The sequence below is a fragment of the Apium graveolens genome, chromosome 5 (genome assembly GCF_009905375.1).
Source record: "Apium graveolens cultivar Ventura chromosome 5, ASM990537v1, whole genome shotgun sequence".
Taxonomy (NCBI): Eukaryota; Viridiplantae; Streptophyta; class Magnoliopsida; order Apiales; family Apiaceae; genus Apium; species Apium graveolens.
In genome coordinates, this window is record NC_133651.1 from 4,677,877 (window position 1) to 4,820,815 (window position 142,939).

Consider the following 142,939-nt stretch of genomic DNA (forward strand, 5'->3'; position numbering starts at 1 on the left):
GACAGTTTACAATAATTAAGTAAAGACTGAGCTGTCTGATTCTTTCTCAATTATGTTCTTAATTTGCACAAGTATTTCCAATTCTTCTAGAATGGGGGTGTCAGCTAGAGCCTCTATTAGTTTCAGCAAATCTGGCTTAGGATATCTAGCTAACATTCCTATCCTGTAACTTGACAAAGAGCCAACTTTTATATTCAGAATTCTTCCATCCTTTGATATTATGCTCTTGCTTGTTGCCTTCAACTCTTCTGATATACTCAGATCATAGATGTTGATGATATTATTAGCTCCAGTAATCTTTGACATCATCTATTATATATTATAATCTCCCCCAACTTGTTCATTATGAAATTATGCACAAGTTCTGATTGATGATGTCAAAACTTTAACTAAATGCAGAAACCAAAACCAGTCTTCCCACCAGGTCTTCTTCTGTTGAGTTGCATTTAGATTTATTCAACATCCATTAGCTGTTTTGGCATTTAGATATATTCTCCCCCTTTTTGACATTATCTCCAGGAAGAAAAATCCAGCTAAATGAACTTTGTTCAAGCTGTTGTCATCGTCCATTTGGAACACTGTCTGCAGCTTCAAGCTTCATTGAGATTCATGGTGATAAGTTTTAAACAATAGAAGTTTCACTTAGATCTGTAGAAAAATCTGTTAGTGATAAAAGTCCTAAGCTCACTGTTCTTTTGAATAAGTAGTCTCACCAATTCTCACTGCACTAGTCTCATGACTTTTGAGAGTCGGAGTTCCCTCACAAGGATTACTAAATCCATACATTCATCTACCTCTCCTTTTGCCAGGAAGGATCCTGCCTCTCTTATTCTTTATTTTTCACTCAATCTTTTCTCTTATTTTCACATGAAAGGCTCAAATGTTGTTTGACCTACAGAAATAAGAATTGGTTGAGAAGAGGTAATCTGTGATCATATGATTAGAGGAAGACCATATAGGGCTAATCATACTCATTTCACCAGAAAAAAAGAGTGCATAAGCATCTATGACTGGGGTCACAGTTTGACTCACAGATTGCTCTGTGGTTGTGACAGTGTGTTGTCCTCCACTTGTAGTGAGAACCTCCATTGGAATTGGAGAGGATTTGACTGGGTTACTGTCATGTACACCAGCCTCAAACCTTTGTGCACCTTGCAGAGCACTGTCACATAAATGTGATAAGATTGCCCTTTTTATGACATTGTCATAGGCAATTGTTCTTCTAGCTTTGACTGTTGAGACAGCTTCTGCTAGAGTTATGAGGGGAGTTGTTCCTTCTTGAGGAACCTCCAATTGAATTGGAGAGGATTTAGATAGCTCCCCCTCAGGAGTACTACCCTCAAACCTATCAGTCTGTTAAGACTGTTTTGCACATGAAGGTGCATGAGAAACATTTATGAAATATTTTGTAAACTGATAAACTTTCATGTCTAGTGGATTCTTTTCTCAAACAACTGAATCAATCTGAAGGTCATCAAGACATTGCTGTCCTTTTATAAAACAGGTGGCTTTTGAAAGTCACCTGAGTGGGATTGTGATTGAGTTTGTGTTTGTGTTGCTGTTGTTATTCCATATTTAATGAAAGTTCTGATTCTTGTCTGAAAGTTCTAGTTTGTGTTGTTGTGCCTGGGTAAACCACAGTTTGGTTTTGAAATGTTTTAGCTGCAGTGTAACACAGATACCTGTTGATTGAAACTTGATTTTCCTATTATTTTCTGAGTGGATTGTGTTGAACCTTTAATGCATTGAACATATTTATCTGTATTGATTAGGCATAATCATTGATACATACAGTTGCATGCATTATGACAGGAAAACTAATAATCAATCAATTTGTAAACACAAGGCAATCATGACATAAACAATCAAGCAACAAAAACAAATTGATAAAGAAGAATATAATTTCATTAATATTAAACATAGAGTACATTAAGATGCAGATTTCATAAAGCAAATCCTAATCCTAACTACTCTAATTTAGACTTCTTCTTCTCAGCCTCCAACCTCCTTGCCCTGCGCTGGTAAGCCCTGGACATGGAGTGTGCAAGAGAGATGATCCTCTCCTGCAACTCCAAAGCAGCAAGGCGTTGCTGCTCAGCCTCCCTTGCTCGCATCTCCTGCTCGAAAGAGGCTTCCATCTCAAAGAAAAGAATGTCAATTTGATCATCCCACGAGAGTCCGTAAAAGACCTTAAGTGGAATATCAAAGGGGCTGTAAACTACCCCCTTGATGCGGACACGAAGTCTGAAGGGATCAAAATACACCAATTCATCATCCAAACGATGAACCGGTAGATAAGCTCCATTAACAAGTCTGTAGAAGGCTGGGGCACCCATTTGAATGAGAGAAAGAGAGATGAACAGAAGGTGAGTTTAAAATTTGATGTTTTTGTTGAGAGTAGGAGAGTGATGAGTGATAAATAGTGAAGCATTTTAATTTATAGATGGAGTAAAGTTAGAAACTAAGAGACTCTTGAGTTGCCTGGATAATAGGAGTAATAATCACATAAGCCTACTAGACAGCTAGAAATGACTAGTAACTATTCCCCATGCAGGTACTCAAGAATATTAGTTTATATTAAAAAGTAACTATTCCCCATACAAATAAGCGTGTACTCCCTACACAAAAAGTAACTCTCCCTATTAGCAAGCAATCATATATGATTATCACTATCAGCATACGCAAAACAACACAAATAATGTACTAGTCTACTAACATTGGACTAAGATATTTCCACGTAAGCAAGAAATTATATAAGCACGCAAATGTGTCAATAAGTCAGAGAAATTTAGAGACTAAGTATGTCAAAAGTATTTTTATGAACAGAATTTATGAATTAAATTTGTTCAATTTTTCATACTTTTTGCATCTTTTGATCTGTTATTTATTAAGTTCACATACTGAAGATATGACGTAATAAATATTCAGTTTACTTAGAGTTTTGAGAAATTCCAAGTTAATATTAATGGAGAAGTCAGGGTATTTATAGAAAAAGTAAAATACTTATCGAGAAGTCAAATAAACATTTGATATTAAACTTATCGAGAAGTAATTTTAAATATGAAAAAGGTACATTCGAGAAGTCAAGTGACTTATCGAGAACTCTGATAAATGCCCAATTTGTCCAAAAAGGACTGAAATAATTCGAATTTATTTGAATTGAATCAAATTAAAATCAGAATAAATTTTCCAAAAGTATTTGTCTAAAATAATTCATTGAATTAAATTATTTTAGTTCTGAGTTATTGATAAGTCTCAAAATATCCTTGTCGAGAACTCTGTGAATTAACACTATTAAAGAACTCTACATGGTCTTATCGATAAGTCATAATAGAGCTTATCGAGAAGTCATTCGAGAAGCCTGTAGATAGACTTATCGAGAACTCAGTTCTCTATACCTTTGAGTACTTTTATTCTGCCTTGTGTTAGTTTTACACATTAAAGATGTAAATTAACAACTAAGCAGTTTACTTAGAATTTGAAATATTCTAAGTTAATTTTTGAGTTTTTAAAGAAAAATAAATATACAGAGCTTCTGAAATATTTATAATTCATATTTCAGTTAATTTCCAATTAAATCAAACTGGGTTGATTTATTAGAAATTAATCTACTTCAAAACATTAGCTGAGTTCTTGCCTTAGGATGAAGAATTGAGCATTCCAATTTCACTCACAAGTCTAGTGAAGGTTGCTTCATCCAAAGATTTAGTAAAAATATCAGCTAATTGTTTTTCTGTTGGAACAAAAATGAGCTCAATGGTACCATTTGCAGCATGTTCCCTGATAAAATGGTACCTAACATCAATGTGCTTTGTTCTAGAATGATTAACTGGATTAGCTACTATAGATATGGTACTAGTATTGTCACACATAATATGAATTTTGTGTAACACTAGACCATAGTCCATTAGCTGATTTCTAATCCAAAACACTTGAGCACAACAACTTCCAGCAGCTATATATTCAGCCTCAGCTGTGGAAGTTGACACAAATTGTTGTTTCTTACTATACCAGGACACAAGTCTTTGACCAAGAAATTGACAGCTTCCACTAGTACTTTTTCTATCAACCCTGCATCCAGCAAAATCTGCATCTGTGTATCCAACAGCTTCAAAACCAGTTCCCTTAGGATACCATAATCCCAAGTTTGGAGTTCCCTTTAAGTATCTGAAAATCCTTTTGACAGCCATCAAATGTGATTCCTTTGGATTGGCTTGAAATCTGGCACATAGACAAGTAGCAAACATGATGTCTGGTCTACTAGCAGTCAAATACAGCAATAATCCAATCATCCCTCTATAGCTTGAAATATCCACACTCTTGCCTTTCTTGTCTTCATCCAACTTGGTTGCAGTAGACATTGGTGTAGATGCAGGTGAGCTATCCACCATACCAAATTTCTTCAATAAGTCATTCACATATTTGGTTTGGCTGATGAAAATACCATCACTTCTTTGACTAACTTGAAGGCCAATGAAGTAACTCAATTCTCCCATCATGCTCATTTCATACTCACTCTGCATTAGCCTAGAGAATCTTTGACAAAGCTTTTCATTTGTAGATCCAAAGATGATATCATCCACATAGACTTGAACTAGGATCATATCTTCACCATGCTTCTTGTAGAAGAGAGTCTTATCAATAGTACCTCTACAAAACCATGTTTGAGTAGAAATTCTGACAGTGTGTCATACCAGGCTCTTGGTGCCTGTTTCAATCCATATAGAGCCTTAAGTAATTTGTAAACAACGTTAGGAAATTCTGGATCTTCAAAGCCAGGTGGTAGTTGCACATAAACTTCTTCTTCTAATTCACCATTGAGAAAAGCACTCTTGACATCCATTTGATACACTTGAAATTTGAGTGTGCAGCAAATGCCAGAAAGATTCTTATTGCTTCTAGTCTTGCAACAGGAGCAAAAGTCTCATCATAGTCAATTCCCTCTTCTTGTGAGTAGCCTTTAGCAACCAGCCTTGTTTTGTTTCTAGTAACAATTCCATTTTCATCCATTTTGTTCCTATACACCCACTTAGTTCCAATTATGCTTCTATTCTTTGGTGCAGGGACTAATTTCCAAACTTTGTTTCTCTCAAACTGATTCAGCTCCTCCTGCATAGCACATATCCAGTCAGGATCCAATAGGGCTTCTTCAGTTTTCTTGGGCTCTACTTGAGATAGAAAACATGCATGTAGGCATTCATTAGCAGTTGCACTTCTAGTTCTCACACCAGCTGAGGGATCACCAATAATAGCTTCTATTGTATGACTCCTATCCCACTTTCTGGTGTGTGTCTGTTGACTAGTGCCTTCATCATTTTCTTCAGTATTATCATGACTGTCATTTCCATTTTCTCCTTCTCCCCCTGAGTTTGTGCCATCAAATTCAGGTGTCTGAAGAGAGCTTTCATTTCCATGATTTTGTTCAGAGGTTTCTTCATTTATCACTTGTTGTGTCACAACTTCATCTTCCTCATCAGAATCACTATCAATGGTTAGGTTTTCAAATGAAAGGGCTTCAGCATCATTTACATCAAGGCATTTTAAGCCTGGATACTTGTCATCATCAAAAGTCACATCTGTGTTTTCCATAATTTTCTTTTGATCAATCACATAAACTTTGTAGGTTGCTCTTTCCAATGAATATCCCAGAAAAATTGCTACAAAAGCTTTAGAGTCAAATTTTCCCACATTTTCAGAGTTGTCTTTTAGAATATAACACTTGCTTCCAAACACATGTAGATGTTTCACTGTAGGCTTCCTGTTAGACATGATTGAGTAGGGTGATTTGCCATGAGCTTTGTTGATGAGATATCTATTTTGAGTGTAGCATGCAGTATTAACAGCCTCTTCCCAAAAACTAGTTGGCAACTGAGCATCTTGTAGCAAAGTTCTAGCAGCTTCAACCAATGTTCTATTTTTCCTCTCAACTACTCAATTCTGTTGAGGTGTTCTAGCTGCTGAAAATTCTTGAACAATGCCTTTGCTTTTGCAGAATTCACTTAATGTTGAGTTTCTGAATTTTGTTCCATTATCACTCCTCAATCTTTTTACACTAACTTTTCCTTCAGCTTGCTTCTCAATTTTCTTGATTTGCTCAATTATAATGTTTGGAGTTTTATCTTTAGAGTACATGAACTCAACCCAAGTGTATCTTGAAAAATAATCAACCATGACAAGGGCATATTTGTTCCTTGAAATGGACAAGACATTTACTGGCCCAAACAAGCCCATGTGAATAAGTTGCAGAGGTGCACTTATGAAATTCACATATTTTGACTTGTGACTTGATCTTTTCATCTTTCCTTTCTGACAAGCTTCACAAACTTCCAGTTGAGTAAATTCCAGACTGGGCATGTCTCTCACAAGCTCCTTCTTGACTAAGGCGTTGATTGCTTTGAAATTCAAGTGAGATAGCTTTTTATGTCACAGTTTGCTTTGCTCTTCTGATGCCTTGGTGTAGAAATAACACACTCCTTCCTTATTTATTGAGTCTAAGTCTGCAACAAACAAGCTTCCCTTTCTTACTCCCTTAAGAGCAATTTCACCAGTCTTTTTGCTAATAAAAGCACAATCTTCTTTGTTGAAAACAACTTGAAAACCTCTGTCTGCAAATTGACTAACACTTAGAAGATTTACTTCTAATCCAATAACTAGTGCTACATCTTCAATGACAACATTTCCAGAAACAATCTTGTCATATCCCATTGTGAATCCTTTGTTGTTGTCTCCAAAGGTCACCAAAGGGCCAGCCATCTCCTCAAATTGTGATAGCAGGGCCTTATCACCTGTCATATACCTGGAACATCCACTATCAATTATCCATATGACCTTCTCCCCTTTACCCTGCACACAATGAGGATTAAGTATGTTTAGCTACCCAAGCTGTGTTGGGCACTTTTTTCTTGTTAACTGACTTTGCAAAAGTAGAATGAGAATTTTGAGATAAAATGGAATTCATAGACTATTGAGCATTTTTCCTTTCAGATATAGAACCAACTTTTGATTCTATGAGATCAATTCTCAATTTGTAGCAACTCTTCATCACTTTCATGTTGCAGGGAATACAGTCAAACTTGTCACAGAATGAATAGGGATCATTTGCCTTAGCTTCATTGTACTTGCAGACTCCTTCAGGTGAATTGCTAACAGTCTTTTTACAAAGATGAGTTAGGTGATTCATTGATCCACAATTCTCACACCTCTTTCTAGGAGCATCTGCGACATAAGCAAAATTATTGCTTTTGTTTATCCCAATCTTTCCATTTCTATTCTTATTTTTCTTTTTGACCTGTTTAGCTTTAATCTCCTTCACAGGCTCCTTAGTTTCTTGATTGGCTTTTGGTGTTTCAACAGAGATGGAAGACTGAGTTGTCTCATCATTTTTCTTTTCCTTGTCCTCATCAGCTATCTCCTGTTTGATGATCAACTCTTCTTCACTGAAGTTCACTTCACATACCTTGAACAAAGGTGATTCAACTTTCTTCAAAATAATTGGAACATCTTCAGTTTCAGTTGATTTTTATTTGTCACTGACAGACTTCCTCTTGTTGTTCAAATCCTCATAATCAAGACCAATGGCAATGTTTGCACATGGCTTGTTCTTTTCATGATATTGGCCAATCAAATCAGAAGCATTTTGAAGGATTTCAGCTTCACTTCATTCTTCTCCAGCTTTTCTCTCAATACTGCCTCAATTTCACTTGCACACTTTAATTTGTTCTTTAAGTATGCATTTTCTTGCTTAGCAGTATCAAGCTCAACCAGCAACAATTCAGTCTCTTGTTTTTCACTCTCAAGTTTTTCATTGATCTTTTTCAATCTGCTAACTTCCTCATTTGCAGCAACCATGCTTGTATGAATGTGGAACATTTCTGTGCTCATCTTTTCAACAGTTTCCTAATATTGACTCACATTTAAATCAATTATGGTAAGAGTTGGTACCTGTGATTTAGATGATGAAGAATCTCCTTGCTCCAAGGCCATGAATGGATAGTTTCCAACTTCTTCATCTTCATCGTTATCTGAATCATCCCAGCTCTTGCCCTCTGCAATATAAGCTTTCCCTTGTTGTTTCGTTAGAAGAGCATCATACTTTGCTTCCAATTCAAGATAGGCTTTGTCTTTCTTTGCCTTCTTGGGTTTTTTACATTCTGTAGCAAAATGGCCCAACTCATCACAGTTAAAGCACCTTATTTTTTATCTATCAACAGATCCAGTTTTGTAGCCAATTTTTCTATCAGGAGTGTACTTCCCTTTTCCTTTCCAGCTGCTGTCTTTGTTGAAGGACTGTCCTTTGCTCTTGAAAAATCTTGGTATTTTTACTCTAATATTAGAGAATTTTCTAGCCAAGTAATCCATTGATTTGTCTAGCTCATCAAGCTCATCAAGAGTGTAGAACTCATCTTCTTCATCCAATTCTAGTATGACTTGCTCTTCAGTGTCATTGACTCTTTTCTCACTTGTAGAAGTTGCTGGAGTTGGGGATCTTTGCTCATCATTAGAAGTCTGGTCATCATTCACAATCAGTGCACTTGAGCCATCCATTACATATCCTTGACCAACCCTTAATGACTTCTTTTGAATCATTTCAAGTTCATAAATTTTCGGAATCCCATAGAGCACTTCCAGTGTGATTCTACTCAGATCCCTTCCTTCTCTGATTGCAGAGATCTTTTGTTCCAAATGGTCAGGGAGAGTGAGCAAGAACTTCAAATTCACTTCTTCAACATCATAAAATTTATCATGAAACTGCAAGTCATTTATCAGCTTATTAAACCTTTCAAACACATCAGTAATACCCTCCTTTGGTTTAGCCATAAAACCCTCATACTGAGAAATCAATATCCTTCTTTGATTTGACCTAACCTCCTCAGTTCCTTCACAAAGTATTTCAATCTTTTCCCAGATCTGTTTAGCAGTGTCACAGTTGGCAATGTTATTATACATTACATTGTCAAGTGACTCAATTAGTATCAGTTGCAAAGGGATGTCTAGGAAAACTTTCTCTCTTTCAGGTTCAGTATACTCAGAAGGATCCTTGAGTGCATAAGCATAATGGTGAGACATAGTCACGGTGATGACGATGAGATAGGCGGTACTGTTATAATGGTTGTGTTTAATATGTAATAACACTGTATCAATTTTTAGTGATTTTTACAATATAAATTAGTGATTTTTATAGCACATATTAGTAAATTATATAAGATAAATTAGTAATTTTAGTGTTTACTCGATATTCCAGTAATTTGTTTAATATAAAATAATGATTTCAGTTTAATCTCATAAGAGTTGGTGAACAATTTATGTAAATCGACGATTTATGATAAATTTTTAGTGATTTTGCGATTAATTATGATGAATCACTGATAGAAGATTGGAGGAGTAGCTGATTAGTTTTGTGTGTATATGTTATATGTATTATATCACGACTATTGATAATGGGAGAGTAGTAGGCTAACAAAAGGGAGGACGTTGGGTGAGCTAAATTTAAATGGATCGGGCATTAGTTTTTAGATTTTATTTTAAGTTAGTTTTTATTTGAACAACTACCTATATATATATTACAAAAAGTATCCTCCGATCATTGGAATTAAAATTTTAATATTTAACTAAAAACTATTAACACTCCATGCGTGTGTGTGTTTCTCAATTACACACGGATATTATTAAAGCTTTTCATAATATTTGATCAGATGGAAGAAGTCTTGGCGTTGTCGTCTTGTTAAAGTTTTGTCTTTTGGGAAAATCAATTAACATGCTATTCAACTATTCGGTCTTATCCTCAACCGTATTTTTAGGGTCTTATCAAATTATCCGGTTAACTGTTATAAGTAGTATCAAATTTTCAAGAATATCTCGATTATATTGCCGATTCCAAATCTCTTCTATATATAATAAGAGAACATGATGATAATATTCACGAGATTAAAAAGTTTCATTGAAATGACTAATTTACCCATGTACTTTAAATTTATATAAAAGAGGTTGTTGGGAAAAATTAAACCCGAGTCTTTACATTCACAAGCACATCACCTTAACACTACACCACACTGTTACTTTAGTTTTTTTATTATACACATAATATGTGAGTGTCGTAAATAGCGACAATTTTATTTAACTTTAAACATGATTACTAAAATATTTGTAGAGTTAGTTTTAAACAATTGAATTTGAGATATAAAGTTAAGCATAGTACATAAACGGATCATTCCCTTATTTATTAAACAATTTTTAATTTGAAAAGTATGTCTCATACATTTGTAATATATATTTTTGATAAAAAATAAAATTATACATATAATTAATTTTTTTATATGTTGAAAAGAGATACACTTATATAAATAATATTTATGTGTACTACATATTTAGATAAGTTATAATTAGCGTATTTTGATTTATTTCGAATTTAAAATTAGAACTTGACCCATTTTTCAGAAAATGCTCGAAATTTGACTAAATGACTTTCCCGTAAATACCACGTCACTGCCTATGTTTAATTTAAAATACGAGTTCGACTAGAAAATCTTACCATCAAAGAAAAGTTTTGTGATATCTTATGTTGGTAAAAATTAATATCTTTGAGGTCTTTATAGAATTAAATCAATTGATAATATGTATCAAAATTACTAGCTTCAAAATCAGAATTTTTCCCATTTTGAAAAATACTTGAAATTTGACTACCTGACCAAGCCGAAAATACATCATCACTATCTAGGTTTAATAAATTCAAATTACGAGCTCGACGAGAATATCTTACCAATAAGGATAAATTTTATAATATCTTATATTAATAAAAATTAATTTTTTTGAGGTCTTTATACGATCAAGTTCATTGCTATTATGTATCAAAATTACTAACTGACTGGTTTTTACATTATTACATCTGGAACTTGACCCAATATTTAAATATATTCAAAATTTGACATGAGATGTCACAAGCTCCGTTAAAACTACGAAGATATACTAAATCGAGTTATATATTAATGTTTCACTTTAAAAAATTAGGTTTAAAATATTATTCAACGATGTTGAATTTATAAAGAGTTGCTCCTAAAATCCTATTTTTTCATTCTCTTTAGAAAAAATTAAACTACAATTATAAAGTAAAATTAATAATTTTCATTAACATGTTATTTGAAAATTGGTACAACATTTGATGCTTCTTCATAAAAAAAATAGTGTATTTATTACATTATTTAATTAAAGATGTATTTATATTCAAATATTTGTGAGACAAATCCTAAATTTTATATTATTCAATTTGATATGGTTATTATAAGTAATCATATACATAAAGTCCCTATTTTTTGTGGAGTTTTGGAGTCCAAAACCCTAACTTTATATTACAATCAAATCTAATGGTTCAGATTTTATGTTTCTAATAATTTAAAAACTAAAATAATAAATTACATAATATAAACGTGTGTTATGTTGTTATATCATTAATGTTCAGCAGGTTGAATATTTACGTGTTCTACAACGTGAATACGTATGTTCTTCAAATTGATCATGCTCCATAAAATCATATGTTCTGCAATGTTCAGCTTGTCAAATGTATGAGATTTGCAAGATATTTATTAAAATAGTGATATTTGTACAACATGATTCACATTATAATACGTTTTACAAAAAAAATTATACTATTTTACTTGCAAAACATATATGTCTCCCGTACTCAACTAAAAATAAGGACTCAATAGAACTTAACTTATATATATATATATATAAGAAATTTGAAAATTATAGAATTCAATATTTTGGAAAAAATATATTTAAAATCCGCAATAATAAATTTAAAAAAAAAAGTTTAGTGTTGTAAAATATTGTACAACTATTTTGAATTATTTGAAAAAAGGTTAAAACTATAATGTATTGTACTATTTGATTTAATCCATGTTATGCTATCTCAATAAAAAAATTAATATTAGTCGATATTTTGAAAGGATTAACAAGTTCAACTAATATTTAAAAAAGATTCATCAAATTGAAAATATTTAATTTTAGAAAAATAATATACAATATTATCAAGTTACTATAAAAAGAAATATTAGAATCATAAATGAAAAAAACTTCAAAATGATTTGAATGATGATATTAGTACAAATTTATCTTAAGATTATTGAGAAAAAAATCTGAATATCAGTAGTTAGTCTTTACGATATATGAATTATTTTTATGTCACATCCATGAATGATGCTCTGTTGAGTAAAAATATATAATGTTTGATTGTCAGTGCTACTATGACTATGATATATAAATAATTATAATTTATTTATTAGATAATTATAATTTTTCAATAATCATAAGTACATGTTATTTGAGTAATTTACTGAATAACAATTAGATATATACATGAACAAGATATCTGGCATATAAATAAACGAGACCAACATAATTTACTCAAAAATAAATAATAATTTACATACATACACATACATGTGACTTTATCTTTACCAATAATAAAAGATTCAATTTTAATAGTGTATTTCAGAGTTATTGATATATATACTAGAAGAAAATAACAAAAGTCTTTTATGTTCTGAAAATAAGAATGATCAATTAAATTTAAGTTTTTTTTAATGTGTTAAAAACTAAATAGATTATGTCAATTTTAATTTATGATTTGACACTTATCTAACATCTTATAAAATTAACTTTGTATAATAGAGATGATTAAAAGTTAAGTATACGACCGAAATCAACTTTAATTAATGAATTAAGACATTAGCAATGATATTAAATCAACATAAACGTTGAATTAAAAAAACAACATCTTTCTTAAAAAATAAACTTATATTAATTATAGTGTAAATTCTAATTTCTAGAATATTATAATTGCAGGTCTTGACCACTTTAATTATGCATTACTAATCCTTTTAAATTAAGCAATGTAATTGTAAATTAGTAATGTCTTTATTAATAAATATCTTATTACTCCGGATTTATTTGACCAAAACTAAAAAAATTTACTCGACGCTGCAATATACATATATGTTAATTTTTTTAGTTTCTTTTTATAAATATATTGACAATATTTAATGAATTAACTTCAATATTTTTCTTTTTAACGTACAATGACTAACATGTCTGTATTCATTTAGTAAATACAAATTACATGACACATACAAGAAAATATGTATTATAATTAATGAGATATATTAAAAACGTTATGAACGTTATTAATATTTTACATGAAAATCATACACATTGATAAATGCTCAACTTGTATTTGATATGTTTTAGACGTTATACAATATTTATCAATAAGAAAACGATCAAGAATTTTACTAATATAATTTTATAGTGTAAAAAAAAACTAGAAAATGACCCGTGTCTCGCACAGGTTATAATGCTAGTACTATAAGGGATTAAACGAATAATTAATTACTGTACATGATGTTAATTATAATCAAGAGAAAATGTCGCTATTAAATCTTGGACGTGGCAAGAAGTGTGGTTTTTGGCCCAGAAACATTAAGAATTAAGGAGGAAGATGATTTTTACATATGTAAATCCCATGTGAATCATGGATCAAAGTATTGTCCCGCTTACTTTTACGTAATTTTATGTATTATTGTATATCACTTTGTACTTATAACCCACATATCTATGTACACATAAGTCGAAGTCTTTTAAGAAAAACAATCCCTTTATTTTTTGAAATGAGAATAAGGCTGTTCAGAATATACCCTCTGAGATATAAACTGTATTTATTGATTACAATTGATTAATTGATCGATGGAGCGAAAATATCATTTTGGAATCTGGATGGACAAGAATTACACGAAGTTTATCTTGTTTTTGTTGCATGATATTTTTATTCTCCAAGTTAGGTTCAGAAAACAAGTACAAATCAAAATAACATTTTGTCAATTTCGGGGACTCACTTTTCAAAACTAAACAACCAAATAGGCCCTAAAAAAGACTACTCTGTTCAAAGACGTGTTGAAGAACCGGAACAATTCCTAAATCCTAATTCCAAAGTTGAAATTTACATCTCTTTTCTTTTCGTGTTTTTCTCGTTTTCTTAGATTACTCCATGTCTTAAACGCAATTCAAATAGTTGTTCTCTATTTCCACAGAATATTAACACAATTTCTAGATACTTGAAAATAGATGATGGAGAACAACTCTCGTCCTTTCATTCCTTGTACAACAGTAAACTTATATAAACCCGACATGTAACCATACCTCCTCCACAATATACAAGAACTTAACCACCGCACCAACATCAGATCATAAGCATGTTCTGTTACTCTATGGACCAATAAACTTTACTCATCTTATTTGTCAATTAAGATGTTCCAACTTTCATCCACTCAGCCGCACCTCCCATTTTCATTTCTTTATTTCCATAACCACCATCACAATAATCAAATATTTCATCTCGAACCCTCTTTTTCGTTTTATTTTTCACCCACACCCCAAACAGCTTCATACACTCCCCATCATCGTCATCGTCATCTTCTTTACCCTCATTTACACTTTTGCCCCTCTCACCAACCTCAACAACAACATCACTGGACCCACTTCTTTGACTTATCATTTCTGGCCCCACCTTCATTCGCCGAGTCAAAAGACTAATTAACTCGTTACACTTCTGTTTTATCTGAGCGAGTTCTGAACTCAGTCTCTCATTCTCTTTTTTCAACTTGTTGTTCTCTTCGGTTATCACCTCGTATTTTAGTGCTTCGATTAACACCGTGTTCTTCGGGGATGAGGTGGTGGAGGTTGAAAATGAAAGAGGGTCCTCTCCGGAGTTCGTCGGAGTTAGAATTCCGGCGACAGGGCTGCCTGATTTTCCGGCGTCAGTAGTTATAGTTGGAGAAGGATTTGCACTTTTCCGGCGACGGATATCAACGAGAAGATCCTTACGGCCTCTCTTGAAATTTTGATTCGAGAATTCCCACTTGTCTGGTACAATCTTGCGAAAACCCTGAAAATGTAATTCGAGAACAAATTTAGATGTAAATAATCATTATTGATTTCGCATGCATTCATCCGATTTTTCAAAACTTCCGAATAAACCTGATTAGTTTCGATTTTCGAAATCTGTAACACGTTATAAAATGTCCGTATCATCATCATCGAATACTTTTTGGCAGAGCCAGAACTCGAAAATATTAAAATGTTAAAAAATATTTTATGATAGGAAAAAATTTAACACCGATCACACATATCATCCAAAATTAATTTAGTTAAATATATGTTCGATTTTCAAAAGTTTGTAGGATGTGAAACATACTAGAATAAAACTGAACTTACATAAGTGTTGAGCTGACGGACAAAGCTGGAGAAGTTGTTGTGCTTGAAATAAGCAGGCAACAAATCCTTAGCAAACTCGGCTGTTTTCCAGACAATGAAAGCTTCTCCAGTTTGGTTCCAGGACACGACTTGGTCCGTGTTCCCATCATCAACCAGCTGATATGTCTTTGTCAGAAACGGCGCCGCCGCCGATCGCCCCGTCATCCTTTGAACAACAATATATACTTTCTCCTAATTTTGGGAAATTAATAAAATTGAAATTGCTGAATGATCAAACTAATCTATGTAGAAGAGGTTTAGATAGAGCAACTAAAAAGCAGGAGAGCGGTGAGAAATTCCCAGTCCCAGCAATAAAAACCTGATAAAAAATCAATCGAATAAGCCAGATTGTTGTTAAAAGATTTGCTGCTTTCTTGATCCATTATTGTTTTCTTTGCACAAAATATACCATGCTTATTTTTACAACACTCTCTCTGTGTTTGTGTAGGGAAGTATTCTTGAAAGTGCTCTTCTTATCTTATATCGAATATGGATGAGCATGAAATTGAATAAAAAAGGGAAGAACGAGGAAGAAGAAAAGACAGTCACGACAGAAGAAAGTGATGGGATGTTCTAGAAATATTTAGAAACAATTGACATTTACTACTTTGTATTAAATATGCTATTAAAATTTGGGTGGGTGATGGAAAAGTGAAGAGGCTGCCAAATGTGTGAACTGGTCTCTACTTACATCCAGATTCGTTGCAATTTACTCTTCACATTCGTGTCTTAGCCATGTTTATTCCACTTTTTTGACTTAATTGCATGAAAATGGCCCCAGTTATAATTTATTTGCATAAAACTGGTTGAGTTTTAATAATCGACACCAGCATGACTCTTCTTTAATTTTTTTAACACACGATTGCATTCAGTCAACTGCATTTAACGGACGTTATATATTCTAATTTTTTAAATTAAGCAGAGGGCTAAATTGGTAAAATCATATTAATTACACACAACCCCTGTATATATATGCAAACCAGAGGGCATTAGAGATAATGAAGCATGGTTAGTGAATCCAAAGCTATGACTGCGATTGGCAAATGCTGATGACCTTGAATTCATAACAGTTGTTGCCACTGCAGCAGAAGAATCAAACCCGTATGCAGGTACTTTTCTAGCCGGAGAGAATGCGTTGTTGGATGTGTAACTCGCCCTGAGTTGTGGATTCATGTTTTGGCTACGCAACTGATGACTAGTTGGAGATTGCATTTGGGGTGACAAGTATTGGCCCTTGTATGTGTGGCCAAGAAAAAAATAGAAATCACTACATACATTTTCCGAAAACATTAGTAGGTGGTCACTAATAGTTCCATGGAAGCACCACCGTCCATCACATCTTACTCCGACCGCCAGAGAGCACTACAAGCTTTCGATGACACCAAAGCTGGGGTAAAAGGACTAGTAGATGCCGGAGTTCAGAAGATTCCGGATATATTTGTTCATCCACCTGATACTTTTGACAAGAACTCAGGTGACAAGTGCAAATAAATTACCATTCCTATTATCGACCTTGGATGCCTAAACAATGATCCGACGAGTCATCAAGAGATAGTTGATTAAGTGCGTTCTGCATCAGAGACATTTGGTTTTTTCCAAGTTGTGAATCATGGGATTCCAATGACTGTCTTACAAGAGATGCTTCAAGGTGTACATAGATTTTTTGAGCAAGACACTGAGGTCAAGAAACAGTTTTACACGCGTGACTATACGAAGAAAGTGGTGTATAATACCAATTACGATTTTTTTAATTCACCCGCAACTAACTGGAGAGATTCATTTGCCTGTTTTATGGCTCCTCCTCCTCAACCGGGCGAATTTCCAGAACCATGCAGGTATGTCTAATACAAAATGGTAATGTTAATCTTTATGTTAATGTTAATATGCATACATCTTACATTTTCAAGATCAGATAGGCGGACTCCAAATTCTTCACCACGACCAATGGATTGATGTTCCAAAATAGACAGAGTAAGTCTATTGTTTTCTTGGCCACACATATGTGCCAGTAATTCAATGAACCAACTCCACCGGCCTCAACTCCTCCTTTTTATGAGCAAAAAAACACACTTTCCTCCCACATCTAACCTCATCCTTACAAAGCCTAATCTTATACTGAGCAGGAGTAGCCAAGACTCGAAAACCCCATGTTCATACTCACAATCATCCCCTTTCACACAACTCTCTTTCTTAAACTCGAAACACGGCACACAACTATAACTATACTTACTCAAATCACGCCTCCTGACATTCTCACCAGGATGAACAAAAGGACACTCAGTCCTGTCCAATCATGAGTATACGCCCTCGAACACGGCTTCACTTTAAAACTATACATCCTAAACTCATCACTTCCATAAACTCCAACATTCATCAGGCAACATTACATCACTCACACTCTCCTTCTCAACACATTATGGAATCTCGGTATCTATATCCTTAAACCCTCCTAACAACATTTCAAGTTCTTTCCTTTTACACAAACTCGTAAACTTACAATCCCATGGAATCGCGTGAGATGTCCGTAAAATATGCAGGACTCAAATTATTTGGTTATAGAGATACACTATATATATGAGGATAATAGCAGTTAAAAATAAGCATTTCCTAAATTACCCTTCTGATTTAACGTCTGTTAGATGAAACTGACAAAATGCAATCGCGTGTTAAAAAAATTAAAGAAGAGTCATGCGGCTACCTATTATTAAAACTCAACCAGTTTTGTGCAAAAAAATTATAACTGAGGCCATCTTCGTGCAATTAAGTCTTTTTTATAACATGCTTTATATGCACCTCGTCTGATTTTGGAGAGAACACGATATCTCATCACTGTAATTTTTCACTCAAATCCATATACAAGAAATCAAAAGTAGGATCTTGATAGGTAATTCTCTAAAATCCATGTTTCAATCACGATTTAAATTCGGGGAGTATATTGATCATATTTTATAAATACATTTTTATATTTTTTTAATTTTTGCGAGGTACTTTCATATATTTTTTTAAAAAAATTATTGATAATAAAATATAAAATTTTATTTAGGGGGACGTGTCTCACGCACCCCTTACTAGATTTTCCCATGTTCTCAACTTATTAAGAGGACCACTTATGTTATTTACAAGAAATGTAACTAATACAAATCGTAGATTAAGTAATGTATAAAACGAAGATTATGAAGAAGAACTCCATTAATGAACTCACTCTCAATGTTTACAGGCTAAGTTATTGTATCATTGTGTGTGTGTTACAAGAAAATGTGTTTGATTTGTGTCATTTTCATACTAGTTGTTTCTATATTTATACAAAGACGAAGTAAATACAAGTTAGTTGTTAAGCTGAGCTGTCAATATATATGCTAAGCTGTGTTTTTATCCGTTATTAATCTCAATATTTCCCCTCAAGTTGGGAGGTGATGAAGATGGAAGTGAAGACACACCCAACTTGGATAATATTTCTCGAAAATGTGGAGAATGGAGGATTTTAGTCAGGATATCTGCAAGTTGATATTACGTCGGGAGATAAGATAATTGTAATAATCCTTGCAAAACCCTGTCCCGTGTAAAATGACAGTCAATTTTAATGTATTTCGTTCGATCATAAAAAATCGAGTTCTTTGCAATGTAAAGTGCAGATTGATTGTCACGGTGTAAAGCAACCGGTTTAATATTGGTAACCCCCATTTCTTCAAGTGAACGATTCAAGTGATCTCAGAAGATGCAGAGGCCATTGCCCTGTATTTAGCTTCCGAAGAAGCGCGTGAAACAATGATTTATTTCTTGGATTTTCAGGAAACTAAAGACTTCCCAAACATGAGTAAATAGCCAGTGATAGATCGTCTAGAATCTGGACAGGAGGCCTAATCGGAATCTAAAAAAAGCTTGAACAGATAGGGAATTTGTAGCTTTAAGTAAGATGCCTTGAGCCTTGAGTTGAAGTATGATTGACATATCGTAATGTATGATAAAGAGCCTCAAGATGATTAGTACGTGGGTGGTGCAGAAATTGGCTTAATATTTGTACTAAAAAGGAAAGTAATTTAATTTGCCAACTAGAAATGATATAGTTCCACATTTGGAAACAAATCACCAACTGAGTGACTAAGTTTATAGTGTAAAGGAAGTGAAGTAGAGGTTGGTTTAGAAATATCAAAATCACACATGGTGAGAAGCTCTTTAGCAAATTTTCTTTGGTTGAGGATGGTACCATTAGAAACATATCCCACTTCAATACCCAAAAAATAGTGTAAAATAACTAAATCTTTGATCCCAAATATGTAGTTTAAGTGAGATTTTAACATTGTAATCTCATAAGCAATATCACCGATGACAATAATGTCATCAACGTAAACAACTACAATGGTAATGAGAGTACCCGTTCGTATGATGAAAGAGACTATAATCATTTTTTGATTGACTATATCCCGATCTCAGTAAGGAGTTTAGCAAACCATTCTCGCGAGGACTTTTCAAACCATAGATCGACTTGATCAGACAACAAACTTTATTGCAGGGATTTGGCAATACCTTAAGGAAAGTGCATATAAAATTTTTATTGGAGAGTACCGTGTAGGAACGCCTTAATCACGTCAAGCTGGTAAAGCGGCCAATTTATGCTAGCAGCAAGTGCTATAAGACACTTTAAGGACCTCATCTTAATGAATAGGAAACACGTTTCTTCGTAGTCAATGATGTATTTTTGATTGTATCATTTAGCTATTAGGCGTACTTTGCATCTTTCCAGTGATCCATCTGCGTGTAACTTGACCTTATACACCCATTTGGATCATATAACTTTCTTCCGGAGAGGTAAGTCCACAAGTTTCCAAGTTTGGTTCTCAGTTAATGCCTTAATTTATTTGTCCATGACATCAATCCAAATTTGTTGACTAGAAGCTTCTTTATAGTTAGTAATAGTATTGAATGAGAATAGAAGGCTTTATGTGAAGAAACAGAGGTGTCATAGCTGACCAAATTACACTGGTGGGTATTGGATTGCAATTTGTCTACTTATCCAAGATTGCAATGATAAGAAGAAAGGTATTGATGGGGTTGTCTATTTCTGCTAAAATGTCTCAGAACAGGTTGTGAAGAATCAGCATTACTGTCGTCAGATGAGGATTGTTCTGAAATATCTGATTATGACTTGGTGGGTATATTTTCTGTTTGTGAAAAGTTTAATGATGTTAACCTTATTAGCAAAGGAAGTAAAAGAGTCAAAAAGTAAGAAATTGAAAATTTTATTCCAGAGTCACCCGCAAAAATAACATATGCAATGATGTACCAACCAGGAATACTGGAAAAGATTTGCAGATGTCAAGAAGAAATAATGAGCCACGAAAAGGAAGAGTATAAATGGGAAATAAATTAAGAATCAAAAGTATGATAAAGAAATTCTAACATTTTCTTTCAGGATATGGACACCATACCTGATAGAACTAAAGAAAAGAATTTGACAAGACGCTCATAACTTGAGACAATCTCTTTGTCCCAAGGGTGCGATAATGTACCAGGGTATAAAAGAAAACTTTTGCTGAAAATGCATGAAGAAATAAATTATAGCAGAGATGAATAAACGTTATATGTGATAAGAAGTTATGAAAGAGCATAATAAGACAAGTGAATTATTACGGTCGTGAAATTTTGCAGAATGAAGGTGAGAGCACCTTACTTAAATTTTGTACATGGACTTCCATGAACCATAATGAATTATAAAGCGATTTGGATTATTATCGTCGAAGTGACCAAATTAGCATACTTTCTTCTAATTAATAAAAGATTTTCACTCGATGAGCAAATTCATGTGTATTTAAATAAAATCATGATATGACACCGAATTCACATATCGATCGTATCGAACCGAGATTCTTGATGTAATTCTTAATTCATGAGGCAATTTCAGGAATGTGTGGAAATTAACATGAACGTGAGATCAATATACCATTTGCAAATAGATGTGAAAAGTAAGAGAACGATTCATGGAAATAAAGATATGCTATAAATATGTATATGGAATTTTTAAGATAATTGGGACGAGCATTTAGTATTAATGGAATCCTTCTATAACAACAGTTATTATACGAGCACCAAAATGGCACCTCATGAATCTTATATGGAAGATAATGCAGGTCTCCGGTAATGCTACGAAAAAACTGGCAAGCGAAAGATTTAGATCTAAAACTGATCTGACAAACATTAAAGAGCTTCGAATGTACTCATAAGCAATTATAAGCTAGGTTAATTAAACAAAAAAGGGCGTGGGAATGAAGTTGAAGAACCAGTAATGTTAAAAGTGTCTCATGAACACGATTGATTAGATTTAGCAAGAAAAAAAAACTTAGTTTGCATTATGTTGGTTCCTTTTTGAGATATTGAGGCGCGTGAGAAATGTTACATGCGAGTTGGTTTTATCGCCACCTATGCAATATAGTCATGGTGTGTTTTATATGTTCACACTTAAGATGTATAATCCATAGTCAATTCATATGTTGGAAACTCAATTATATTGGGTTTATGTTGAACCACTGATAGAATGTTATTTCAACAAGGGAGTGTCAGATATAAATCAATGTTGTGAGTAAATTTTTTATGGAGGAATCGTAAGGTTGAGCGGTCAACCTGAAAATTTGAAAGTGAGATACTCGAAAAGTATCATCACATGCTTTTAGCGTAATTCTGAGGACAAAATCCTTTTAACGGGGAAATGATGTAAGATCTGGGAATTTTATGACTATTGTATAATATATTAAATGAAATATTATGTGTTTATCTCGGTTTGAGATGTTTTTCTATCTTAAATGTTACGTGCTATATGTTTAATGTGGTCCTGTGAGGGTAAGAATATTTTTTTGGATATTTTGTTATATGTTAAAACTTAATTATATAAAATTTTACGCTACATGGATTGATTTTGATGACCTGTATTTTGTATAGCGTATTTGGAATTGTTTTAAGTGAGTCACTCGTTATATTTGTTTCCAGGGTTTATTATTAATTTAGAAATTGTTTTATTTTATAAAAAATTACCGGATCGGGCCCACACCGAGACGTCAAAGCCCACGAAAATGATAATTTGAGTTTTATAAAATTAAGGGTCTTTCAAATAGTTTATAGTTTCACATTTTTGGAAAATTCATTATTTTTGGGGAGTTTTGTATAATTTTTATATTTATTCAAAAATAATAATTTAAAATATATTCCCCATTAATTGTTATTTTGGGCTAGTTAAATAAAATTTTAGGTTAGAAAGAATAATTATATATATAGTATGTATATGCATACCTTGACCCCCACTTTCATTTCCACCAATTTTAACATCTCTTTCTCTCTCATCTCCTGTCTTTCTCTTCCGTACATATTTATATATCTAACAACTTTAAAAATTCATATCTTACAAACCTTTCATCCAAATCTGAATATCTATATATAAAAATGACCAACTCTTCGATATATACGCATAGACATATATATTGCAAGCTTTCGAGAAGAAATTTTTCTAGGTAGATCTTCCATTTTAATTTATTTTTGGGCTATACAAAGGGAGTTTGATGATGCAGATTAATCTACAAGACAATTTAACACGTGTGTATCTATGTGTATTAATTTCAGATTTTTCTAGAAATATTTTTCGGACATCAGAAAACCTCTTGGGGTGACCAGAAGCACTGTTGGGGTAAGAATTTCGAGATTTTGATTTTGTTGTACTTAGTTATATTATAGCATGTTAGTGTATATATAGTAATTTCAGAATTTTTAGAATTCGTTGGAAGAGTCGTTGTTCGTTGTCTAAACTCAGAAATTTATTCTTCTTTCAATAAAAATACTTTCAAAACCTAAATTCTTTTGTAACGAAAAGGTCGATTATTTTAAAAACACTTATGAGTTAGATATTTTTGAAATGTCGTATATTGACCCGATTTCAATTTTAAACACATTGAGCTGCATCTTTTGACGAACTGAGTTATGTGTTACGTGCCTTATGTGTTTACGTGCTATGTGAATTGTGTGTCCACGGGTCTTTCAAATTTTCTATAATTAGATATGATCATTATCTATTATCGTCGGGTGGGTAGACGATAAGGATATATACATAGATTAGACAATTATATATGGTTGATTGATTAAAATATTATCTTTATGATAGATACACATAGTTCGAAGTGTTCAAGGCCAGACTGAGCGAGTAAGAGTAAAGCTTGTTCATATGTGAAATCGAAGACGAATAGACTCAGAGATGAGGTGGTCTAAGCAGAACATAATGAATGACGAGTAAAGATCAGAGAACCAGTTGTTTAGGTCATGGATAGACCAGAGCCGATCTGAGAAAGATTTATGTGGCATATGGTTAAGGATCAGATGCATGATCAATTAAGGCAAGTATTTATCCCATATTCGAAATCCAGAATAGTTAAATATTTTACATTTCACCGCAATAAATCTCACTCATGTCAGTATTTCTTATTCTTGTTCTTCATTATTAATTATTGATCTATTGAGTAAATACCTATTGCTCTGGGTTATTTGTGAACCCTAAATTATAATATTTTTACCAAAATGATTATCATCAAATACTCTACGGACTAGATGGTTACGAAAGGGCCAGGGATGGACAAGACCCTATGATTTATTAGGCCTATGTGTGCCTGGGTGCCCGATATGATGGTGGGCCTGCGCGGATGGGTATAGATTGATACTGTATACCGACTAATCAGCGGAGTATAAAACATATGTTGGTTCTAGTGTATAGTCTAATTTATTGTTGATCGTCATTAACGACATTCCCTTTTGAAAGTTTCATGATTATAAAACCAAACAAGTAATTGATTCAGGAGATGAATAAATGAATTTTTGCTTGTTCTTTTTCAGAAAAAAATGAATCTATTATCGGCAGCCAATACGGGCCGATGTTTTATTCATTCAATGATTTAAATGAACAAAGACATTTATAAAATTATTTAAAAAATTATTTCCAGTAGTTTATTTTTTATATTGATACCTGGAAAACAAACTAAGTACTTTCTGAGCATTCTTGGCTCACTCTTACTTTGTTATTTTCTTATCCTTTCGGAAACACCTGAGGTTAACCGTAGATAGCTTGCAGTAGGCAGCGCATCGGAGAGATCCCAACTTCAGGAAGTTGGATATTTCAGAGCAAATGGGATGAGAAAGTTGGTAAAAAGGTAATGAAGTATGAGTTAGTTATAAAAATTTAGATGTTTTAGATTTTTGTTTCATATCATAACCTGTAAACGATCCAGAGTTGAGGGGTCATATGTATATTTATGTTAATATACAGGTTTATATTGTTTAAAGTTGTTTGCTGACACCCAATCCTGACCCCAGATTTAGGGGGTGTCACAGTACGAATATAATAACTAAAATTATAATATTCCATAATTGTATAGTTGTGAGTAATTGAATCTAGATAAAATTAGAGAAAAGATAAATTAATTAATAAACCTTGAATACTTATGGAGTTGCAGAAAGTAGAAAGATATGCAAAATTTGGTGTCTTGGAAGTATCTGATACATTATTTTATATTCATATATTATAATTATTATCTCAACTTCTTAAATGAATGCATATGTACACAACAAAGAACTAAAAAAATAGATTGTTAGGTAATGAATACAATACAGAGGGGGGGGGGTGAATGTGTTTTGGGTTATTTTTTGAGTTTTTTAAACTATTATGGAAGTAGTGAACAAAGTAGTCTAACTTGTGGAGATAATATATTTTAACAGGAATAATAAAACATGCACGTGAACACACTATCTTTCAAAACCCACTTAATTTTATATTAAAATCAAGTATGTCTTGCTACAAATTTATGGGTTCTTTGTTGATAAAGAACTCAGCTTCTCTCTTGAGAGTTGCAAGAATTTCTAGATCTATTTTGTTACAACTAAAATAAAGCATCCAGTATTTACTTTATAGAACAGTAAACAAAGGTTTTACACAGCATGCAATAACATGTACTAAACCCTACTTTAAGTTCACTAAAACTTTCTATTTCTGGCTTAGTGTATCTTTGTAAATCGTGCATGTATGTGACTTTACTTTGTCAGTTAATCTTGGCCTTTGATCTTGTACTCTTCAAGCTGCTTTTGTAGACTTTTCAAATCAGTGATTGATTTTTTTGTTGATTGATAATCTTGGATATTTAACTGGTCTGCATTCTGTACTTGAGTTTTGCATTGAGATCTCCAGTTTGTTATATAGAGAACTCGACATCTCGATAAGTATAATGGCTTATTGAGATCTTTTATTACTCTATAATTGTTTGACTTATCGAAGTCTCTAAGTTCTCTATAAGAGAATTTGGCTTGTCGAGATCTCTGAATTTCTGCATTTAGAAAAGACTTGCCGATATCTCTGAAATCTTTATAGGCATATTGACTTGTCGATATCTCTGAGATCTCTAGTGAGAATTTGACTTGTCGATATCTACAATCTTCACATCTTCAATTTGACTTGTCGATATCTCTGAGTTCTCTATTACAGAAATGACTTGTCGATATCTCCAATATTCATTTATTTGACTTGTCGATATCTTTGAGACTTCTTGATAAGCTGATTTTAATTTATCGATAAGTCATTCTGAAGTTCTCGAATGACTTCTCTGTAGGACTTAATCTGCGACTTGTAGATTTCTTGACCTAGAATATTTTCCCAAAATAGATTTATTCAACTCCAAGCTTCTTCACAATGTCTTTGAGACATGATCTTCATGATCTTCTTCAAGAGTTTATTTTTAGGCTTGAGATTGTTTACAGAAAAATACTCCAGTCTAATCAATTGATAATTTTATAGACTCAAGTACTATAATACAAAGTGCAAACTTAGATTATCATAGAACTTACTCAGGGCTGTCAATTTGACTTAGTCTTGTTATAGTACAGGCATGTCTTGCACAACAATCTCCCCCAATTTGTGAGAAGATTGCTTATTACAAATTCATGTCTGGTAACAAGACTAACCCCAAGCTACAATGAACAATTAGACTTTACTTACAAATTGACAGAAATATAACATTTATACATAATGAGTTTCTTAAGTTTAACATATACAATCATTAATTAAATTTTTCATCTCTTATTTCTTCTCCAATGAGGTCCTTTAACTTTACAAGTACTTCCAGTTCTTCTATGATTGGTGTTCCTCTTAGAGCTTCAACAAGTTTGAGTTTATCTACTAATGAATATCTATTCAAGAACCAACCCTAATTCTTGAGAATATGCCAACTTTGGTGTTGGGAAATTGTCCATCCTTGGTGATTCTGCTCATCCCCTTTGCTTTGAGATCTTCATATTTTTAAATATACATGTCTATCTCCTCAATGTACTTTCTTTTCCTCTCCTCACTTTCAGCCTTGTTTCTTGCTCTTCTTTCTTCCCTTTCTATCAACCATTCAGCCAAAACAGATCTTCATGCATTAGTTGTAGAATCTTTATCCTTTAGTAAGCTTATTGCTCTTTTGATCTCTGTGGGTGAAAATGTGTCCATTAAGCCTTTGACAAGAAATGTGAAAGTTTCATCCTGATAGTGAAGTTTGGTTGGTGGCTTGACAGAAGGTAGGTTTGAGATTTTCTTTAGAGATGTTTGGTTTGAGGTGATTGGTATTTTCAGAAGGGTGTTAGCAGTTTGTTTGTACAAGAATTTAGGCTTGAGGTTTGAGGTGGTTTGGTATTTGAGTTAGTTGGCTTGGAGGGTTGAGCTTGATTGATTTGGATTTTTAGGGTTTGTTGTTGTGGTTCTGAGTTATCTTACATTTTCTTCCTTCTCCTTTCATCCCCTTTCTTCTTGTCATCACCTTTCTTCTCATCTTGCTTCCTGTAACAGAATTACCTGTGACAGGAGTCACAGTTTTACTCACAGTTTGCACTATGGTTATGACAGGGTGTTGTTCTTCACTTGTGGTGGGAACCTCCAGTTGAATTGGAGGGGATTTGGTTGGGTTACTGTCATGTGTACCAGCCTCAAACCCTTGTGTTTCTTGCAGAGCACTGTCACATAAATGTGATGTACTTGCCTCTCCCATAGCAGGGCCATTGGCAATTTTACTCCTAGCCTCAATTGTTAGTGCAATTTCAGCTAGGGTTGTGAGGGGAGTTGTTTTTGTAACGGGTACCTCCATTTGAATTGGAGAGGATTTAGATAGCTCCCCCTTAGGAGTACTACCCTCAAACCTTACAGTTTGTGAAGGCTGATTTGAACATAAAGGTGCATCTGTAACTACCATGGGGTCTTCAGTAAAGACTGATGAATCCCCATATTTGTGATGGTGTCATCAAGGTTTACCCCATCTAGTAGCCCCTCACCATCTAAATTTGGAGTCTGGGTGGTGAGCAAGGTTTCTTGAACCAAGTCACTTGAGTGGGATTGCACTTGAGAATTAGATTCAAGTGCTGTATAGGAAGAAGAAGTTTTAGATAGAAGATTTTGAATTTCAGTATTGAGTGTTGGCAGCTCCCCCTGAATAGATGAGGGAGCTTCAAGGGATGTGCTCTACTTGTGTGTGTCATCCTTATTTCTCCTTCCATACACTTGAATTGCTTCAAGTGATGGTTGTGCAGACTCATTACATGATGCACTAGGGAGAGTGCTCTTTTCAATAGACACCTGTTGAGAGGATGCATCTAGAGTCTGTTTTTTTCCTATTTTACAACTACATCCTGTTGGGAGGATGCAGAGGTGGCTTGAGTGGTCATCTCTAAGTTTTTAGCCTTATTTGGTTTCTTGACCAGGGTTGACTCTATATGTATGTCATCCTCACCACTCTCATTGATAATTGGTAGGGGTGTCTGCTTTCTCTTCTTTTTACTCACTTCACCCTTTTGAGATGATGAAGTGGTTGGTTTCCTAGCAATTACTGGTATAGAAGAAGGGGTTTCAGTATTGGAAGGTCCCTACTGGTGTTCCTATGTTTGTACTTCCACAAGTTCAGGGACCATTATTGTACTAGATTGTGCATTTGTCCTCATGCCAGGCATGGGGTAAGGGTAAGTCTTAAACCTCTTCATCATGAATGGAGTGATTTTGAGACTTACAGTTACCTTGTTCTTTATAAATAGTGATCCAAATAGAATTTTAGACACTTACTTACAATTGCCTATTAATGTTCTATCTACACCATCTATCATATGTATGTCATTTACTTTATAGTTTAAAGCAGACATAATGAATCTAGGAATAAGTATTTCCTTACCTCTTGATGCTAATGGCATTGTGAGCCTGGTGCTCAATTCCTCCAAGATGTAGTGTCCTACATTGATCTGTTTGTTGTGAGCCATTGAGTAGACCAGCTTCTGGACAACACTAGAAATGTTGTCAAACCCAGACTTTCTGCAAGTGAAAGCTTTTATTACTAAATCAAAGAGAAAAGACCATTCTCTCATCAGGTTCTTTTTGTTCATGCTTGCCAGATTAATCTTTTCAGAATAATTGATGAAGTCTGTGAATTCATAAAGCTCATCCTGAGTTGGAGCCTCCACCAGCTTTTCAGTAGGTATGCCTAAAGCCATGTTGACATCATTCTCAGAGAGCTCCACTTGTTGGCCCTTGATTGCATAATTTATCACAATTGCTGCAACCTCATTCTCATGCACCACTGTTCTTGTCACTGTTGTAGTCCAGAAATCCCTTAAAAAATCCAAATAGAGTAAAGGATTAGCAGTAAGAGCTCCCACATAGTATGTTTCAGATAAAAACTTCAGAAAGCTTTTGAAAGCTTCAGGTTCTTGATTTGCATCCAGAAATGCAAGAAAGTTGGTTTCTTTTAGGATAAAGGGTACAATAGTGTTTGATGTCATTGAGGAGAGTATGAAGTTTAGTGGGTAAGAAAAATTGAAGAGAAAGAGTTCAAAACGAGAGAGAAATCGGTTTAGATTTGAAAATTCTAGGTCACTTAGATTTCTCGAAGGCGTAAGTATGTGTATGTTGAGATGTCTGAGTATTTATAGTAAAAGCAAATGACTTATCGAGAACTCAAAAATAGACGTTTGGAATTTGCTTATCGATAAGTCATTTTGAAAAGAGAAATACATATCGAGAAGTTATTTTAATTTACTCTTTTAGAGAACTAAAACTGACTTGTCGAGATGTCAAATAGATACTCAATTTGTCCTAAATGGACTGATTTGTTTCCAATTTTTATTTGAATGAATCAAAATAAAATCAGAATAATTTTATCAAAAGTATTTTACCAAGATAATTTATTAAATTAAATTATCTCAGTTCTGAGTTATTTATAAGTCTAATAAAATACTTGTAGAGAACTCTGTGAGTTAACACTTATAGAGAACTCTACAATGACTTATCGATAAGTCATAATAAAGCTTTTCGAGAAGTCCCTCGAGAAGTCAGAAAATTGACTTATCGAGAACTCACTCGAGAAGTCTTAAAATGACGTGTCGATAAGTCAATTAGACTTATCGAGAACTCGGTTCTCTATATACTTTTGATCACTTTGACTCTGCCTTGTACTAATTTTACATATTGAAAATGTAAATCAACATTTAGAAAGTTTTCTTAAAATTTTGAAAAATTCCAAGCTAAATGAAAAATAAAATGAAGAATAAATATGCAAAGAAATCTGAAATATATATAGTTCATATTTCAGTTAATTTCCAACTAAATCAAATTAATATTGATTTACTAGAAATTAATCTGTTGCAAAATATTAGCTGAGTTCTTGCCTTAGGATGAAGAATTTAACATTCCAATTTCACCTACAAGTCTAGTGAAAGTTTCTTCATCCAAAGGTTTAGTAAAAATGTCAGCTAATTATTTTTCTGTTGAAACAAAAATGAGCTCAATGGTACCATTTGCAACATGTTCTCTAATAAAATGGTACCTTACATCAATGTGCTTTGTTCTAGAATGATTAACTGGATTAGCCAAAATAGATATAACACTAGTATTGTCACACATAATTGGAATTTTGTGCAACACTATGCCATAGTCCATTAGTTGATTTCTAATCCAAAGCACTTGAGCACGGCAACTTCCAGCAACTATATATTCAGCCTCAGCTGTGGAAATTGACACATATTGTTGTTTCTTGCTATACCAGGATACAAGTCTTTGTCCAAGAAATTGACAGCTTCCACTAGTGCTCTTTCTGTCAACCCTGCATCCAGCAAAATCTGCATTTGTGTATCCAACAGCTTCAAAACCAGTGTCCTTAGGATACCATAATCCCAAGTTTGGAGTTCCCTTCAAATATCTGAAAATACTCTTCACAACCATCAAATGTGATTCCTTTGGATTGGCTTGAATTCTTGCACACAGACATGTAGCAAACATGATGTCTGGTCTATTTGCAGTTAAGTACAACAACGATCCAATCATTCCTCTACAGCTTGAAATATCTACACTTTTGCCCTTTTTGTCTTCATCCAACTTTGTAGCTGTAGACATAGGTGTAGATGCAGGTGAACAATCAACCATCCCAAAATTTTCAATAGATTTTTGACATACTTAGTTTGGCTGATGAAGATTCCGTCACTTCTTTGACTGACTTGAAGTCCAAGAAAGTAACTCAATTCCCCCATCATACTCATTTCATATTACCTCTGGATAAGCTTGGAAAATCTTTGACACATCTTTTCATTTGTAGAACCAAAGATAATATCATCCACATAAATCCGAACTAGGATCATATCATTACCATGCTTCTTGTAGAAGTAGGTCTTGCCTATTGTTCCTCTAGTGAATCCATGTTTGATTAAGAATTCTGACAGTGTATCATACCAAGCTCTAGGTGCTTGTTTTAGTCCATAGAGAGCCTTGAGTAACTTGAATACAAAATTTGGAAATTCTGGATCTTCAAAGCCAGGTGGCTGTTGCACATAAACTTCTTCTTCCAACTCACCATTAAGGAAGGAACTCTTGACATCCATTTGATATACTTTAAAATTTGAATGTGCAGCAAATGCAAGACAATCCTTATTGCTTCGAGTCTTGCAACTGGAGCAAAAGTTTCATCATAGTTAATTCTTTCCTCCTGTGAGTAGCCTTTTGCAACCAACCTTACTTTGTTTCTGGTAACAATTTAATTTTCATCCATATTGTTCCTGAACACCCACTTTGTTCCAATTACACTTCTGTTCTTTGGTGCAGGAACTAACTCCCAAACTTTGTTTCTTTCAAACTGATTGAGCTCCTCTTGCATAGCAGATATCCAATCAGGGTCCATTAGAGCTTTTTCAGTTTTCTTAGGCTCCATTTGTGACAGAAAGCATGCATGAAGGCATTCATTAGTAGTAACACTTATAGTCCTCACTCCAGCAGTAGGATCACCAATAATTGCATCTCTAGTGTGACTTCTATCCCACTTTCTGGTGTGAGTTTGTTGACTTGTGCCTTCTTCATCTCCTTCAGTGGTATGACTTGCAGAACTTTCTATTGGGTTCCGATGCATAAAACGCAGTGGATAAACGTAAATAAAACAAAATTTTCGAAACCCAAAAACAGGATCCATGTATAATTGTGGGCAGATTATGGAGATAACGAATCATACCTTTCAAGAGCCTGACTTTCACGAACTCAACGGAGATCCTTGCTATCACACTTTGTGTCTACCTCTCGGAGAAACACCTTTATGGTATCCACACGAGCACTTCCAAGAACGTCTCACGAACTTGACTACGGAATGGATGTACTAGCCTCCTTCTTGACGATCCGAAATTGCCTCTGCCTCTCTTTGCTGCTAGGGTTTTTCTTCATAATGTACCCCCTCTTTAACCTATCATTATCTATTTATAATGGCTGATTAAAAAGGCCCATAACAGCAAAGCCCAACCCTAGTAGGTATTGGATTAAATAATAAAAACGAATTTCTATTATTTAATTAATAACTAAGTCATACTTAATTATTATGGGCAAAAACATTCCTTTTAATTCGAATTTATATTATCTCAATTAAGTCTTACTTAATTATAATAAAATTCGAATAATCATTAATTAATTTAAATCCATAATTTAAATTAACTATTCCATTAAGTGCTCTATTTGTGCGACCCTATAGGCTATTATTTAATTGGCAATAATTTTATTCTCTAATAAAATTATAAACAATGAGCGGTATCTAGTAATACATCATTGTTACCCAATTAAATAATAATTAAATCGTGATTAGATAAAACCTTTCATGATTAATATTTTTCGTGTAATATAATCCCTTTAACCATACATATTATAGATTAAACTCGAGACATGTATTTAGTCATCCTCTTCAACATTTAATCCGGGTTTACTTGATCCATGAGTAGACTATCAAGACAAATCATAATTTGAGCATGACCATGCTTTTATAGTCTCACTCAATCAAGAGGTCAATAATATCTCTCCTAATTATATGAGGGTTAAATCATTTATCTATGATTCATATTTCTCATACGACTCATGATATACCCGATGTCCACTTTTATCATCACCCGATCAAAAGTAACTTTTAATGTAGTCAAAGTATATTAGTTCTCGTATAGAAATATAATGATTTCAAGTCAAAGGATCGTTACACCATTATCACTGTGAGTCTTTCTTATGACTTTATTAAACATGAAGAATCTTACTGTGGGTCTGTCCAGTACCATGTACTCTCACATGTACCTATGTATTGACTTTAGTATCCCCATACTTATAACCAATGAGATGTGGTTATCTTGTCAAACAACATACTAGTCTATCTATGTATTATTATTGTCCTATATAATAATACTCGACTAGGGACCTTTAAGAATATGATATATTATATAATCTCAAGTTCAAGTCATGTACTTAAACTATACAATGTATATCATGATTCTAAGGACATTTATTATGCTAACAAAATATCGCAGTAATTAAGTTCATAATAAATACATTTATTGAATGATCAACTGACATAAAGATTTAAAAGAATAATGTATTGCCTCTAGGGCACCTACACTAACACTTTCTTCTCTTCCTCCCCCTGAGTTTGTGCTATCAAATTCAGGTGTTTGAGATGAGCTTCCATTTTCATGGTTCATTTGTCCACTAGTGTCTTCATCCATTATCTGTTGTGTGTTGATTTCAGCTTCATCTTCAGAATCACTATCAATTTTAAGATTTTTAAATCTAAGGACTTCGGCTTCATTGTCATCAAGGCATTCCAAGCCTAGACATTTGTCATAATCAAAAGTAATATTTGTGCTTTCCATAATTTTCTCCTGTTTAATCACATAGACTCTGTATGCAGTTCTCTCAAATGAATATCCCAGAAAAATTATTTCAAAAACTTTAGAGCCAAAATTTCCCACATATTAAGAGTTGTCCTTCAAAACATATCACTTGCTTCCAAACACATGAAGATACTTTACAATAGGCTTTCTTTTAGACAGGATTGAGTAGGGTGACTTGCCAAGATTCTTGTTAATGAGATATCTGTTTTGAGTATAACATGCAGTGTTCATAGCTTCTTCCCAAAAACTTGTTGACAACTTTGCATCTTGCAGTATTGTTCTAGCAGCCTCCACTAGTGTTCTATTCTTTCTCTCAACTACCCCATTTTTCTGAGGTGTTCTAGCAGCTGCGAATTCTTGAACAATGCCTTTGTCTTTACAGAATTCAGTTAAGGCTGCATTCATGAATAATGTTCCATTATCACTCCCAAATCTATTCACACAATTCTGATCTTCATCCTGCTTCTCAATCTTCTTGATGTGCTCAATTATGATGTGTGAAGTCTCATCTTTGGAGTGCATAAATTCTACCCATGTGTATTTTGAGTAGTCATCCACCATCACAAATGCATATCTCTTTCTTGAAATTGACAGGACATTAATTGGTCCAAATAAGTCCATGTGAATAAGTTGCAAATGTGCACTTATAAAATTCACAGTTTTACTCTTGTGGCTTGATCTTTTCATTTTTCCCTTTTGACAAGCATCACAGACTTCATCTTGAGCAAACTCCAGATTAGGCATGTATCTCACTAACTCCTTTTTGACTAGAGTGTTGATTGCCTTGAAATTCAAGTGAGATAGCTTCTTGTGTCATAGCTTGCTTTGCTCTACAGATGCCTTAATGTAAAAGCAACAAATTTCATCCTCATTTGTTAAGTCCAAGTCTGCAACAAATAAGCTTCCTTTCCCTGCTCCTTTCAAGGCAACTTCACCAGTCTTTTTGCTGATAAAAATGCATTCTCCTTTGTCAAATGAGACCTTGAATCCTTTGTCTGCAAATTGACTAACACTAAGGAGATTCACTTCAAGATCAGCTACTAGTGCTACATCTTCAATGACAACATTTCCAAAAATCAATTTCCCATATCCCATTGTGAACCCTTTGTTGTTGTCTCCAAAAGTCACTAATGGGCCAACCTTCTCCTCAAACCGTGATAGCGGGGCCATATCACCTATCATATGTCTTGAGCATCCACTGTCTATGATCCATATGACTTTCTTCTCTTTGCCCTGCACACAATGAGTATTAAGTATGTTTAGCAACTCATGCAGTATTGGGTACTTTCTTCTTGTTAACAGATTTGATAGAGGTAGAGTTTGATGATTCAGAAAGAATAGAGTTCATTGAGTGATGCACATTGTCCTTTTTAGCTGAAGACTCAATATTGATTTCCTTAAGATCAACTCTCAGCTTGTGGCAACTTGTCACTACTTTCATGTTGCAAGGTATGCAATTAAACTTATCACATAATGAGTAGAGATCTTCGGTTTTTGCTTCATTGTACTTGCATGCTCCCACTCCTGGCTTACTAACAACCTTTTTCCAAAGGTGAGTTAGATGATTCACATAGCCACATTTTTGACATTGTTTTCTTGGAGCATCTCCAACATAAGAAAAATTGTTGCTCTTGTTTATTCCAATTTTCCCATTTCTATTATTCTTTTTCTTTCTTTCATCTTCAGTTTTTACTTCCTTGACAGGTGTCCTAGAATCTTGGTTGACCATGGGATTCTTTTTAGTTTTGGAAGTTGGAGTTGTTTCTGCATTTTTCTTCTCATTGTCTTCATCAGCAATTTATTGCTTTATGATCAACTCTTCTTACTGAAATCTACTTCACATGCTTTGAACATAGGTAAAACCAACCTTTCTCAGCATAGCTGGGACATCTTCATTTTCAGTTGCTTTTCCTTTACCACCTACAACTTTCTTGTTGCTATTCAAAGCATCATAATCAAGACCAATAGCTATGTTAGCACATGGTTTGTTCTTCTCATGGTACTAACCAACCAACTCAGATGCATTCCTGAATGATTTCAGTTTCACCTCATTCTTTTCAATCTTCTCTCTTAACACAACTTTAATATCATTGGCACACTTCAACTTGTTTTTCAAATATTCATTTCTTGCTTGATTGACTCAAGCTCCACAAGCAGCAGATCCATCTTTTTCTTTTCACTTTCAAGCTTCTCATTAGCTTTTGTTAGCCTACTGACTTCCTCAGTAGCTGCTACCAAGCTAGTGGGTATATGAAACATCTCCACGTTAATCTTTTGTACAGTCTCCTTATATTGACTAGCATTTAAATCAATAGTAGTTAGAGTTGGTACCTTTGATTTTGAAGTGGATGTTTCTCCATGCTCAAAAGCCATAAGTGCATAGTTTCCAACCTCTTCATCCTCATCATCAACATCAGTATCATCCAAACTTTTTCCTTCTGCAATATAAGCTTTTCCAGACTGTTTCTTCAAGAGAGCTTCATACTTTGCTTCCAGTTCCAATTAAGCTTTATCCTTCTTCACCTTTTTAGGCTTTCTATATTCAGTAGCAAAGTGACCCAACTCATCATAATTTAAGCACCTTATCTTTGATATGTCCACATATCCAATTTTGTAGCCACATTTGCTAACTGAGTTGTACTGAGCTTTTGGTTTCCAGTTGTTGCTGTTGGAAGATTGTCCCTTGCTTTTGAAAAACCTTGGCTTTTTGACTCTTATGTTGGAAAGTTTCCTAGCCAAGTAAGCTATGGATTGGTCCATTTCATCTAGCTCATCCAAGGTGTAATATTCATCTTCCTGCAGCTCCAATACAACTTGCTTCTGAGGTCCTTTGTTCTTTTGTTCCATAGCTTGAACAACTGGAACTTGATCATCTTGCTTATCTTCACTTTCTTCTCTGTCATTCACAATCAAAGCACTTGAACCACCAACAACATGACCATGGTGTGCTTTCAATGACTTTCTTTGCAGTATTTCAAGTTCATAAGTTTTCAAGATTCTATATAGAACTTCCAAAGTCATTCTGCTTAAATCTTTTCCTTCTCTAATAGCTGATATTTTCTGTTCAAGATGGTCAGGAAGAGCTAGAAGGAATTTTAGGTTAACCTCCTCAGCTTCATAATATTGCAAGTCATTTATCAATTTATTGAACCTTTCAAAAACTTCAGTAATTCCTTCTTTTGGTTTAGCCATAAACCTCTCATACTGAGAAACCAAAATCCTCTTTTGGTTTGACCTAACCTCCTATGTTCCTTCACACATGATCTCTATCTTCTCCCAGATCTGTTTGACTGTGTCATAGTTGACAATGTTGTTGTACATTACATTATCAAGTGACTATTAAAATCAGCTGCATGCCACTATCCAGAGAGACCTTTTCTTTTTCAGGTTCAGTATATTCTGAAGGATCTTTAGGAGCATAATGTGCTAGAATGACCATGTCTCCATCTGTAGATTCCTCAACTATTACCATGGGAGTGAAATGCCCATTTTTGAGGATCTGAATGTATAATTGATTGGTCATCCTGATGAACAACATTATTTTCTTTTTCCACGGTGTGTAGTTAGATCTGTCAAAGGTAGAAATTTTGATACTGCTAAGCTTCTGTGTATTCATTCTTCCAAGATCTTTAATCTGTTTGCTTTCAGATTTTGCTCTGATACCATTTGTTAGGTAATGAATACAACACGGGGGGGGGGGTGAATGTGTTTTGGGTTATTTTTTGAGTTTTTTAAACTATTATGGAAGTGGTGAACAAAGTAGTCTAACTTGTGGAGATAATATGTTTTAACAGGAATAATAAAACATGCACATGAACACAATATCTTTCAAAACCCACTTAATTTTATATTAAAATCAAGTATATCTTACTACAAATTTTTGGGTTCTTTGTTGATAAAGAACTCAGCTTCTCTCTTGAGAGTTACAAGAATTTCTAGATCTATTTTGTTACAACTAAAATAAAGCATCCAATGTTTACTTTATAGAACAGTAAACACAGGTTTTACACAGCATGCAATAGCATGTACTAAACCCTACTTTAAGTTCACTAAAACTTTCTATTTCTGGCTTAGTGTATCTTTGCAAATCGTGCATGTCTGTGACTTTACTTTGTCAATTAATCTTGGCATTCGATCTTGTACTCTTCAAGGTGCTTTTATAGACTTTTCAAATCAGTGATTGATTTGTTTGTTGATTGATAATCTTGGATATTTAACTGGTATGCATTATGTACTTGAGTTTTGCATCAAGATCTCCAGTTTGTTTTATAGAGAACTCGACATCTCGATAAGTATAATGGCTTATCGAGATCTCTTATTACTCTATAGTTGTTTGACTTATCGAAGTCTCTGAGTTCTCTATAAGAGAATTTGGCTTGTTGAGATCTCTGAATTTATGCATTTAGAAAAGACTTGTCGATATCTCTGAAATCTCTATAGGCATATTGACTTGTCGATATCTCTGAGATCTCTAGTGAGAATTTGACTTGTCGATATCTCCAATCTTCACATCTTCAATTTGACTTGTCGATATCTCTGAGTTCTCTATTGCAGAAATAACTTGTTGATATCTCCAATCTTCATATCTTTATTTGACTTGTCGATATCTCTGAGACTTCTCTATAAGCTGATTTTGACTTGTCGATAAGTCATTCTGAAGTTCTCAAATGACTTCTCTATAGGACTTAATCTGTGACTTGTAGATTTCTTGACTTAGAATTTTTTTTCCAAAACAGATTTATTCAACTCCAAGCTTCTTCACAATGTCTTTGAGGCATGATCTTCTTCCAGAATTTATTCTTAGGCTTGAGACTGTTTACAGAAAAATACTCCAGTGTAATCAATTGATAATTTTACAGACTCAAATACTACAATACCAAGTGCAAACTTAGATTATCATACAGCTTACTTAGGGCTGTCAATTTGACTTAGTCTTGTTATAGTACATGCATGTCTTGTACAACATATATTATAAATTACAAGTAATATATATTATTTAAATATCATATATATTATTATATTAAAGATGAAAGAATGAAAATTTTGTTGTTAGTCGTTGTCTGGTCACAGTTTTATATTTAGAATTGAAAATAATTAGATATAATTTACTATAAATAATATTATTATAAGACAGAGACATAGACAAATATAAACAGTGAGACCGACCTAACATTTAAGGCTAACAGTGTTAAACTTCACAACCCTTACCGTCACAGTATCCTACATATTTTATAATATATATATATATATATATATATTGCTTCCGCTAACTTTTTCATGGACACAACAAATCCTGTAATAGTGTAACTATTTTATTTAATTTAAAGATATATAAAAATTAAATTTAATTAATAAAACAGTAAAATAAAAATAATAAAATAATTATTATTTAAAAAACTGTACATCACACGAGAGATAGGCTAATGTATATTAAATTTCGGTATTCAGATATTATCAGAAACAGACATACCTATATTTCCATATTCGTATTCAAAATGATCGAATACTGAAAATATATGTTTTATTTGTATTACTTATTTATCACATATATATAATTATTCAATTTTAAATTTCATATTTTTATTTAATTTAATAATGTATTAAATTACTATAATATAAATTTTAATTTATTTTAAAAAATTTATAAGTTGTAATTAACAAACACGTCACCATCTTGTAAGTAAAATTATTCAAACGTATAAATGACTTATAAATAATAATTTACATATAATTTGTATAACACTTTTTAATTTTAAATAATATTAATTACTTTTTTTAAGAGAACACAAACGACCCTAAATAGTACTAGATGCTTCAATATTTTAAAATATCAAACATTGGATTAACCCAATACAATTCAAGAAGATTATAAATACTGGAGGCCATTATCTCTAAATTAGACCCGACACTCCATATGTGTCGTGTACTTTCGTTTCATATATTTTCGTGTTTCATATATTTAAATGTCAAACATAAAATCGTCATATTTAGGATTCGTGTATTTTCGTATTCGTAAAGTATATTTTGTGTTAAATTGAATATCAATATAAATTAAAATAAATAAAAATTTTAAAATATAAAATTTGTAGGTAAAATTTTATAAAATATATGAAATGTATATTGAGATCACAATTCTATACAATGTTATGAACTTAAATTATATTTTAAAAATAAATATGCATATATTCATTATAAATATACAAATAGTTATAAAAATATTAATAATTAATAATAATATTTATTAATGTCGTAGAGTTCATGTCATGGTGTGTATTCGAAAGGTAAATACAAAACCGACACTAAATCTCGACTGTGTACTAGAAACATAAACATTAAATTTTTATGTCTTGTAAATTGTGTCGTCTCTACTCTAAATGAAAGTCTAACTCTCCTCTTTTATTTTTTATTTTTTAGTGGGACCCGTCATATTCATTTAGTTGTTCATTTTTCACTTTTTAGCTGTTAAATTATCAACTTTTGACCAAAATTTAAAATTTATTTGTTTATTATTTAAAAAAAATGAAAATTACCAAATAAAATAAATTAATTTTAATTTTCAATAAAATAATTTTAATTATATAATATACATAAATTTAATAAAAGTTCAACCAACATCTCTGTTGTGCAAGACATACCTATACAATAACAAGACTAAATCACATTGACAACCCTGAGATTTAGTTGTTTGATAATCAATTTTGTATTTTGTACTGTATTTCTTGAGTATATAAAAAGGTTAGAAGAATAGATTGGTATATTTTTCCGTGAACAAATTCAAGCTAAGGAATAATCTCTGGAAGAAGATCAAGTCATGATCATGCCTTAGAGAAAACTGTAGAAGCTTGGAGTTGGATAAAATTGTTCTATGAAAAATGTTCTAAGTCAAGATATCGACAAGTCACAGATCAAGTTATATCGATAAGTTTATCGAGAAGTCCAGAATAGCTTATTGAGAAGTCCAAAATGTCTTATAGAGAAGTCTCAGAGATATCGACAAGTCAAATGAAGATGTAGAGAACTGGAGATATCGACATGTCATTTCTGCATGTAGAGAACTCAGAGATATCGACAAGTCAAATGAAGATGTGAAGAAATTGGAGATATCAACATGTCAATTTCTCATTAAGGATCTCAGAGATATCAATAAGTCAAATTATGTATATAGAGATCTCAAAGATATAGACAAGTCATTTCTACATGTAGAGATCTCAGACATATCGACAAGTCATTTCACATGCAAAGATCAAGAGACCTCGACAAGCCAAATATACCTATAGAGAACTCCGAGATCTCGATAAGTCATTATACTTATCGAGATGTCACTTCTTTATAGATCAAACTGGAGATCTCGATATGCCTCTCAAATACAGAATGCATACAAGTTCAAGATTCAAGATTATTAGTTAACAAACGATTTATTCAATTAGATTGAAAAGTCTACAAAGTAGCTGGAAGAATACAAGATCAAAGGTCAAGATTAACTGGAAAAGGGATGGTCACATACCTGCAAGATTCCGCACATATTTGCTAAGCTAGAAATGGAAATAGAAAAAGGTTGCTTTAGAAAGTAGTTTAGTACATTTTAGTGCAAATCTTGTAAACCCGCGCTGCTAGTGCATAAAGCATGCACTGGTTCTTAGTTTAGAAGTAACAAACATATTCACATTTTCTTGTATTCTCTCAAGGAATAAGTTGAGTTCTTATATTCTAAAAACACAGAATTTGTAGCAAGACAAACTTAATTAATACAAACTAAGTGAGTTTTGAAATACTGTGCTAGTTGTTATATTTCTCTAACACAATAACTCTGCAAATATAAACTGCTTTGTTCACAAAATATCTAAACAAGATTAAAAAGGCCAAAAATTCAATGAAACACATTCACCCCCACCCCTTCTGTGTTGTACTCAAGAGAGCGAAGAAAATAACTTAGGAATAGATTGAGTTCGGTTATTTGATTGCATGTGGATTATCTTTATTTTGTTAAAGATTTAAAACTTTTTTAAAATGTTTTTTTATAACTAAGTAACTGTAGCAATGACAAATAATGGTTCATTAATGTGCCTAGTACGTTTATTTAGTCCTACACGGTTCAAATACCTACTACCAAGTCTTAAGATATGTTTAATGATTTGGAACTATTTATTTTAAGTCTGTCTCTAATGACAGTTTTCTCTCCGTCTCTAATGTCAACTTTTGCTTAAGAACATTTTATACCCTATTTTTTTTATACACCTCAAATCTTTTAATCCTTTCGTTTACTCTTATTCAATTAATCAAAAACATGGCACAACATGAAACACCATTAGAAGAAATGTATGCAAAATTTATTATTGACGAGGAAAATGAATGAGGAATTATCGTGGCTAGTAATGAAATTGTGGAACAACAGCAAGCCTATATACTGATTGGTAGATTTTTAACGGGAAAAAATATAAAATTTAATGATATGCAGAATGTAATGGTATCGCTATGGAGACCAAATGAGGGAATGGAAGTGAATGACATTGGCGGGATGAGATATTCATTTACGTTCTTTCATAAGATGCATATTCAGAAAGTCATTGAAGGAGGTCTTTGGTCCTTCGAACATGCTACACTACTAACACGCCAACTCGAAATGGGAGAAGATCCATGTACTGTTAAAATGCAGGATGTTGTGATGTGGGTGCAGATATATGGCATTACACAGGGGTTTCTATTGGAGAATATTCTTAAAAATGTTGGTGATTCGATGGGGAAATTCATTAGGGGGAACCAAATATATTTGATGGAGTCTGGAAACAATATGTTCGTATCAGGGTGTTAATTTATGTTAAAAAGCTTTTGAAGAGAAGAATGAAAATAAAAAGGGAATGAGATAGCTGGAGTTGGATTAATTTTAAATATGAGCGTCTGGGAACTTTCTGTTTTGTATGTGGTATTCTTGGTCATTCGAAACATGATTACAACATTGTATATAGGAACACTGATAAAGTGATTGAGAAGGCGTATGGAGTTTGGCTCAGAGCACCGTCTAAAAATGCTACAAAAGTGAACACTGGAGCGAAGTGGCTCCGAAATAAAAAAGATATCAATAATCCGTGGATGCAGATGAATAAACCTGATACGTCGGAGACCGCCGCACATGGTGGTAGGCAGAAGCATGAGTGATTCATGGAGGTAGACGGAGTAGTTAGAGTACTTCACGGGGATTCTGGTGGAGTTGAAATAAAATCGCGAGATTTAAGGATGCAAAATAAGGGGGATATGATCAGGTCAATAGTTTCTAGCAAAAGGCAAACAAAAATCTTGGGGATTTTAATATGGAAAGTGATAAGATTATGATGAACCCAAAAAGGAAACATGTTGAAGACAGGGTGGAAGAAGTTAAGGAGGGAAATGATAAAAAAAAATTAATACTGAAAACAAGACGGATGGGTCAAAAAACATGTAAATGGCGGGTCCTATGGTCCAGTCCCACCAAGGAATATGGGTGTTATTGCTTGGAACTGTTGTGGGCTGGCCAACCTATAAACTGTTAGATTCCTAAAGGAATTAAATAAATTTTAAAGGCCCAACATTATTTCTTTAAGTGAGACATTAGTTAAAAAAAATAAAGTAAAAAAAGTTAAAAAACAATTAGGTTTTGTTGGATGTTATGTTGTAGATTCGATTGGTCATGGGGGAGGTGTGGTCGTCCTATGGAAAAATGAGGGGGGAATTACTGTGGAAAATAGATGTAGTAATTTTATCGATTTTGAAGTTATGCATGAGCAGTTTGGTCGACGGAGGTATACATGCTACTTTGGGATTCCAGAACGTACTAGACGAAGAGAAGCTTGGAGTATAATAAAGAATTTAGCTGCATATTCTATGTTATCATGGTGCATTATTGGTGACTTCAATGACCTTATGACTGAAGATAAAAATAAAGGTGGACAGTGTCATCCTCGAGTGTTGTTGAATGGTTTCTTTGAAACAATTATGGAGTGTAATCTGATTGATTTGGGGTTTACAGGGGATAAGTTTACATGGGAAAGAGGTATGTGTACAAATAAATGAATTTCGAAAAGATTAAATAGAGGCCTGGAAACGATAACATGGAGTAGTACGTTCCCTCGTGTAGAAATAAAAGTCCATGAAGTCTCCACTTCAGACCATATGCCTTTGTGTCTGCAACTAAATAAGCAAGTCTATATGCCTCAGAGTAAACGTTTTCGCTTCAAAAATATATAGATTCAAAAGAAGTAATGTCAAAATATTATTCAAGAATGTTGGAGTGATAAAGATAATAATGATATTATGAGAAAAATGGTTAAGTACAGTGCTGGACTTGAAGAGTGGGGTGGAGGAATGATAAGATATTTATAAAATAGAATCTCTAATTATCGCAAGGATATGCAGAGGTTGAAATCTCGTCGAGATACAGGTGGGGTTAGAATGTATAATGAGGCTTTTTGGAATTATCTGAGATTGTTGGAGAAACATGAAGTCTTTTGGTGCCAGCGTGTTAAGCAGTTTTAGCTTAAAGATGGGGACAAAACACACAATTTTTTCATAAGTTCGCTTATGTGAGAAAGGAGCATAACGGAATAAAAAGATTAAAGAATGATGATGATGATCGGAAGGACACAGATGAATCAATTCAGGATACTATTATCATGTATTTTGATAATATTTTTACTGCCACGATAGTAGAGGAGCAGATGCCAAATGAGGTTATGTTTAAAAGTATTATAGATGATAAAAAAGAAAGTCTTACGCAAAGTGTTTCTGAAGAAGAGATTAGGATTGTTGTGTTTGTTATGTACCATGAGAAGTCACCATGTATTGATGGATTAAATCCATGTTTCTTTCAAGTATATTGGCACATTGTAAGGATGGATGTTACTGAGTTTTGTAGAAATTTTATTGAATATGGGGAGCTTTCTGATTAGGTGGATAGAACTCTTGTATGTCTTATTTCTAAAGTCAAGCAACCTAAACAAGTTTCTGATTTGCGTCCCATTTCACTATGCAATGTGTTAATGCGGATTTTATCAAAAGTTTTGGCGAATAGGTTAAAACTGTGTTTACATTTAATTCTATCTTAAAATCAAAGTGTTTTCGTTGAAGGCGGACTCCTTACGGATAATGCGTTGATTGCATATGAGATTAACCATTACATTCATAGAAAAACGCAAGGAAAATATGGGGTGGCAGGGCTAAAAATAGATGTTTCTAAGTTGTATGATATGTTGGAGTGGAGATATATGGAAATGATGATGAACAACTTTGGGTTCCCTCAAGTTTGGATTCAGCGTATTATGCAGTTTATCAAGACAGTTTCATACAGTTTCTTGCAGGAAAGAAAAATATTTGGAGATGTGCATCCTCAACGAGGTGTTAGACAGGGAGATCCTATCTCCTCTTACCTATATATCCTATGCGATGTAGGGCTAACTGGAATCATTTGAAGATACGAGGAAAATGGTTGGATCCATGGGTATAAAGTAGCCAAAGGTGCCTCGAGTAGATCTCATTTACTTTTCGCCGATGATTGCTACTTCTTTTCCAAATCTACTCAAGAGGAGGAAAATAATATGCATGGTATCCTAAGTAAGTATGCAATGTTGTCAGGCCAAATGGTGAATTATAGTAAGTCAAATATTATTTTTAGTTCTAATACTGATGTAACAAAAATAAAAAGTAATTGTAAGATTCTAGAAGTGAATGCGAAAGACAAGCCTGGGAAGTATTGTTGATGTATGTTGGAAAGAGTAAAAATGAACTTTTTGGATTTCTGAGTGATAAAGTTCAGAATAAAATCCAATCATGATGTAATAAGGAGCTGTCTAAATATGGAAAAGTTACACTGCTAAAGTCATTTGCACAGACTATACTCTTAATTTTTTGATGAGCTTATTCCTTATTCCAGATGTAATATGTGATGAAATTGAGAAAAAGATGAATGCGTTCTTATGAGGTGGGGGAGTAAATGGCAAGATGGTGAAATGGATTTCATGGAAGCGAATGTATGCCTAAGGAGTATGGAGGCTTGGGATTAAAGGAGGTGAAAAAATTAATATAGCTATGCTAGCTAAACAATGATGGCGTTCTTATTGAAGCTGATCCATTAGTTAATGCAGTAATGAAAGCAAGATATTATTCGGATCAGAATGTGTTAAATGTTGGGCTTGGAAATAATCCTAGCTATGTTTGGCGTGGTATTGTTCAAGGTCTGGAAGCTCTTAAAGCTGGTGCAAGGAGAAAGATTGGAAATGGTGAGGAGACGATGGTGTGGGATGTACCATGCCTTCCGGATGTGAAAAATGGTTTTGTTAGCCCAATGGAGCATGATAAGAGAACCAATGTCAAGGTTAGTAATTTGATGGTTGCTGGGGAAAAAAGATGGGACGTTGAGATATTGTATAATATTTTTTGCTCGAGAGATGCAGAACTCATAAGACGAATTCCAATACCAATGGTGAACAATGCGGACTCCTGGTACTGGATGCTTTATGACAAAGGAGTTTTTACAGTAAAAAGTTGTTATAGATGGATCCGGGGAGAATGTTCTACTGTTTATTCTGATATGTGGAAAAAGTTATGGTTCCCTGAGAAGGTGACAAATTTCTTATGGCGTCTATGTAAAGGGTGCTTACCAACTAATGCAGCACTGTTGTCAAGACATGTTGATATAGATGTTTGGTGTTCGTGATGCCACTGTGAAACAGAAACGGTTATCCATGTGATGTTCTTTTGTGACTTTGCAAAATCAGTTTGGCAAACTACAGGTGTTCACTACTTGCTTTAATGTTCTACAGACGAAACAACTTGTGCAATCTTTGCAAGATTATTTGAACGAAGTACGAGGGACCAAAGTGTTGAAATTGCCATGGTCTGTTGGAGTCTATGGAACATGAGAAATAACTGGGTTTAGAACCGTGTAAATGGCTCAGTTTTTGGTGTAAGAAATAATGTCAGTCAATTACTTATCAAATGGAAGAAGCTCGGATCAAAGAAAAAGACAGAAGGACTCGAGATGAAGTAGGAGCACAAGCCTGGAAGCCTCCGGATGCAGGATGGTTGAAAATTAATATAGATGCTGCGATGTTCCTTAATAGCAGTATATGTGTTGGTGCTATTATTAGAGATGAAAACTCGTATTTTTTAGCAGCGAGAGGAAAGAAAGTTGCGGGTGCGTGAATGGCCAGAGAGGCAGAGGCAATTAGCCTTAAGGAAGCCTTGTCGTGGATCATTGACAAGGGGTATAAGCAGTGTATAATCGAAACAGATTTGTCTGCTCTAGCTGCTGCGTGTAATGGTAGACAAGGAGAAGCTCTTTTTGGTACCATTGTCATTAATTGTATTCGGTTACTTAAGCACGTAAATCAAGTGCTAGTTATTTTTATTTATCGCTTTGCGAATACGGTAGCTCATAGGCTCGCCAAAGCTGCCCATTCTATAAAAGACAAAGGGGAGTGGTATGCCACTCCACCTCAATTCCTTAATCATATTTTGAGTTTGGATATATAATTTAATGAATGTGCGGGCTTTTATTAAAAAAAACAACTGTAGCCTCCTCCCCCTCTTCTTCTCCCATCATAGGGTTGGGGTTTGTCCTATCATAAGTTAATTGAGGGGCTTTCACTGGTTTTCTCCGATGGAAAGCCCTAATCCTTTCAAATTTTTTTATTCTCGTTAATTTTCTTTCAATAAAACCCAAATTTTTGGGCGTTTGCGTGTCTCTCCTGTTGGAGTGTGTGTTTTGTCTATTCTTTTGGAGTGTTTTCATTGTGTTTTTGTTAAGTTATGGTTGATTTTATTTGGGGTTGGATCTGTTGAGAACGATTTTGTTGATATTTTTGGTGACCTGGAAAGCATTCATCAAATCTGGGGCGGTGGTAATTATTGCAAGAGCTCAGCTTTCACAATCAAAGATTGTTCATCTTTCCAGAGTTTACACTTTCGGCATGTCTATAGCTGCTATCCGGCGTGTAGATAGTTGGGGTGCTTTCGACATGTTTATAACTGGTATTCGGCATGTAGATAGCTAGGGTGCCGTTTCTCCAATCTCAGTTTGTGCGATTGATGTTTCTAAATACCGGGCTAACAATAATATTTACGTGATATAGTTAATTGTGATGTTGTTGTTTTCTGGGATGTTGGTGCAGTTTGTATCGCTTGAAATATCTTTATTTCGCTTTTAGTTTCAAGAATTCTTAAATTCAGTGTATTAAACAATCAGGAAACAAATCATCTAATTGGTTTTAGTATGTTGTTTGTTTTCCAGCCTTGTTGTATCGGTAATTGGGAGTTTGTCCCGAATGTATTATGTTTAAGTTAATAAAATTTATGCCTCCTGAGTCATACTCTATCGCTAAAATGCGGTTTACCTTGGTTCACGTGATTTGCAGGCTATTACGTGAGCCCGTATGGTTTACCGGTGCGAATCCGAAGGGTAGCGGCTGTAGGTTACCTACAATAAAAATAATAGTTTTTTATTTGCCAAAAAAAAAGTTTGTTTATGATTTTTATTATAATTAATTTATACAAAATTTTCTTTCATGAATTTCATTTTTTTCCTAAAAAAATAATTTCGTTTTTAATTTGGGATACATACTATAGTTTTATGAAAGCCAAAAACATCAATCAATCAATTTGATTATAACGAACCCAAACGTGGACGATTGAAAATTAGGGTTTCACACACCAACAATATCTCTCGAATCAAATTAATCAAATCGGAGAAAGATGTGGCACGAAGCTCGTCGATCGGAGAGAAAGGTCCACGATATGATGGACGCTGCTCGTAAGCGAGCTCAAAGACGCGCCGTTTATCTCGCCAAGCGTCGGGGCGACCCGCAACAATCCATTCAAGTTTCCGGATCTCGTTGCCGTATGTACCGTGACGACGGTCTTTATCAAGCTACTCAAGATCAGCAAGGCCTGTATGTGTTTTTTTTTAAAATAAATCCCTAATTTTTACTTCATTTTTTGTTTAATTTATTTTCTACTTAAATGTTGTTATTTATAATGTTCTTTGATTGTTAGCGTAATTTGTAGTAGGATTAGGATGTAGGTGATTTGATTTTGGCACTGAATAGTATATGTTAGGAGCTATATTTTTCGTTATTTTTCGTGGCATGATTCCTTAATTCTAAGTTATAAAGTTGTTTTTACGAGTATCTATCTATTACTATAATTCAAGGGATAACTTCCAAGTTCCGTCCTTGCTCATTTTTTCCCCGTAGTTTAGCTACATTTTGTAATGGACGCTTGTTGTTCTTTGTTAATATTTCTTTGAAATCAGGATACCATGGAATGGGAAACAGGATGTCATGATTGACAGGTAATTTCCTCTAAAAGAATTAGTTAGAATGTAGTCTGGCTTGTATAGGGAAAACGTTAGTGTTTATACTTACTGGATTTATGTTTGGCAGATTTGATGGTCGTGCTCTACTGGATTTTATCAGAGACTCTGATTCACGACGAATCCGGGTTCCTGATAAGACGGAAGAAGAGGAAGAACTTGAAGAGTTCGTTAATTTTGAGCGTTATCGGGATTTAATTAAGCATCGACGTAGAGGATGTCGGTACTTGTTTACTTCTTATAATCTATTCGGCTCTATACATTACTAATGTAAATATTGAGTTTAATTTTGTTCTTAACAAGGCAACCACAACAATACCCCGAAAAATTTATATTCTTATGGAGCAAATGGAATTTATATACTTTGGCTTTACGAGCTGTGCATTTTTTTCCTCATGGCAGTTACGGATGGAGATGGATTGCAACACGTTCATCTAGAAATGGAGGCAAAGAATGTTGCATTATTCGGATTAGACAGGTTTACATCATATATACCTATTACTACTTTCCCTAATTGGGTGCCTGATGAAACTTATGTATAGCATATATTGTGGTTGGGATGGCTGGCAGGTGCACCGCCACCCAAACTCTAATCTTTTCGTAAATTTAGTTTTAAATTATGTGTATATATATTTAAATCTTGTATGTAAGTGTAATGATTTTAAAATATCTTACTTTCCCCCTCCAAGTAGGATATCATGCAAATGATATATCTAAATTTTGACAGAAGGATATAAAAAACTTGTTATTTGTATGTTGAATTTGAAGTGTATTAATCAAATTTTATAGTTTATGGTTTTGTTATTGATTATTTTAATATATACGTTTAAATGTATTTTTAAAATGTAAGGTGTTTATATTTTTGCATGTGCAACCTCTCAGTCCTGGCTCAGTCTTTTGCCAAGAGCATCGACAAACTTGATAGAACAACATCAACCGGAAAATAGACTGTTTAAATGTATACCCAATTTATTTTTACCAATTTTCTTTGTTTGCGGTTTCCCCCTTTTAGATTAATTTATGACTAGGAGTGATAATGACAAAATTTTAAGTGTATCCACTTTATTCATTTGTATACTTTCTTATGATTTGTTTTTTTTTGTATTCATTTGGTAGATCTCAACCTGCTCAGCCAACAGCAAACAAGGGAACTTATTCTCAAGTGGGTTTTTCTTATGACGGAGAAGGAAAACAGGAAACGCAGTATTCAGACGGTGATGACAATGATGAGGACGAAGATGAGGATGATGACGACGACGAGGATTTTAACAGTGATGATAGCAATGATGAAGGAATGGATTTAATCGCAAAAGATTATGGGGTGAAGAGGTATGGGTGGCTTGTATACATGGATAAAAAGGCTAAAGAAGAAGAAAGAAGGCAAAAAGAAATAGTAAAGGGAGATCCTACTATGGTACGTCTGCCCGGAGAACCATATGTAGTGATACTTGTGTAGTTTGAATATAAAATCCGGATTATATGACTACGGTTAATTTTTAACTTGCAGAAAAAGTTGAGTCGCAAAGACAGGAGGAAGGCATCTCAGATAGAAAGGGAGAGGGAAAGAGAAGTTGCTAGGGGTGTTGGAACTAGAGTGCTTCATCATGACCCCTACAGGTATGCTGCTTCTTTTTCTGATTAGTTTCTAATACATGTATTATCACTTATGGACCGGAGATCTTTTTATGCCTAAATGATTCTCGATATTTATGGTTTCCAGGGAGTCTAGACGAAGTCCAACTTATGAAGCTTATCCTCGTTCTAGAAGGCATGCTTTGTTTACCTTTCTTTTTTTTACTTGTTACAATGTTCGGTCCACTCACTTTTTTCACTGCCTTTGCTAGATCAAGGTCAAGGTCATATTCCCCATCACGTTCTAGGCGCAATGCTCGTGGTGCTCATTCCGAAGATGTTTCTCGAAGCAAGTCAAGAGCTCCTAAAATAGAATACATTACTGAATTTGGCGGAGCTGGAGAAGGAGCTGAGCCAAAGGTCGTGGGCTACTCACCACCACCATCTCCTCGGTCTGAAGCCAGCCCTTTGAACCGGTCGGAGCACTTGACCTTTTATTCTTGCAAAAGATAGATTGGGCAGTCATTACTCTGCTGCTGCTTACACCCATTTTGTTAGCTGAGGCAAACTTTTGTGGTTTAAAATTAGATCAGTGTTAGGATTTTATCAGCATAAGCAGAGAGGAAGATTGAAGCGAACATCTGTTTCTGAAGTTTAATTCTCCCTGAAATGGGCTATATATGAATGCATCCGAGAAGTGTTGAACGGGCATCTCTAATGCTTCTCCTTTTCTGCAGGCCATCATCTGGTCACATACTTGAGGCCCTTCATGTTGATCCTGCATCTGGTGTATCACTGGATAAGGAAAAGAATTCTAAATTGTTAAAACCACCAGCAAGGTATGATAGGGATTGTAGACCTGTGGAAAATTATGCGGCCCACATGCTTAAGCCTAATGATGATCTTGAAGTTTTAGTACACTAAGCAGTGTGTGTTCATCTACATTAGCAGCACATCATCAGCACTGGCAAAATTAAAAGCGACAGGTAGTGCGAGCCTTCCTAAGCAGCAGGCCGAGAAAAAGGAAACACCGCAAGAGCGGCTGAAACGAATTATGAGCAAACAACTAAATAAACAGAGTATGTAATGCAGAGCATTTGACTAAATCAGTCTTCCTTTATTATAGATGTCAGAAGTCTATAATTATGTTTTGAACCTAACTGATTGGTGACTGGTTGTATAGTTAAGAAAGACACTGCTGTTGAAATGGCTAAGAAACGTGAACAAGATCGTCAAAGGCTCGAGAAACTTGCGGAAACTAACCGGTTGAGTAGGTATAGACGTCGGAGCCGGAGCAGAAGTTATAGCCGTTCTCCAAGGTAAATCAAATCCAATCTGCCCATGTTGCATATGAGTATAACGATTATGTGTACAGAATTTCACTTGCTACAAATTGTTGTTTCTGAAAATGGTATTTACATAAAGGATCGCCTAATAATATTATTATTATTTCAATGCAGCGTTCATTGTTCTCTTTAAGTTTTGGTCTATGTTTTTATCTATTGTTCTGGCACTCTTCACACTTTGACAATTGCCTCCCATAGAGTAACAGGACGATCATTTTTTTTAATATTGGAAATGCCTGTTTTGTATAGACCATGGAACGAGTCTAGCGATATATCGGCTTTACCCTGAGTCATACAAACTCACATTTTTCAATAGTTTGGTAGATTTGTTGAAATTTGATGGCAGAGGCCTCAGGAAAGCCAGGAGAATGATTTGTTTGTATTCTGTCATTTGTTCCTCTTGGTCCTGAAAATTGCTTTCAGACTACCTGGCCCTGATTCATCCTTTTCAACTCTTACACAAGCAGCACTCATGTTAGACGTGTGTTAGTGCAAGTTATTAGGACTGCTGTTACAATTTCAATAATGTAGCTGAATCTTGGTTAATTCTTTTTTGTTTGAATAAAGTTGTGAGACAATTGAGAAACGACATACTCTTCCATTCTTTTGTGTTTGATGACAAGCCAGTTAAATATCTTGTGGCCTTGTTACAGAAGGCACCGACGCAGTCGAAGTCCGAGCAGGGGCAAGAGTTCACGAAGAAGACATCATTCCCGCTCTCGCTCACCATCTCGTTCGCCCTCCTACTCCCGGTCTCTGTCTCGTTCCCGTTCACCTCGGTAAGCATATGTTTTGGCTGAACAATGCAACCTTTACTTCTGGTTGAAAGGACAATCTGAGTGGAGCTCTATGGTTGCAGGAGAAGAAGCCGGTCTAGGTACTGACTGATTTTTCCTAGCTTGGAGTTGATGCAAACAGATGGGTTTGGCTGTATAGCCAGACTGTAAAGGCGAAAAGTACTCTGTTATTTTCTTGTTATGTTTTACAAAAAACATGGTTTTACCAAATTAGTTTATCCAGTTTCCAGAATGTTTAGTGTTGTGATTAGTATTATATTTTACTTGAACTGAACTGCCGAGTTTGTAATTTATGCTGGAAAATGAAGGTGTCCGTCGCTGCTTACTGGTAAAAAATATTGACCAATTTCTGATGGAGTTATTTGTATTTTTTGTTGTTCATTTTAAGATTTTTTTGTTTTGTAAAACATATGCTACGGGTGTTTGGCTTTAAGTTCAAATTTTAGCATGAAATGAAAATAATATAAAGTTTTATTGAAATAGAAAGCAAGTTCTCCTGAGGTCACTAGTAGGCTTTATTTCAAACATAAAACATACAAATATACAATTATTAAATATACTCTTATTCTTGCTTTTAAAAAAGCGAGAGAAAACTTGTTTTGTTTCTGAAATGGTATAAACATTGTTCAGATTATTCCTGTGTATATTTTAGCCAGTTCTGATACAAAGTTATGAGATTTTAGTACATAAACATGTAATAGCCATGTGATTCTTTTTAAGTTTCCTTTTTTCCATTTCTGATTGCCCTTTATTCCAATTTATCGTATCTCCTATGATTCCATAACACGGAACTCACTATGCCCTTTTTTTGCCTCATTCTGAAAAAAAAGTAAAAGTTGCATAGATGAAACTTGCTTCCAAAACCTTGCTTTATTCCATTTGAATCACACGGACAGTAACATTGTGGGGGTGTACATGAAAATGATACGGAGCATCTCCAACGGTACAAATCTCTTCGCTAAAAGTCTACGCAGCATCTCATAATTAAAATTATAAATATTATATAAAAATATTATGCACTCCAATGTTACAAATTCATTAATTAAAATTTTAGCTAATCTCATTACGTTGATCATATTTGTTAAATCTATGGAGACCGAAAACAATGTATCAAATCATATGTTATCATATTAAAATAAAACATTCTATTTATAACGAACTGAAATAATAAAGACATACTATTTTTAAAATATATTTAAAATACAGCCTATCATTATAGTCAATTTCGCTGTACTTTAATATTTTATAAGTTCAGAAAATTTTAGATAATCAATATTTTTTTTATATGACGTTTGACTTTTGTGCACACACTTCTAAGTACTTTGACAACGTAGTTAAAATAATAATTTTTAATTTTTTTTGTGAATAAAAAATATATAACTAAAACTTTAATTCAGAAAAAGAAATTTTTAAACATTACTCCCTCCGTCCCACCAGGATGTTTACATCTCTGGTGGGCACGGAGACCAATATATATATATATATAAAAGTAGGTAAAGTAATGAAAAATGATGAAAAGTGGTTAAAGTAGTGAGAACTATTAATATTTAATAATAGATTTGAGAGAGTGGAGGAAGTTAGTGGGTATAATAGTGTTTTATATTATTAAAAGTTTACTATTTTTGGAATGTAAAGAAATGGATGAGACGGCCCAAAATAGTAACTGTAAAGAAATGGATGAGACAGAGGGAGTATTATTTTAACTATGTGGTCAATAGACTTAGAAACGTGTGCACAAAAGTCAAACGATATATAAAAAAGACAGAGGAAGGATTATTTAATCAACAATTTTAGTCCATAAGAAATGGAGATGCCATAACGGAAGAGATCAAAAAAAGATCAGAGAAATCTCGCCCTTTCCCCGGGGAGATAAAAGAAAGATCGAGATGCCTTGCACTTTCCCAAAATATGTCTTTTCACCTCTGCCATTTACACTACTTGTGGAATATTCCCATTCCATTCACTTTCCTTTGGCGACACAACCTATTCCTATCGACAAGAGAACTTGATACCATCACCGCACGAGGATAGATGCTAGTCTCTTTCTTTTCTCTTGTGCTAAGTTTGATTTTCTATATTACATTCACTATCCTCCTAGTAGAATATATAAATTTATAATTTCTAGGGTGAAGTCTAAAATTGTTGAGTATTTTCAACTATGGTAACTCATTGTGGCTACCTAATTGCTAAACGAGGCTAATGTTCGTGATTAGGTCTGTACAGAATTCCGGTCTGGACATGTAACTTGGACCGGATCTACTGGTCTGAGACCCGGACCGAACCGAACATACCCGGTCCGGTCCCCGATCCTTACAATTGACAAAATCCGGTTTTCGGTCCGGTTCAAAACCTGATAAAATCCGGTCTATACCTGAATGGACCTGAATTCATATATATAATTATTTTACCTTTAATTGATGTCTTATAAGATCATATATAAATATTAAACATTCACGCATATCATATTTTATTGATCCATATTAATAAATAATAGATTTATATAATAAAATAGATCGATACTACACTTTAAATTACTAAATTTCGTATTTCATATAATAAAATATTGATATTCACACACTTAAAAAATTATATTTACTTTTAAAATATTAAAATATATATTTACTTTTAAATTTTTATTGACGTACCAAGTAACAAAATTTTTAATATATATAAATTTGAAAGAAATATTAAAATAAAATTATATAAATAATTTTTTTATATAAATATTAATTAAACCGGTCCAAACCGGTCCCGTCCGGTCCAATCCGGGTTTTTCCGGTCCGGTCCCAAAACCGGATAGAGCCGGTCCGGTCCTCGGTCCGTGAAATTCTGAAAAAATCTGGTCTTCGGTCCGGTCCGATTTTTAACCTTTGTACAACCCTACTCGTGCCATCTCCAAGCATATATCCAAATTTAAATTATCGAGTGATCTAAATTTGGGACGAGATCTAAATTCTATTACAACCATGTGATCCAAATATAAATTTAAATTAAATCATCAATATTATATTCATATATTTTAATTTTCAGTACTTTAAAAAAGATTGGTTAATTTAATTATAATATTTTTAGTACATTAACAAAATCATTAAATTACAAAAAGTATCAATATTATAATATTAAAAAGATTTGGATTATTGAATAGTAATAATGCAATAGGTAAAAAAAATAGTGATTGAAATTTAGATTAATACTATCTAATGATTCAAATTTAAATCACTTTTTAGTTCAAATTTAAATCACTTTTTAGTTCACGGTTAAAGTGATTTGAAACAAAACTGTCCCGAATTAAAATTTTTAGTTCACCGTTGAAGTTGCTTTGCGACCCACTCATGTAAGTAAGTCGGTTTATACCGAGGAGATCCATGATGAATGTAGTAATGTCATATCAAACAGCCATAACATCTTGCCACACCGCTGCATTTAACTTTAATTAGATGAATTATATGGGATGATTAATCTTTATTTGGACGAAGTTATAGGTTCCACCATCTCTAAATACATTCATTCACACTAATGCACCATGATTGGTTGACCAGAGCGTGCACCCTCCATCAATCACCCCTTCAACCCCACCTTTGGAGCTTGGATTAGGACTAATCAATCAATCAAGCTTTGCTTGCCCCTAATCTAAAATGTATTAAACATTGACCCATTATTCAAGCACATTTATATAGCCCGTATAGGGTACTTTAAAGATATGATTATGTGCAATTTTGGAGGCGTAGAATATAGCTCAATTGTAGTTAGGATAGCAAGTGCATGATTAATCTACAGCATGAACTTTTTAAAAAAAATTGCATTTGTATGCATACCACTCACTATAAAAACTTATAATCTATTGAATAACAAAATCCTAACCAATTTCATAGAGTGTATAAAATTTAATGGGGGCACGAACCGATTCGAGCTTTAGTTTTTTTTCTGATGAATCGGGTCGAGCCGAGCTTTCTTAATGAACAGAAAACCGTTCGAGCTCGAGCTCATTAACGAACGAGCCGAACATGAGCTTTTATCGAACAAAATCGAGCTGAGCCGAACACGAGCTTTCTCCATCAAAACGAGCCGAGCCAAGACAAGATGAAGTAAAAAATTCTGGTCAAAACACCGGTTGACTGTTAAAATAACAAACCAAATACTTTTATTTTTTTCTAAAAATTTTGTGATATCACTGAAATATATTGATCTTAATATCTGTACGGTTGGATCATTTATAAATATTTTTAAAAAAATTGAAATATTAATATGAGCCTAAACACTAGTTACAGGTAATGTTCAAACCATTGGTTGATTATCAAAATAATAAATAAAATAAATTTATTTTTTTCTAAAACTTTTATCATATCACTAAAATATATAGATCTTAACATCCGCACGGTTGGATCATTCATAAATATTTTTAAAAAAACAAAAACATTAATACGAGACTAAACACTAGTTACAAGTATAGGTCAAAACACCGGTTGACTGTTAAAATAACAAATCAAATACATTTATTTTTTAACCCATTATTCAATCACATATATATAGCCCGTATAGGGTACTTTAAAGATATGATTATGTGCTATTTTGGAGGCGTAGAATATAGTTCAATTGTAGTTAAGATAGCTAGTGCATGATTTAGGGGGGTATAATCTCTATAAACGTACCCTACACTACAAATCTACAATCTACAGCATGAACTTTTTTTAAAAAAAATCATTGTATGCATGCCCCTCACTATAAAAACTTATAATATACTCCCCGGCTAATTCTTCACGTTTAGTTCGGGTACAGAAGTTAATAAATATATATAAAGTAGTACTAAAAATATAAAAATGTATAAAAAGTGGGTGAAGTGGTGGGACCCGTTAATTTTTAATGTATAAAAAGGAGATAGTGGACTAAAAGTAGTGTGAAAAGGGAGGAAAAGTGGGAAAGTGGTGGAAACCATTAACTAGTTTTGATAAATTTTGAAATGTAAAGAATTGGATATGACATCTTAAAAGAAAAATGTAAAGAAATGGTTGATACATAGAGAGTATTAAATAATAAAATCCTAACCAAATTCATAGTGTATAAAATTTAGTAGGGGTATGGAGGCTCAATTTGTAAGTGAAGTTGTTTCCATGTGATCAATACTTTTGGATTCAAAAAATCTATTATATTTATAAATTTGGTTTTATGATGATAAACACCAAAATTTATAATCTTAGTGTATCATGCGCCCATGAAAAGAACTGTTTTATATATCAAATAATATCCTAGATATCACCTCTTTACATAGCATGCAAAGCCAAGTGGCCATCAGTTTAGTCCCCCCAAATCTTGATTAATTATTGATATATACATATCATACGAGTGAATAGTGGTTAATGCAAGCCGTGCGGACACTGCATATATAGATTACGAAACAACAATGTGTTTGAGAAATGAGCAGATGACAAAGGTGTATTGGATTAATTGACTAATCAATACTTAAGGGGAACAAATTAAATCCACGAATTCAAACTTGAATACATTCAAAATAATGTAATTGAAGGAAATGAAGATAGATGAGGGAGCAACGGTGCCCACTACAATTTCACGAGAGGACCTCTTCTCTTCTTGTCCCACCTTGCCTACTACCTTCTACTACATCTCTCGACAATCTATCTATTCTCCGTGAGGGCTTTGCCTCCTCTTGGTTTCTCGTTTACACTACTCATGTTGGCGATTTTTGTATTTTTACACTGTTAACGACCTTTTTCGAATCGGTATCAGGTTAAGTAATCAGCCATTCTAAAACCCACCCAAGTTGTTGGAATAATACCTTTTCTATGATCTTATATTAAGATCCTCTCGCTCGAAATTTCATTTACGGGTCGAATAGTGAATCACGGACGCTTATCTTTGAGGCGTTAATTTGTCTTTTTTGTCCACCATAAAACGTCTAAGAGTATCGCGAGCATGATCTCTGATATATTATAAACCAATCACTCTAAAATTTCAAGGAGTCGCATTAAGTTCTTTCTAGGATCTTATATTAACACAAATTACATATCAATGCTCGAAAAGTAAATTAATATATTTAGTAATACCAATCGTCCCCTCCATCTATCATACCTAGTAATATTAACATTTTCCCTCCATCGTACTGATTGTCGAGACAAAGAAATCAAACTTGATACACTCCATACATCGAGTTATGATAGGCATCAAAGGAAAATTTTATGTTATTTAACAATCTGTAACGCGATAGACTGATACTCCCGGTGGAGAATTGCATTGTTAACTTGATACGTTTCAGAGTGTGACAAGACCAGGTACTAGTGTCGAATTTTGAAAAGGACCTGCCCTAGAATTTATGTTAAATACATGCACAAGCTCACCGGCTGTTTGTCAAACCAGTTGCTTTGGCGTATTCAAACAATACACAACAGCAACGTCTGGTTTCCAGAACTGCAACCAATTTTAGTGACTTTGTACAACTATTTGCCTATTTTGTTTGAATAGCCTTGTGTATGTTATGACCGGATGGCATGCATCTAAAAAACACCTACACATATTGCTTTTAATTTTGTGTTTTCCACTGTTTAATACTTGGGTAGTTTGTTGTCTCAACTTTATTGTAACAAGTCACGTTGGCTCTTGAAATTGACCCTAGTCAAACGTCTACTCCAGTTGAGGATCTAATATTTAAGGGTGGTTAATCAATAATTTCTTTATTTTTATCGAGTGTAATATGAAATTCAGGAAGTAAGAATGCTGTTCGACTCACTCTCGATTTTTGAGAAAATTATACATATAACTTTTACCTCATTCAACACATTTTTTTTTGATATGGCCTCTAGTCTCTCACAATTAGAATATTAATGTAAAATTCTAAAAAGATTCTTCCACTTGAGGTTTTAAAATGACTTAATATAGTATTAAAATATAGTATTAGAGTTCAGGCTGGCGAGAGACCTAAGGTTCGATTCCCTAACACCCTCAATATATCATGGACAATTAATAACCCAAAAATGGGCATCGGTGATTCACTCTTTGACCCCATATGTTAAAGAGTATAAGATCGTGTTTGGGTATTCTTCTGCAATTTTAAATTGATTGATTACTTAACATGATATCAGAACTCGGTTTAGGACCGAAATAAAAAAAAAGATAAAGTACACAAATGGATCAAAGAAATAGACTCTCGAAGTCAAGGCCTAACCCAAAGTCAAACAAGAGAGGAAAAAATATGTTTGTTTTGGGCTACCGAGATGCTTTCTTTTTACCTATCAAAGCACCTCTAAATGTTAATCCGCGAAAAACGATAAGAAAAATTCGGAAGAACTCATATACGGAACGAAAGCGACATGTGAAAATACATCAGTTATGGGTATTACTTACATTTTTTGTTGTCAATCATAGCGAAATATATCGTACGATTGAGTGGGGGTGTTAAAGAATATAAGATCATGTTCGGACTTTCCTCTACGACTTTAAGAAGGACTCCAATTGGATGATTGGCTCAAACTGTAGAAGCCTTGAGAGGGACTCAAGTTATTGAAGAGCTCAATGTACTTATAAATCTCAAAGATCTAGTCACCAGGAAGGAACCAGGATATGAGAATTTCACCTAGTTTTTATTCTATTGTACCAATGTAATTGCTCATTATATAAATGTTGAAAATTATCAAATATGTCAATCTTTGTACATTTATTGTCTCACTGTAACTTGGGGTTCGTCTTGTTACCAGGCATGAATTTGTGATAAACAATCTTCTCACAAATTGGGGGAGATTGTTGTGCAAGACATGCCTGTATTATAACAAGACTAAGTCTTATTGACAACTCTAAGATTCAGTTGTATGAAAGTCTAAATCTGTATTTTGTATTGTATTACTCAAGTCTGTAAAAATATTAAAGATCAGACTGGAGTATTTTTCTATAAACAGTCTCAAGCCTGAGAATAAACACTGGAAGAAGATCAACAAGATCATGTCTCAGAGAAAAGGTAAAGAAGCTTGGAGTTGAATAAATCTGTTTTCGGAAAAATGTCTAAGTCAAGATATCTCCAAGTTACAGATCAAGTCATATAGAGAAGTCATTTGAGAACTCCAAAATGACTTATCGAGAAGTCCAAAATGGCTTATAGAGAAGTCTCAGAGATATCGACAAGTCAAATGAAGATATGAAGATTGGAGATATCGACAAGTCAATTTCTCAGTAGATATCTCAGAGATATCGACAAGTCAAAATGCATATAGAGATCTTAGAGATATCGACAAGTTATTTCTACATGCAAAGATTTGGAGACCTTGACAACCCAAGTTCACTTATAGAGAACTCAGATATCTCGACAAGTCAAGTTTACTTATAGAGAACTCAGAGACCTCGACAAGCCAAAGTTACTTATAGAGAACTCAGAGACCTCGACAAGTAAATACACTTATAGAGAACTAAGAGATCTCGATAAGCCATTATACTTATCGAGATGTCAGTTCCCTATACAATAAACTGGATATCTCGATATGAACCTCAAGTACAAAATACAGATAAGTTAAATATTCAAGATTATCAATCAACAAACGATCTAATCACTTAAATTGAAAAGTCTACAAAAACAGCTTGAAGAGTGCAAGATCAAAAGCCAAGATTAACTGACAAAAGAAAGTCACAGATCTACACGATTCGCAAAGATTCACTAAGACAGAAATAAAAAGCTTTAGAGATAACTTAAAGTAGGGTTTAGTACATCTTATTGCATGTTGTGTAAACTTGTGTTTACTAATCTATAAAGTAAACATCTATAAAGTAAACATTGGTCCTTTGTTTTAGTTGTAACAAAAAGATATATTTTTTCTTGTAACTCTATCAAGATAGAAGCTGAGTTCTTTACTTACAAAGAACCCATGATTGTAGCAAGACATACTTAATTTTAATACAAAGTTAAGTGAGTTTTGAAAATACTGTGTTTATTGTGCATGCTTTGTTTATTCTGTTAAACACAATATCTCTACAAATTAGACAGCTTTGTTCACCATTCCAAATTATTGTAAAAAGAGTTGAAAATATCCAAAACACATTCACCCCCTCCTCTGTGTTGTATTCAATATCTAAGAAGTGGTATCAGAGCAAAATCTTAAGGCAGACTGATCAAGATCTTGGAAGAATGAATACACAAAAGATAAGCAGTATAAAGATACCAGCTTTTGATAAGACTAACTACACATTATGGAAGAAGAAGATGATATCGTTTCTAAGGATGGCCAACCCCTTGAACATCCAGATTATGAAGAATGGACCTTTTATTCCTATGGAAATGATTGAAGAGTCTACAGATGGAGACATGGTCATCCCAGCTTACCATGGTCCTAAAGATCCTTCAAAATACACATAAACTGAGAAAGAAAAAGTCTCTCTAGATAGTGGCCTGTAATTAATTCTGATAGAGTCACTTGCCAATGTCATGTACAATAATATTGTCAACTATGACATAGCTTAACAGATCTGGTAGAAAATAGAAATTTTGTGTGAAGGTACAGAGGAAGTTAGATCCAATCAAAGGAGAATACTGGTGTCTCAGCATGATGGTTTCATGACTAAACCAAAAGAGAGTATTACTGATGTGTTTGAAAGATTCAATAAGCTGATTAATGACTTGCAGCTTCATGACAAGTACTATGAAGCTGAGGAGGTTAACTTGAAATTTTTGCTCACCCTTCTAGACCATCTTGAACAGAAAATTTCAGCTATACGAGAATGAAGAGACTTGAGCAGACTGACATTGGAGGTTTTATATGGCATTTTAAAAACCTATAAACTGGAAATGATTCAAAGAAAATCTTTAAGAGCTGGTCAAGGGCACATTGTTGATGGTTCAGGTGCACTAGTTATTAATGATTGTAATTCATCTGATGATGAACAAGAAATCCAGACTCCAATTGTCTCAAGTGTTGAGCAAAAGAACAAGGAGCCACACAAGCAAGTCATTCCGGAACTTGAAGAAGATGAGTTTTATACCTTGGAAAAACTGGAGGAGTTGGATCGATCCATGGCTTACCTAGCAAGGAAATTCTCTAATATTAGAGTTGAGAAGCCAAAGTTCTTCAAGAACAAAGGACATACATTCAACAAGGACAACAGCTGAAAAGGAAAAGTTCAGTATAACTCTGGTGGCCTAAGTGGCTACAAAACTGGATTTGTTGATATATCAAAAATAAGATGCTTCAACTGTGATGAATTGGGCCACTTTGCCAGAGAATGTAGAAATCCAAATAAAGTTAAAAAGGACAAGGCATATTTGGAGTTGGAGGCTAAGTATGAAGCTATCTTGAGAAAATAGTCTGGAAAAAATTACATTACCGAAGGAAAAAGTTGGGATGATTCTGATAATGATGAAGATGAGGAGTTTGAAAATTATGCACCCATGGCCTTGGAGCAAGGAGAGTCATCCTCATAAAAAATAGAGTTACCAACTCTTTCTACTATTGATTTAAATGCTAGTCAATATAAGGAGATTGTTGAAAAGATGAGTGTAGAGATGTTTCACATACACATAAGCATGGTGGCAGCTACTAAGGAAGTGAGTAGGCTGTCAAAAGTAAATAGAAGCTTGAGATTGAGAAATAAATTCTGGAACTGCAGCTTGTTGAGCTTGAAACTGTCAAGCAAGAAAATGAATATCTAAAGAACAAGCTAAAGTGTGCTACTGAGATAAAAGTTGTGTTGAGGGAGAAGCTAGAGAAAAATGAGGTGAAACTAAAATCATTCAGAAATGCATCTCAGTTAGTTGGTCAGTACCACGAGAAGAACAAGCCGCGTGATAACATAGCTATTGGCTTGGATTATGATGCATTGAACAACAACAAGAAAGTTGAAGGTGACAAGGAAAAAGAACCTGTAAGTGAAGATGTCCCAGCTATGCTGAGAAAGGTTGGTTCACCACTGTTCAAAGCATGTGAAGTAAATTTCAGTGAATAGGAGTTGATCATAAAGCAAGAACTTGCTGATGAGGACAATGAAAAGAAATGCAAAGAAACTACTCCACCTTGTAAAACTGAGAAGAAGCCCATGGTGGATCAAACCCCCACGAAGCCAATCAAGGAGATTAAGACTGAGAATGCAGGAAAGAAAAAGAAAAACAGAAATGGGAAGATAGGATAAACAAGAGTAATAACTTGGCATTTGTTGCAGATGCTCCTAGGAAACAGTGTCAGAAATGTGGCTCTAGAAATCCTTTAACTCATCTTTGTAAAAAGGCTGTTAGTGAGCCAAAATTGGGAGCATGCAAATATAATGAAGCAAAGACTAAAGATCCCTACTCTTTCTGTGATAAGTTTGATTGCATTTCTTGCAACATGAAAGTGATGACAAGTTGCCACAAGTTGAGAGTAGACCTCAAAGAAGTCAACATTGGGTCTGCAGCTAAAAGGGAACATGCAAATCAATCAATGAACACTATTCTTTCTGAATCAACTCACTCTAATTCTGCAAATTTTGTTAACAAGAAGAAAGTACCCAACACTGCTTGGGTAGCCAAACACACTTAATTCTCATTGTGTGCAGAGCAAAATGAAGAAAGTCATATGGATCATAGATAGTGGATGCTCAAGACATATGGCAGGTGATAAGGCCCTGCTATCACAGTTTGAGGAGATGGCTGGCCAATTAGTGACTTTTGGAGACAACAACAAAGGTTTCACAATGGGATATGACAAATTAATTTCTGGAAATGTTGTCATTGAAATGTACACTGGTTGCTGGTTTGGAAGTGAATCTCCTAAGTGTCAGTCAATTCACAGAAAGAAGATTTAATGTTGTATTTGACAAAGGAGAATGCTTAATCATCACTCATCAGCAAAAAGACTAGTGAAGTTGCTCTGAAAAGGAGTAAGAAAGGGAAGCTTGTTTGTTGCAGATTTACACTCGGAAAATAAGAAATGAATTTGTTGCTTCTACACCAAGACATCTGTAGAGCAAAGCAATATGTGGCATAAAAAGCTCTCTCACTTGAATTACAAGGCAATCAATACCTTGGTGAAAAAGGAGTTAGTGAGAGACATGCCAAATCTGGAGTTTGCTCAAAATGAAGTTTGTGAGGCTTGTAAAAAAGGCAAAATGAAGAAGTCAAGTCACAAGAGTAAAACTGTAAATTTCATAAGTGTACCTTTGCAACTTATTCACATTGACTTATTTGGACCAGTTAATGTCTTGTCAATTTCAAGGAAGAAATATGCACTTGTGATGGTGGATGACTACTCAAGCTACACATGGGTAGAATTTATGCATTCTAAGGATGAGACTCCATACATCATAATTGAACACATCAAGAAGATTGAGAAGCAGGCTGAAGATCATAATAGTATGAAGAGATTGAGGAGTGACAATGGCACAAAATTCAGAAATACAACCTTAACTGAATTCTACAAAGACAATGGCATTGTTCAAAAATTCTCGGCTGCTAGAACACCTCAGCAAAATGGGGTAGTTGAGAGAAAGAATAGAACACTAGTAGAGGCTGCTAGAATAATTTTGCAGGATGCCAAATTGCCAACAAGTTTTTAGGAAAAAGCTGTCAATACTGCATGTTATACTCAAAACAGATATCTCATTAACAAGAATATTGGAAAATTACCCTACTCGATTTTATCTAAAAGAAAGCCTATTGTGAAGCATCTTCATGTGTTTGGAAGCAAATGTTATGTTTTGAAAGACAACTCTAAATATGTGGGAAAATTTGACTCTAAGGTTTTTCAAGCAATTTTTATGGGATATTCATTGGAGAGAACTGCCTAAAAGTCTATGTGCTTGAACAGAAGAAAATTATGGAAAGTACAGATGTGACTTTTGATGATAACAAGTTTTCATGCTTGGAATGTCTTGATGAAAATGAAGCTGAGGCCCTTAAATTTGAAAATCTCAATATTAATTGTGATTCTGAAGATGAAGCTGAAGTCAACACAAGCAATATAATGGATGAAGAGTCAACTGAACAAGTGAACCATGAGAATGGAAGCTCATCTCAAACATCTGAATTTGATAGCACAAAATCAGGGGGAGAAAGAGGAGAAAGTTATGCAAGTCATGTCAATAATGAAGAAGATGCAGAGAACTCAAGTCAACAAACTCAAACCAGGAAATGAGACAAGAGTCACATAATAGAAGCAATTATTGGTGATCCAAATGTTGGAGTGAGGACTAGAAGTGCAACTACAAATGAATGTCTACATGCATGCTTTCCGTCACAAGTTGAGCCTAAGAAAATTGAAGAAACCCTACCTGATCCTGATTGGATATCTGTTATACAAGAGGAGCTAAATCAGTTTAAAAGGAACAATGTTTGGAAGTTGGTTCTTGCACCAAATAACAAAAGTGTAATTGGAATAAAGTGGATGTTCAGGAACAAAATGGATGAAAATGGGATTGTGACAAGAAACAAAGCAAGGTTGGTTGCAAAAGGCTACTCACAAGAAGAAGGAATTGATTATGACGATACTTTTGCTCCAGTTGCAAGACTTGAAGCAATAAGAATCTTTCTTGCATTTGCTGCACATTCAAAATTTAAGGTGTATCAAATGGATGTAAAGGGTGCAATCTTAAATGGTGAGTTGGAAGAAGAAGTTTATGTGCAACAACTACCTGTCTTTTAAGATCCTGAATTTCCAGATTTTGTCTACCAACTTCTAAAGGCTCTCTATGGACTAAAGCAAGCACCTAGAGCATGGTATGACATACTGTCAGAATTTTTGATCAATATGGATTCACTAGAGGAACTATTGATAAGACTCTCTTCTACAAGCAACATGGTGATTGTATGATTCTATTTCAGATTTATGTGGATGATATCATTTTTGGCTCTACTAATAAAAAAATATGTCAAAGATTCTCAAAACTCATGCAAAGTGAATATGAAATGAGTATGATGGGAGAATTAAGTTACTTTCTTGGAATTCAAGTTAGTCAAAGAAGTGATGGAATGTTCATCAGCCAAACCAAGTATGTTAAAGATCTATTGAAGAAGTTTGGTATGGTTGATTGTTCACCTGCATCGACACACATGTCTACAATAACTAAGTTGGATGAAGATAAGAAAGGAAAAAGTGTAGACATTTCAGGTTACATAGGAATAATTGGATCTTTGTTATATTTGACTGTTAGTAGACCAGACATTATATTTGCAACATGTCTGTGCACAAGATTTCATGCCAATCCAAAAGAATCACATTTGATGGTTGTGAAGAGAATTTTCAGATACCTAAAGGGGACTCCAAACTTGGGGTTATGGTATCCTAAGGTAACATGTCTTGAAGTTGTTGGATATACGGATGCAAATTTTGCTGGATGTAGGGTTGACAGAAAGAGCACTAGTGGAAGCTGTCAATTTCTTGGACAAAGACTTGTATCTTGGTATAGCAAGAAACAATAATTTGTGTCAACTTCCACAACTGAGGCTGAATACATAGTTGCTGGAAGTTGTTGTGCTCAAGTGCTTTGGATTAGAAATCAGATAATGGATTATGGTCTAGTGTTACACAAAATTCCAATTATGTGTGACAATACTAGTACATATCTATTGTTGCTAATCCAGTAAATCATTTTAGGACAAAGCACATAGATGTAATGTACCATTTTATTAGAGAACATGCTGCAAATGGTACCATTGAGCTAATTTTTGTTCCAACAGAAAAATAATTAGATGACATTTTTACTAAACCTTTGGATGAAGCTACTTTCATTAGATTTGTAGGTAAAATTGGTATGCTAAATTATTCATCCTAAAGGCAAGAACTCAACTAATATTTTGCAGCAGATTAATTTCTGATAAGTCAAAATTCATTTGATTTATTAGAAATTAATTGAAATATGAATTATAAATATTTCAGATTTCTCTGCACATTTATTTTTCATTTTACTTTTGATAACTTAGAATTTTTTAAATTCTAAGTAAATGTCTCTTTGATTAATTCATATCTTCAATATATGAAGTTAATAAAAAACAGACCTGAAAAGCAGCAAAAGTACATAGAGACTGAGTTCTCGATAAATCATTTTGAGACTTCTCGGTAGAGTTCTCGATAAATCTTTGTTAGACTTCTCGTGGACACCTCGATAAGTTATTATGACTTCTCGATAAGTATTGTAGAGATTCGAGTGAATTATTTTGAGTTCTCTACAAGTACAATTTAAACTTATCTTTAACTCAGACTGAAATAATTTTATTTAATAAATTATTTTCAGTATGATACTTTTGAAATAAATTCGTTCTAATTTTATATTGATTTAATCAATAAAAATTTGGAATATTTCAGTCCATTCTGGACAAACTTGGTATTTATTTGACATCTCGATAAGTTATTTTCTAGTTCTCGATAAGAGTCAGGAAAATGACATATTAATATGTATCTATTCTCTCAATATGACTTCTCGATAAGCAAATTTAAAACATTTATTTTGAGTTCTCAACAAGTCATTTACCTTTTACTATAAATACCCAGACATCTCGGCATACACCTCTTTACGCCTTCGAGATCTCTAAGTGACCTAATTTTTCCAAATTTAAACCGTTTCCTCTCATTTCAAGCTCTTTCTCTCTAATTTTTCTTACACACTCCAATTCAAATTATTCCAATGGCATCAAACACAGTTACACCTTTCATCCCAAATGAGGGCACCAATTATCTTGCTTTTACCAATGCAAATCAAGCTCCTGACAGTTTCAAGAGCTTTGTGAAATTTCTTTCTGAAACTTACTTTGCAGGTGCTCTAACTACAAATCCAGTACTGTACTTGAATGTTCTAAGGGATTTCTGGAACATGGATGTGATAAGAACAGTGGTGCATGAGAACCAAGTTATGTCCATGATGGTTAATTGTTCCATTCAAGGCCAACAGGTGGAATTTTCTGAAGATGATATCAATGTGGCTTTGGGCATCGCAACTGACAATTTGGTGGAGGTTCCAACACAAGATGAGCTAGATGAGTTCATGGACTTCATCAACTACAGTGAAAGAATCAACATGGCCATCCTGACCAAGAAGTACCTAAGGAGGGAATGGTATTTCTTGTTTGATTCTATTGTGAGGGCATTCACCTATAGAAAGAAATGATATGAGAATATTTCAAGTGTTGTTCAGAAGCTGGTGTTTTCTATGGCTCACAACAGACACCTCAATGTAGGACATCTGATAATGGAGGAGCTCAACACCAGGCTCATAATGCCTTTGACATCAAGAGGTAAAGAAATTTTTCTTCCTAGATTTATAATGTCTGCTTTAAATCATAAAGTGCATGACATTCATATGCTTAATGGTATAGATAGAATAGGCAATTGTAAACAAGTGTCTAAAGTTCTATTTGGTTCACTCGTTATAAAGAACAAGGTACCTGTAAGTCTTAGAATCACTCCATTTGTGTTGAAGAGATTCAAGACTTACCCTTACCTAATGCCTGACATGAGGTCTACAGTCACAACTAGTTCAGTAATGGCTCATGTACATGTGGAAGAACAAACACAGGGACACCAACAGGGGTCTTCCCAAGCTGAGACCCTTTCTTCTTTACCAGTAGAAGCTAGGAAACTAACCACTTCATCCTCTCAAAAGGGTGAAATGAGTAAAAAGAAGAGAAAAAAGACACCTTTGACTATGATAAATGAGAGTGGTGAGGATCAAATAGAACTAGAGTCAACCTTGGTCATAAATGAGAGTGGTGAGGATCAAATAGAACTAGAGTCAACCTTGGTCAAGAAACCAAAGAATGCTAAGCAAACTGAGTTGACCACTCAAGCTACCTCTGCATACTCTCAAAAGCATTTAGTTGCAAAAGAGGGCATAAAACAGACTCTAGAGGCATCCTCTCAACATGGTGTCTCTATTGAACAAAGCATGCACCCTAATAAACTTTGTAAAGAGTCTGCACCAACAGTTGAACAAATTCAAGTGTATGAAAGGAGGAATAAGGATGGCACACACACATAAAGCACATCTTTTGAAGCTCCCTCTTCTACCCAGGGGGAGCTGCCAACACTCAACTCTGAAATTCAAAATCTAATTTTTAAAATTTCTTCTTTATTCAATCAAACACTTGAATATAATTCTCAAGTGTTGCCAGCATCATGTGACATGGTTAAAGAGACTGTTCTCACCACCCAGGACCCAAATTTAGTTGGTGAGAGGCTACATGCTGGGATAGATCTTGATGACACCAACACAACCACGGGGGTTTCATCAGTTTTTACTGAAGACCCTGTGGTGGTTTCAAATGCCCTTTATGTGCAAATCAACCTTCACGGGTTGTAAGGTTTGAGGGTAGTACTCCTGAGGGGGAGCTATCTAAATCCTCTCCAATTCAATTGGAGGTTCCTCTTGAAGGAACAACTACACTCAAAACCCTAGCTAAAATTGCACTCACAATTGAAGCTATGAGTTCAATTGTCAATGATCCTGCTATGGGGGAGGCAAGTATATCACATTCAAGTGACAGTGCTTTGAAATAAGTACAAGGGTTTGAGGTCATGGTACATGACAGTAACCTGGTCAAATCCCCTCCAATTCTAATGGAGGTTCCCACCACAAGTGGAGGACAACACACTGTCATAACCACAATTTAACCTGTGAGTCAAACTGTGGCACCTGTCACAGGTGGTTCTATTGATTCTCTACCATCCACCTCAAATCCAACTGACCAACCATCTACCTTTAACCCTACTCAACCACAACCTCATTTGATTTCTCAATGGCTGCAGGAAGCAGAAGCTCAACCAACAACAATGAATGATCTATTGGTTAATCAACTGTCTGGACTTGTCCAAATTTCTCAACAGCTTCTTACATCGGATATGACTAATTAAGATTATCAATATATCATTTTTTCCTATTAGACAGATGTTCAAGAAAAGCAAACAAAGATTATAAATGAAGCTGAACAGGATGGCAACAGTGATTCCTGGTTGGATAAAAACTTCCATCTTGAGATGAATGAGGTTTTGGCCAGATTTAGAGAAGAGTACATCATCATTCTTGGGAGCGATGCCAAAATTCTAAGTCTAAAAGAAGTTTATGATGCAATCACAGATGTCTATAAAGCTCAACTTAAATCCTTTCACCTTATTGGTAAAGCTCCAAAACTGACTCTGATTGATCATCAAGACAAGACCAGGAAACTGGTCAAGGACAAGCTAGATGAGATCATCCTTTCTCAGGTGGAAATCAAGCAAAAATTCTCTAGATATACAGATCAAATGGCCAAGTTTGATTTCTCATCTGTTGACAAGAGCATCAAGAATCTGAGGGAATCTTTCATAGCCTTCCATGAAGTTGTCCAGCAGCAAATCACTAGTAATAATGACATCAGGGTCAAACTGGATCAAATCCATCAGGCTAGATATGAACCATCTATTCTTTTGATGGAAGGAATTAGGGAAGCTGTACAAGCTACATTTGGCACTTCTCTATCCTTGACATCTCAACAACCACTGTCAACATCCACCAACTTGCAAATTCAAGCTCTCCAATCTCAAGTGTCCATTTTGCACTCAACAAATGAGTCATTGACAACTTAAGTATCACAACTAACAACTATGATCCAAAGTCAACAGGCTGATATCCAAACCTTGGTAGACTCCCATAAGCATCTACAAATGCAAAATTCAGTCTCATTGGGAGTTATCATGGGTGCACTCAACATTCCATTGCCTGCACTTCCAAAAACTGTTAGACATGAAATCCCTTCACCTCACATCTTGCATGCTGACAAGACTAAGGGGAGATTAAGGCTAGATTATTAAGATCATTTGTCCAAGAAACTGTTCAAGCTGCTCAAAACCAAGCTGTTCAAGCTGTTCAAAAAGGCAAATCCAAAGAAGTTGATGTTGGAATGTAGAGGCTTATAAAAGCAGCCGAGGGACCTAGTCTGAGGAAGGAATTTGATGATTTGCTAAAGGCTCTCAGGGCTTCTCTCAACAACAACTTCATCGCCTACAAGAGGGCTTTGGACAAGACTATAAATTTTATAAGGGTAATTTTGATAACCAAGGATAACTTTCAGGAAAGAAGAATTGTGGTCAACATCAATGACTCAAGTGTGGATAGATGTATGCAGGTGTCCCTTAATTTTCTCACATCAAGAAGGGCATCTGAGTTGGACATATTTATCGACAAAGTCAACAGAGTGATTAATGATGTCACTCTCTTGCTTAAGGAACTACAAAAAGCTCAAGATACTGCTTTTCCAGAAGCATATCTCCAGCCAAGCAATGGAGTGACATACATCTTTCCATCCACCAAAAAACTCAAAAACTTTCATGTTCCTAGACATTGTGTCATGGCACACAAAAAGCACATAATGTCTTTGGAAACTGAGTTGAAGACTAAAAAGAACAAGACTTATGAAGATGAGGAGATGATTAATATTTTGGGGAGATATCTGAGAAATCCTGAATCCAATTTGCCCAAAACACAAATCAATAAGGATGATTTGGATGATGATGAGTAGGAGAAAGATGATCAAAAATCTTCTGGCTCAAATCCAAGTCAATACGCTAAGGCAACTGACAGCAAAGAAGAAGACAAGAAAAAAGATGCTTGTGATGAGAGAAGAAAGAAGAAGAAGAAGGAAGATGGTGCAGGAACCAAGAAAAATATCCAATCAATCCATATATAACATGCTCAAGCCACTAAACCTACAAGCTCAAACATTCAACTATCTTTGACCTCAAAGCCTAAGCTTCTGTAGAAACAAACTGCAAACACCCTACTCAAAATACAAATCACTTCTAGCCAAACCACTCTGAAGAAAATATTAAACCTACCTTCATTTAAGCCACTAATCAAAACTCATTACAAGTCTGTTGGGATAAAACCAAAGAAACTACAGGTTTAAGAAATGACTATCTGGAATTGCTTTGATCAGACTGATTTTCTACCATTAAACTGGTGCATTACAGATGATGACTACTTTCAACAATTAGCTGAAGAAATTGTAACATCCCGATATTTATAATTATTTTTAGTTGGATTATTTGATTTAATTATTTATTAATGTCAATGTGTTGTAATTAAATTAGTTTGTGTAAGTTTATTTTTATATTTATAATCGGAATATTATTTTAAGAGTATTAGTTTTAAAAAAAATAGTAAGGCTTTATTAAAAAAGAGTGAGGGTTTTAATAAAAAAAAGGAGAAAGAAGGAAGAGAAGAGTTAGGGTTTGCTAAAAAAGGGTTTGCGTTACTTTGATCGGAGAAGAGAGGGAGAGAGAAAGAGAAAATAGATGGAGATTGAGATGAACATCAAGAACTTTTTGGAGGGTTTTGAATTTGGAGTTTGTAGAATTGGGGTTCTTGTGATTTGTGGTTCTGAAATCGTTATTAGAATTCTCGGTTACTCAGATCTCGAGGTACGGATATCTTTCTTGTATTCTTTCTTTTCGTATTCGAATTCGTGTATGTATATTGCATATTCTGAATCTTGTTAAATTCGCATCCGATTCGTTGTTCATCGTATGATTGTGATTTTATTCTCGTTGGAAAGCTAATTTGATTATCTTCGTTTTTCGTTCTTTGTATTTTCTGAAATTCTGCTTGTAAATATGTCAAAATCTGTTGTTTGTGTAATCTATTGCTGAAATTTCTGTTTGTTCGGCCTAACTTCATAAATTTATTATAAATTGAATATTTGTTCAAATATTATTAGTAATACCATTCTGGAAAACTCTTTTCGATATCTACAATTTGTGTTTATATTCTGCTGCTAAATTCTGTGATTTTGATATCTTAAACATCAAAATACTACTGTAATCAGGGGCTGATTCTGTTCTGCAGTCCGCATTTATTTGTTTTCTGAATTCGTTACTTGTTCGTTTTTGACGAGCCTTACCATTCTAGAAAGGTCTCGGAATTTACTACGACTTTCGTGTTTCGTACGTTTTCATTTGACTTCATCTTCATGCAGTAGTTTGACATTCTTTGAAACTGATCAGATTTGAGCTTATCAATAATTAGTGGTTTGTTATGTTATTTTGTTTCGTGATGTTGGGTTATAGTTTTTTGAGATTATTTGATAAATCTATATATGATTTTGGAGATGTAAGATATTTGAGTGTGTGATCTTTGAGTATTTATTTTGAGTTATTTATGTTATTTGTATGACTTGGGAGTTTGTAAGACATCCGTCGTGAGTGGATAATCTCGTGCTTGGCACCTCCTATGCGGTGTACTTAAATTGTATGGGCGTGTCGCCGAAGTTGTAGGATACGTATAGCCATGGTTAGTATGTGTATGATTTGGCCTTTTGGGTAGCACGTGCTAATTGTCGTGGAAGCCCCTGTAAGATATTGGGTAACATTTGCTTTGCTGTGCAAGCCCCTGTAAGTTTTGATGACTACATATTTCTGGATTACCGAAAATGTAGGACATCGTGTAAGTGTAAGATTATCTCCCATGTTCGTATGTAAGCTATTATGTGTATTATTTTGTAAGTGTGAGAATATGTGTAAGAGTATGTGTAAGGGTATGATTTCATTTTATCATTATTCTTTCGATTATATTATTTGTGATTATTATGTAAAATTGATAAGGATATGTGTAAGAGTATGATAAGTTTTGGGTGGTAAGCATTTAGTTTTATTTTGTGAGTTGATTATTTATTTTTTTATATTATCTCATTCACTATTATTATTATTGTGCTTCATTCAGATATTCAATTGTGTTCTTAGCCTCGTCATCTTTTAATCTTTGTTCAGTTTTGCTTTATCTTATATCCGTATATGAGCCTTTCGCTCACTGCCGGTCCTTTGTTCTCTTTGTATTCCTCCGACGGGTATTCTTACTTAGGCGGGCTACTTATGGGAAGGGTGTGAGTTATGAAACTTTGAGTAGCTTGGTCTTTCTTAGATTTCTCTGAGAGTTTGTTGGCATGGTTGTAATTTAGTTGTATTTTAATTCAAGAATTGTAAATTTATTATATTTTTGAGAAGTTGTAAAGTTTTATCGGATTTTAATGGAGTTTGGATTTAAATAAGTATTATCTTGAGAAATTTTATTAGTTGGGTTGTTAAAGAAATAGTCAGAGTCTGGGTTGTACCTTTACTCTACTTGGCAGTAACTTAATGGATACAATTTCAACCACGGAATTCAAAAGAGTGATTATCTTGATGAAGGATAAGGACACAATTACAAGGGCTTGGAAGGCTGTGTTGTTTGTATGAGTGAGAGAAAGGGATGAAAGAAATACAAAAGCAAAGGCTGAAAAGGAAGAAAAAGATAGAAAGTATGCAGAAGAAATTGCAATGTTTGAACAAAGATCAAGAGGTAAAGGGGATGAGTAGAATTTCAAAGGATGGACATTTTTTGAATATTAAGATTGACAGTTACTCAAGATTCAGAGTTAATTACCCCAATGGACACAAACTGGATGATTGTCTCAAACTGGTAGAAGCCTTGAGAGGGACTCAAATTATTGAAGAGTTCAATGTACTTATAAATCTGAAAGATCTCATCAGGAAGAAACCATGATACGAGGATTTCACCTAGTTTTTGTTCTGTTGAACCAATGTAATTACTCATTATATAAATGTTGAAAATTATCAAATATGTCAATATTTGTACATTTTATTGTCTCATTGTAACTTGGGGTTAGTCTTGTTACCAGGCATGGATTTGTGATAAGCAGTCTTCTCACAAATTAGGAGAGATTGTTGTGCAAGACATGCATGTACTATAACAAGACTAAGTCATATTGACAACCCTAAGATTCAGTTGTATGATAGTCTAAATATGTATTTTTGTATTGTATTACTTGAGTCTGTAAAAATGTTAAAGATCAGACTGAAGTATTTTTCTATAAACAGTCTCAAGCCTGAGAATAAACTCTGAAAGAAGATCAACAAGATCATGCATCAGATGAAAGGTAAAGAAGCTTGTAGTTGAATAAATCTGTTTTAGGAAAAATGTTTTAAGTCAAGATATATACAAGTCACAGATCAAGTCATATTGAGAAGTCATACGAGAACTCCAGAATGACCTATCGAAAAGTCCAAAATGGCTTATATGATATGAAGATTGGAGATATCGACAAGTCAATTTCTCATTAGAGATCTCAGAGATATCGACAAGTCAAAATGCATATAGAGATCTCAGAGATATCAACAAGTTATTTCTACATGCAGAGACTTGGAGACCTCGACAAACCAAGGTCACTTATAGAGAACTCAGATATCTCGACAAGTCAAGTTTACTGATAGAGAACTCAGAGACCTCGACAAGCCAAAGTTACTTATAGAGAACTCAGAGACCTCGACAAGTCAAAACACTTATAGAGAACTAAGAGATCTCGATAAGCCATTATAGTTATCGAGATGTCAGTTCTCTATACAACAAACTGTAGATCTCGATATGAACCTCAAGTAAAGAATGCAGACAAATTAAATATTCAAGATTATCAATCAACAAACGATCCAATCACTTAGATTGACAAGTACACAAAAGCAACTTGAAAAGTGCAAGATCAGAGGCCAAGATTAACTGACAAAGGAAAATCACAGACCTACACGATTCGCAAAGATTCACTAAGCCATAAATGAAAAGTTTTAGAGATAACTTAAAGTAGGGTTTAGTACATCTTATTGCATGTTGTGTAAACTTGTGTTTATTAATCTATATAGTAAACACGTGTCCTTTTGTTTTAGTTGTAACCAAACGATCTAGTTTTTCTTATAACGCTCTCAAGATAGAAGATGGGTTCTTTACTTACAAAGAACTCAGGATTGTAACAAGACATACTTAATTTTAATATAAAGTTAAGTGAGTTTTGAAAATACCGTGTTTATTGTGCATGCTTAGTTTATTCTGTTAAACACGATATCTCTGCAAATTAGACAGTTTTGTTCACCATTCCTAATAGTTGTAAAAGGAGTTGAAAATATCCAAAACACATTCACCCCCTCTATGTTGTATTCAATATCTAACATTGTTTAAGCCACTGAAACCCGTCCAACACAACCTAAATCGACGTACAATGGATAATGTTGTGTTACCAATTTATTTTTGGCGGGCTGAGTTTAAAATTTTCATACCGATTTAATTAAATCGGTTGCAAAAATGCTTAAAACTCGGTCAACATGATCCATAAACACCTCGACTCTCGAGTTTAGGTTAATGTTGAAGAGAAATTAACGAAAAAAATATAAGATATTTTGGTTATTATTTTAAAAATTACGTGAAAGAATATTTTCAAATCCTTCTATATTTGAGAAGAATTTTTGGGAGAAATTGAAGAGAATTTTCTCTCCAAAACATTCTCGGGTCAAAAAACTCAGGAGCCATTTCAAAAATAAATAAATTATATTTTTCTTTCTATTATTTTCTCTCATATCCAAAATCTGGATGTTTTATATTTTTACCGTAAGATAATTTATTTAAATTTTGAAAATGAGTGATAAAATGTATTATTTTTTTTTTTATAAAATCTTTCTACCCATTAAAAATTGATGTAATTCAACCCAATTCAAATCAATATACGACGGATAAGGTTGGATTACGAATTTATATTTTACGGATTATATTGCTTTTTTTCAAATCTACTTAATAGTGCCGGATTATAAAAATATCTCAAATTTAGCCAGCCCGCCGCACGAGAACTCATTTATTTAAAATACCTTACAATTTAGCCGAGTACATCACTATAAACCGAAACCGAAGCGATATACACCGATCCGGAGTTTTTAAAACCGAAACCGATCCGATGGATCGGTTGCAGTTGCGATTTATAATTTTAAAAACCGAAAACTTCCGGTTCCGGTTCCGATTTTATCTAAACCGGCTCTAATCCACCACGTCAATCCAATGATTATATATAAACTGATAATCGCAATCTTGTAGAAGAAGAAAGATTTTTTTAAAAATAAATTGTATAAATTTCAAGGTAACTTCAGCATGGTGTTTTTTGGGAGAAAAGTCAAGTCATTGATTCTTTTTTATTTCAAGATCTCCTAGTTGGGACTGAAGTGGAAGAAATAATAATCTTTCATGAAAATGTTTGACATTACATATGCGCATTTGTCTGAGTTTTCACGTGCCAAGTAACCGTTTGCTTTGTGCCTGGAGAAGTAGTTTAATAAATCTAGCTAGTCAGGTTGAGGTTTGAATCTCAATTAAATTTAGAAGAATCTTCTCATGTCTGTATAACATGCATCTGTTTACGATACATACACAAAACAACCCCCATCCCAGAGATATGAGGAACACATAAATGACGAGCATGGGTCAGACTCCTTTGATTTTACGGTATATAAAAACAAAAAAATATTAGTATTACCTGATAAAAAAGGGTTTTGTTTGAGATTACGGTTGAAAACTGCTGTACTTTGTGAAAATGATGTTAGAAAAATTAGATAAGTGTTTGGTAATTTTTTTTTTAATTTATGTATATTTTGAGAGATAATATATAAAATAATATTTTTGAGAAAATTTGATGGTGAAATTTATAGTTAATTCCCGCAAAAACTTAAAACAGCTTTTTCAAAAAGAATGTCCCAATACTTTTTGCTAACAACAGCTTTTAGACCAAAAATGTTTTCGTAGACAGTAGTTTTTAAAATTTATCAAACAACTTTTGAAATTTATCAAACACTTTTCTAATAGTTTTTTAACAAAAAATTGTTGTATAACAAACAGAATATAATTATGAATAACGAAAATTGAGATCTTAAATGCATTTGTAAATCTATTTGAATAAAAAAAATCCATAACACAGAATCTGTTCTGATTTAGAACCGGTTACGTGTAGATTGAAATAAGGATGCAAGCAATTTAAGTTTCTGATATACTGCACAGTTGTAAATAATGAAACAGTTTCCTCCACGTGAGCATATAATAAACACAAATTTTTATTATTTTGACTTGTTTTAATTCACTAACACTTATTAATGATAATAAATCCTTGTATTTACCACAAATATGACAATCAAAATAATTCAAATTTATAAATTTTATTAGTTGACAGTTACCGGTACCGTATGCCCATGAACACAAACGAGATAAACGCTTAATGAAATGGTAGGTTGAGGTGGAAGGATGAGATTCATTATGAATGACGGTTAGACACGGCTAGATGCTGTGCTTGCTGCTGTTGTGTTGCTAACGTTAACTCATTTCCCGGTTCTCCGTGCCCTTGTTAATTTAATTTCATGTCCCTCTCTCCACACTTTCACCTCCCCCAACCTATTTTTCTTAATAAAATATTAAGTTAATCTCATTTTGGGTGGTGGATAGGATCATAAACTTTAATTATATATAGTATACATTGTTCATTTTTTTTATACCCTCACAAATTATAATGACCATTCCTGACCGATTTTCAATCAATTTAAATGTTAATTAACAGTTGACTAGGGATAAAATTGAAAAATTACATATAACATATTTAAATAATATATTAAAAGATTAAAAATTTTGCAAAATAAAAAAGTATGGTTAAAGTTCATAGTGTGGGTATTAATTAAAAAAATGTCGTTTGAGTTTAACTTTTAAAAATAACAAAACTAAATAGAAAAGATAAAATGTTATTTTTAAAAGAAATAAGGCATAAATCAGTTTAACTCTTAATTTAATTTAAGAAAAAATAATTATAATTTTATTATTTATTTTGTATTTTCTATATTTTTTAATATATTAATTTTTTATGTAATATTTCTATTTACGGCCAAAAATTGACGAAATAGTGATTCAATCACGGGCTAAAGGATGGTTCTCGTAAGAGTATCTATATTATTATATTAAAAAACATTAGCATCTCGGAAATAATTGTTATAACCAAATAAAATAAGTAAATGAAAAAATTAAAAAAAATGTCCAGAGAGAATAATACTCGTTATTTAAACCAACATGAATTTTTCAGCAAGTTCAAATAAAATGAAGGAATAAATAAAATATTCATGGATGCAACCAAACAAGCACTAACATGTTCTTAGAAATAGTTGCTACAGTTATTTTCTGAGTTTTTATAAAATCAGATGGAAATAAAAATACGTACATATTAATTTGCTACAGTTTTTTCCGACTTTTTTTTTTGTAAAATTCGATGGAAATAAAAATACGTACTACAGTATTAATTTGGTTGCATGCTTCTCAGTTCTCTGTAATAGTTTAATTTAATTTAATCTGGGAAAAATCTATTTATAAATATGAAATATGGTCCCCACAATCCACCACCAGCTATAAGTAGCCCAGTTTTCCACACAAAATCTAGAAATCTTCCCATTTCACTATACCATACTTTCCCTTTTCTCACTCCATTCCTTAAATTATCTCTCTCTCTCTCGCACTCTCTCTCTCGTATACATAAAAATACATAGCTTCACAAGTTCTCTCTCAAAACTCAAACACAACACATACATTCACCTGCACACATACATTACAACAATGGTGGACGTGGACCGGAGAATGGGCGGTCTAAACCCAGCCCACCTCGCCGGTCTGCGACGGCTCTCAGCACGAGCCGCCGCATCAACGCCCTCCACGCCGCAACCTCCACGTAACAGCCTCCTCTCATTCAACTCCCTAGCTGATAAAGTCATCAACCATTTAAAAAACTCGGGTACACAAGTTCAACCCGGACTATCCGAACCCGAATTCGCCAAAGCCGAAGCTGAGTTCAGCTTCGCTTTCCCACCGGACCTCAAAGCAATACTAGCAGCTGGCCTGCCTATTGGACCCGGCTTCCCTGACTGGCGCTCGTCCGGCTCGGCTCGGCTCCAGCTCCGCGCTTCACTCAGTTTACCGATTGCTGCTATTTCTTTTCATATTGCTAGAAATGCATTATGGTCCAAATCATGGGGTTTGAGACCTGCTGACCCGGAAATTGCTCTGAAGATTGCCAGAAATGAGTTGAAACGAGCTCCGTTCTTGATACCCGTTTTTAGTCGGTGCTACATTCCTTGTAACCCGACTTTAGCGGGTAACCCGGTTTTTTTTATTGACGAGAATCAGATCTTTTGTTGCGGGTTCGATTTATCTGATTTTTTTGATCGTGAGTCGTCTTTGTTTCGGGGATCCGACCCGGTTGGAGTATCCAAACAAAGATCCGAGAGTGGGAAGTCCGCAAGTACTTTGAATAATTATTCACGGCGGAGTTTAGATGCGGTGACTGGTGGGAGAACGCCGAGATGGGTTGAGTTTTGGTCGGACGCCGCCGTGGACCGCCGTCGGAGAAATTCGAATACCTCGTCGCCGGACCGGTATTTTGAAATACCCCGATTAGGGGTACCCGAATGGGTAAATGAGTATATTGATCGGGTCGGGTCGGTTTTGAAACAAGGCGGGTGGGCCGAGTCGGATGTGGATGAAATAAAAAATGTATCTGCTTCGGGTTTTTTGGAAGGCGAGATGATGTGTTTGGACAATCAAGGATTATTAGATGCTTTGCTTTTGAAAACGGGTCGGTTTTCGGATTCTTTACAAAAAGCCGGGTGGAGCTCCGAGGAAGTTTCGGATGTATTCGGGTTCGATTTTCGGATCGTGAAGGAGAAAAAACAGGGCAAGAAGCTGTCACCCGAGTTGGTAGAAAGAATCGGAAAGTTAGCTGAAACGACATCGTTTAAATAATAAAAAAAAAATAGTTTATATAAAAAGATGAGTTATAGGAGCGTAATTAAAGAAATAAATATGATTGAGTTCAATAATCTAAATTGTACTATTAGGATTTGAATATTTTGAAGTGGTAACAGCTATACTAGTTGAATAATTAACGTTTGGAAGGAGGGCACAGATATCCAGGTCACGGCTGCACGTGTGTTCTCTTTTAGTTTCAAATTTTGAGCAGAGGTTTAGTACTTGGATTAGTTATAATTGTTCAGTGAGTGACAATTTGATTGTATGTCATTTGCATAATATGTACAAACTTCATCTTGCTGTTGAACTTTCAAATACTTGCATCAAATATTCTTTTGTTATTGCAATTTGCAAGTGCCATGCAAGTTTTGTAAAATTATTTTGCATGAATGTATTTGGGTGACCCTGAGTCGAACATGAGTGTTCCCGTTAGCATGGATATGTTAACATGAGCTTTGATCGTGTTGAGAAACCGTTTTAACTAAAATTTTAAGATGATAGAGAAAAGTCATTACCTAAATTTTATAATATTAATATTCTAACAATCCTGTAACTTTCATCATAGTATGTTTCATACTCTTTTTATTCTATTCATTTCTCTACACTTTTGTTTATGTGATGTTCCTCTCAATTTCAAAAATAGTAAATTTTTATAATATACAAATCAATTATATCCACTTATATTCACTAATTTATTCCACTAAACTCATTATATATACTAGCCTATAACCCGTGCGATACACGGATTATTTTTAGTATTCGATAGTTTTTAATAATATAATTTCCAATAGTTGAAAAATAAATTGAAGAATATAATAAATTATAACAATATATGTTTTATAATAATTTGAGACTTGACTGAAAATAAATAATATAATATAATATATTGTTTAAAAAAGAATATAAAAGTTTAAATATAATAAGCTGTTGACGGGGTTCGAACCTTGAATACATGAGAGCAGTTTAAATATTAATATAATAATATTTTATTATTATATCCAATGATTCTCATTTTTCCGACTTTAGATCTGACGGTTCTTATTTATCGTACCAAACAATTGTACTGAGCAACTACCAAACAACTGTACCGAGCAACTACCAAATAGAGGGTGTTCTGCTGCTTATAATAGTATAGTATAGATAGATATATATTAAAATTGATCGGTGTCAATGTCACCATTTTACCTACTTTTCTAATTTCTTTTTATTAAATTATATTTTTTTAACCTCCACGTCGAATTACTCGTGCGATGACGGAGAGAGTAGATTATCACGTACAAGTTGCAACATACAAGTGAAGTATGGAGGAGGGGAGCATTGAATTTATTATGACAAGGAGTTGGTTGTACATAACGCTTTTTCCCTGGAAAAAAAAGAAGTAAATCTCGTGAAATGTATAGAGAAAAAATAGTGATGAAAAAGAAACACGGATATAATGGTATTTGTTTGGGAATGAAAAACTCTTGTGGTTTGAGGGATGTGGAGGAGGCATGGTTATCGAAAGTGATGTTTTAGGCTTGCCTTGAAATTCACAACAACAAACATTTGAATGGATTGATTGTGTAAGATTTTATCAGTGATTCCAAACACAATCTTTCATATATTGGCCCATTACATTCATAAACAAACAACCCCCCAACGTTTTCATTTTTATTCAACACATTAATGTGAAACTCTCAAACTAGTGCTGGTAAACAAGATTGTTTTTTCTATAACAAGCTTGATTTGTGAGTAAATCTCATGTAAATAATATCATGGGTTAAGATTTATTTCGACGCTTTTTCAATTTAAGTGATCAGATTTTTGTGTATTTGAAATTGTATTAATTCGTGCATATATGTTAAATTGTTATTTTCACTTTTTACATATTTTAACACGCACATATAAGCCAATGGTCTTTCGGGAAACAATCTCTTTATTCTTCGAAACGAGGGAAAGGCAGCGTATATTTTACCCTCCACAGACATTGCATTAAACGAGATATACAGAGTATATTTGGTGTGTTTTGGTTTAAGCTTTGATTTGTGAGTGTGAAAGATACCCTTCACAACTTGAATTTTGTCAACTAGAGAGTTGGACTTTTGTAGTTGTGTTTGTCATTTTCTTTAACAAAAGGGCGTTTGTGCAATCAACTTTATGAGTAGTTGTTCAACAAGAGAGGAAAAACAAGTATCCAAGGGCATGTGAGAGCCATTAAAATGGATAGTTAAGAAGCTTCAACTCATAATTTGGAAATTTTGAATATGTTTGTGTAGGGTAATTTGGTGGGGTTTGCAGAGATTGATTGTGTGGATGCAGAGTCCCCTTCTTTCTTTTCTTTTCACCTTTTCATACTTGTAACATGTGTCTTTCTCTGTCCCTTTGTGTTATTTATTTCATTGTACTATGTATAACTCCATTGCTACTAACAATTGACAGTGACCATTTTCAAACTTTTATTGTCACTTCCATCCCCAAGGACAAATTACTCTAAATGTAAAATTTTATAATCCCCTTCATTATATTTATAATCGATAACTAGGTATCTGAGTCAATTTACGCACATTTGCGTTAATCTTGAAAAGAGTTAGCACGACATCTAACTGTCATCAGGACCTTCTACTTAAATTTAATCGTCAACCTGAAATCTTATCAAGGACCTGAGCGATATACCCCTAAAATCCTTGGCATAGATCGATTTTCAATTTTTACGACCATAGAGATGAAATATAACTTATGAAAGTATAATTAGGGAAGTTTATTTGGAGTAGAATTTCTAAATCCAGTTGGTGGAATATTTGTACCTTAATACCCAAATGTTTTGTATAATTGTATATAGCATACAAATATACAAGTTAGTTAACAGGATCCGAAGTACGGAGAGATTCTTAAAAATGAACGAACATGCAAAGAACACAACAAAAATAGGGAGCCATTGAATGGGCCACACCAATTATAAGGTTTTAGCTTTAGACCGTTAGAAAGACTACAACTTTTTGCAATAAGATTAGACCACCATCATCATTTTTAACGGCTAATCCAAATCAAGTAAACGCACTCACATTATCACATTATGTAAAACAATGGCCTAGCTTCTTTAATCTTTTGGCTTATACAAAAATTGGTTTACGTATATATCCAAATTCTCCTACTTCTAATGCTTAACCTCTTAATCTCAAGTGGGAATTAGTAATACAAATCCTTTTAGCCGTTTTAACGTATCACTTTTATGTGTTGTTTGGATAATGAAATTTCAATACGGATAACAGGGAGAATAAAATTTTAATATAAAAAAGTATTAGAATCACATTCTCAATTTTAATAACTAAGTTGAAATTTTATGATCCAAACTGTCCCTAAATTTCAGTATATACATGAGTTTGAGACTTCATGGCACCTCTATCTTCGCATGATGCCGACATTCTTATGGGGTTGTATTCATTTCATATTTTAAAGAATTGTTAATAATCTATGAATTTTAAAAGATTTTCGTTGATTTTAATTCTTCATGAATTTTGATGGAGTTGATCCAAAATCTTGTAGAGTCTTGCAGATTTTGTGGAGTTTTTTAGAAATCCATCAAAATCTCACGTATTTTTAAGAGATTTCAAGCTATTAAAAATGTATTAGCAAATTCATCAAAATCCACAACTTTTTTAAATAAAAGAAAATCCATGGACTTTTGAATACCATCAGATTTTGATGAATTTTTTAAAATCCACCAAAATACCACCAAATTTTGATTCACTTTTTAAAATCTAAATTGAATACACTCCGATTTTAAAAAACTTTTTCCAATTCTTGTTGAATACCTTCAGATTTTAAAGTATTATTTAAAATCCAAATTGAATACCCCATAATTTCTAAAATCCATAAAAATCCTTCAAAATCCCAATTGAATACACCCCCCTAGATTATGAAGATCATTTAATCTAATAAATTTAAAATAGATTTTTAAGAGGATAGTGTTATTTCCAGAACAAAAGTTTAACTTTCGGGGCAAAAAGTTACTGAAAAAACCAAAATCTCCTCACTATTTTATATTTACTTTTTATTATTGTACTAACACGGGGGACAAGTTTGTCTTTTTCAATAAATTTTGCTCTGGAACTGACAATAATGCTCTCGATATAAAATTTTCCTTTTTAAGATTCTATCTATCAGTTTACTTTTTCTTTTTTTTCATTCTTTTGAAACTTAAGAAAATTCATTAAAAGGAAGTAATATCCGACAATAAAATCTCCAACACATAATGCGGAGGAGATATAAACAAATTATAGCTACCTACCAAATCGGGGATTCTAGCTAGATTATGAGCTACCCTATTTGCGTGCTTCTTGACATGACGAACGACCAAATCTTTCCGCTCTTGCATAATTTTAAAGCAAGCCTCCAGGATATTAACAACTTCAACCAAATACTCAGAACACTGATGCATTGCTTGAACCACCAGACTAGAGTCACTTTCAATCACCACTTTTTTCAGCTGCATTTTTGCAATCCACTTGAGAGCTTCCCATACACCATAAGCTTTTGCTTCTAGCACATTGACATACCCTGCAATCCTTAGATTTTTTACCATAACAAAATTTCCAACCTCATTTATACGACCATTCCAACTGTAAAGTTTGAGTCACCCTCTTTCACTGATGCGTCGACATTAAGCTTAAACCAACCATGATCAGGACGCTTTCATTTGTCTGTTGTACTCTCTACAGAACCTGACTGAGAATTAACCTTCTGCATATTTCTATTTGCTTCGTGCCATTCATTGACCTGCCTCGAACTCATCTCCATAATCACATTTGGCTCTAACATCTTTTCCTCCCAAACTTTTTTATTTCTAGCAAACCAGATCCCAAATGATACTTTTGTAATAATGATCAACATGTCGTCTGACTCCGTATACAGCTTCTCCAAAAGCAAATTTGATCCATATTCAGCTTCCCTCATATCAAACATTAAGTTCGTTCTTTTCCAGCAACGGCGAGCATAATTACAATAAAAAAAGAGATCGATCACATGCTCGATGTCTCTTGAACACATTGGGCATGTGATTGGAATTTGAACACCTTTTCCTCTAAGAAGAATTCTTACAGGGATATTATTTTTACAAAACCTCCATAGAAAAATTCTCGACTTGTGAGGAATGTTCAGTTTCCAGATTCTACTCCAACTTGCCAAAATCTATACCCGACTTTGCTGAGTATTTACCATTTGGTGTCAACGACCACACTAATCTGTCACTTACTTCGTTCTGCGGAATTCGAGTCTGGAGAATACATTGCACATCATCAGAGTGAAAATTTTGTTCTACTTTTGTCACGTTCAATTCTTTGATGTTTGGACGGAAGTAATCACAAACTTTATCCTCCCTGACATTGTTCCTATAATACTCAACCATATGATCAGTTTTGCCTCGCAACTAGGGGTCTTGAAAAATACGAATATCTCTACCATCGCCAAGAACCCATCTATACCCTCTACACAGCTGCTCCTTTGCTTCCCATATCCCTGACCATATAAAACTTGCGCCTGTTCCTTTCTTTGCTTTTAAAATGTTGCAGTCATGAAAATATCTTGCTTTAAAAGTTCTGGAAACCAAGGAGGAAAGATTACACATAAAATTCCAGACAAGCTTTCCTAGGAGAGCGAGGTTGAACCCGTGGAGGGACTTGAAGCCCAAGCCACCAGTACATTTAGCCAGACTCATTTTTCCCATGATAACCAATTGATCCCCTTTTTATTACCGCTGTTAGGAGACCACCAGTAATTATTCATAATCCTTTCAATTTCTTGACAGAGAGACTTTGGCAGAAGAAAAGATGACATGCTATAGGACGAAAGAGCTTGAGCAACATTCTTTACAAGAATTGTTTTACCAGCCTTTGAGAGAAGTTTATTATTCCGGCCTTGGATACGCTTCCAGAGTCTTTCTTTCAAAAAATTGAAAACTTGTTTCTTAGATTTACCAACCAACGAATGTAGACCCAGGTAGTTATTGTCGCTTAAATCTTTACTGACTGCCAAAACATCCATGATCTCCTACTGCTTATCCGTACATACATTTGCGCTGAAAAAGAAACCAGACTTTTGGTTGTTCACAGCTTGCCCCGAAAGACTCTCATACAAGGTCAATAAATCTTTAATTGCTTGAGCTTCATTTAAATTTGCCTTGAAGAATAAGAAGCTGTCATCAGCGAAAAGAAAATGAGTGATAACTGGCCCATTGTTACATACTTTACATCCGTGAATTTCATTATTTGTAGCAGCATCTTTAAGAGCATGAGATAGACCTTCAACACATAGCAGAAATAAATAAGGCGAAAGAGGATCGCCTTGCCTCAGGCCCCTTCCGGGAAATATATGACCAGTTAGAGTACCATTCATACACACCATATATTTCACCGTTGTGACACATAAGAGCATCCACTTAATCCATTTTTGATCGAAACCCATCATCTCCATTCGGTGTTTTAGATAACACCAGTCGACACGATCATAAGCTTTGCTTATGTCGAGTTTTAGAGCTACATCCCCCTCTTGACCTTTGTTCTTCCTTTTCATATAATGTATGATCTCGAATGCTATTTGCACATTATCGGTTATACTTCGTCCAGGGACAAAATCATACTGGTTTTCTGAGATTGTAATGGGAAGTATGGATTTCAGCCTGTTCGCTAAAACCTTTGCCAAAATTTTATAAAGGACATTGCAGAGAACAATGGGGTGAACTTCTGACATTCTTTCCACATTTTCCTTCTTGGGAATTAATACCAGTGTCGTATTGTTTAGTTCCGGAGGGAATGAAACATCTCAAAGCCAACTTTTACAACTAACAAAGATTTCTTTTCCAGGAAGTCCCCAGAAATGCTGGAAAAATGCTGGACTAAACCCATCTAGCCTAGACGACTTATCTGCATGCATTTGCTTGATCGCCGTAGTGAGTTCATCAAATTCTTAACTCCTTCATCAGCATACTATTTTGTTCATCTGTAATCACTCTACTTTCAGAAATTCTATACTGGGGATTACCACTTCCTTCTAGAAAAAGCAGATTTGAAATACTCGACCGCCAAAGAGCACATTTCGTCGTGATTGTCAACAATAACATTTTGATCATTCTTTAAATAAGCAATACGATTAGCCTTCTTTCTTGCTGATGTCTGAGCATGAAAAAACTTGGAATTAGTGTCACCCTCAGCGAGCCAAGATGCTTTTGCCCGTTGCTGCCAATATATCCCCTCTTGTTTTATCAACTCATTAAGACGCTCCTTTTCAATAAAGTAAATTCGGATCCCATCTTCATCAATTTTGTTAACTAGACCATTCAGTACCTCTTTTAGTTTTTTAACTTTATCTCGGAATTTATGAAAATAATTTCTTTCTTGCTTAGCCATAAAAGTAGAGACATAAATCAACTTGGGCAGCAGTTGAGTTGTCGGAGTGCCACACCAGAAGTTCGAAACTTCATCATGAAAGAATGATTCTTTTAACCACACATTCTTGAATCTGAATCTAAATTGTTTACGGGAGCAAGAGGTATCAAATAAATCCAAAATAATAGGGTCATGATCCGAGTATATAGTATGCGTAACAGAAATCTTACAAAGAGGAAACTTTTGCCACCAATCATTTGTCGCAAATGCTCGATCTAATCTCTCCCTTACCCAGTTAGTGGAACCTTTGCTTTTTTCCCAAGTAAACTCTCCCCCCTTCAGCTCCAACTCGGTGAGATTACAATCCTCAGTGGTTGCTTGAAATCCATCAAGAAGATTCTGAGGATGAGGATGCTTGCCACTTTTATCCTTAGCAAATAACAAATCGTTAAAGTTACCAAAAATACACCAGGGGATAGAATCCACCTGTGCCAATTGTCTTAACATATTCCAGGCCTCCTGCCAGCGTTCTCTTTCTGGAAAACCATAGTAAGATGTGAGTCTCCATACTGGGATACCTGTTTTAATAATGTGCATATCAACATGGTTTTGAGAAGAACCAATCACATTACAGATTACAGTAATTTTCCAAAGAATTGCCAAGCCACCACTTCTACCAACTTCATCTACTGCAAAAAAACCAGAGAAACCAAACCTCTTACACAAGTCAGCAATACAATCTCCTTTAACAAGAGTCTCAGATAAAAATATCAACATGGGATTTTGAGACTTTATTAAGTCTCCCAGAATTCGAACTGCCCGGGGGTTTCCCAGACCCCGACAGTTCCAACTTATGTGTTTCATGCGGCTAGCTTGCTTTGCAAGCGTAGCCATTTCATTTTGAGAGGTTGCTGCATAATCCGATTTAGAAAAAACATCTCCCTTGAGTGAAAGGTCATTTCCTGACGACTCTAGTAATAATAATACTCCCTCTATATCCATCGTTTCTTTAGATAAAGGCCCACTTCTCTTTCGTTTTATGTCCTCAATATTAAGCCCAATCTCCTACTCACTGTCAGGCCCATCCACAATTTCTGCATTACTAAAGGACCCATTACCCATAACTAACGCGCCCTTTTTAATTCCCATATTATTTTTGAAATTTGAAGTTGGCACAATATCCCTAAAATCTCTCCTACCAGATAACTCATGTTTGTTTGTCCCTGAATAATCTCCCGAAAATCTTATTCCGCTATTCTCGCGACCAATTCTCGCCTCCCACTCAGTGTCATTCTCCTCCCTCAACCACTTGCTTCTTTCCTGCCCCGCCATACGCCGAGGAGTTGCCCTGAGCAATGATCCACATTTTTTGGTTCCTTCCTCCCCTCTCTTATCAATGAACCTTCTACATAATCTATCAGTATGTGAAACAAGCCCGCATGAGAAACAAAAGTCACCCAAACGTTCATACTTATATGTGACAATAAAGTTTGTTCCATTTCTACGTGTTATCTTCTTCTTTCTCTTCAGGGGTTTCCGAACATCAAGTTTAATCTTAATCCGCATGTATTCACGCCATGTACTTGTATTATTGTTTGCATCATATTGCAAGAATTCGCCAAAAAAATTACATAGTTGCTTTCCTACTGCCTCTGTCATGAAACTATTTGGTAGGTCATGAATTTGAATCAAGATGTTTAGAGACTATAGTTGTACTTTCAAAGGATCGATCCCCATTGGGATGACATCCACCAGAATCATGGCATTATCAAAAGCCCAAGGTCCGCCATTAAACACCCATGCCATGTATTCTTTGTGGTAGAACTGAAACAAAAAGATCCCGGCCTCAATTTCTTTTATATTTATCCCCATTGTTGGTTTCCATACATCGGCCATTTTTGTCTTCATAGCTCTTGTACTAATATTTCTGTCAGTGAGAAAATGTCCCACCAAGCAAAGTTCATATCTATTTACTTCTTCCTCGACATCACCCTTAAACACTAGCTCTTCATTTTCCTCCTCCTCTATGCTAAGCTCGCCATCTGATTATCAATGTTCCGGTATCTTGCCATTTTAAACAATGAAAAAGAGAAAAAACTCTCACGATACTGAAAATCCAGAGTTTACTTAATTTACTTTTTCTTGTTTATGTTTTGTCAATGTTACATCGTTGCCTCAGTCTCGGTTTTAATTTATTTTCCAACAAAAGTCATATCTTACGAGATTTCAGTATTTGAGGGGTATTGGTACTAGAATGTCGGATGTTTTTTGTTTATGAAATTGTAGATTTCGATGCTTTCTCAGTGAAAATTGTTTGAACCGTAATGTTTCTTGCATTGCTGGTGCTCAGGGCAAATTCAATGATCTGCTCAATCTTGTTATATAATGTAGTACCAAAAAATACATTTTTGTGTTAGATTAAATTGCACAAGGTCTCCAATGCAATTTTAAATCATGTTTTAGATTTACATAACTTACCACTAATTCGGACTTTTAATCACAAATTTAACTAATTTCAAAATACATTTTGATTCTAAAATAACACCATATCTTTATACTTAAATACATCGGCTCAAATCATGTTGCAAATTTACATAAATTCCTAATTCACATTTTTGAACACAAATTTGCTAAATTTTGAATACCCTGCACTTTCAAACACCTCATTATGAATTTATATATTCTTTTTAACTTTTTTTTTGCTAAATTACCTTTTAACTTTTTGATAAACTGTCAAATATAACACAATACTATATTTTGTCCTATATAATATATATAACAAAAATTATAACATTGTGTTATTTTAACACATTTTTAACTCACCATTAGGTTGATAATTTATATTTCTGGTGTATAGATTATCCTTAGTTTAACACACCATTAAACATGTTCTTATAATTTTTACTTTTGTAATGCGAGGTTTTAACTCTTACTTAACGGATCAATATATACTCTTTATTAATAAGCGAAACCATATATAATTACATATTAAAAATACTAAATTACCAAATTTTGGTACTCTACATAACTTGACTTCAATTCTCTATAAATTTTGTTTTCAACACAAATCGAATTCTATTCTTTGTAAACTTTATTTTTTATTAGTTAAGCGAATTTATGAATTATATTAAATTTTTATTAAATTACGTTAAATAAAGTAAAATAACATGTATTTATTTTTAATATGAAAAACTACTAACTACTAAGTAAACTACAAACACATATTGATTTTTATTCTCTAAAAACTTTATTTTCTATTAGTTAGTGTCCATACCTGCATCAGTTTACTTTTATACTGGATAACATTATTTTCTATAATCTTTACTAATAAGAGAAATCACGTATAATTTGGTTTTTAAAAATATCAAATTTTGTTAGTGTACATCCAAACATTGATTTACTTTTAAATAATTGATTTGTATTTCGCACGAATTATGAGTTTTAATTTTATGCAAATAAAACTTGATATTATTTTTAATTTCTAACAACTAGTATCAGTAAATTTTAGGTGATAACATAAATTTAAATTAATTAAAACTGTATTTTTAACCAATTGTTTAATGTTTAATCGTTGCAATACCTGAACTGTTGGGATGCGTTCCATTCTTATAAACTAGACATTTATGTTTTTGACCAAGATTTATGTTAGAAGAAAAGAAGAAGATAAATCTACTGAAAAAACACCAACTAAAAAAGACATCTTGAAAACGGTTAGCCATCAGAGCAATTCATTGGTTTCACATGCGACCCAAGCGTCAATGACTCCCCCGTTCACGTGCCACCGCCCCGAGCATCACGTGCATGGAAGAACACATACAGTTAGCCTAGACGAAATTGAAATAGTGAGATGTTGTAACTTGTAATGCAGGGACACATATTTGCACTGTACACCCAACCAAACCGACGTGCAGGTACGTATTAAATTAGTAAGTTGGATTCCTCTCATTCTCCTTTTACGTGCCGTACCCTTGCTCATCAGCTGAGGCCGAGGAGTAAAGTTATAGATTTTGAAAATCGGATTTAATCGGAATTAATCAGTTGAAGTACTAGTTTATGATCTATTGAGTTATAATTGAAAAATAGGATGATTTCTATAACGAGTTACGAGTACGGGACTTTGTCCTTTCGTAGCTTTGTGCTCCGTGCTCTTCATTGATATAAACGCTTGTTAATTATTTTAAGAATTTTTCTAGTGGTAGTGTATGTCCATGGGCTGTTAAGAGTTAGTGTTTAATTAGGTATCCACAAAATATTGGTGGAGAACTCATTAATAATGATAGACCTCCTATATTCATAAAAATCTCCACCAATTAAATTTTTACAACTCATCAATCACACTTTCGTGTTCATGAACGCGCACAATAGACAAAACGTTATTTTAATATATCATTTGTGTCATATGTTGAATGAAATAGAGCTGTCAATATGATGCGTGCATGTGACTAATGCGTGTTACTTTCTTAGTTCTGTGTGACTGCAGTAATGCTAAGACAAGTAATGTCCAGTTTACTTCTCAGATACGCATAGGTCTCGTTATTATTCAACGGGTTAATGTATCTTCTACTAGTTCTAACTACTAGTAAATCCACATTAAACTTCCAAGGTCAACGCACGGTTACCTTGAGCATCAGAGGATTTTACATTGGTTTAGCCCATATATGAAGTCCATCTGGCCCAATTATCTTTCAAGGCACTTGTTCTGGCCCAAACATTGTCCATCTGGCCCATTCCTGCAATCTAAATTTTATGCAAGAGATCAATTTTATGCACATTTTTCTGATCATCGAAAAATCGATGCCATATTTTACCGAACCTTACTATTTTACTACTCCCTCCCATTTTGTTCTTCCTATATTGACTTTCGGTACTGTTCACGGTAAGCGATTGACTATTAATTTACGTCTAATCTATAATATCAAACATAGTCATGAGTAATTTCGTTGGATTCGTATTTATCAGTATTTTAATATAGTGAAATTTTTATATTTAATACTAATACGAATTTAAAGATATTAACAATCAAAAATGTGCATTGACAAACGTGTCCAACACAAATAAGAAACGTTTTTAGGGACGGATGGAGTATCGGTTTTTGCTGTACCTGGATCTGGAACTTCAAAAAAAAAGCTACTTAGTCTCTAAAAACATTGTCCATTTTGATTGAATTTAACCAACTTTAACCGAAATTTATATCTACTATATAATTAAAAAAAATAAGAAATATATCATTGAAAAGTATATTTAGTCTATTTTAAAATGTAATTTTCAGATTTTAAAAATAATTAATCAATAATTTTTAATATTAAATTAAAAATTAGTTAATTTGAGTCCTAAAAAATAAATTGAACATATAATTAAAAACGGAGAGAGTATCTTAATTTCTCAATAATGACCAACAAGACAACAACAATGTTCTTATCTTTTTCATGAAGGAATTGGATCATAATATAAGCTAACATATGTAAATGAGAACGCCACTATATTCCCCCATGCATTTATGCAAGGACAATATTTTTTATCTTTGTTACGAAGGAATTGGATCCTAATATAAAGCTAACATATGTAAATGATGAGAAAGCATCTAAATTTCACGATGCACCTATGCAACTCAATGCCAATTGTTATAAAGGTATATTTCTCGCTTCGGAACGTGCAGGGTATAAAAAATAAGTCAAAACAAAGCAAGTCTTTAGGGTTGTAATTCGAGTTAGGCGGCTCGTGAGCTCGCCCGACTTGAACTCGTTTAAGTGGGCTCGAAACGAGCCGAGTTCGGGCGGAGGTTTCGGCTCGTTTAATTACTCGAGCCGGCTCGGCTCGATTCGTGAAATTAAACGAGCCGAGTTCGGTTAGAGATTTAGGCTCAATTAAGTGTAAAATTAAACGAGCCGGCTCGCCCGACTCGTTAAAACCGGCTCGTTTAGCTAAACGAGCCGACTCGACTTGATTTGTGAAATTAAACGAGTCGAGTTCAGGCAGAGGTTTAAGCTCGTTTAACTAAACGAGCCGGCTCGGATCGACTCGATTAATCTCGGTTCGAATTACGCCCGACCCGAAACTCGGCTAGGTCGGCCGAATTGCAGTTGTACAAGTCTTCGAATTATTGCTGTCTCGACTACCACAATTGACAAGCCTGTCAAATAGGAGGATCTAGTTATTAGATATTTTCAAATCTTTAGCATCTTATTTCATCTTATCTTTCCCCTGATATTTCCGGCTTCTCTTATCTTCTTCAATATATCTCAGCTGTTGAATACTTGACTTTTTTTTTTTTTGCTAAAATACTTGACTCTCTTTTTAGAATCAATGTCTTCGACAAGTCCCCAGGTCGGTGCCTTGACGAGCTCGTAGAGATCTATAATTGTCACAAAGCAATGAAAAGGCTGGTTATGGCTATGTTTTACAACATTGATCCATGGGTTGTGCGGTACGATACTGGAAACAGGTAACTTGAACTTTTAAGACACTGGATGTGCTTTTTGTACTTTCTATAGGAGAATTTGAATAGCATGATCATGTTGGGACCTTGCGTCACACCTTAAGAGTTTAGAGTCGCTGATTACTTAATATAGTATCAGATCTCGGTTTAGAAAGTTCCGAGGTTATAGTCCTCCCATCACCATTTGTTCGATTTAAATATTTGTTGGTATTGCTTATTGGTATATGTTTGAGTAAAGGGGTAGTGTTGATTAATATAAGATCTGCTGTGACACCTTAAGATTATAGAGCGAGTGATTAATAATTTGGCTAAACTTAGCAAAATTACAACAACTTTAAAGAGTTTATCAGTCTCGTCCTGCCCTAAATTTCTGCCATTCACTTCTTAGTTCTTATCTATTTCTCATATTCCATTATACCGGTATATTTAAAATAATTTTTAACTAATTCGGAAACGTGGATCCTTTTCATTATCTAAAGAATTGCATTACAGGTCCGAAACTGATATTATCAATAAAATCGTTGAAGAGATTCTATGCAACATAAATCCCACGGCTTTAAATGTTGCAAAATATCCAGTTGGGTTGGAGTCTCATGTTAAAGATATAACAACATTGTTGATCAGTCACACGGAAGGTGTCCGTGGTATGGGTGGAATAGGAAAAACAACACTTGCTAAAGCTTTGTATAATCAACTCTTACTAGAAAGCTTTAAAGGAAGTTGTTTCCTTGCGAACGTTAGGGGTTTCAGGGACAGGGAACAACCTAGTATCTTTACAACAACAACTTATTAACGATGTTCTCAGAAGTAATAAAAAAGTTGATGTTCATAATGTTGATCAAGGAACTAAGCTGATAGAAGCTAGAATTTGTTCAACAAAAGTTCTGAATGTTATCGATGATTTAGATGACCACAAACAATTTGAATCATTGGTAGGACCTTTAACTTCTGGGAGTGTAGTTATTAAGGGATGAAGAGATACTGGATAAAATTGAAGTAGAAACCTTAGATCATCATGGAGTTCATATAACCCTGAGCTACATCGCGGAGAAGTAATCTCAATCTCAGACGCATTGCTACAAGCTATCCAAGAATCCAAGACTTACATTGTTGTACTCTCTGAAAATTATGCTTCTTCAGGTTGGTGCCTTGACGAGCTCGTAGATATGTACAATAGCATTACAGGTCTGAAGCTGATATTATCAATGAAATTGCGGAAGAGATTCGATGCAACATAAATCCCAAGGTTTGAGATGTTGCAAAACATCTAGTTTGGGTTGGGGTCTCGTGTTAAAGACATAACATCATTGTTGATCAATCACACAGAAGGTGTCTGTAGGATTGGTATATATGGTATGGGTGGAATAGGAAAAACAACTCTTGCTAAAACTCTGTATAATCAACTCTTACTAGGAAGCTTCAAGGGCAGCTGCTTCCTCGCTAACTTGGTGAGGTTTTAAGGACAGGGAACAACCTAGTTTTTTTACAAAAACAACTCATTAATGATGTTCTCAGAAGTAAGAAAAAAGTTGATGTTTGCACTGTTGATCAAGGAACTAAGTTGATGGAAGTTAGAATTTGTTCAACAAAAGTTCTGGTTGTTATCGATGATTTAGATGACCATAAACAATTTGAATCATTGGTAGGATCTTTTGCTTCCGCGAGTGTAGTTATTGTAACTACAAGGGATGAAGAGATACCAGATACAATTGAAGTAGAAACCAGATATCGATTCAGAGTAAATGAGTGAGTTAGATGATGCTGAGTCATTGAGAGTACTTGCCCGTCATGCATTTGGAGTTTAATGGCCTTGTCTAAAGATGTCCTACATCATCCCGGAGGACTTCCCTTGGCAATTGAGATTTTTGGGTCGTATTTGTATAAGCGATCCGAGATAGGATGGAAAGTGGGCATTGAGAAACTGCAGCAAATTAGCAACAGCAGTATTCAGCAAATACTTAGAAGTTATAACTAGTTTGGATGCCTTTGAATCGGATGATCCCATGCTGAAGAAAATATTCATTTACATTGCTTGTTTTTTATGTAATTTTCCAATAAATAGCATTGTGAATTCCCGTATTTACCTGGTTGGCAGTAGATGTAATCTAGTAGTTGGAGCAAGTTCTGAGCTTTGAGTTGTCTTCTTCAAATTTCTTGTACAGTACAATTTGCAAGTTCTGAGAAAATCATGTTGAATTCGAGTTTATCAACTCAATGCTTCTTTTGTGATTATGTTAGCATCATATTTTTTCTTATTGAGGCTTTTATCTGTGAATTAGAAATAATCAGCTGCCGTCAATTTTGAGGGACAAGATTAATTTTTGGGATAGATAATTTGATTTATAGAAAGCACTGTAATATGTTGCAAATTCCCAGTTACATTAAGAAAAAAGAAAGAAAAAGAAGACAGAAAAATTGACTGTTTCGTGAAATATAATGAAGTATAACCAGTGTGTATCGAAGCAAAACATGGTAATTCCAATACACAAGCAAAGCTACGGGTCCTGTCCTTTTTCGCATGCTATACCTTTGTTCCTACATTGTACAAAACAGCAGCGTCGTGTGTCCGCTGCCTCAAGAATAATTCTATACAATTTTGGTTTGCAATATCTAACGTCTAGTCGACAAATCTCATACTGCTTGAAGAGATGCACTTCCTTCGGTTTTATCTGCAACCTTGGTTGGAAACTTCATAACCTTTACCCGAAAAGTTACCTGCGCATACAATATAAACCTGCTTAAATACAAAGTTTTTGATGACTTAAAAACATGCATACGGCTCTGATCATGAAACCCCTTCATGCCGGAAAGTTGTAAGCTGGAAACAGATGTGAAGTATCAGTGTCCCATTTGATTATGGCTTGAAATACCGGACAACTAATCATGACCAGTAGTTAGCTGGGCATAAGAAGTGCTTAGAATCAGGTGGAAACTGACCACTCTGTTGTTATAAATAAAAGAATTCTTATCTTCACTGGTCACGGGGAATAAACTAGCAAGTATGCTTAAAATCAACACCACTGCCATTTGAGCTTGAAACTGACCGCTTTGCTGTATTAGAAAAAAAATACATTTAATGCTTTTTAAGATCAGTAAATTTTCACCTTTTCATCAGAACCAAATCCGATAACATCTGATGGATGAAAGCGAGTAGGAAAGTTGGGGGGAAGCCTATACCGTCTGCCCTCATTACTGTATATTAAGAAAAGCATTCATTCAGAACAGGTTTTTCTAAAGAAAATATAAAAAATGATATCTTACAGGTTGTGCCGAACTTACTCAGTTACAAAGGTACCATGTTCACTTCGCAAATCAGTAACAAAAAAGGCACCCCTTTTGCAAGTTATTTTAGCATGCAAGTTGGAAACCTGAAATACAACACATTTGACAGCGACGGAGAAATAGAAAATTTGTCTTGCAAAGAAAAACTTGATATCAGAAATTGGTCAACTTGCCTGGGGTGAAGGTATGGCAATTGATGTTCCTGGAATGTTTGGGTGCAATACGCTCCTGCAATACAATATCAAGTAATACCTTAATTAACTTTCTTAGGAAAGCCAACTTCAAAAAACAAAGCACTACTGAATCTCAGGGGCCTGCTAACATAGAATGCTTCAAGTACAATCCGAATTTCCAAATACAGGAGTTCTTCTTTTCACCGCTTTGTTTCTATAATTCAGTTGCAAATTATTTTTTTCTAGATCATAAAATTATTGTAAAATTGCGTTGTTTAAGGGCCGTGAACTATAGTCTCTTTATTCCAGAAGAAGTTTTGAATTGTCTCCAGATGTAGTGAAATCTTAAAAAACAGAATTCCATACAAGTAGCTGAAAACCTAATTTAAATTGGGAAGGCAAATGACATGTACTTGGCGTCAACTAAAACCTGTTATAGTGTATCAAGAGGTCGACTGGTCGAGGGTTCAAAGCCTCATTGAAAGCATGGATGTGTGCATGTATAATTTTCTGTAAGTAACCGTTACCAGAAAAACTTTTAACCTTTTGCGATATAAAATTATGGTAAGATCAAAATATAGAAATATTTAACAAAAAAAAGTTTCAGTACCTACCCGATTATACAAGGTTTTCCCTCATCCTTGCTGAGAAATATTGATTCTGAAGAAGCAGATGTATTCCCGACAGGAAATAGAACCCACCTGCCAGACAATCAAGGGAAAAACAGAATGAGAAGATGTGCTACAATATTTTTCGCATAGAATCTTAGCACTGTATCTTAGTTGATACCCCTCTTCTTTTGGTAAAGAGAGGTCGAGGATTTGAGCCTCAATAAATGCATGTATCCATGAGTATATAAATTTCTGTGATTGACCACTTAAAATAAAGAAAGAAAATATTTGCAGAAGTTAGGCACACTGTACTAACTCTGCGTTTATAGCACGCTCCAATGCATCGTCATCTTCGAACCATCTTTTCAAATCGCTGTTTGCCTTCAAGACAATTACAGGATATTAACTTTCCATATATTGCATGGTTTTATTAATTCTAGATAGTTATATTATAGGTTTCAATAATTATATAGCATACTCTGTCAGAAAGCCTGCATTGTAATGGTCTCCCTTCAAGGTTTGATCTGCACAAGGAAAACAAGCATGAACAAACTACTGTCAAGGGACTTGTAAGAATCCTTTAGACTCTGAAGATTAGCTGCCAGTTTAATATAGACGTGGAGTAAGTATGCAAGGTAAATTAGTAAGGTGCCCGAAAACACGTGACAGTTTTCAGTGGCGTATTCCTAGTATTTATTAGCGCTTTGAGGCCAGAACTTCTGGTTTAGATAAAACTTCAGACATTGGAATAGAGACATTCAAAATGAGTCAATATAATTCGAGTTATGCACAAATTTCTCTACATCCCTAAAAGTTCAGAACCTCTTTCATTTAATACTATATCCTACTCACTCCGTCCCTTTTTAGTTGTCACGTTTGACTTTTACCTAGTCAAATTGACTAAAGTTTGACCGAAGTTTATTAATATTTTATAATTGAATAAAATAAAAAAATTACATTATCGGAAAGTAGATTTAATCTACTTTAATATAGGGTTAAGTATTACTTTGGTCACTGAACTAAGAGCCATGTATCAAAAGGTTCACTCTAATAATCGGGGTATCACTTGTACCACTATAGTGGAGAGTAATGACACACCGTTAAAGTTGACCTGTTGACTTGACAAAAACGTAACCCCTGTGTCGTGGAAGCATACGTGGACACACGTGGACACTCTCTCTCTTACCCCGTCTCTCTCTCTCCTTTTACCCCCTTTTTCTCTCTTACCCTCTCCCTCTCTCTCTCCCTCTCTCTCCTTTTACCCCCTCTGTATGCCACCAATTTCCTACACATATATATTAATTTAATAACACACACCCCGTATAATATTATATTATATACATACAGATCGATTATGCTTGGACACGATTGCATCAATCATTCTTAGCTTCATCTCTCTCTACTCCAGTGAGATTTTTTTTTTGCCGATGAAAGTATACCAACCAAATCACCGCTCTTGATTCCCCTCAACTTTACAAATCTTGTTTCTTGCTATCTTTTTGATAAAGCTTGACGTTTTAACTGTTTTTACTTGGATTATATCAGATGTGTCAATGCAGTTTTATTGTTTTTGCTACAAGCCTCTCTCTTGCTACTCTTCTTGCTGCAAGTTCTGGCGATTCTGATCCCAATTACATGGACCCTTCTTCATCTTCTTTATATATGTGTGTATAGTTTGTTTGTTTTAATCATTAGATTTTAAGAATTTTCTGTGAGCTTCCTGAATGTGTTTTTGGAGTTTTTTATAGTTACTAATTGTTTATGTGGGGTTTGTTTAATAATTGAAAGTGTGTCCACATGTGTGTCCACGTGTATCAACGTATGATTCCACGATACAGAAGTTAAGTTTTCCGTCAAGTCAACAGGTCAACTCTAACGGGATGTCATTACTCTCCACTATAGTGGTACAAGTGATATCCCGATAACTAGAGTGAACCTTTTGATACATGCCTCTCAGTTCAGTGACCAAAGTGATACTTAACCCCTTTAATATATAACTTTTAGTTTTTCTGAAATAATATAAGAGTAATGTTTAATCTTTGATCAAAAATTGGTCAATTTGACTTCTATAAAAGAAAATGTGACAACTAAAAAGGGACGGAGGGAGTAATTAAGAAGAAAGAGTTGCAGTGCCAAAATAATCTACAAACATAGATGCAAAACCATTCAGTTCATACTTTACTTTGAGTAGGTAGATAATTGACTGAAATCATCTATAACATGAAAGGTTGATGCAGAAAGGACTTTAGGAGAGCTTACCCATTGCCACCTAGCACCCAGCTCAGCATTAATGGCATCCCGATGTCAATAAAAAATCTTCCTCCAACTCTCCCTGGATGTGGTATTCTAAACTTGGTCAAAAACTGAAACAGTTACAAAATATCAGTGCAATTAAATTACAGTGCCGATATATGAATTATTGCTTTTTAAATATAGCTTACCGACAATGGACCAAGTCCTACACCCAAATATGCTTTATACGTTGAGGCCATGATTGCAGCCATTCTAGCCAGTCCATGAATAACTGAGACACGTATCTTCCTGGAACTCTCATAGCTGAGAGCATGATGTGGGAAAAGGGAATCAGAACAGCGTCTTTTTATAAAAAAAGGCTAGCAAATATTTTGATATTTGTAAAAGGAGTCATGAAACTCCAAGTCAGCAAAAGCTTGTGAGATACTGAGATATACAGAATGAACTAGATTAAGACAAATTAAAATTTAACAGTGTTAATTTACCGTAGTCACCTTTGTTCCTCATGGTAAAACCATGCAAATGTTATTCTAGGTTTGTGAACTATTAATTGAAGACCAAATTTGACTAGTAAAAGATATACTACCTTCTTAGGGACGATTCGATATCAATAGGATTTCTTGATTCATCGCTTCGCTTGCACGCTTTATCAAGCTCCAATGCTAGTTGATAGCTGTCCTGAAATAGTGCAAACACTATTAATTAGCAAAATGAAAAAAGAACTAGTGCAAATACTAGCTCCATTTAAAAAGACATTCTCCACCTAAATAAGGATATCACAATATCCTTATTTTCATTTTTAAACTAAGACACAAGTCTGGAGTTTGGACCCTAAACATATGGATATTGAACCAGATAAAGTATCTACAAATCACAATATTAGATCCCTGGTCCTTCAGATGAAAGGCAATGGATTCACACGATCTTATATCTTAATCAGCAATTCATAATAAGGATGTTATACCTCAATAGCCATGCACCCCCCTTGACCTAAATTTGGCTGCATAGCATGAACCGAGTCCCCAAGCAAGGTTATACGACCCTTTCCCCAATTAAAAGTAGGTTCACGGTCATATATGTCACGGCGAAGAATTGCTTCTTCGTCTGTAGCAACTAACAAATCTATAACATTATCGCACCAATCTCCAAATATTTGAAGGAGCCTTTCCTTTTTACCTGCAAACCATCATCAGACATCATTTAATAGAACTAAAAAGATATTACGGAGTCCACATTATCAATATCATCCAACTAAAAAGCATTATAAGTAATCACTGCATCCACAGATAGACTGTCTTCAGTTAATACAGTAATTAATGCTCAACCACTTGTCAAATGGTACTTTTAAAATTAGGAAAAAGAGATCAAAATTCTTTCTCTTCTCAACAATGATTAGGATACATCTGCTATAATTTGATATGTGGTTATTAGCACTATATAAAGTATAAACTACTGCTTCTGCTTTATTAAACCAGCACTGTAAATATCACAAATTTTGGTACAATCCCTGAGCAAAAATACAGGTAGGCCATTTCCATATACAAGTTCTCATATTACAAAATTATAAAGTGTGTTCGGTAAGTGTACAAGAACATCTATATTATCATCCTAGAGTTTTTAAACCAATACAATTACAAAGCTCAAATTTAGCAACTCACCTGCATTATCTGTGCCACCAGCGGGTTCATTGTAAAATGCATACCACTGCATCTTTCCCCCGCCCACGTCTGAAGAAACAAAGTATTGTTTGTGGCCCAGAAATACTCGGTACCTTTAAAAAAATGCATTATTACTTGGAATCAGCAATAATGAAAACTCCCCCAAAAATAGTAGTCATTTGGACTTTCTGCACGCATTTTAAGTTCAATATCTGAATAAAAGTTTATATATTAATTTTATATTCCAAAAAAAAAAATTGAAGAATAATGTGGAGCTATCTTTTTCATGCACCTTAAAATACCTGCAAAAAGTCAAAGTGACTGCTAATTTGGGAAGCAGAAAGTATTCATTAAATATAATAGGGAAAGGAAGTAAGCATACCCGACGGTATCAATATCTGCAGGCACAAAATCTGCAATCCCTGTATAACAAGTGTAACCTGAATATGTAGGCTCTGTGTATCCAAACAAATTTCTCCTTACCTGTTTAAAAAAATTGTTATCAAAATTAAACTAAAACTAGTCAAGGGTTACAGAAACTAGTAATATTTAAACAAATTTCCCCTTACCTGTTTAAAAAAAATTGTTATCTATTTAAACATTCATGTCAAGGGATACAGAAATTAGTATATTTGTTGGAACACTTATGTACAATAAGATTATAATACTTTAATTTAACTTCAAAATTAAACAGTATTTCGACAAGAATGTATTATTAGTAAAGGGACGAAGAGAAGACGAATAGTACCTTTGACCATATTCCATCAGCGCCAACCAAAAGATCCCCTTCACAGCGCTGTCCATCCTCCAGAATAACAGTCACCTAAATTTGTAACACAAAAAAACAATGATGCACTTCCAACACATAATCAACAGAAATATCATATGAACACATAAAAAATTGCTCAACAAATCCGACTTTACCTTATTTCCATCGTCCTCAAAGTCCACTACATTACTACCATTCAATATGATATCATCCCCAACAGCGGTAGCCAAAATTCTTTGCAACGTCATGCGACTTATAACTCTTGTGACCGGAAGGCCCCGTTCTGCTGCAGGTGTGAATGTATCAAACTTGCAGTACCTAATAACCAAGTTAAGAGTCTTACTTATTAGTTCAACATTTTATCATCAATGAAACTATGGCACAAGGACAGTAGACAACACCATTTAGGAAAAATTTCTACAAATCTCCAAAGCCTCACAAGCAGGAACCTCAAAACAAAATTTTAAATGGAAGCTGGCAGGTCAACCATCAGTACTTAATAAAATAAAATTCAAGCACTTCAAATTGATGAAAAAATTACACAGCAGGCAGAAACACTCAATCTGGCCAGGGAAACATCACAAGCTAAACACCAAACCAAACCGTCCACAGTTGATTAAATATTTTTTTTTTTAAAATAAAGCTAGAACTCCTCGCCGCAAGTGATCATATAGACAACAAACACACTACACGCATCACAGTTCTAAGAGTCAGAAATTTGAATCATCTATTGAAAAAATTAAAATAAAAACATAACATGTCAACCATGGCACACAAATACTTGCCTAGATATGATAAAAATTTATGTCAAAGATGCAAACTTTAAGTCCTTACAGATAGCTAGCATAAACACAAAACACGCAGAGCAATCAAACAAACAAAACTGAATCATTTACATAATAAAGTAAAATGAAAAGAGAGGCAAGTACCAATTGCCAGAAACACCATCAACCAATCCATTAATTCTATCACCAGTAATACAACCAGCTTTCATAACTTCATCAGCAACATCCCAATCAATAGCTTCTAAAGCAGCCAAAGCATTACTTTGTATCTGAATAGGTCCTCTATATTGTCCTTCACCTCTAATAGCACTCAAATCCCTCTCAAACACCACCACTTCAAACCCTTTCCTCCTCGCCGCCAACGCGAAAACTAACCCTCCAATCCCTCCTCCAGCCACCAAAATCTTCAATCTCTTCTTCCCCTCACTCAAATTCTCACTACCACTTTGATCAACCACAGGCACCTCAGTCACAGCAGCCTTAACTTTACTAGTCAACCTTCTTAAAGATCCAATCTTTCTTGTTGGTAAGTAACAATTAACATGATGGGTATTCAAGAATTCATCAGAAAAGTCTTTTGGGATTGAATTCAAGAAATGGGTTCTTGAAAAAAGTGCAGGTGCTAAGTTCAGTGAAGTGTTGAACACAGCTGAAGCCATGTTCAGACAATAAACTCTAGTTACTATATTCTTGTTCTTGATTGGTTCTTGATACTTATGATGATGTTAGAAATGAAATGGTAGTGTATAGCTATTTACCAATCCAAGGCCACGAGTTTGTGAATGTCCTCCTCCACCAATTGTGTAAAAATGGTTGCCACGTGTCCCTGTTTTTCCTGCACACATGTTGTCAATCCATTTGGTACAGGATTCCACAAGAATCAAATAATTTATTATTAGTGGTTGTTATTTGTTTTTGGATAAGATATTTGTGTATTTGATAATTTAATTAATGATCGAGATTTGTGTTTGGAAAATTTTACAAAAATAGGTAGGTGCTTATTTGGCCACCACCTTCCTTGTATGTTTTTGGATGGCTGAGTTTTTAACTTTTTTTTTTTCACTATTGTTCTTTATTTATTTTTTATATATCTATGGTGTTATCAGCTAATTCTAACTCTCAAACAATGTTACATATTTTGAAAATCAGAATTATTTGGTTGAGATATCTATTTGTGATTTATCAGACGATTTTTAAAAAAATCAAATAATTTATCGGCGATCTATTGGAAATTGGACAAATTTTTTTGACCGATTTTTTAACGATTTACCGTCGATTTTTGAAAAATCGACCGATTTTTATAATAGAGCTCTCAAACAAATGTTTATTTAAAACTCCATGTTTATAAGTTTGTGCAAGTTTTAGGTTTCAATTTTAATGAGTGTGCTAGTTCTTTTTTTTTGTAAAATCATATAATATAATACCTATTATTTAATTTTTTGATATATTTATACATGTTACATTATCTAACTTAGAAATTATTAATAAGCATGTGAAAAATATCCTCTTGAATTTTGATGGCCTCTTCATAAGATCTTTGTAACCATTTTATAAGTCGGGACATGTGAAAAAATGTCTTCTTAAATTTTGGTGACCGCGTAAAATATGTTTTATGAAATCTTGGTGCTAGGGAAAGTTCTCTCACCTTGATGGCTCTTGATAACCTTGGTGGCTGCTTTATAAGTCGGTATCCCACTAATTGAATTTTCAGCTTTCAAGTGTCATAGAAAAAACTTCTTCACTTCTTTTGTTAATTCTCCAGAATCAAGGTTAAACAGGCAATGGGCCAATAGATATAAATCAAGAACATGTAGGCACATCTTCATCTGGACTTAAATAGTTTATAAACCCGTGTATGTAACCCATAAATTGTAACACTACTTTGCACATGTTGAAAAATGGCGAAAGGTGATACTATGGTGCAATAAGGGTGATATTGGCTATGGTTAGATAGTAAAACCATGTCACCATAGAATTGCAATATTATATTGTACATGTTGAAAATGGTTAACCAAGGATGATACTAGTTATGACATTAACAAGTAATTTGAGAAAAAGAAAACACTAATTATAGACCATCTTTAATATTAGATAGTTTCTAATTCCTCAAGTTTAATCACCTAAAAATTAAAGAGCACACCTCGCAACTCATTACGCATCTTTGGGTTGAAATTGCAGAAGGATGCTCAACAGTTATACCATTGCTTTCGATTCAATGACTTCCAATACATAAATCAAATGACTAATAATCTCAAATCTCAAGTTCATGAGCAAGTTGCATGATTTCTAAATTACTTGAAATAACTTTCCTCCATGTAGAAAAGAAAATAGCAAATGTTAACACATCCAAACACAAACAAAATTTGTTTACAAGTATTTTTTTCTTTTTTTAAAAAGAAAAAGTTTCAATAATTTTAACATTAAAAAAAATTATCCAATATTTAATTGTTTTGGTAGGGAAGGACCGAGGTACAGCGAACGCATTCAGCTGTCAGCCTGTCACTAAGAGAACTCTACTTGGCCTAATCACTTGACCTCAAATTTAAATTCTAGTAAGGCCTATACCTCGCATCCGCTCGTGGTGGTCTTGCCCCACCGATACCATAACCATCTTGTCTTCCCCCGCCGAGACCATAACCACCCGGCCTTCCCCCGCCCATACCATAAGCACCCGGCCTTCCTCCGCCAATACCATAACCACCAGGCCTTCCCCCGCCGATTCCATAAGGACCATAACCACCTGGTCTTCCCTCACCGATCCCATAACCACCCCACTGCAAAAAAAGAAAACTAATGAATCAGCAATTCAGTGTGCATTACAGTCTCACGTCTGCTATCATAGACAAGGCTGCATCTGTTTAGGATTGCATTTTCAAAATGAACTGCAACTCTAGTTAGAAATCCAGAAGGGTGCAATGGAGAGGTGCGGAAGATAGTCAGAAATATTTATCGAGAAAGCGAATATGAAAAATACAACATTGTACTCACATCATTAAAATCCAGACTTCCATACATCCTACCGTAGGTCCGCGCCGGACCAGCATAATCTGCAAAGGGTTCAGGTTCATCCATCATGTGATTTCCACTGCGACCGGCATCATCAACAGGTGTAGCTGAATCAATTGCAACCTATGGTGCAGACCAAATAAGTTTACATGAAAAATTAGGATTTCGAATACTTCTCTGGCTCTCTTTTCATCAATGAATTTCCAGTTCTATCAAGTTGGAAAATTTATGTTGGTGTTCTCAAGTTGAAATTTTAAATGAAGAGAATGTGTGACGGTGTCACAGCAACACTAGTGCTAGTGCCATTAGGTTTACTTGAAACATGTGAGTATCAACATATACAAATTCTTTCGGTTTCAAGTGTGGGGCGCGATGAGTAGATATTCAGCATCCTACTACGGAATTTGTTGCATACAAAAATATAGTTCAAGGCTCAATCGTTAATTTATCACGTCATCATAACTATAGATAAGACAACAAAACAGTCAAAAAACTTCACTCCGTACCTGCTGCCCACAGATCTCATGCGGCCTTCGAGACACAAGATCAGCAACTCCCTCATCAGCAAAGGTCACAAAACCAAAACCCCTGTGACCAGTTCTCTTTGGATCCTAGATCATGTATGAAACAGAAATTAGATAAGAATCGTCAGAAAAACATAATATCATTCTTGTTGGTGTATGCAGAAGTCATTTTCCATTTCGTAGAGCACATATACCTTTGGAATATAAACATCTACAATACGGCCAAATTCACCGAAATGCTGGCGAAGATCTTCAACACTTGCCTCTTGAGGAAGCCGGCCGACAAATATTTTTTTGCTTATTCCACGACCAGGTTGTCCCCCTAAACCAATATATTACATAAAACTGTGCACATAATAATATTCAATTATTATACAACTTGCAGTGATTATTAGGGGAACTTACTTCCATACATAGAACCAGAATAGTCATATCTAGTTGGTGCACCTAGATCTGCATATCTAGTTGCTGCACCGATATAGGAATCATAGGCACCATAACCACCTATTTGGCGGTCCAGCGGCATTCGACTAACTGGTCGAAAGTCTTCCTCCTGAGACGAAGTATCAAATGTTTACTTGAGCAATGCAAGTTATATTTACAAAACAAAGGTATCAATGTAATATTGTACAATCAACTATTTGCCAAAACAATAATATGTAACAAATAAACAGATGTTTTTGTCCATATTGGCAGTTGAGAGCGAAGTCCTGCACTATTTTAACTAAGTTTAATAAATAATTAAAAAATAAAAAATAGCCTCTGCTATGAAAAAAGATTTAAATGCTTCGCAATTATGATGGAGAATGACAGTTTGACTTGCCTTGGGAGTCGCTCGGTCCACAACTACAGCAGAACCTCCTAATTCATGACTCTCAGCTATCAGATCATCCACTGATTCTGTGATGAAAAAGTGATAGGTTGTTCTAGAAAGGTTCTTTTAAAAGATGCCAAAAATTTTAAATAACCAAAACACTGCAAGAAACAGTTCAAACGGACATATGTCCACATGGTAACACGTACCAAACCATAAAAAATATATCTGTACCCTGTAGTACATGTGCAACATCACACAAAATATATTTCCTTTTTTTGTTGCTATAGATATGTCCTTGTGGACCAATTTTCAATCAAAATGACCAAATTTAGACTTCCAATTTATGACATTTGATTTATAGCTTCAAATTTCATTAACCTGTAGATGATACTCATGATAGTATATGAAATAGTTTCATATTATATATTTTCAAAATATTTTGCAGAACTTGAATTTGACATATACAAATTTCCTCTTTATCAAGCATACTACAGAATTTCTTCATCACTTAGGCGTGACTGCAACCTCATATGTGCAAAAGCAAAAGAACAGCTGAAAAAACGACTACTGCTCCAGCAGTATACCATTTGCCTCATATGAGACAGTGATGTCTCACAGGTAAAAATGAAAATCAATTTATTTACCTGGGTTGGCGAAGGTGATAAACCCAATTCCTCGGTGCCCTTTGGATCTAGGATCCTACAGAAGTATTAGTGGTAAAAATTAATATCACAATTCACACATAGGTAAAACAGATTTTTAAAGTATCTGAATCTGAATGAAATCAGTTTTATCTGTCAAAGCAGAGAGGAACCTTTGGCATATATAGATCTGTTATCTCGCCATATTTCTCAAAGTAACTGCAACATAAAAGAGAGAATGACAAATGTTCAGCAAGCTTTGTAGCAGGCGAAATTAGACATGTCTAATATAACAAATAAATAATTTTGAAGATATTTGGATACTAAATATTGCAGGTAATGAGTACCTCCTGAATTCAGCTTCTGTAACAGATGGGAGGACCCGAGCTACAAATATCCTACTGACTTTCTTGGATGGTGCTCGCATCACCTCCTGCATATATAAGTTATATTCATTAGCTTCAAATTCAAGTACAATCTTAAGCATAATAACTACAAAATTTCTGTAGATCAAGATGGGTGCTGCAAAAAAGAAGTAAAAGGACTGTACGTTAAATATTAAGTAGTACATTTAACTAATTAAAGAGCACTGAGAACAACCTTTGGAGTAGCAACTTTCACTTCCAGGACTCTATCGCCTAATGAGTGCTCACTAGACAATGCATTCTGCATCAACAAATAACATTATAAATTAGGATACACAGTAGCATGTAAATAAGATATTACATAACTGTATTTATAGTGTCAAATTTTTAATAGAAAACAGAAGTTGAAAGAGACTTGAAGCAATATTAAATAAGAACAAAACATATTTAAAAAACTGAAATGTAAATGGACTCACCTTTGCATCATCTACACTTGTAAATGTTACATATCCAAAACCACGAGACCGACCAGTAGACCGCTCCTAAATAATAAAAACATGTATGCACTGTAAGAACTTACTAGTATTCTTTTACTAAATAAGCAACAGCCAATGCATATATAAAGTCGCAGTTTCACACGTAGATAATATTTTCAAAAGAAGACGAGAGAGGTTTTAAAATTTAATCACGCATCATGCGGCCCAACTTCAAATATATCACCAGAATACTAGGATAAGTTTGACCAGTAAGAGACAGAATATTAACAATATTAATTTGTATCGGGAAAGCTTTAGAAAGTGTAAGATGCCTTAATCATAGAATGCTATTATTCCCACCGATAGTCGGAAACATGAGGGATAGTTTTTACAATTTCCAATTAAACATAATGAAGAGAAAATAGAACCGGGAATTTTTACATTCAAAGAGGATAAGTGACCCAGGTAAAAATGTCAAAAATGACGTAATAAAAACACAAAAATAATGATTTGGGTGGATGAACCGCAGAACACCCACTACCCTACGGGTTTTCCTGGCCGCAATAGGGTTGGATGAACCGCAGAACACCCACTACCCTATGGCTTTCCAACTGCCATATAAGGATTATAATGGATCGCAACCCATAAAAGAGATCCAATTCAATTTTAGAACATATCTCATTAATCAAGTCTAATTAATATGTGGAAATTACAATCTTTATATAGGGCATAGATACCTAAGAAAATAACCTCATGGTCTAAGACTCATTAACACTCGGGCTTACTGATAATAACTTTTTTCCTATAAACTACTAGCCCCACAAGAAAACATATAGATAAATATAGTATATTAGTCTACACCAAATAAATATAAACTATATTATAAACATTTGTTTTAATCAAGGACCTGACTCTGACACCATTGGATGCAGGACAACTCATCGAAACAATGATATATCTGACAAATACAAAAAAAAGGTGCAACTTAAGTGGATTACCTGCAAAACACCTACCACCCCGAGGGTTTGCCAAATCGCAGAAAGAAGAATAGATAGAAATCATAATCCATGAAAAGACCCAATCCAATATTTAAAAAAATATCAATAATCAAGTCTAGTAAATATGCGGGAGTAACAATTCTAAAATAGCACCTAGAAAACCTGAAAAAATAACATGATAGGCTAGGCCCGTTAACACTTGGGCTTATTATTAATAACCAATATCATATGAACTACCAGTCCCACATGTAAGATTTTTTATATGTATACTTCACTTCTGTTCCCTATCACCGTGTCAAGAGGGATGATAGTCCTTACACTATATTCCCATCACTATGATCAAAAATCAGCGGAATATCTGTCCTTTAAATTGTCCAATCATGTGTTTCTTAAGCATGTGATTACTTAAAGGGCTAATTTGTTTGAAAAACTTATATTTTTCCTTCAACAAAGAGGTTTAAGTCATGTTAAGAATGCAAGGGCGCGTTTCTCAAACTATAGATACCCTGCCATAATAGACCAGGTATTATTTAATCTTTTCCTTCTATTCATTTTGTTGTCCCTCTAGTTCGTGGTTTATTCTTACCAATGCCTGAACTATAATCCCATTGCCATATTGAAAACAAACATGAGATTAAATAACGGAATAAAGTATGACCCATCGCTTAATTTCGTGAAGCAAACATGGACTAGGGCCTAGGGGGTTCAAAGATTTAAACTTTCACAAAGAATTAGGCAAAAACCTTCGAAAAGAAAATTAAGCATAATTCCATAAGTCATAAATCATAACATTGTGGAACCATTTCATAATTCAACAATCCTTCTCCGACTTATTGAATAGGCATACTGCACACCATTATTAAAAAACCAAAAATAGAATACGAAGGAAGCAAACCGAAGCAGTTTTTTCCTTTTATGTACCAAGCTAACGCACATAAAGCCAAAAATCAAAAAATGAGTAAATAACGTATCTTTATGTCACGGTATAAGAAAATGCGACAACAAAAGAGGTTACAAATATAAATGCCGGAAATCACAAAGGAACAAAAGAAACGTATCAATTTCATATAAACTTTAATATATATGACAAAAAATTGCGGAGTTGGGGGAAAAGACCTTCATAACGACACAGTCATCCAAATCCCCAAATCTGGCCATATGATCCCTCAATCCATCCGTATCAATATTATACGGAATACCTAAAACCTAAAAACATACACACAACACAAACATCAATAAATCATCGTGAATTGAGTAATTAAAAACAGAACAAAACAAACAACAGTAGAAACACTCACAACAAGCTTTCGGTCAGACATGATTGAACAAGGTAGCAATCCAATCGCGATACACTCAAATAATTAAATAGCTCTATAATTAAATCTCTCTCGTTTAGAAAGAAATTATTGTTATACAGGCCTGCACACAACACACACACTTGTTTCTCACACACAACAATCATCGGCGTCGAAGTTGTTACCGTCATTTAATTGGGTTAAATAAAGAGAAGAGTAAAGAAAGGAATAGATGTAAATAGATAAAACACGCTCAACTGACCTCGGGTAGGGTTTCTCTTATCTCTCTCCCTCTCTCTCTCTCTCGGCTCTCTCTCGCTCGCTCTCGCTCGCTCGTCTCCCTCCAGTCGCCTCGCCGCACTATCCAAACTTCCCCTAACGCTTCTGACTCCTGTTTTTCTTTTCTTTTTCTTAATTAAAGCATTTTTTTTATTTAAAAATTAACCAAAAAGGAAAAGGGCAAAAAGAAAAGTAAACTAGGACTACCATAATTATTTTTTAGTTTTTTTGAAAAACACGTTTTCTTATTTTTGGAAAAATGCGATATTTTTTTAAGTTTTTATTTTAAAAAATATGATTTTTTAATTTTTTTATAAAAAAACGCTTTTTTAACCGATGCAATCGCGAATACAATTAAAAAAAGTTTTTGTCCTTTTTCAATAAATTAAAAAAAGAGTTGCAAATGTGGTTGGTTTTGATTGCAAACTATATTTTATAATTATTTTTAAAAAATAGTAAAATCGTAAGAAAATATAAAAAAAATAGTTTTGATAATTGTTCATTATGTTTAAAGCAGTTTATGAGTTCAAATAGATTGATTATATCCATTGAATAAGTTAAATTATTAAAACTATAATGTGTATTTATTAAACCTAATTTTGTCCAAATAATTTAAATTAAAGTCAAATGTAAAAATTCGGTCGCAAATAAAATAAGTGATCAAATTAACGGTGAATTCATCTAATCTTTTTCAATATATGTTAAATTCGAATTAAGACGGATTTTATTAAACTTATTTATCTTATTTGTAATCTAATGAGATATTTTATTACATGAACCAGACATATGAACGGGAAATATAATCATTTAACGTATATATAATCGCTTTAATATTCTCAACTAAAATTGTGCAACACGAGGAGAGAGTAATATGATTAAATAAAGGTACAATGTCGATTTTACAAATTGCCACTTGAAGAATGTCATTCACAATGAACTAAATTGATAGTTCTAAAATCTTGATTAAAATCTCCATCACAATTAAACTACACTTTTAACGGGGGTAATCTGATAATTGATTATAAAGGTGAAATAATAATATGGATCAGGTTTTTCAATAAATACAAAAAGAAAAAAAAATCAATTTGAACGGGAGAGGAAAAACGAACAACTGGAAGGGGACAAACCACCTAATGTTCAAATATAAACCTATTCCTCGCTTTTCAAATTGACCAGTTGACGATGCAAAACTTGATAGAAACTGTAATTTTTATTTTTTTCAATTTTATCAACGATAACAACATGAATAACCATTGTATGAGAAGTATGAAGTGGTGGAGTAACGGCGGAGTAAGAGCCAAATAGCTGAAAAACAGTACAGGGTGCGTCTATGGGCGCTCGAAAATCATATGCACTGTGATTTCCTTTGGAAAATGGAAAAATTGGACATATGGGAGGGAGGGAACACTTTCTTCTAAAATCATTTATAGTTAAAGCATATTGGCACATTTTTCATATCAAATATCTTAAATTTTAGGCGCTTGAATGAATCAAATTCTCTTCCAATAAGACTTGATTGGCAAAGAAGAAGAAGGAGAAGTTGGACTCGAATTAGAGTTGTTTACATGACTAGAAGCAATTGAATAACCAGGCTTAACAGGGAAACGGATGTTAACGGTATAATGTCATTTCAGTTTTGAGAACCATGTGATAGAAATAGAAATGATCTTTGATACTGTTGTATTAGAAACATACCTTTGACCTTACTGACATTACATTTGTCGATAATGATGAAATATGAAACCAAATAGGTCGTATGAAAATGACCTTTAGGATCACGACCTTGAAAATGTGGAGTATTTGGATCCAACAATCAATACTAGAAATTAGTATATTTGTTTTCCATCAACTTGCCAACGGTTACTTGCAAGCAAAACTTATATGCCCTTTAACAAAATATTTCAATGCCATAAAATATTGCGAGTAAAATAGATAATACATGAACTCGGCTCGGATCCAGAATTGGTTTCGACAACCCATTTACACTTTACACCCTCCTTTTTATAATAATTTCACGCAACACGGAAGCGTATCTAAAGCAAGCGCCAATCCTCGAAAGTACTCTTATTCGAGAAATATTTCAATACCTTGAATTCACAAGGCAAAGCTTGAATTCACAAAGTTTTCTTGAATCTACAATAAAGATAAGAGGAAGTTCGCTAGTACTTCAATTTCAATAAAAGAATTTTTTAAGATGTTACATTATAAGACTGTTTATATGGGGATATAAAATCTTAAAATAAAAAAATCCAAATTAAAAATAAATAATACTAAAAAGTAGCGTGATCATGCCGCCCGAAACATGAACACGCGATATCTCTCTTCTTGGTCCTCAAAGGTCAATGTTGTATTTTTCAGTTTTAGCATGTTCATGCAATCCAGTGGTGTGAGCATGCCATCATATATTCTCAATATCGTGATCATGCAGTCCTCATTGTGATCATACGTTTGTTTTTCTCGCATTCATCACACCATTGATTAACACTGAAATCCTCCAACATCATGCTCCTCCACTTCAAAAGAATTCGACCTCGAGTTCTCATCTAGAATAATAATTGTGTCAATTTGTTGTTTATCTCGCCGTGATGTTACTTTTGAAGAGAAAGGTCTTGTTAGAACTTTGTACTTCACATCATGCTCCAAAATAACTTTTAAGAATAAAGATATCACTAAAACCAGTTCGAACCAACCATGATAAACCTTTGTGAGTATAAATTTGGAATCGACATCACAAAACTCATGTGTTGTACCAAGAGATAATATGCATCCATACGATGATTTTAAAACGCTTCTATCCTCAAATGGATACAAAATATATTTCTTTTATTATTTTTAGAATCAATTATCTCACCTCATATTTTGTGACACCAATTAAAATAAAACTGATATGGTCTACCCAATACCAACTCACATAAATCCATATCAAAATTATAAAAAAATATAAATATCTTTGTACTTCAAACTTGCAAAGTCTATCACGTAATTTTTACTTACGGTAATGACAACCAATGGGTTATTTCAGTCAACAATGTTATATGGTGTTACGTGAATTTGTGGAGTTAACTTGATTTCGTCAATCATATATTTCAAAATAAAGTTATCGTTATATTGACAATCTACCACAATCTCAAAAGTGTGGGAACTCACCATGCATAATATTTGAATTCTTATGGTATGAACCATCCACCAATTAATAAATATTCAATGATAAATTTTGCACGCTTTTAATATGATGTTCATCATCATCATTGTTCTCATCTTTAAAGGCATTCTCAATATTTTCTTTGTTGTGTGTTTTCTTACATCCATATCTTTGTCTTCTTTGTTGACCGCATCCACTCTTACCGAATCCGTAGATACATTATTTCACACTCATCTCTAACTAATTTTACACCTTCAAAATCTTTTAAACATTTTTTAACAGTTGCATGGTCGATCTATTTTTTTTGCTCACCCAACAAACCACCCATTTTTGGTTGATGACATTCATCGAACATATCGTAAGCATTATCAGGTTCATATTATTAAATTACATCATCATCTTCCTCCCACTTCATATATATCTTGTAATCATAATTCTTCGGTAAAAATCTCCTTAACGCCAATCGTTTCATCTGTCGCCGTATTCTGATCGGTTTTTTTTTTCCCTTGTCCGCTGCATAATCAGTTTATCCCACCAAAGTGTAGTAATATTCTTTAACCTAATAGCAACCATTTTCACTTGTTTACTCTCAGTAACACCCATAACATTAAAGAATTTATCGATATTAATATACCAATTCATGAAATCATTAACTCTAAGGTACCCATAAAATAATGACATGTCATTCTTTACAATAACATTGAGTTGATTACCACTACTAGAAAAAAGATCTTAGACATCGGATACAAATCGATGTCTATGTAAAAAAAGACTGATATTTTCGCGACTGATGTTCACGGTAATTTTACATAGACACCAATTTTTACACGATGTCTAAATCGGTATTACACAACGCTTTGGGAAGATTTCTGATGTCTTATCATATTTTTATAAATTTCAGAAATTTCAGAAATCGGTAATTTATATGTAACCGGTATGAAAAATACAGTTTAACATCGGTTCCAGTAGGTAACCATTGTTATAGATGTTCAATAACATCGGTTTTGATTAAATTTATGTTGTTATATCCCCTTATTCACATCTTTTCTTGTTTTATAATTAATATATTAAACACATTTTAACAATAAATATTTAGATTTTTACTGATCTTTGGTGATATTAGACAATGTATTTAACCACAATACTGACAAAACTTAAGTCTCAAAACTCAACCAATACATATATACTAGTATGAGAACCCGTGCAAGGCACGGGTCATTTTCTAATTTAACTTATAAACTTCTGGGATGTTGTATTATTTGCGATGTTGATAATTTTTGCCAATTTTGCTTAAGATTTGTGCCTATTTTGATATGTATTTTCTTGGTTATCGATGTGAACAATTCATGATTGAGAATATTTTGAGATAAGTTACCTCAGAATTCAGATATCAAGTGTATGTTAAATATGTCCCAATTATTTCACATTTAACTTTGTTGTTGCACGATGTTAGTGTGACTACATATAATGTTTATAAAAAGTGTATACTGACTTCTTCCTGTTTTTCATCAATATGCAAGTTTAGCTTCACTGCCTTTGTAGTATGTTTTATATGAGGATAAATTAAAAAATAAATGTATTCATAATATTATCCATACAAATATATATATGAGTATATGTCACAGATATACTTACCCGTATAATCCAGTTATTACGGTATAACTATTAGCTAAGAAAAATAATTCAGCTCTCGACTCGAGTGAAATACCTTAGCAGGATACATGTGCAACATGTGACAACGACACCATTGGTAAATCTGTGTGGTTTGATTCACGAAATCTTTGTTGTAAGAGAATGCATTGAACATCGAGTGGACCCTCGAGGAGCTTATCTTTGTTAGCACAATGGTGAATCTCGATTGTAAGCCTTTTCCTGGAATTTAATCAAGTTTGCATTTATAATTCCATACACGAACCTCTTGAATATCCATTCTAGCAGACTCTTGTTCAAATTATGTAACTATATGAATTCGTATAATATAGTACAAACTACAAAGTCAGTTATAGATTTGTAGTCGCCGGTAGAGTGGGTTTGTGACCTGGTTTAGCTGCATCTAGATAAGACAAACCTAATATATATGTGGGGCTATACATTTTAGTTTATATGGACGTACTTATCTGATTTGGATATAGTCTTTGTCTTATGTCAAAGTTCGCATGAATAACCCAAAAGTGAAGAAGCCGTTTTGTACGGGGCGGCATGGGCTTGTAGATGCAAATTTTATGTAAAACACTAAACCACTAATGGTTGGTCTTGTTCTAAGCTTGCATAAAAGTGGATGTGCCACAGTATCTACTATAAGTTTATAACAAGTATAACGAACATTTGGTGGATCATCATGTTTATGTTTCAGACTACAATGGATCTTTTACCATTCCTCTTAGTATACTGTGTATGTATCCTGTAGGCTATTATTATGTAATGCAAATCTAAAATAAATACTCCATTTGTTTCATAAATACCGACATTTTGTAAAAGTTTAAAAACAGACTAACTCAACTTTGACCAATAGTAAATACATATTCTTAAAAAATTATGAAAAAATTTCATTAGAAAATATAATTAAACGTTCAACTTTTAGATTTCTAAAACAATAAATGAATAATGTAAAATTTACTGTCAAACTTGAATTGGTTTGAATTTTAAAATTTTTATACCACCACTTCTTAGTGGAATGAGGGAGTAATAAATAACAATCAGAGTGGCTTTAATTGAATAAACACGCATATATTAAAAGTCTTGAGATGGTCACGTTGCTCAAATGACCTATAAAACATCATCTCTCACAGAATTTAAAACGTGCAAGTAATGCAGAAAAATAGTAAAGAGAGAGAAAAACTAACTATAATATTTATAAGCAGTTTTTATGTGTTAGCACACGGATTTCTAAATATTTTCTGAGCTGGCAAGTACCGAACATTATAGCCAACATGGATAAGGATACGGATACCACAAAAACTCTACTATTTTTCTGTTGCAAAATTCATTGGTTACGTCAAACTAAGTCTTGTGTAAGGTTTTAGATAGATTTGTAATTTTTCATTATTTACTGGCTCTTAAACCATTTAAATGGCCATAATAATAGAGTTTGAAGTGCGTGCCTAAATTTGATTAAATTTGTGAGGTAGAAAATTGGCCATTTACCAAGTTATTATTAAAATCTATTAAAATCAGGAAAAGGAATTCAAAATCAATATATAACTTTAAAATTGCATCAGTTTCCAAGCAATGTGTATAAGTTGAAGATAACAATTATGGACAACAGCTCTTATTGATCAAAGCAGAAGTACAAATTGGTCATATGATATTATGAAGATATGACCTATGCATACTACTATAGAAATATTTTCACTGCACTACCCCAGATTCCTTGTGTATAAGCATTAGCAATCTCACGGTATGGAGTGATGTCCTGCAGACATGTATCATGTATGGGCATAAACTCTTTGTGATCACAGAATAAGTTATAATGGGATATTAGATATTTGAGGCGATATGCAAATTTTGTAGTTTTTTATACCCAGGAAAAATAATTACAACCTAAACACATAAGATATATGCGAAAAGAGAAGCTTCACATTGCTGACATGCTAGAGAATTTTTATTACCAGCAGTAGCTTCAATGTCATTTTGGATACCTATTTAAGGAAAATATATCAAGCACATAAATGTGCATTGCTTTAACTTAATCATATCCGAACCATTATTTTTTTAAAAGTTAGTGCTCAAAATAATCTTTATGTTACAGATTATTTAACAATTGGATGATAAGTACCAACAAATGACAGCTAATTTTACATTTTTTTTGTATAATAAAGGTCCATTTAATTTTTATTTACAAATAATGAAAAAGAACGTAAGCTTATTATGCTTTGTAACTTCTGGGAAGCTGACATATACCTTTTAGAAAATAATACATGTATTACTAACAATAATTTAAATAGATCGTTCAAAATATAATGTAACATTTTGATTTTAAATGCATCACATAATATTTTTATTAAGTACCTAATTTGATGATCTTGGAGGTTGTTTTAAAATGAGGCTTAGTTGTACTTTTGGAGATAGTATACTGATTCAACTTGGTATTCTGTTGTCATTTCATGGAGTTTTTTTTACCAGAACATATCATTTGTTATTTTCATTGAGTATTATCTGAATCCTGTACCACTATAATAAGCATTTACAGGTAACCATACATTAGTGCATCCAAATAGGAATATGAAGCATAAATCATACAATTACCTGAGACAGGAGCAGAATTGAGATGCTCAGCTAAGAACGGTCGGGTGACGGCCCCATAGTATGGCCAGCTGCTAGTTTTTTTTATCTCCAAAGCATGATGATTGAAGAAGAACCCTGATTAAAGAATATAATTATACACAAAATTCTTCTTTGGTTTGATAAAAACTCGGTATTGTACACCTGGAGCCCTGGATCATCTTCGAAAAACCCCCAATTTCAGCTAGGGCTACAATCCAATGGCAAAAATAGGATTGTAAGCGTTCAGATAATGTAATTTATGATGAGCGGGGTAATAACATATTTCCCAAGGTTTAAACCGCCTCACAAATTTAAGAGGGAAGAAAATGTCTCAACAATTATTGGTCACTCGTTATATATCGAACTCTCACCCACCCATACTTACTCTCCTGTTTCTATATCCTTTATAATTGAGCAGCAAGATAACGCTGAATGTTAATATATGTGGCTTATATACTCTACACCGTGTGACACCCTTGCATTAAACTATATTTGTTATATCATTCATTTGATAAAACCACAGTATAATTAAATAATCTTTAGAAACCTTATAACACATTTATATTAAACTTACATGTTATGGGTAACCGAAATCCATATTCTACTTAGGAGTTACATGTACAATATTATTCAAGTTAATTTATATGATATTCTGAATATTACAAAAAAACTCTGGAAGTCTCAATTATCTATATTTATAAGGGCATAGATTGAGTAGGGAGTCTAGAGCATTGGTCGACCTGTATCTTAAACCTATGCCCAGAATCCCAAACTTGATACGTAGCAAACATCTAGCACCTAAAATCATCTCAAAAGTATTTACGTTTTATTCTCGGTTATAACTCCTCTTTATTTAATTTTATGTGAATACTTCTCACATATAAAATGTTATACATATCCATGTATCAAATCACGTAGACGTAGTCAATACACAATCAACACAAAATAGATTAACTATATAATCATCATTGTTTATCCAAGTAAACTTTTGCACGTGTTCAAAGATAATCACTTTGTAATCATGAATGACAAAGTAAATCCAAGTACTCACTCAAAAGCCATATCATTTATAATATAAATGTCAAAATACTCTTATGGAGCAAATATCCAATTTGTACTCGCATATAAATTAATATCTATATCTATACTCACTTCAAGCAGCAACTTATCTTGTCTTATTACCATGTTTTGATTTTCACGTTAATCCTAGATCCAAAAAATGTATTACAGTAAGTCCATAAACATCTGGTACACAAGATAACTGATAATGTATATATATTCAGGAACCTAATGATGATTTAATATGCAAGTTACTATATCAATCAAAAGAATTATAATCAAAAGCTATCCGTCAATTAGTCTAACTTACATAGACATACGTGCTTCAAGTTTATTGATCAACCTTGTTTTGTAAATATTTAATCATTCACTCAGCTTTCTTTTAATCCTAAAATTTGTTCGTAGATTCTATACATATGGTAGTTTATTCGTACTAAAGTTCAATATTTAAATCCATATAAATAATCCAAGTTACTCAACCAACTCAACCAAACAAAAACATTTATGTTTCTAAAATTCTGGAAGTTCCAACATCCCTCACTCCGAGAACTTTAACTCTCGCTGAGTTGATTCCACTTGCGTAACTCTTTCTCTTCAGTATACAAGACATTCAGGACTCCTACATATCCTAAAATCATTGTACAATACGGCATACAATATTTTTTGTAAAATTTTGAAGTACAACATGCTGCAGATTTAGAACAGCTTGAATCAGCTACACCAAATTATTTGTATCTCAAATTGTACATATCCAGGGGTAACCATATCCTACAGGAACATTTTACAGACAAAATTCTAAAAACTTAACTCTTTGCCTGTCCTCTAGTTTTGAATTTAAGGTCTCCAAAATACTGATGCAACATTGACTATGAAATCTGAAAATTCTTGGACTGCAGAACCCTCTATCACTATTTAGGTTCTAACTCTTTCATATCAACAATAAAAATTTCCAAATTTGGCAGACTTTTATTTTGGAGCTGGACAAATAATTCATATTCTTTGCCGGACAACTAAGTTATTAACCCTTTCAAAATATGACTTCAAAACAGCACAGCGCGGTTGAAAAACAGATTTTCAGAGGCTCCGGGTTCCAATTTACATCAATAAAGTTGTTTATATATCCTTGGCCATGGCACAAATTCTCAGGTGTACTAACAACACTACTACAAGTTATTTTCACATTTTATGCCCATTTCAAATCAGCTTCTAAGGTACATAATTATCAGAACAATTATGAACCATGTTAGAAGTATAAAAATCTGCGGAAACTATATTTCCACAAAACCTAATAACCAAGCTAATATTCACGAGAGTTTAGGCTATAGTACAAAGCTGAACCACTTTTAACTTAAATTTATATACAAACTAACTTATAAAATGAACTCAGATCGATTGATAAAAAGTGATGAGCTTAGAATTAGACCAGGGAAACTAACGAAACAACAATTGCATAAACTACAGAGGAAGGTAGAGTTTCTTACATACCTACTTGAATAGTCAGTTTAATTGATTAAAAGTAGAAGGTGACATAGTGAATAGCATATAGTGTTGTGAATATGTTGTGCACTTGATGATTACCTAAATAAAACATCTAAGTAGATTTTACTTAGTGAAATAATGTAGCACTCGACGGATAAGAATTATAGTCCCGACGGATAACTCAGTTTGAGTACCGACGGATGAGTAATTTATTATCCATCGAGTGAGTAGCTTATATAATGATAAGTTTGTAGCACAGTGTTGTATGCACCTTTGTATAGAATCTGTAGTAGCATATAAGTCATGTTGACTTTAACTAGATATGCAGAATAGGTTGATTAACTGTACATAAGCAATGTCTTGTAATTCTGTATAAGTGAAATGAAGTCAAGTACCAAAATAGCTATCAACGGATGCTTAACAAAGCTTCGACGGATGATCAAATGACTTTCAACGGATGTTCAAAATAGCAGTCGACGGATGATCAAGTAAGTCATCGACGGATGATCTGAAAGTCGACGGATGATAATATCAAGATTCAAACATCAGTTGAACAGTAAAAGCTGACACACAGCCGTGGAGATTGGATACAAACATTGTGGAAGCCTATTAACTGGGTCATAGAGGACGAAAAGCAGCAAAGATCAAGACTGTTAGATTTTATATTTATTCAGTTCTTTTGACTTTGTAATCTTGGTAATATATATAAACCAAGAGAGTAGCAAATAAAATAACTAAGAAAACTAAGTGAGCTTAGAAACAAACACAGAGAAATCTTTGTAAGCTCTATCTTTAGCATTTCCCGTGTTCTTAGTTGTTCTATCTTGTAAAAGCAGCTGTGAGCATTTCTGCACACAGAGTTCTCTCGATATATTAATATATATCTCTGGTGGAATTGTTTAAATCCACCAGAAAGTTTTTAAAGACTCTTGTTTTTAATTACTCTTATTTTGATTCATTAAAGTTTATATTCCGCATTGTGCTAATCAAAACAAATATATCTATAATCGAGTTGAACATTTTTATTTCAAGAAAAAGATAAAGAATTCCATTCAACCCCCCTTCTGTAATTCTTGTTATATTGTTAAGGGACTAACAATTGGTATCAGAGCAAGCTCTTAATCTACAAAGAGTTTAAAGATCAAAACAATTCAGCAAGATGAACAAGAAAGATGTTGGAATCAAGATTCCTTTTCTGGATAAAGATAATTACCATCATTGGAAGGTAAAGATGCATCTTCATATGCTTTCTCAAGATGAGGCCTATGTGAACTGCATAGAAAGAGGCCCTCATGTTCCAATGAGAGCTGCAACAGGAAATGAACCATCAGTTCCAAAGCCAAGGCATGAATGGTATGATCCTGATCTTGAACAAGTCAGGAAAGATAAAAAGGCCATGAACATTCTGTTCAATGGTGTTGATGCAGATATGTTTGATAACATCATCAACTGCAAGACTGCCAAGGAAGTTTGGGACACAATACAGATAATCTGTGATGGTACTGAGCAAGTAAGAGAAAATAAAATGCAGCTCCCGATTCAGCAATATGAGCATTTTCACAATGAAGAAAGTGAGTCACTCACTGACATTTTTAGTAGATTCCAAAAGCTACTAAATGCTCTTAAATTGCATGGAAGAGTCTATCAGACTAAAGACTCCAATCTGAAATTTCTCAGATCTCTTCCAAAGGAATGGAAACCAATGACAGTCTCATTGAGAAACTCACAAGATTATAAAGAGTTTACTTTGGAGAGACTGTATGGCATTCTGAAGACCTATGAGCTTAAAATAGAGCAGGATGAAAGAATGGAGAGAGGAAAGAAGAAATGAGGATCCATTGCACTAGTTGCTGAATTGGAAAAGGAGAAGGAAGTGAAGATGGAAGCTGTGGAATCAACTTCAAAGGCCTGTGAAAGCAAGGGTAAAGGGCTAGCTGCAAAAAGTGAAGATTCTTTGAGTCAAAATGACATGGAGGACATTGATGAGCACCTAGCATTCCTTTCAAGAAGATTTGCCAAGATCAAGTTCAAGAAGAACTTTGGAGCTGCCAAGCCAAATAGAAACATGGTGGATAAGTCAAAATTCAAGTGTTTCAAATATGGCTTGGCAGGGCATTTTGCAAATGAGTGTAGAAAGTCAGATTCTAGTAAGAAGAGATTTGAGTCTGTGGATTATAAGAAAAAATACTTTGATCTACTCAAACAGAAGGAAAGGGCTTTTATTACAGAAGAGAATGACTGGGCAGCTGATGGTTTGGATGAAGATGAGGAGATCAACTATGTCAATCTAGCCCTTATGGCCAAGTCTGATGAAACAGAGACAAGTTCCTCAAGCAATCAGGTAATTACTACAAACCTTGCACATTTATCTAAAGCTGAGTATAATGATGCAATAAATGACATGTCTACAGAATTGTATCATTTGCGTGTTACACTTAAGTCCCTCACTAAAGAAAATGTTAAAATCAAAGAAAACAACTTATTTTTGAGTGAGAGGAATAATGTGCTTGAGTCTCAGTTTGTTGAGTTTGAGAAACTAAAAATTGAGTGTAGAATTGCTAAGGAGGAATTAACTGAGTCCTTGAAAAAGGAAGAAATTTTAAAAAAACAGCTCGATCGTGAACAGGAGGTGATTAAAGCATGGAAAACATCCAGAGATGTTCATGCTCAAATCACCAAGGTTCAAGGAATTGAGTCCTTTTGTGATGAAGCCTGGAAAAAGAATAAGGAGAAACTAGAACCTATTTTGGTAGATGGATTGCTGACAGATGTAGACTCGACGGATGATGAGGACTATCCGTCGGATAACAAAATGTGTTATCCGTCGAATGATAAAAATCCTCATCCGTCGGCTGTGAACAAACCCATTAGTAAAGCCAAATTAACCAAGCTTAATGAAAAGTATGGGTCTGTTTCCAAGAACTTTATTTCAGGGGAGTCAAGTCAAGCCAAGAAAGGGAAGAAGGCTAATGTTGGTCACATGACTGTCAAACAGTTGAGTGACAGACTTGGGAAGATAGAGGTAAAAACAGAAACTAAAAGGAAAAACAATAGGAATGGTAAAGTAGGGATTAACAAACATAACAACTATACACCTGACAAATATGCTCCTAGAAAAATCTGTGTCAAATGTGGTAGTGTAAATCATTTGTCTGTTAATTGCAAATCTGCCATGCCTACTCCCATGTCTGTTTAGCCTCAATTCTCTAACATGAATGCCATGCCTCCTATGCCTGTTAATGCTATGCCTACACAGAACATGAATGCACAGTTTGCTAATATGCCATTTGCACCTAATCCATATTATGCTGCATACAATATGCCTCAAATGCCATTTAGCATGCCTTACTGGAACAACATATTTGCACCAAGCATGCCATTTCCTGTTAGCCATAACATGCATAATAATTCTGTAGCACCTAGTCGTTTCAAAGGCCCAACCCAAATGACTAAGGAAGAATCTGAAATTCCTAAGTCAAATGAGTTAAAACCTAAGAAACAGAAGAAGAAAGCTAACAAGGCAGGACCCAAGGAAACTTGGGTACCAAAATCAACTTGATTTGATTTTGATGTGTGCAGGGAAACAGAAGGAATCTTTGGTACTTGGATAGTGGTTGTTCAAGACACATGACTGGTGATTCTACCCTGCTCACAGAGTTTGAAGAGAGAGCTGGCCCAAGTATCACTTTTGGAGATGACAGCAAAGGTTATACTGTGGGATATGGCTTGATTTCAAAGGACAATGTCATCATTGAAGAGGTTGCCTTAGTGGATGGCCTTGTTATTCCTAGTGAACTAACAATGAGATTTACATAAGGGGGGTTGAATGTAAATCTCAAAACTTTTTCAAGTTTTGAGCAGTTTCAAAGGCTGTGTATTTAAGATAAACAAGTGTGTGAATTGCTTTAAGCTAATACATACAGATATATATTCAAGCACAAAAGTACAGAACACAACAGACCTTAAAAACTTTTTTGGTGGATTTGTTGTTCCACCAGAGATGGTATTTCAGAAAATCTGTGATTCAAGAAGTTGATCACAGCTGCATCCTAGTACAAACTAGATAATTTTTCTCAAGATTTTTCTAAACAGCTCTGGAAAAAATTCTTATCTAATTACTAGCTGCTACTTGGTTTATATAACACCAAGTTTACAAGTTGAGACAAAGATAAAAAGTACAATAATAAAATAAGTTCTCCACTTGTTTCTTCTCCATTTTACTCCAGTACATTGTTGACTATTGCCTCTTTATACTAGAGTAGAACGGCTGCTTTTTCTGATGTTCCTGAAATAGGCTACCACATCTCAGTTGTCTCTGTCAACCCATGTGCCTCTGTTTGTAGGTACAACTACCACTTGTCAACTGCTATTTAACAGAACATCCGTTGAAGCCTTTATCCGTTGATGGCTTTATCCGTTGATGTGTTAGCAGTTGAAGCTCTATCCGTTGATGCACTCATCCGTTGAAGGATGTTATCCGTTGAAGCTTTAGAGACATCCGTTGAAGCTTTGTTTCTCATCCGTTGTAGGTCTTTAAGTTATCCGTTGACACCATTTCATTTATACAAAATTACAAGGCATGAAATATTTACAATTGGCCTTCCTATCTGTATATCCTTTAGAAGTCAACATGACTTATAATTTCCCTCAACATTTAAGAATTATATCTCAAATTCAGAGACTGAAATGTGCTACAACACTAGACTTATTTCTAAGTAAAGCTACACCATCAGCGGATAGCCAAAGTGGTCTTATCCGTTAAGGCTACAAACACTAGATTTCTACTTAAGTGTTTTGTTAAACATATCATCAAACTAATGCATATATATTCCTAACAATCTCCCCCTATTTATGTATATAAGAATTGTAGACATAAATTCAAGGTTAACTTGATGATAACAAAACACTTAACAAATATATGAACTGAAACTAAGTAGAAATTTAAAAGTATTGCAAAAGTGTATGTACTAGAAGGTAATTGAAGATTTACAGTGTTTCCAAGGGTGCTCCTCTAGCCTGAGCAAATCATCTTTTTCTTCTTTGATCCCTGGTTTTCTTTCCTAGCCCTTTGTCATTTTCCTCAATTTGGAGTTGGAGTTGTCTGAAGAATTCAGCTTCATCTTCATCACTGATATCCAACTTAGATTGCATTTCTTTGAGAGTTTCATTGCTGGCAATCTTGAGTTGGTCTTCAAGTCTGAAAAATCTTCTGACTCCTTTATCATCTCTGAATTCCATCAACCAATGAGGTGATTTGTGAATTGTAGTTCCCCTTTCTTGAATGAGTAAGGTTCTGGGCAAAGCATTGGGCTCCCTCCAAGTTTTCCTTATGTTGGCAATCTTGTTGAGAATTTCAGTCTTGGCAGTCCTGGTAAAGCCAGAATCCTTTTGTATGGCTGAAAAGACTCTAATCAAGATAGAGTAGCCTTCATTCAGAATCCTGTAGAGAGGCCATGTTCTTTCCCCAGCTCCTTTGTATCTGAACACCAATCTCTCTGGTAGCTGTCTGTAAGCAGCAATTCCCCTCACATCCTCCAGCTCATCCAGATAGAGTTCAATGTCTGAAATTTCTTTTATGTCACAGATGTGAACATAATCATCTTTAGAAATGGGTGGCTTAGGGTTAGGTTTATGTTTTTGAGTGAATTTCTTAGAGTTTAGGGGAGGTGTGGATTTGGATTTTCTTTTCTGTTTCTTTGGTAGTGGAAGAGTGGTTAAAAAGGTAGGCAAATTGATGGTGTCCCAATCAATAGGTTCCTCTTTTGGGATGATTGGTTCACCATGGATGTTTATAGTGGGATCAGCAACAAAGGGTTCAGGTATGGAAGGTAGAGATTTAGTTTCTTCAGTGTTGCCTTCACTCCTTCTATGTGCCTCGACCTTTCTTCTGTTTCCCTTCTGCCATTCCTCTTTTTCCTCCATGCTTTCACCAAATATACTCCCAAAAACCTCATCTAAGTTTGCAATCTTGTCTTCACCCCTGACTTCAATTCCTTTCTCATTTTCAACTAGACTTGACTTTAGCTTTTGTTCAAGCTTTGCTTGTGCTCTTTTGTCAGCCTTGAGTTTTTCAGCTTCTTTCTTTAACCTTTTGGTTTCTTCCCTCTTGGCTATTGAGAATTTGGGATGTCCTTGCATCACACATATGCTCTTTCCCTCTCTAAAGATAATAGCCATGTTTCTCCTTACTGCCTCATCCATGGTCTCCTTGTGTTTTATGATGCTAGTACCCAAAACTTTGTCTTCATCAGGCTTTGGAAGAGGAAAGTCCACTTCTTTCATCTGAGCAAAGTCTAGAGGGTTCTTTGTGGAGTCCTTGCTGGATCTGGTGTTGGGCTTGAGAACCATAGGTTTTAGATTCTTGAAAGAAGGATCTCCAACCTTATTTCTCCTTTCTGGCTTGTGCTCCATATTGATTGGTTCAACCTTTGTGCTATGTTTCACAGATATTGATTTATCTTGTGTTGAGCCAAACAGCTGTTGCATCCTTTCATCAATTCTCCTCCTTTGCTCTTTCACTTGAATTTCAGCTGCTGCTAGCTGGATTAAATCAATTCCATCAGGCTTTCCTTTGATTTGAATGATTGGAGAAGTAGTGATGGCAGGAACTAGCACTTTAGATATTTGGATTTTTGTAGATGGCTCTCCTTCCCCTTCCCTTTTACTCTCCCCCTTTTTGTTATCATCAAGGAGAGGGGTCAAGCCCTGTGCTTTTGCCAGCTGCATAAGTAGATTTGTTTGAGATTGTTGGTTGTGAAGAATGGTGGCCACAGAATCTTCAATAACTTGAACTCTATTTTCCAATTTGGCCAGCCTCTTTTCAGTATGTGATTCCTTTTTCAATCTCAACAAAATGTCCTGCATTGTACCAAAGGGCATGACTGAATCCAATTTTTCAGAATTGTAGGATTTCAAGTCAGCAATATCCTTTCTGAGTTCATCCACACTCAGATTCTGCCTTACTTGCTGCAACTTCAAGAGATGCAGTGAGTCCAAGTGAGCTGTAAGGATAACCTTTGTACCAGCATGAGAAGTTTTCTGAATGGCCTGTTTGATAGTACTGATTTGTTTGACTAAGGAGACATTGAATTGCCCTGTTGTAGACTCCTTTGTGAAGGCCCATTCAGGTAGATTTGGAATAGAACTAGGGCCTTCATCTCCCCCTAAGTTCATGCTTCCATCAGAAGAAACAAAGTCATCATCATCAGAATTTACTCCAAATTCTTCAAATGACTCACCAGCTGTTGAAGGCATCTTGTTAATAGCAGTTTTGTCCCTTTGAAGAGATGCTGTTGTATGTACTAGATGTAGTGTCTTTTCTGCCTCCACATTGCCCTGTGCAGCCAATACTTGATAGGCTGAAACAGGATGAGTAAAAGTGTCAGCATCCAAGGAAATGTTATCAATTACAGCTTTGTAATGTTGCTGAAATTGTCTTTCCTTTTCAGCATCATTCACAATCATTGACTCACTAGCAATGGCTGGATCCATCCTTATATCTGTTGTACCTGCCTTTCTCTCATTTTCTCTATGTTCTTGCATCAGGGGCTCCCCCTGGCCCACACAACTCACTCCCTCACCTTCACCTACTAAGGTGGTACTCCTCTCACTTACTTTTGCCATGCTGGAAGAAATAGCATGTACATTTGAGCTCTCAATCTCTCCTTTTGCCTGGGAGCAACCCAGCCTCTCACTCAGATTGTCACTCCCTTCCCTCAGTCCTAGAAGTGATTGTACAGTAATCAAGTCTTCTACACTTGGAATTGTTTCAGTTGTGTGTGTAGAGACTATCAACGGATGAGGAATAGCCGTTGAAGGTGAAACTGATGGTATCAACGGATAACTGCTGTTAAGCTTATCCGTTGAAGAACAACCACTTGTCAACGGATGAGTGATATCCGTTGAAGAAGGAAAAGAAGTAGAAATTGAAAGTGATATAACTGTTGAATCTGTGTAGATTGATATGAGTTTTGGTGACACAGATCCTTCAATTACATCTGAAAGAATTTGCGGGTGATCCAACAAATCATCTAAAAGATGATGATCACCTGTATTTGAGTGAGGCTCCTCCCTGAGTTGTAAAGAGGGAGAATCAGGAATTGATGGGAATAACATATCCACATCTAGAGATGGTGAAGAAGTGTGTGGTGATTGATGTGTGTTAATTGTGAGAGAATGGGGCTGTGACTCCACATTTGTTGGAGCCACATCAAACTGAGTTTGAGAAGGCATAGATACAGATGGATGTATCTGTGCAGTGTGTGCACCCTGTGTAGAAGATTGGGTTCTAGCTCTCTTTCTTCTAATAAAGTCTTTTGTTGGTGAGTGTTTGGCTTTAGTGTCCCTCCCTCGTTTGTGTGTTCCTGGTTGGGAACTATTTTCAATAGTTACATCCTTTTGGGAGGATGCAGCTAGTGATATGCTAGTAACCTTTTCAACCACCACAGCTTTTTGAGAAACTGTGGCTTGGCTAGCTTGGGAAGCACTTTTCTCTCCTTCCTTATCCTGGGGGTTTCTTTGATGTTCACCCCTCCCTTCACCACTTACACCCTGTTCACTCCCCTCAGGGTTAATGGTAGGTGTTACAACTGTTGTCTTTTGAGAAACAACAGAGGCGGTTTTCTTTGTCTTTGATTTTGAAAGTTTAGTTTTGGTGACCTTGGTAGGAATCTGTTGGGGCATTGTCACAGATTCCATGGCCACACTAGAAGATAAAGAAATAGAGGGGTTGGAAGAAGTAGGAGTTGTAGAAGCAATTACCTCACCTACCTGAGTTGCATTCATGATTGGTAAATATACCAATGGCACACTGCTGTTGAGATCCATTCTCAATAAATCTGCAAGAACTCTTTTCTCTTGTGCCCAGCACTTGAGTTTATTATTCTCATTCGTAATGACCAAACCTTCAGCAACATGGTTAGCCAATAACATAAAGAATCTAGCATAATAGATATTATTAGGTCTATTAGCTTTGTTACCTAATCTAGTACCCAATTCTAGCATAACATAGTTGCTAAAATTAAAATACCTATTAGAAACAAGCATATAGAGCATATTAACAAGAGATGAAGTTATGGCATCAAAATTGCTAATTTTCCCAGAGAAAACCTTGATAAAGGCATCCCCAAGAAAACTCCATTCTTTCCTAAGGCCTTTTCTTTTAATACTCCCTAAGCTAGCAGAGTTAAGAGAATAACCTATGGAATCTAACATGCTGGATACATCATTATCAGTGTGTGGTGTCATGACATTATTCTCAGGTAATTTAAAACATGCTAGTAAGTCATCACAGTTAACACAGTGATTTTTACCTTTGAGAGTGAAGGAGATAGTCATATCTATGGAGTTGAACTCAGCAGTTGTCCAAATCTCCTCAACTACTTCACAGTAAATCGTTGGGGCTTCCAGCATTGCATAGCTAAGTTTACAGTTTTTGATGAAGTCCATCATTTTGTGATAATCTGAGTGGGCTTCATTCTTTTCTACCAAAGCTATGAAATTGTTCTTCTCATAGATGAACCCAGATTGAGACATAATCTTTACTACTGGTGCCATTGTTGTGAGTAGAAATTGCAGAGAATAACTTGAAGGTTTTGCAGAGAGAAAATGGTAAAAGCTTTGAAATTTCAAGAAAGCGTAAAGTAAAAATGAAAAATCATAAGGGCTTATATACTTTCTCAAATTAAAAAAAAAGCATAAATAAGAGAGTAAGTGAATTTCAGCCGTTTAAGAATAAACTGTAAGTATTCTGAAAACTACCTTTAAAACAAATACATACAGCTGTATGTATGAGTATCAACGGTTAAGATAATAGAATCAACGGCTGTGAAACACTTGAATTGACTGATGTGATATTTCAACGGATAAGGTAAACTGTCATCCGTTGAAGAGCACTTCAGTTTTATCCGTTGACGGATAAAAATTCCAGAAATGTATATGACTTTCAACGGATAATGAACATCCGTTGACAGAACAATTTTGACTTTTAACGGATAGGGAATATCCGTTGATGGAATAATCTATGTTAAAAATCAAATTTGTTCTTGCAGCTAATACATTTCAGGCTTCAGTTCAAATTACAATAAGGACATGAATTTTAAGAGTAATTAAGCATACCTAGCTCACTTACCAATCTTGTGAATGTTGATTCATCAAGTGGCTTGGTAAATATGTCTGTAATTTGTTGTTCACTTGGAACAAAATGAAGTTCCACTGTACCTTTCATCACATGTTCCCTAATGAAGTGGTACTTGATATCAATGTGCTTGGTCCTTGAGTGCTGCACAGGATTCTCTGTTATGGCTATGACACTTGTGTTATCACAAAAAATAGGAATTCTATCAACATGTAGTCCATAATCAAGGAGTTGATTCCTCATCCATAACACTTGAGAGCAGCAACTTCCAGCAGCAATGTATTCAGCCTCAGCTGTAGAAGTAGAGACTGAATTTTGCTTTTTGCTAAACCATGATACAAGCTTGTTTCCCAGGAATTGGCAAGAGCCTGTTGTACTTTTCCTGTCTATTTTGCAACCTGCATAGTCTGCATCTGAGTAGCCAATTAGATCAAAACCAGACTCTCTAGGGTACCAAATTCCTAGATTTGGAGTCCCCTTGAGATATCTGAAAATTCTTTTAATAGCTACTAAGTGAGATTCTTTAGGGTCAGCTTGAAATCTAGCACAGAGACATGTAGAAAACATTATATCTGGCCTACTGGCAGTTAAATATAAAAGTGAACCAACCATGCCTCTATAACTTGTAATGTCCACAGACCTTTCAGTCTTATTTAATTCAAGTTTGGTGGCAGTGGCCATGGGAGTTTTTGCAGATGAACATTCTATTAAGTCAAACTTCTTTAAAAGATCATAAATATATTTAGTTTGACTAATGAAAATTCCATCACTAACTTGTTTAACTTGTAAACCAAGAAAATATGTTAGTTCTCCCATCAGGCTCATTTCATAATTACTTTGCATTAGCTTAGCAAACTTTTTACAAAGCTTATCATCTGTAGATCCAAATAGTATGTCATCTACATAAATTTGAACAAGTATACTAGAGCCATTAACATTCCTAAAGAAGAGAGTTTTATCAACAGTATCTCTAGTGAAGTGATTCTCCAAAAGGAATTTTGATAAGGTTTCATACCAGGCTCTAGGTGCTTGCTTCAGTCCATAGAGTGCTTTCATCAGATAATACACATAGTCTGGAAAATTTGAATCTTCAAACCCTGGAGGTTGACTTACATAAACTTCTTCCTCCAATTTCCCATTTAGAAATGCACTCTTGACATCCATTTGATAGACTTTGAAATTGGCATGGGCTGCGTAGGCCAGAAAAATTCTGATGGCTTCAAGTCTTGCAACAGGAGCATATGTCTCATCAAAATCTATTCCCTCTTATTGAGAATAGCCTTTAGCAACCAATCTGGCTTTATTCCTTATGACAATGCCATTTTCATCCATCTTGTTTCTGAATACCCATTTTGTGATAATAGGACTCTTGTTCTTTGGTTTGAGTACCAGCTTCCAAACTTTGTTTCTCTCAAATTGGTTCAGCTCTTCCTGCATAGCTAATATCCAATCTGGATCCAATAAAGCTTCTTCCACTTTCTTAGGTTCCTCCTGAGATAGAAAACTACTATACAGACATTCATCTTGAGTAGCTTTTCTTGTTTGCACTTTAGATGATGCATCACCAATGATCAGTTCAAAGGGATGATTCTTGGTCCATTTCCTTTGAGGTGGAAGATATACTCTAGATGAGGTGGCCTCAGTATTGTCATGATGTGAGACAGAGTGCTGATTAGTTGAAACTCCCCCTGAGTTGTTGGTCCTTTGCAGGGAACTTGGAGTTCTATCAACTGATGATGTAAATCGATTATCCGTTGATGAACTATGATCAACGGATGCTTCATTTTGTACTTTAACGGATGATGCACTATGTCTTTCAATGGATACTGCATTGCCTCTATCAACGGATGCAGAATTTTGTGCATTATCCAAGGGTATGTTTTGAATCCCTTTTGAAGTGTCATCTCCATCAGTCTCCTCTTCACTATCATCACAATTTATCTCAATATTGTCAAATTTGAGTCTCTCATGGTGTCCCTCATCTGTTAGTCCATCAATCTTTTTATCATCAAACACAACATGCACAGATTCCATAACAGTGTTGGTTCTTAGATTGTAGACCCTATAAGATTTTCCAGCTGAGTAACCAACAAATATCCCTTCATCAGCCTTTGCATCAAACTTCCCTTTATGGTCAGATTGATTTCTCAGTACAAAGCATTTACATCCAAAGACATGAAGAAAGTTTAGAGTTGGTTTTCTTCTCTTGAACAACTGATAAGGAGTCATGCCTTTAGCTTGATTGATCAAAGAAATATTCTGAGTGTAGCAGGCACAATTAACAGCTTCAGCCCAGAAATATGTTGGTAACTTTGATTCTTCAAGCATTGTTCTAGCAGCCTCAATTAAAGATCTGTTCTTTCTTTCAACTACCCCATTTTGCTGAGGTGTTCTTGGAGCTGAGAACTCATGCATGATTCCATTTTCTTCACAGAACAGCCTCATTGTCAAATTCTTGAACTCAGTTCCATTGTCACTCCTGATATTCCTAACCTTCAAGTCAGGATGATTATTGACTTGCCTGATGTGATTGATAATGATTTCACTTGCTTCATCCTTTGATCCAAGAAAATAGACCCATGAAAACTTTGAGAAATCATCTACAATCACTAAGCAATATCTTTTTCTTGCAATTGACAATACATTGACTGGTCCAAACAAATCCATATGTAGCAGCTGTAATGGTTCATCAATTGTTGTTTCAAGCTTCTTTTTGAATGATGCTTTCCTTTATTTGCCTTTATGACAAGCATCACACAAACCATCCCTTGAGAATTCAACAAGAGGAATTCCTCTAACTAAGTCCTTTTTGACTAGATCATTCATTGTCTTGAAATTCAAATGGGATAGCTTCTTGTGCCATAGCCAACTTTCAACTGGACTTGCTTTGCTGAAGAGACAAGTAATAGATTTGGTGACAACACAGGCTTCAGAATTGAAGGAAATTGTATTCCCTCTATCACATAGTTGACTGATGCTCAGTAAATTGTGCTTGAGACCATCAACTAATGCAACTTCATCAATGATGATATTCCTTATTGAAATCAAGCCATATCCCATAGTAAACCCTTTGCTGTCATCTCCAAAGGTTATGATAGGGCCAGCTCTCTCCTTAAACTCTGTGAGCAGGGAGAAATCTCCTGTCATGTGTCTTGAACATCCACTGTCCAAGTACCATAGATTTCTTCTGTTTCCCTGCACACCATAAAATCAATCAAGTTGATTTTGGTACCCAAGCTTCCTTGGGTCCATTCATGTTAGCCTTTCTCCTAGACTTCATTCCTCCTGCATCTTTAGACTTAGGTAACTTTGAGTCAACCTTGATCCTAGATGTAGTTGGTTGAGGTGTAGGGTTAGTCACAGAATCATTTAGTACATTTGGAATTTGATAAGGCATGGATTGTGCAAACATGTTATTCCACATAGGCATATTGTATGGCATTTGAGGCATACTAAATGCAACAAGATAAGGATTGTTAAAATATGACATGTTTGCAAAATGTGCATAAGGATTCTGTTGAGACATAACAGGCATAGCATGCAGAGGTGATGCAGACATATTAGGCATGGAAGAGGGTACAGGTATGGGAGTTTTCTTAATAGATTTGCAATTAGCAGATAGATGATTAACACTATTACAATGCACACAGCTTTTTCTAGGAGCATACTTATCAGGTGTGTAATTGTTGTGTTTGTTAACCCCTACCTTCCCATTTCTATTAGATTTCCTTTTAGTTTCCTTTTTATCCTCAACCACTTTGAGCCTATTCTTTAACTGTTCTAAGGTCATGTGTCCTATATTCACCTTACTAAAATCTTTGGATGTGCTTGCTTCTTCTTTGACAAAGTTCTTGGAAGTTGAACCAAACTTTTTGTTGAGTTTCTTTAGATTTTCACTTTTAGAAACATCTGCCTGTTTTAATTGAGGAACCTTCAACGGATGCTCCTTTTCTTCCTTCAACGGATAATTTTCATCATCCGTTGACAGCCCATCAATTAATTCCATTTTCTTTTTGTTTTTATCCCAGGCAGTCTCACAAAATGATTCAATTCCTTGGACCTTGACAATTTGAGCACTAACATCCCTAGATGTCTTCCAGGCTTTAATCACCTCTTGCTCTCTCTCTAATTGATTAGAAAGTATTTCTACTTTCTTAACAGATTCAGCTAGTTCATTTTCAACAGATATACAATGTAGCTTAGTTTTCTCTAGGTCAATCAACTTATCTTCTAACACAACATTTCTATTACTTAAAAATAGATTGTTCTCTTTAATCCTACTATTTTCTTTAGCAAGAGATTTAAGAGACACACGCAAGTGATACAATTCAGTAGACATGTCATTAAAAGCATCATTGCACTCTTCTTTAGTAAGCTGTGTTAAATCAGTAGTGATTACCTGGTTGCTTGATGAACTAACTTCATTTTCCTCAGAATCAGCCATGAGAGCCAAGTTGACATATTCCACATCTTCATCCTCTTCTTCTCCATCAGCTGCCCAGTCTTTTTCTTGAGTAATGAAAGCCTTCTCCTTTTGCTTGAGCAGATCAAAATATTTCTTTTTATAATCTACTTGGTCAAATTTCTTCTTTTCAGAAGTTGGCTTTCTGCACTCACTTGCAAAGTGTCCACTTATACCACAATTGAAACACTTGAACTTGGATTTGTCCACCATGTTCTTATGAGGTTTAGTGGCTCTAGTGTTTTTCTTAAATTTCATCTTTGCAAATCTTCTGGACAGAAATGCAAGATGCTCATCAATACCATCAGAGTCATCTTGGCTGGAGTTGTCTTCATTCTCAGCAACTTGCTCCTTACCCTTGCTTGATTCTGATTTGCTTGTGCCATCTTTGGAGTTTAATGTTGATCTCACAGTTTCTTGTCTGCATTCTTTCTCATTTTCAGCTACCAAAGCAACTGAACCTCCTTTCTTTCTTCCCTTCTCCAATACCTCATCCTGTTCCAGCTCTAGTTCATAAGTCTTCAAGATTCCATATAATCTTTCAAGAGTGAAGTCCTTATAATCTTGAGAGTTTCTCAAGGAGACAGTCATGGGTTTCCATTCCTTTGGCAAGGATCTTAAAAATTTAAGATTTAAATCCTTCACCTGGTACACTCTACCATACAGCTTCAGTCCATTCAACAGCTTTTGGAATCTGTTGAATGTGTCATTTAAAGATTCATTTTCTTCAAAATGAAAATACTCATACTGTTGAATGAGAAGCTGCATTTTGTTTTCTTTTACTTGTTCTGTACCTTCACACAGTAGCTGAACTGTGTCCCAAACCTCTTTGGCAGTTGTGCAATTTATCACATTATCAAACATATCATTGTCAAGACCATTAAACAAAATGTTCATAGCCTTCTTATCCTTGTGGACTTCTTCTGTGTCTTCCATTGTCCATTATGCTCTAGGTTTTGGAATGGATTGACCAACAACAATTGTGGCTGTAGCAACTGTGACTACTTTGTGGGGAATGTGAGGACCATTCTCAATACAGTTTACATAACCTTCATCTTGGGAGAGTAGATGAAGGTGCATTTTCACCTTCCAATGGTGATAACTGTCTTTGTCAAGAACTGGGATTTTTACTCCAATATCCTTCTTACTCATCTTTGTTAGTTTCCAAGAACTTTAAACTCTTTGTGTGTCAAGAGCCTGCTCTGATACCAATTGTTATTACTAGTGAACTAACAATGAGATTTACAGAAGGGGGGTTGAATGTAAATCTCAAAACTTTTTCAAGTTTTGAGCAATTTCAAAGGCCGTGTGTTTAAGATAAACAAGTGTGTGAATTGCTTTAAGCTAATACAGACAGATATATATTCAAGCACAAAAGTACAGAACACAACAGACCTTAAAAACTTTTCTGGTGGATTTGTTGTTCCACCAGAGATGGTATTTCAGAAAATCTGTGATTCAAGAAGTTGATCACAGCTGCATCCTAGTACAAACTAGATAATTTTTCTCAAGATTTTTCTAAACAGCTCTGGAAAAAATTCTTATCTAATTACTAGCTGCTACTTGGTTTATATAACACCAAGTTTACAAGTTGAGACAAAGATAAAAAGTACAATAATAAAATAAGTTCTCCACTTGTTTCTTCTCCATTTTACTCCAGTGCATTGTTGACTATTGCCTCTTTATACTAGAGTAGAACGGCTGCTTTTTCTGATGTTCCTGAAATAGGCTACCACATCTCAGTTGTCTCTGTCAACCCATGTGCCTCTGTTTGTAGGTACAACTACCACTTGTCAACTGCTATTTAACAGAACATCCGTTGAAGCCTTTATCCGTTGATGGCTTTATCCGTTGATGTGTTAGCAGTTGAAGCTCTATCCGTTGATGCACTCATCCGTTGAAGGATGTTATCCGTTGAAGCTTTAGAGACATCCGTTGAAGCTTTGTTTCTCATCCGTTGTAGGTCTTTAAGTTATCCGTTGACACCATTTCATTTATACAAAATTACAAGGCATGAAATATTTACAATTGGCCTTCCTATCTGTATATCCTTTAGAAGTCAACATGACTTATAATTTCCCTCAACATTTAAGAATTATATCTCAAATTCAGAGACTGAAATGTGCTACAACACTAGACTTATTTCTAAGTAAAGCTACACCATCAACGGATAGCCAAAGTGGTCTTATCCGTTGAGGCTACAAACACTAGATTTCTACTTAAGTGTTTTGTTAAACATATCATCAAACTAATGCATATATATTCCTAACAGGCCTCAAACACAATCTGTTGAGTATCAGCCAGCTTTGTGATAAAGGCAACTCAGTAACCTTCAACAAAGAAACTTGTGTTGTGATTAATAATCAAACCAACAAAGTGGTTCTCACTGGTGTGAGAAGAGGAAATGTGTATCTAGCTGACTTCAACTCAAATAAAGCAGAATCTGTAACTTGTCTTCTCAGTAAAGCAAGTCAAGATGAAAGTTGGCTATGGCACAAGAAGCTATCCCATTTGAACTTCAAGACCATGAATGAGCTGGTAAAGAAAGAGCTAGTTAGAGGCATTCCTCTGGTGGAGTTTACAAAGGATGGACTGTGTGATGCCTGCCAAAAAGGGAAGTAAATTAAAGCATCATTCAGGAAGAAACTTGATTCAGCAATTGAAGAACCTCTGCAACTGCTTCACATGGATTTGTTTGGACCAGTCAATGTTTTGTCAATCTCAAAGAAAAGATTTTGCCTAGTAATTGTAGATGATTTCTCAAAGTTCTCTTGGACCTATTTCCTAAAGTCCAAAGATGAAGCTAGTGAAATCATCATCAATCACATAAGGCAAGTTAACAATCATCCTGATTTCAAAGTTAGAAGAATCAGGAGTGACAATGGAACTGAGTTCAAGAACTATGTCATGAGAGCATTCTGTGAGGAAAATGAGATCCTGCATGAATTTTCAGTAGCAAGGACTCCACAATAGAATGGAGTAGTGGAAAGAAAGAATAGATCTCTTATTGAAGCTGCAAGGACAATGCTTGAAGAATCAAAATTACCAACATATTTCTGGGCTGAAGCTGTCAACACTGCATGCTACACTCAGAATATCTCTCTGATTAATCAAGCAAAATGCAAGACACCTTATCAATTGTTCAAGAACAAGAAGCCAACTCTGAACTTTCTTCATGTCTTTGGCTGTAAATGCTATATTCTGAGAAATCAAACTGATCAAAATGGGAAGTTTGATGCTAAAGCAGATGAAGGAATTTTTGTTGGATATGTTGTTGGTAAAGCATATAGAGTCTACAATCTAAGAACCAACATTGTTGTTGAATCTATACATGTTGTGTTTGATGATAAAAAGATTGAAGGACTAAAAGATGGAGATTACCATGAGAGCCTCAAATTCGACAATGTTGAGATGGTCAGTGAAGAAAGTGATCAAGAAACAGTGTCTAAGGATAATGCAGACAAATTTACTACAAATGAAGCACAAAACTCAACATCCGTCGAGTTACATAATGCTTCATCCGTCGGAAGGCAATCTGTATTATCCGTCGGGAGATAACCTGCCTCATCCGTCGGTACTCAAAATTCACCATCCGTCGGGTCATCAAAAGGAACAGGAAGTCAAGGCAGATCACACATAGAAAGCACCCCAACTTTAAATCAAAGATCCACAAACTCAGGGGGAGTTTCTAGCAATCAAAACTCAATCACACATCAAGACAACATTGAGGTCTCTTCATCTAGGGCTAATCTACCTCAACCAAGGAAATGGACAAAAGATCACCCCTTTGAACTGATTATTGGTGATGTTTCTTCCAGAGTTCAAACCAGGAGAGCAACTCAAGAAGAATGTCTATACAGCAGCTTCCTGTCTAAGGAAGAACCAAAGAAGGTAGAAGAAGCCTTATTAGATCCTGATTGGATTTTAGCCATGCAGGAGGAGCTAAACCAATTTGAAAGGAATAAAGTATGGAAGCTGGTACCCAAGCCTAAAGGAAAGAATCCAATAGACACCAAATGGGTATTCAGAAACAAGATGGATGAAAATGGCATAGTAGTAAGGAACAAAGCAAGATTGGTTGCTAAAGGCTATTGTCAACAAGAAGGGATAGATTTTGATGAAACATTTGCTCCTGTTGCAAGACTTGAAGCCATCAGAATCTTCTTAGCCTATACAGCCCATGCCAATTTCAAGGTCTATCAAATGGATGTCAAAAGTGCCTTTCTGAATGGAGATTTGGAGGAAGAAGTGTATGTAAGTCAACCTCCTGCCTTTGAAGATCCAAATTTCCCAGAGTATGTCTACTATCTATTGAAAGCACTTTATGGACTGAAGCAAGCACCTAGAGCCTGGTATGACACTTTATCAAAGTTCCTTTTGGAAAATCACTTCACAAGAGGTACTGTAGATAAAACTTTATTTTTCAGAAATGTGAATGGCTCTAGCATACTTGTTCAAATTTATGTAGATGATATTATTTTTGGCTCTACAGATGAAAAACTTTGTAAAAAGTTTGCCAAACTGATGCAAAGCAAGTATGAAATGAGTATGATGGGAGAACTAACTTACTTTCTTGGTTTACAAGTTAAGCAAGTTAGTGATGGAATATTCATTAGTCAAACTAAATATATTTTTGATCTTTTAAAGAAGTTTGATCTGATGGATTGCACATCTGCAAAAACTCCCATGGCCACTGCAACTAAGCTTGAACTAAACACTACTGAAAAGTCTGTGGATATTTCAAGTTATAGAGGCATGGTTGGCTCACTTCTGTACTTAACAGCCAGTAGGCCAGATATAATGTTTGCTACATGTTTGTGTGCTAGATTTCAGGTTGATCCTAGAGAGTCTCATTTGATAGCTATTGAAATAATTTTCAGATATCTCAAAGGAACACCAAACCTTGGCATTTGGTATCCTAGAGATTCTGGTTTTGATCTAACTGGTTATTTAGATGCAGATTATGCAGGTTGCAGAATTGATAGAAAAAGCACAACAGGAACTTGTCAATTTCTAGGAGACAAGCTTGTGTCCTGGTTCAGTAAAAAGCAAAATTCAGTTTCTACTTCTACAGCTGAAGCTGAATATATTGCTGCTGGCAGTTGCTGTGCACAGATTTTATGGATGAAAAATCAATTGCTAGACTATGGTTTGCAAGTTGAAAGGATTCCTATTTTCTGTGACAACACAAGTGCAATTGCCATCACTGAAAATCCAGTGCAATATTCAAGGACAAAGCATATAGACATCAAGTACCATTTCATAAGGAAACATGTAATGAATGGTACTGTAGAGTTACATTTTGTTCCAAGTGAGAAGTAACTTGCAGATATTTTTACCAAGCCACTGGATGAATCCACCTTTTCTAGGTTGGTAAGTGAGTTAGGTATGCTTAATTACTCTTGAATTTATCTGAATTATTCTTGCAAGTTGAAAAGAAGCCAGAAATTTAGTTGATTTTTAGTCTTGGATGAAATTTTGGCTAAGTCAAAATTTGTCTTTCGACGGATGACCATTATCCATTGGGTTGAGTCATCCGTCGATATACAAATTGTAAATAAAG

General features: G+C 34.4%; 7 protein-coding genes, 1 long non-coding RNA gene and 1 pseudogene across 10 annotated transcripts; 4 read left to right on the forward strand and 5 right to left on the reverse strand.

The window, feature by feature from the left end:
- Positions 1–13,685: 13,685 nt before the first annotated feature.
- On the reverse strand, positions 13,686–15,868 carry LOC141662051 (heat shock factor protein HSF24-like). Its single transcript, XM_074469102.1, has 2 exons — positions 15,265–15,868; positions 13,686–14,935 (listed from the first exon to the last, which is right to left on the reverse strand). Exons 1-2 carry the CDS (start codon positions 15,466–15,468, stop codon positions 14,294–14,296), a joined length of 846 nt encoding a protein of 281 aa, XP_074325203.1. The 5' UTR covers positions 15,469–15,868; the 3' UTR covers positions 13,686–14,293.
- A 603-nt stretch (positions 15,869–16,471) lies between these two features.
- LOC141659678 (1-aminocyclopropane-1-carboxylate oxidase homolog) lies at positions 16,472–17,256 on the forward strand (annotated as a pseudogene).
- A 30,858-nt stretch (positions 17,257–48,114) lies between these two features.
- Positions 48,115–52,940, forward strand: LOC141662052 (uncharacterized). Of its 3 annotated transcripts, none has more exons than XM_074469106.1 (13): positions 48,115–48,422; positions 48,785–48,823; positions 48,915–49,063; positions 49,247–49,322; positions 49,961–50,258; positions 50,352–50,461; positions 50,565–50,612; positions 50,689–50,892; positions 51,154–51,255; positions 51,365–51,495; positions 51,600–51,735; positions 52,419–52,541; positions 52,622–52,940. In XM_074469106.1, the coding sequence occupies exons 1-13, from the start codon at positions 48,226–48,228 to the stop codon at positions 52,644–52,646; spliced, it is 1,638 nt and encodes a 545-aa protein (XP_074325207.1). In that variant the 5' UTR covers positions 48,115–48,225; the 3' UTR covers positions 52,647–52,940. The 3 variants fall into 3 exon arrangements, with proteins under 3 accessions (XP_074325207.1, XP_074325205.1, XP_074325206.1); XM_074469104.1 differs by having other exon boundaries at positions 48,117–48,422; positions 52,416–52,541; XM_074469105.1 differs by having other exon boundaries at positions 48,117–48,422; positions 51,368–51,495; positions 52,416–52,541.
- Positions 52,941–79,745: 26,805 nt separating this feature from the next.
- LOC141662053 (uncharacterized) lies at positions 79,746–81,528 on the forward strand. The gene has a single exon (XM_074469107.1). It carries the CDS (start codon positions 79,923–79,925, stop codon positions 81,102–81,104), a length of 1,182 nt encoding a protein of 393 aa, XP_074325208.1. The 5' UTR covers positions 79,746–79,922; the 3' UTR covers positions 81,105–81,528.
- A 3,771-nt stretch (positions 81,529–85,299) lies between these two features.
- LOC141659679 (uncharacterized) lies at positions 85,300–86,042 on the reverse strand. Its single transcript, XM_074466603.1, has 2 exons — positions 85,811–86,042; positions 85,300–85,646 (listed from the first exon to the last, which is right to left on the reverse strand). Exons 1-2 carry the CDS (start codon positions 86,040–86,042, stop codon positions 85,300–85,302), a joined length of 579 nt encoding a protein of 192 aa, XP_074322704.1.
- Positions 86,043–88,120: 2,078 nt separating this feature from the next.
- LOC141659680 (uncharacterized) lies at positions 88,121–89,470 on the reverse strand. The gene has a single exon (XM_074466605.1). It carries the CDS (start codon positions 89,468–89,470, stop codon positions 88,121–88,123), a length of 1,350 nt encoding a protein of 449 aa, XP_074322706.1.
- A 5,138-nt stretch (positions 89,471–94,608) lies between these two features.
- On the forward strand, positions 94,609–97,114 carry LOC141662055 (uncharacterized). The gene is made up of 2 exons (XR_012550232.1): positions 94,609–94,910; positions 95,397–97,114. It is a non-coding gene; the product is annotated as an uncharacterized LOC141662055 (long non-coding RNA).
- A 192-nt stretch (positions 97,115–97,306) lies between these two features.
- Positions 97,307–105,206, reverse strand: LOC141662054 (zeaxanthin epoxidase, chloroplastic). The gene is made up of 16 exons (XM_074469108.1): positions 104,580–105,206; positions 103,806–103,968; positions 103,630–103,704; positions 103,264–103,364; positions 102,882–102,994; positions 102,188–102,399; positions 101,810–101,901; positions 101,412–101,526; positions 101,230–101,333; positions 99,449–99,494; positions 99,287–99,351; positions 98,974–99,060; positions 98,360–98,414; positions 98,184–98,272; positions 98,009–98,096; positions 97,307–97,619 (listed from the first exon to the last, which is right to left on the reverse strand). Exons 1-16 carry the CDS (start codon positions 105,092–105,094, stop codon positions 97,536–97,538), a joined length of 2,004 nt encoding a protein of 667 aa, XP_074325209.1. The 5' UTR covers positions 105,095–105,206; the 3' UTR covers positions 97,307–97,535.
- A 1,545-nt stretch (positions 105,207–106,751) lies between these two features.
- On the reverse strand, positions 106,752–112,958 carry LOC141662056 (heterogeneous nuclear ribonucleoprotein 1-like). The gene is made up of 14 exons (XM_074469109.1): positions 112,820–112,958; positions 112,561–112,681; positions 112,379–112,468; positions 110,265–110,330; positions 110,024–110,089; positions 109,771–109,856; positions 109,597–109,642; positions 109,427–109,481; positions 108,789–108,865; positions 108,371–108,518; positions 108,160–108,287; positions 107,948–108,052; positions 107,424–107,564; positions 106,752–107,209 (listed from the first exon to the last, which is right to left on the reverse strand). The coding sequence occupies exons 2-14, from the start codon at positions 112,579–112,581 to the stop codon at positions 106,985–106,987; spliced, it is 1,254 nt and encodes a 417-aa protein (XP_074325210.1). The 5' UTR covers positions 112,582–112,681; positions 112,820–112,958; the 3' UTR covers positions 106,752–106,984.
- Between the last annotated feature and the right edge of the window lie 29,981 nt (positions 112,959–142,939).

What these genes read in the sequence shown, in the direction of transcription:
- LOC141662051 (XM_074469102.1), bottom strand. Translation starts at nt 15,468, where the DNA reads ATGACGGGGCGATCGGCGGCGGCGCCGTTTCTGACAAAGACATATCAG. An exon ending in TCCGTCAGCTCAACACTTAT is followed by an intron (nt 14,936 to 15,264) that starts GTAAGTTCAGTT and finishes TTACATTTTCAG; the next exon opens with GGTTTTCGCAAGATTGTACC.
- LOC141662052 (XM_074469104.1), top strand. Translation starts at nt 48,226, where the DNA reads ATGTGGCACGAAGCTCGTCGATCGGAGAGAAAGGTCCACGATATGATG. An exon ending in TTGTTAAAACCACCAGCAAG is followed by an intron (nt 51,256 to 51,364) that starts GTATGATAGGGA and finishes CATCTACATTAG; the next exon opens with CAGCACATCATCAGCACTGG. An exon ending in TCTCGTTCCCGTTCACCTCG is followed by an intron (nt 52,542 to 52,621) that starts GTAAGCATATGT and finishes CTATGGTTGCAG; the next exon opens with GAGAAGAAGCCGGTCTAGGT.
- LOC141662053 (XM_074469107.1), top strand. Translation starts at nt 79,923, where the DNA reads ATGGTGGACGTGGACCGGAGAATGGGCGGTCTAAACCCAGCCCACCTC.
- LOC141659679 (XM_074466603.1), bottom strand. Translation starts at nt 86,042, where the DNA reads ATGAGGGAAGCTGAATATGGATCAAATTTGCTTTTGGAGAAGCTGTAT. An exon ending in GAAGGTTAATTCTCAGTCAG is followed by an intron (nt 85,647 to 85,810) that starts GTTCTGTAGAGA and finishes TAAGGATTGCAG; the next exon opens with GGTATGTCAATGTGCTAGAA.
- LOC141659680 (XM_074466605.1), bottom strand. Translation starts at nt 89,470, where the DNA reads ATGGATATAGAGGGAGTATTATTATTACTAGAGTCGTCAGGAAATGAC.
- LOC141662054 (XM_074469108.1), bottom strand. Translation starts at nt 105,094, where the DNA reads ATGGCTTCAGCTGTGTTCAACACTTCACTGAACTTAGCACCTGCACTT. An exon ending in GGGGGTGCATGGCTATTGAG is followed by an intron (nt 101,902 to 102,187) that starts GTATAACATCCT and finishes GCACTATTTCAG; the next exon opens with GACAGCTATCAACTAGCATT. An exon ending in GATTTGGTTCTGATGAAAAG is followed by an intron (nt 97,620 to 98,008) that starts GTGAAAATTTAC and finishes TTGTATGCGCAG; the next exon opens with GTAACTTTTCGGGTAAAGGT.
- LOC141662056 (XM_074469109.1), bottom strand. Translation starts at nt 112,581, where the DNA reads ATGTCTGACCGAAAGCTTGTT. An exon ending in ATGACTGTGTCGTTATGAAG is followed by an intron (nt 110,331 to 112,378) that starts GTCTTTTCCCCC and finishes TTTATTATTTAG; the next exon opens with GAGCGGTCTACTGGTCGGTC. An exon ending in ATGAGATCTGTGGGCAGCAG is followed by an intron (nt 107,565 to 107,947) that starts GTACGGAGTGAA and finishes TCTGCACCATAG; the next exon opens with GTTGCAATTGATTCAGCTAC.